General features: G+C 38.5%; 7 protein-coding genes and 1 long non-coding RNA gene across 29 annotated transcripts in view; 4 read left to right on the forward strand and 4 right to left on the reverse strand.

The window, feature by feature from the left end:
- Positions 1–4483: 4483 nt before the first annotated feature.
- Positions 4484–57803, reverse strand: Sima (HIF-1 transcription factor component sima). Of its 2 annotated transcripts, none has more exons than XM_071794186.1 (14): positions 56985–57803; positions 38354–38541; positions 35602–35750; positions 35035–35220; positions 34340–34575; positions 33844–33950; positions 31083–31230; positions 12969–13422; positions 11882–12122; positions 11032–11381; positions 10697–10935; positions 10346–10491; positions 9562–10112; positions 4484–7525 (listed from the first exon to the last, which is right to left on the reverse strand). In XM_071794186.1, exons 1-14 carry the CDS (start codon positions 57026–57028, stop codon positions 7193–7195), a joined length of 3372 nt encoding a protein of 1123 aa, XP_071650287.1. In that variant the 5' UTR covers positions 57029–57803; the 3' UTR covers positions 4484–7192. The 2 variants fall into 2 exon arrangements, with proteins under 2 accessions (XP_071650287.1, XP_071650286.1); XM_071794185.1 differs by lacking the exon at positions 56985–57803 and adding an exon at positions 40520–41745.
- Positions 25211–30305, reverse strand: LOC139822473 (uncharacterized). Its single transcript, XM_071794214.1, has 3 exons — positions 30004–30305; positions 27128–27527; positions 25211–26514 (listed from the first exon to the last, which is right to left on the reverse strand). The coding sequence occupies exons 1-3, from the start codon at positions 30168–30170 to the stop codon at positions 26104–26106; spliced, it is 978 nt and encodes a 325-aa protein (XP_071650315.1). The 5' UTR covers positions 30171–30305; the 3' UTR covers positions 25211–26103.
- A 234-nt stretch (positions 57804–58037) lies between the features above and the next one.
- LOC139822477 (mitochondrial intermembrane space import and assembly protein 40-B) lies at positions 58038–58727 on the reverse strand. Its single transcript, XM_071794221.1, has one exon. It carries the CDS (start codon positions 58580–58582, stop codon positions 58142–58144), a length of 441 nt encoding a protein of 146 aa, XP_071650322.1. The 5' UTR covers positions 58583–58727; the 3' UTR covers positions 58038–58141.
- Positions 58728–61566: 2839 nt separating this feature from the next.
- Positions 61567–87799, forward strand: LOC139822469 (uncharacterized). Its single transcript, XM_071794209.1, has one exon. The coding sequence runs from the start codon at positions 61569–61571 to the stop codon at positions 63327–63329; it is 1761 nt and encodes a 586-aa protein (XP_071650310.1). The 5' UTR covers positions 61567–61568; the 3' UTR covers positions 63330–87799.
- Positions 87800–97705: 9906 nt separating this feature from the next.
- On the forward strand, positions 97706–100026 carry LOC139822159 (uncharacterized). Of its 2 annotated transcripts, none has more exons than XR_011734460.1 (3): positions 97706–98939; positions 99079–99188; positions 99449–100026. It is a non-coding gene; the product is annotated as an uncharacterized lncRNA (long non-coding RNA). The 2 variants fall into 2 exon arrangements; XR_011734459.1 differs by lacking the exon at positions 99449–100026 and adding an exon at positions 99265–99391.
- A 15629-nt stretch (positions 100027–115655) lies between these two features.
- Positions 115656–119914, forward strand: LOC139822058 (uncharacterized). Of its 8 annotated transcripts, XM_071793581.1 has the most exons (6): positions 115656–115970; positions 116084–116178; positions 116983–117054; positions 117152–118090; positions 118170–118421; positions 119060–119912. In XM_071793581.1, the coding sequence occupies exons 4-6, from the start codon at positions 117961–117963 to the stop codon at positions 119146–119148; spliced, it is 471 nt and encodes a 156-aa protein (XP_071649682.1). In that variant the 5' UTR covers positions 115656–115970; positions 116084–116178; positions 116983–117054; positions 117152–117960; the 3' UTR covers positions 119149–119912. The 8 variants fall into 8 exon arrangements, 5 of the variants coding, with proteins under 5 accessions (XP_071649682.1, XP_071649677.1, XP_071649683.1 ...); XR_011734436.1 differs by adding an exon at positions 118506–118712 and having other exon boundaries at positions 115744–115970; positions 116084–118090; positions 119060–119914; XR_011734435.1 differs by lacking the exon at positions 119060–119912 and adding exons at positions 118506–118712; positions 118796–118955 and having other exon boundaries at positions 115744–115970; positions 116084–118090.
- Positions 119915–122650: 2736 nt separating this feature from the next.
- Positions 122651–144179, forward strand: part of LOC139822465 (uncharacterized) — a 62681-nt gene continuing 41152 nt past the window's right edge. For 9 of the 11 annotated variants that reach the window (XM_071794187.1, XM_071794190.1, XM_071794191.1 and 6 more), the window contains exons 1-4: positions 122651–122786; positions 122869–123206; positions 134152–134367; positions 142184–142378. The gene's annotated coding sequence lies outside the window, so the exon portion shown is untranslated. Of the gene's footprint in view, positions 122787–122868; positions 123207–134151; positions 134368–136014; positions 136207–142183; positions 142379–144179 lie in introns of all 11 variants that reach the window. The other 2 variants (XM_071794188.1, XM_071794189.1) reach the window with 2 other exon arrangements.
- LOC139822476 (GTPase-activating protein and VPS9 domain-containing protein 1-like) lies at positions 125043–127674 on the reverse strand. 3 transcript variants are annotated; one of them, XM_071794219.1, is made up of 6 exons: positions 127557–127674; positions 126774–127166; positions 126371–126679; positions 126088–126270; positions 125655–126007; positions 125043–125586 (listed from the first exon to the last, which is right to left on the reverse strand). In XM_071794219.1, exons 4-6 carry the CDS (start codon positions 126110–126112, stop codon positions 125428–125430), a joined length of 537 nt encoding a protein of 178 aa, XP_071650320.1. In that variant the 5' UTR covers positions 126113–126270; positions 126371–126679; positions 126774–127166; positions 127557–127674; the 3' UTR covers positions 125043–125427. The 3 variants fall into 3 exon arrangements, with proteins under 3 accessions (XP_071650320.1, XP_071650321.1, XP_071650319.1); XM_071794220.1 differs by lacking the exon at positions 127557–127674 and adding an exon at positions 127305–127327; XM_071794218.1 differs by lacking the exon at positions 127557–127674 and having other exon boundaries at positions 126371–127447.

The raw sequence follows: 144179 nt of genomic DNA on the forward strand, positions 1-144179 counted from the left end.
GCGACAAAATACGTTTTGATTAAGATACGCGATAGCCACCCCGAGTCGGGTATTTCGATAATTATCTGGCGGATCGAGGATCGTTGGTGGAAGGTGACGGCGAGGAGCCCAGGAGGAGGTGTATCACCGGTGAGGTTGCCCGTAAATCGCGAACGCGACACCGCCCTCCGGTGCACGCTCTCGCTCGGGATAACGCATGTTAAGGGGATGCTAAAGTGATTCAATTACCGACAATTACAGTCAAAGGTCTAATTTTGAAACGGCTTTATAGATCGCAAAATCCTTTTACAGGAGTAAAGTATAGGTACTAATGAAGGGTGGGAATGTAAAATAATTAGTAATAATTGAAAAAAATTAAAAATGTTGTTACCTCATTTTCTAATATAAACAGTTGTATAAGTAATATGTACGAAATGAAATGTTCCCACCCTTCAGAAGACGTGCACAAACAATAACGTACCTTTGAAATTGAGATTGAAAGCCTGGAATAAAAATGAGAGCTTTGAAGAAATTATAACCTATAACCATGTCTATCCTTGTCTATCATCATTGTCTATACAAGGACAGATATAGAATTCGGTCGGTAATACAAACGTCTTTAGGATCCCCTTAAGATCGAGTGTAATTTCGCGATCGATAACGAGAGCGAAGGGCCTCGGGATGGTATCGTGGCCGCGGAACCGTGGTACAAGCGTTATGGCGAATCCCTGGAGATCGAGATAGGCGTTACTGAGTTCGATATCGCGAGTATCTTGCGTGGTCCTCGCGACCTTGGGGTACGGCCGCATACGGGCCGGTAGTTCGTCAATTGCGTTACCGTTTCTTCGCGTCGGGAAATTCTGGTGTTCGAGCGTCGGTGTTAGCGTATCGATTTGTGTTCGGATCTCGTTATTACGGGTTGATAATTGTGCTCTCGCGTTGAGAAACGTTGCGTCCGGTATTACTTGCGTACGCCCTATGGCGTCCCTGCTCGCGACAACTTCGAATTACGTTGGGATATCGATGGCATTGTTAATCACGGTCGAATGTCGTTCCCGCCGATTGATTGATTATGTTAGATTGTACTCCCGTTAAGAAATTACCGGCGTTCACACGTTTCGTGCGTTTAGATGTTACTTGCGTAGTCTTCCTGGCGTTCCGTGGTTATTAGCGATATCGCGACTTGCTTGGTTAAATGACTCGGCGCCTCCCCGTTGCGCCCGAGCAGAATCACTCGCGTTAGGTTAAGATCTTATTGCGACAGAGTTTTTGCGTACGGTTTTCGACTCGAATTATTAATTGTTTGAGAATAGAGCCTTCAGCGTGTTTATTAGAGACTCAATTTCTTGGCTTATTTATTGAATTTATGTTGTGTTTGATCGAAGCCGGATGGATAAAAGTTGTTATTTTCTCGACCACCAGTACTCAATAAATGTTATTTTCTTTGTTATCTGACTGAGTATGAAATTAGTGTCACCCCGCCGAATATCGCGCTGCCCTTCATTAACCCCGCCCGTGATTAGGTCAAGCTAGCCGATTCCACGCACCTCCACACTTCGTTTTGCGTCTCGTTTAGGTTTTCGCGATTTCGTGGACGCGAATGTACGCGTCTGGCGCCCAACATTCGGAACCTTTCGTGGAGTATCGGAGGTGCGAGGAAATCACTGGAGAGGCCAACCATCCCGCTCTCCTAAGTCCTTTTGATCCGGCACACGTCCCGGAGCGGTCCGGGAGTGCAAAAAGTCGTGACAATATATATATATATACACGGTCTATCTCGCTGCGCGTATGCTTGGCGCGAGACACTAACCGTGTCTTTTGATTCTAGCTTCTTCAAGCACAGAAATATATTTTTTTCAAAAGGCCTTGCGTCATCGCTATGTCTCTGCGTAAATCACTTTGTGATGAATTCTTGATTGCCGTTCTTCCAGGTCAAAACTTTTTTTTCGCTACTGCTAGCAATTAGTAGAACTCTGAGAGTGTCGTAGATATATTAATACAGGCGAGATACGGAAAAAAAGAGTCAACCCGGAAAAAATTGCACCACGCACATTTTCAGGCTTTAAAATTTTTCAGAAAAATATCAAGAGACACGGTAGTGTCTCGTGCCAAGTACACGCGAATAAGCGAGACCGTACCGTGACTCTTTACGCGAACGCACGAGTTGCGGATCGAGTACTCGAGATTTTGAGATCTCAATAACGAGTGAACGGATCAAGTTCTAAGTAGGCTTGATCGATAGCTTGGGTTTGAATTATATAATAAGAGTGTTATTTTTATTTTTCCGCTACGTGCCCTACGAGCGGAGATATTACGATGCAAAGTTCAAAATGTTAAATTTTACAATTAAGTCGTCGCCGTACGTACAGTTGCTTTTGCCTCAATGGATGGCGAGAACATCTCGAGTGTCCCCCCGGGTCCCCTCCATATACGAAAAGTAATCGCTTATCAATATGATTCCCCAGTTATTTTGTAGAGTAATTTTTTACTTTATTTTTTATGGACAATGTTTACCTGTTGTCGCTACTATGTTTCAGTACTGCGTTCCTTTTACTGATAGCATTAATCCTCTGCATTTTCGTCCGCGACGAGAGTGAAAAACAAAGGTGCACTTCTGTAACATAACGACTGTTCGAAAGACTCGGGCTCAACTGAGGACGGATCATATAACTGAGATTCCCCGTGATAGATAGTTCTCGACCCCCATTTTTCTCACACAGCCCTCTTAAGGGAGCGTAAAAAAATCATTCTCATTACTTTCCATGTATACTTGGATCTGAGACGTTTGTGCGTGATTTGACTTGTTCGGCATTCAGCGATATGTTTATCTTTCGAAGCGGCTGAGTCCTTGGATTCCTTTCCTCATCTACTTTTTTTAGAGGGAGCCAGACAGAGGCAGGCTTGCCGATTTTTTTTTTTTTTTTTTTTTTTTCAGATAAAGGAAAGACCGTGGGGGTAACCCATGTGGCCATAATAGAGAAACCGAAACTAGTCGTATCACATCCAAAGTAAGACTTAGACTGGATTAACATGAACGTCTCAATAAAAACGTCCCAAACAGAAGTTAAACTGCGCAATATAAACTCGTGAACTCGTAATTCCTCACACTCTAGACTGTGTAAGTGTATGGGTGTATGTATAATTGTTCGTGTATGTCCGCGGTGTCCTGAACTCGGTAATGCCGTGGGTGCGTTAGGCCCAAGGAACTGCGCGGATCACTTCCCCCTGCGGCCGCTTGCCGATTCTCAAGTTACAATAGCCCAGTCAATAGAGCCCGAAAAAACCGCTGAAATGGAATTAATTCCGGGAAGCGATTTTTTTTCTTTGACTGTTTTGGAGGGTCATGGGTAGTCTAAAACCGGATTTTCGGGATTCTAACCCTGGAGCGTTAGCCGCCATTTTGATTAGAAGGGTGATTTTGTAAATATCTCGCTTATTTTCAACTTTAGAGTGAAAGTGGTAATAACCAAACTTGTAGAAAATTTAATACTCTACAATTTTGGTCCTTATCATTTTTTACCTAGGATCGATATTTTGGGTCTTAGACTCGAAAGTGGGGGGTGAAATTTTATTATTTTTTTTTAATTCTTTGAATAAACGCGCCATAAACTCTACCCCCGTGGTGATGTGAAAGAGATGTTTTTCATTATACCAAGTAAATTCAAAAAATAAAAAAAAATAATAAAATTTACCCCCCCACTTTCGAGTCTAAGACCCAAAATATCGATCCTAGGTGAAAAATGATAAGGACCAAAATTCTAGAGTATTAAATTTTCTACAAGTTTGGTTATTACCACTTTCACTTTAAAGTTGAAAATAAGCGAGATATTTATAAAATCACCCTTCTAATCAAAATGACGGCTAACGCTCCAGGGTTAGAATCCCGAAAATCCGGTTTTAAACTACCCATGACCCTCCAAAACAGTAAAAAAAAAAAAAATTGCTTCCCGGAATTAATTCCATTTAAATGTCTCTATTGACTGGGCTACAAGGAGTTACAAGAAGATGTTGTTTTGGGTCGGACGCCATAGATCCACGTATACAGGTAGAGGGTTAATTCAGATTTTTTTTCTTTGACATACTATTGTAGTAGCCGAACTATATTAACTTGCCATGCGAACCGAGGTCCTCCCCATCCCTGCTGCAGGAGGGACGATACACACATATCAGTAAATTACTTTCCTTAGTACTGACATAAACTGTTATATTTCTCAGTTATATATTTGTTAGTCACATTGGAAATATCTCAAGAACTATAAGAAACCGTCGCCTGATTCAAAGCGCATTTTACACAGGGATTAACCCTCTATAAGATATATGTCCAAGTCAAGGATATTCGTGCTGTGTAAGTTTTTCTAAATAATTACCTTTAAGATTTTAGATTTTGATAAAACTTATATTATTCTCAGAATCACAAGAGAGAAAATCTTAATTTAATAATAAATTAATTCAGCGTATAGAAAATAGATGCAAAAGGTATGCTTATTAATTCACAAGACAGGTATTTTGTTGTTGTATCAAAATAGATTTTATTAATTTTTTAAAAATTACAAAATGTTATACATTATTTATTAATCAGCTTTTCTATAATTATTATTACTCTTCATACATATTCATCCATAACACATTCTCGCTTGCTTGCACTCTTGTCTACTTTTGTTGTTCGCATACCATATACATATTATAAATTTTAATCGTCGGTATTTATCGACAAATTTAGAAATTTACAATTTTATAAATTTACAATTCTTATAATTTTAATAAAAATACGCGCTAGCTCTTATATAATTGTATTCTGTTCACACACTTTACAAATTTTTAAGTTTAAATTTTTTATTTAAAGACAACGGTCGATAAATTATCTATTGTCGGTAATTTATCGGCAGAGTTTAACTATCAATGCATGACGATACACGAGTTTTAAAAATTGATAATGTATCAAAAAATATGTTTTATAAAAATGCTATTAAAAGTTCTAAGAGAGTTCCTAGACTTTTAAATTAATTTAACTGCAAACTCGGAACGCATCTTAAAATGTTTGGAGTTATAATTGGTGAAAAGTGAAAAAGTATGTAACTCAATTTTAGAAATATTATTTATTTCTAAATATTGGTTATCTTTTTTTTAACTATATCGTATCCACATCATAGCGTCAACTACCTGTTAATTCAACGTTATTATAGTATCATTAAACCTGTAATATATAATAATGTATTAAAATAATAAAATTATAATAAAAAAATACATGTTTGAATTTATATGACAATAATAACTGCAGTAATAAATTGCAGTCACAAACATAATGCTAAATAGAAGATATTAGTTGTATGCAACGAGTAATCATGGTGCAGTAGCAACAAATGAATCTTGGTTAAAGCTTGGTAGAAATTACCGCAATAACAATCAATAAAGACAATGGTAGTCAGCAACATGCGACAAGAATGTCAGTATTGCGACTTCCTAATTCGAAAGCGATTTGAATGCAACGCTAACCGCGACAACCGCAGCAACGCCGCGACTTGTCATGCTTTATCGATTTTAAAAATAAAAATGATCTGATAACTAATATTGCTCCATTTTTATTTTATTCTGAAAATATGCAAAGCGATGTACAAAAAGATGTCGCAAAAATACTTTTTGTTCACCGCTCTTGACATTGCATTGTTTAAAATGGAACTAATATCGAGAAGTTGTCCACGCTTCTTTTCTTTGTTTTAATTACTTTCTTGAATTTCGAAATGATGGGATAATCACTCGTTACTTTCTGAAACCCAACATATCGCTCTCAACTTATTACTTCTTTCTTCTATTTTATTCGTTAAATTCCCTACTTAATTAGTTAATAATATACGTATACGCAAATTTGCACGCCAATGCGTATAAATGCACTCGTTTATATACAACTTTTAGAAAAGACAGGTCGAACCGCTAAAAGGCTATAACATTTTCCTTTCTGTTAGAAATATTTAAATAATTATTTATTTTATTTTTCTTTCTCAAGTTGAGATTGTTTTTCTATGGATGTTTGTAAATTTTTGAACACGTTAAAGTTCGATGATTATTATTATTATTATTATTATTATTATTATTATTATTAGATAACATCTTATCTACTATCCCACTTTCCTCGATAATTATGCATACTTTATTAACTTTATTATGCCTACATTCTAAATCCTACCGCATCGAACGTTATTTTGTAAAAGCAAATAAAAGTAATCGAATAGAAATTTGCAACAAAAATTAAAAATTAGCAATAGAAAATAATTTTCTAGAACGTTAAATCTTAATTACCAGAATTATTCTTTAAACGTGTTTTTTTTTCGACAATTTTACCAACGTATTTCGATACAATCAAAAGAATTATAATACATGTAATGTTTATAAAACACATGATAGATTATAGAAGAATAACTAAATATCTGCACAAAAATTTTACAAATTTCTTTATCATAAAAACGGTATAACCTTTGATCGACTCGACTGAAAGATATGACTCGCATTTTTACAACAGAGCATCATCTTGCCAAACTTAACTCGCTACGCAGCTCGTCAGAACATACAAATTAATTCCCTCGTCTAAATTTGTAAAAACCCATTGACATACTTGATAAACATTCGCTCGCAAACGGAGAATGTAAAAAAGTATCGATCGTTGAAATGACGCGAATCGATTGCCACTTGAAGAAATTATCGTAAAAAAAAGGTCACTCTAAAAATATTAATTAAATCTGAATCTAAGCTTCTCGAGTTGCGCCACTTTTACATTAATCGAATGTCTTTTTGAACACCTAATATAAACTGCGCTGCGTTTACCACGTTTCTGGGATCTTCAGCTTAGCAAATTATTAAAGAGCACCGGGAATTAAATGATTTTATTTACACGCAGAAATTAGAAGCAGGATTCTCATGAAATCTCGCGTAACGCACTCTAATTTCTTTCTCCGCTCTCTATTTCTGCATTTAGTATATTGCACAGGCTCTGAAATCGAGTGTGACGTCGACAATAGAAAATTAATCAGCAGTTTACTTATAATTTAATTACAATGAAGAAGTAAAGATATATCGCAGCAACACTTAAATCGTGTCACAAAAAAGGAATGAAAGAAGAACTTCTTACGAAAGACATAAATATTGAACGAATCCAGCTTCTAATTTCCCTGATCGATCGATCGATCCTCTGGCGTGCCCATATAAATCACATCGCGATGGATCACACCAGATTTCGATCCCCGAGCAGTAGATTCCCGAGTACATCTGGTCCCACTTCGAGCAAGCCCGCGGATGCGTCGTAGTCGAAGCCATCAAAAGACACCATCGCGGACGTCGTGGGTGAGACTATGGGAGTTGTACTCCCGTCTCCGCCGCCGCCGGTGAAGGGCCCGATCAAGTGTTTCCTGGTGTCCGGACTGAGGTGGTCGGGCAAGGATATGACGTCCGCGTTCCCGCAATGCGGTACCATCTGATTGTCCACGTTGACGGACAACGGGGTCGTCAAGTTCCTTGGTAACAGAGTTGGTACGTTGCGGGAATTGATCAGAGGATCCTAAAAAAACGAAATTACTATTATTCAGATTGTTATTTTATCGTAGGATATATTTGAAAAGATGGAAAAGAGGATGAGTCAACGAATTTAGACAATTAAGTAAGAGCTGAAATTTTATCTAATTTAAGATTTAATAATTATCAAGATTTTTCGTTCTAAATATTTAAGCATTGCGATAATCTCAATTTAAAGGTAAAGAAAAACTCATCAAATTTCTATCTTCGTCTTATCAATACATAAATATCTACAATTTATATTTCCTAATTCTTCATATTAAGAGCTTAACTACTTGACAAATGAATTTTTGTTGTTGTTAACTTGAAAAAAAATAAAAAAACATTGCTGCGTTTCGTGGGAAAAGAAATAGGATAGAGCAGGGAGATCATGCTGATAAGTGACAAGTCAAGCGATAAACCTCTTTTTCAACTCCCTTAGGCGCTCTTTCTTGCTGTTCGCGTGACTCTAGAGGCGTCTAATAAATGTAAATGAACGATTGCTGAGCAAAGTGACTGTGACTATCGCATCGCGTGATCTAGATGAAGGTAAGCCACGAGGCTTACCTTCGTTACAGATCATGAAAGACGATAGCCACCACGTGATCGTAATCTTTATTTTCAGGTGAATAAAGTATTTGATGATCGGTCACGTCCATTAATAACATTGGTACATTTCTTCTAATTATCCGGTAAAAATTATTTTGTGAGTAAGTTTTAAAACTAAGTAATTGATATATGAAAAAGCAGCACAAGTAAAAAAGAATTAATAAAAATCGTTATTCAAAATGATTGAACAGAAGTGAATTTCCAGATGAAGTTGGAAATGTATGAGATAAATATTCTTTTATTCAAAAAGATAAGTTTTTATTCTGAATAATTAAATGTTAATTTATCGTTTTTGTATCTAGCAGCATTTTAATTTTCTTGAAGAGATTTGATTTTTAAACTTTCAGTTGCTAATAATAACTCGATAAAATAAAATCGCGTCTAATTATATTGAACGTTTGTACGGAGATGATGATTCTTGACAATAGATTTGATAGTAAAATTGCGAGTCATAGAACAATGGTGGACGTTGTAGGACGACGGTGAAAGGAAACGAAACGCAGCTGATCAGGTAATTCGATGTTCCATGTATTTCCATAATATTCAATCAACATTTCCATATACTTTGCAAATTGTGTACATAACGTCGCTCTAAAGTACAGCTCGTTTAATCCTAAAATGCGCTCCAAAGCAACGCTGTTTATATAATTATCTAACCACTCATACAACTCTAGAAATTGTTATAGTAAACTTGTTATAGTAAAACTTCTCTCATAAGTTTCTCTTTTTATTTTTTTTCTGATTATATAGTATATTTTCTATTCATTTTCAATATGAATAAAAGCGTTAGTCTCATCTATAAACTATATATGCATATACATACACACATATATACATATATATATATATATATATATATATTATATATAATATATATATATTAATATGTATCCTTTTTATCTAACAATAAGATAAACATTGAACGCAGTGCATTTTAGGATTAAACGACAAAGCGAAACTACCTCGCTTGTCTATGACTCCTTCTCTTCGACTGGCAATTCGCAACAAACTCATTTTGCGTTTCTTTCTTTCAAAGGGCGCAACTTTATACTTTTTCCTTCTTTATTTCGAAACTTCAGACGCGATCTTCGAACTCGCGGACGCAAACTCGAGGAACAAGCGGACGTATAAAAAGTAAGAAGAATTTTTATTGGCTCGAGATCGCGATCGGATACCACAGAAACTAGTATTCGCCGTCTCCTTTGGCCCTTCGTCTCCATCTACAATTTCATTTCTGAAAATCAGCCACGTAGTTGTGCGAATATTTCGAGTCGCATGCAAATTCTCGCTCTGGATGAATCAACAACGACGAGACAGCGGCCAAAAGGAGGCAGCCCTTTAGACGCTCGCTTCCTCCTGAAAACGTTGTCACGCGTTTCCAGTGCCCTTCGCCGTTGGCTTTGGTTTCACCAAGCAAACGTATCCCGCACTCACGTCGCAGCCGGAAACCAGGAGATTCATTAGCACACTGCTGCCACCAGTGCCGCAGGAAGGATTCCTCCTCCGGCTTGTTGTGTCGATCTTGTCTAGGCCATCGCCGATGCTGCTGCGATTTTCGCCTCCGCCTCCTCCTCCGCCGCGATTACCCTCTGTCTCAACGAGGTCGATGAGATCGTCGAGGACGCGAGCGCGCTGCTTCAAAATGTCCCCGCGGCGACGTTCGCCGTCACCGCGAATATCGCCATCAATGTCGGATAAAGTTGTCGCCTGCGATGCGATGCTCGGTATTTGAGACGAGACGAGGCGACGCAAAAGCTGGCTACCACAGGTATTACCGAGACTCGGTAGTGACTTCTTGTGAAGCGTTGTCGATAGCCGCTGTTGCTTCGTTAATAAAGTATCTTCGAGATTTATACGCTCAAAAGACGAGTCGTCGCACTTAAGACGTTTGTACTCGCTTTCGGAGTCCATATTAAATCCGGAGTGAATGCGTTTATTCGGGCGTTCCTGATTAGAGGACCATCGATCGGACTCGAAGATTGTGTCTGCAAGATCAAAACGACACGGGTGTTAATTATGTTCGTTAATATAATAATCTATATAACTGTAATAACGTGTAATATTAAATATAAAATTTATATACTTATATCCAATTGTTGTATAAAGTTAATAATAAACTATCAATATAATTTAATACATCTGCAAATATAAAAAATAAATGTAAAATAGATAAGTACAGTAAACAAAACGACGGACGAGAGAAAAAGTACACGCTTACTTTTTCTGGGTGTTTGCCCCAGTAAGTGCGTCGGATTTAGCAAACCTCCGCCGTGATCGTTGTATCGCCGCGATACCGCTTGGTCGGTTCGTAGCAATTGTGCCAGACTGGATTCAGAATTACGTTGCTCTCGATCGTCGAGTAGCCTGTCGGAAAAGAAACAGCAAAATGAAAACGGAGCACAAAGAAATGAAAATAAATTATCGTATTTTTTATTTTGTTTCTCTTTACGCTTTTATTATATATTAATCTTATATAATAATTTATCTTGTGGTTATTTACATCATGATTTATAATTACTGTTACAGAGCGAATTTTCATAACATTGATTAGAACCAACGTGGCACTCACCATTTCGAAGATCCTTTGTCGGCAGATTGTGACGAGCTCCACATGACCATGTCATCGTTCATGAGCAGCTCTAACGCTTCGTCCTGATCTGACATTGGAATATAGGGGGCTCTGAGTGCCAACTCTTCATCGCCTATGCTGTCGCTGATACCTAACATAAGCATCTCGTCCTCGGAAAGCCCATCGCCGCCACTACCTCCTGTAGGACTACCTAATGAGTCCATGCTGCGCTCAGGACTCTGAAATAATTATTACATGTTAATACGCGCACTAATATTATATCTTGGAGAAGAAATTTCGAATAAATTTTTAGTAAATGATTCTTTGTCACTCACCTGCCGATACTTCGAGAGGGACGGCAACACGGCGCTCGGGTCGATGCCGCAGGGACTTCCGGGCGAGTCGCCGTACATGAAGGGATCGCTATCGGCCAGACGATCAACCGCGTCCTTGGTCCTGCTAGTAGCGTCCACCAGATCTGCGTCCTTAAGGGATCCTGAGAGATCCGCGGAACGCAGCTCCGGTGTCAGAGGGTCGCCCGGACTCAGCAGAGGACAGCTGTAGTGATCGTTACTGAAAATTTCGTCCAGCATGTCTGACAGGAAGGGAGTATCTTCCAAGGGTACGCACACGTCGCCAGCCGTGGGTGCGAGATGTGTCAGGTCATCCGGCTCGTCCTTCAACACTGCGAAATGCGAAAAGCGCGATTTAACACGGCGATCTTTTTCTAAACGATTATTGACTTTGGGTAATTAAACGTCAACCAGAGAGGAGGATGAAAACGATCTCATAAATCACGAGAAAAATTGAAGACCTCGAAAAAAAGCAGTTCAAATCAATAAATTCCATTAACAAAACATTCCATTTGATATCATAACTTTTATTCCGGGAAACTAAATTAAATCTGATATAATTGGATCGAAGGTGAAACGAGGTGAAAAAATAGAGAATTGCATGATAATTAATTATCGCGTTGCGTATTTCTCATAATATATCTCTCTTCAGACAGAATTTCTGCGGGTCAGAACTTGTGCTCTGTTAGAGAACGATAAATAAATCTCGACTCATGCGTCATATCTTTCCTTATCTCTTTTCCCTCGAGCCTCCTTTTTTCTCATGAGAAGTCGACAATACGGATGGAGGGTCTGAGATTCCTTTCTGGCCTTCGCAAAGGGGAATACGCACTGGTGACACCCGGATGATCCTCGCTGAAATACAAGAAGCCCTTGTTCATGTCCTCGGTGCGAGGCGCGAAAATGCTCGCTGTGGCCGTTTGCGGTCGGCAGAATAATTGCGGCTGTTCCTGTTGTTGCTGCTGCTGTTCCTGTTGCTGCACGAGCGGTGCAAACAGATGCCTCGTAACCGACTGCGGACGATCACGGTGTCCAGCACTGTCCGAGGAATCGCGCACCACCGTCGGTTTATCCTGAAACAAAGTATAGATCACACGATCGATTTAGAGGGGAAAAGGTCAAAGATGCGTTATTACGGCTCGAGATAAGAGCGAGTCATCCTAGAGCTTGCCACATCAGCACTTGCTATGGAAACCAAGTAGTACTTTCAACTGAAACTCGGACTAGAATAAGTAATTGACAGAAAAACTTGGAAATTATAATCTAGATTCTTATATTAAAATATTCGCTTTTGAAGAATTTTGATTAAATAATATCTCTCAACAAATGTTTCTTTTAATTATTTTTACGCTATTAAAAACTCTTGTACACTCTTTATATAAAATTTATGAAATATCATTAAAATCGTAAAAGTTTGATTCAAGAAATTTAATTTCGATTGCGTCCTTGGAAACTATTAAATTATCTGGGTTTATTTCTGTGAAGAACCATACAAGTACATTTCCATTCATACTGATTGTCTACCCCAAAATATGAGATATCTCTTTCTCCGAGAAAGAGAGAAATACTTCTTCTTTTATTCGTTTATTTTATCATCCCAAGATGATAACGAGTATGTATAAGCAACGGGATTACGTGCTGATAAATGATACTGACCTGACAAACATTTTCAATAAACAATAATCACAGATGAGAAAGATTTTGAAAGTTTACCGTATATTACTTGACAAAAAAGTTGCGGCTATTATATAATAGAATGATAAGAATTAGCAAGCAAGAAGACTAGCAACCTTAGAAAGAATCAACCGTACTCCTAGCAATTTTTAACTTTTAAGTCCCTTAGGAAAAGTTTTCAAAATTCCATTCCAAGATCAGGAAATAAAACCTACTCGCTCATATGTTGAGAGCATCGACCGTACCTGGAAGATGAAGGACGTCTTCTTAGTGAGGGACTGTCGGCAGTCCGCCGCTGCCGGCTCGTCGTTCTCCTTGAGCGATTCCTTAATCGACTCCTCCAGGGACTCCTTAAGAGCTTGCACGAACGCCTTTTGTTCCTGGACGTGTTTCGGCAAAGCGCCGTCCTTTTGCGAAACGTCTTTGCAGCCGGTTTTTCCGTTGGCCGAGCGAAAGATCGACGCGGTGACGGCGAACGGGCGATCGTCGCTCCTGGATTCGTCGTCGATGGCCGATTCCTCCGCGAGAGTCTCCTCCTCGTCGTTCAGCGATACCTGGCTCGAGTCCGTCGTCGACACGGCACCACCACCGCTCGGCACCAAAACCGGCAATGGTTTCTCTATCTTCACCAAATCGGCACCGCTGTCATGCACGGCCAGTTGGCGCGCGCTGTACACTTCATCCTCGTGCTCGATCCCACTGTAAGCAAAATCACGAGCCGCCGGCGTGGATAATGTGCCCATGTCCTGTTAACCCGAAACTTGACTAGGAAGATCGAAAGGGATCAACGGACATCAAGAAGAGATAATCAGACGTCAGCAATAGCGCGAGGCTTAAATCCAAAGATTCGATTCTGATTTAATTTCAATCCAATTGTTAAATTCCTCGACAATTTACTCATCAACTTTCTTAATAATTATACGATGAATTAGGTATTAAAGCTCTTTTCATCTTTTTCACGGAAGCTAAGATGCCCAACGATCGTATATAGCTAATAAATATTTATCTTATTATTCCCATTGTTACTGTTCGACGTAACTTATTAGAATTCCCGTTAAAATCGTCCGTTGTAGCTCATTAGAATTCCCTTCAACGACCAACGTGGTTGGTGTTCTTATCAAACGACTGACAGTCGTATGATACCGCGTTACGACACACAGCACGCGATACGCCGCGTACTCGGTATTTATCAATCGCGAAATCACGCGTGCACGATTCTGAATCTTGGTGTTATATCGATCACGAAATGTTCCGTACGTAAGCACGTGCACAATGTGCACATTTCACGAAACCATTCGCTGCCATCCGAGACAACATCTGGGATATATAGGCAGCTGTCAATTGGAAAAACACGACTCCGGAAGTTTAAAACGGGCGTAGAGTGAAATGTTTTTAAGCCGTTGAAAAATCTCTCGGAGGCGACGAGCGAAAACACTGATTTTTACAACGTTCAAACATTCATTAATCTAATGCGATTATTACTTCCCTAATGATAATATGTAAACAGATAATATGTAGCAGTGAATGATGTGTATTCAATAAATTTTCAATAAAACTTCATTACTTTCCATTAATTCTGTAATAATAATAAGTATTTATTAAAAATATTTCCTGCCATATTAAATTGTTGTATTAAATATAAAAATGTAATTGTCATTTAATAATAAATATAACAATTAGTGATTTTGACGATATTAATTAATCACAAGAAGCTTGAAAGTCGTGTTGGTTGTAATTTAAGATAATGTATAATTTTGATTTCTTTCTTATTCGTCAAGAATTTGTTCACAAATATCTCTTTTTATCAGTAAAAATATACAGCTATTATTTCGAAAGCTTTGATTGACGTTATCCTAGCTCTTTGTTTCCAAAATTTCTGATTCGCGAAGCACAAATGCATCTACATCCAAGAAAGAAGCAGAAAGACATCATAAATTGAAAAGTAAGAATTTTACTCGCAATGTCTGAAAAAAATCATAAGCTTTTCAAGATAAATTTGAAGTAAGTGCAAATCGCCGTTATGCAAGATTGCAGTAATTGTTTTATCGTAATGTAAACTTACTGCGTTAAATATGGAACTTCGGAGGATACTTGAAGTTTCCTGCTCGATTCATATCACTTTTCTGAGACTCTCTGCCCCGAATCGTAGAAATATATACAATTGTAGTGGAAAGTTGTTTCTATCGTTCCTCGAATGATTTCGTACCCCTTTCTCCTTCCACCTCTCAGTTGCAAATGCACCCGTAAACCGGCCGCGCAACACGCACCATGCGCTGCACGCACATCACTATCTCACTACTCTCGTCGTCTCGGATCATCCAGCATCCATTCGGACTTTCGTGTTCTCTCGACGACGGCACGTCGTTGCCCTCTATCTCTCTGCGCTCTATCTCTCTTTCTCTCTATCTCTTTCTCTCTTTCTATCCATTCCGACTGTCGCGAAGCAATCGCGTCTCTCTTTCTCCTTCGGCTCGAGGCAGAAGGCTCTGTAATCACGAGAACGCGCTTATGTAACCGGCGGCTCGTGACCGCCAATCGACGGTCTTTTTCCGCGCGTCGCGCTTCACCGCGACGATTTTCCAACGCTTTTAAAACGATCACGCGTGTTACTTCGCAGCTGCGACGCGACAGCTCCTCCGTAAACATTTCGAGTGAGAAAAAAAAGCGTTACGATCAGCGTCATCCGGAGCGACAGGCTACTCCGAACTTCCGAAGGGCCTATCGAAATTCTGCTTCGGGATTCTCAAGATTTCGCGAATTTCAAAGGTTTGCCTGTCGACGAGTACTTATATCTCTCTGCTCGATGACTGACAAGACACGTCTCGCGAACTACAGAAACCGCCGCTACTTCTCAGGTCGTAAAGCGATATCGACTACAAGCCACCTCTCTTATGTCACGACAGTGTTACATGCCATTGTGTATATGTGAACATTGTCGTTGCCGACAAACATCGATTCATCAACGTGCACAATCTCTCTATAAAGTGTATCAGTCGCTATTCCTAATCTTTAACGTATTATCTTCGAAACAGGATTAAAGTGGAAGAGACCGTTCAACGTGCAGAAAAACAACGGTAAAAAATCAAATAAAAAAAATCTGACGATTTGACTGACAACAGGAGAGAACTGTCTCATGCGAGAAAACGGCAGCAAAAAGTTAAATAAAAAATAAAATAAAAATCTGTAAAGAATCTAATTGGCAATCTATAAGGCCAACGAAGAGTTATAAAGCCCGCAAATATTAAAATGCAATGACCTTAAATTTTCTTAAAATTTTCGATTCTTTAGATGAAAAAAAAAGAAAAGGACAGTGAAAAGAATCGACAATTAATCGTTCAATGCCGTGTCTTCGGCATGATAGATCTCGCAAGCTCGCTTACGTAGGCACGGTTACGCCTGCATTTTTCTTCGATCATACGAAGCACAGTTAAAGTTAACCCGGCCTTAACCCTGAAGATAACCCGGATGTATATATCGGTCTAAACAACGCGCTATGTGCCTCGCCTGCAGCCGTTCGCGATTTAATCCTTTTGGCCTTCGCAAGTTTCGAATATTTTCAGCTTGAGCAAATGATTTTTCCTGACGGTATGTGCAACAGCTACACTATATATCTCGTACATTATTTTACGTAATCAAACGTAATAACAGAACTACATACTATACATTTTTTATCGGTTAATATTTATATGCAGCTAAGTTGAGCTGAGATTAATAAAATAATAAAGTTAATAGAAAAAATATCTGTCTATCACACCTTCCGATTCAAATTTCTCAGAAGAGTCTCTAAATGTAATGTTACATAATTGCAAAATTAAAAAAGAACTCCGTGTGGCTTTGATCTTAAATGAAATTGTGCTCGCGTTTCCCATATGCTAATTAAATTACTTACATCTCGCTTAGCAATCTTACTAATTAATCTTCAAATTACAAGATAAATTTCTTTGAGGTTGCGTCACGCCGTCAAAAGTAACTTGACTCTCATTCACTTTTATCCGTACGCCCGATTTTTATTCACGAAACGAGGAAATCTCCGATCGAGGCCTTGTCAATCCGCACGTGCGACGCGCGCACGTGTACACAATTTTACCGCGAATTCTCCATATACCTTTCGCGGTTGCCGGATTCGCAGCGTCGCCGTCGTCGCCGGCGAGATTCGTCGCGGATGATTCGTCGTGTGCACGTATCTACGCGGGTACTAAGTGGCTTTAACCGGTCACAACAGCTCGGTAATTGCCGCAAATTGACCAGCGGATCCCAAATGCGTGCACGACGTGTGTGTAATAGAACGCGCGGATACGTGCAAATCACATACGCACACAGTGCGTTAAAGACTACGAGAACCTCATATACGCATACGCGTGCGCGTGTGTCGAAAATCCATTTGAATTAAAGGATAAGTGGGGGAACGAACGAACGTGTTATCTGGTTCGAAAATATCTAAGTACAAACATTAGTCGTAAAATAAGCTTGAAAACTTAAATGTGCGATAAGATACTTGTCAAACGAAGCAAACATGGTTATATCATAAATTAGGCTCGCGAGTAAAGTATTGAACCGTAACGTCTACGGTTTTTACTTGTACTCAATGCCGATTAATTTTATTTTATTTGTATTTTTATATATATGTATATTTAGTTTTTATTTTTATTTTTTTTAAATCTAAATTCCATGTAAAATAAAAGTGAAATTTTAAACGGGTTCTTTGTTGCCGATTTTTTTTTACGTTCACTTGTAACGTTTTTCGCAACTTTATTTCCGCAAAGTCCGGTGCTCCGCTTTTTCTCGCTGGCGATTGACGAGGACTTGCATGCGCATTTATTGAAATAGCTAGCCTACATTTATCCGTTATCGCTCGATTGGACCTAATTCCAAGGGGAGAAACGACATGTACGTTTCTCGCGTGGATAATTGAACTTGATAAAGTTTACTTTTCCGCGAACAAACAGTCACGAGGCTTTTCGAAGTCTAAAATATGTCTTCATAAACTGCATCGAAATGCGAGTCAATGCACTTTGTGATAGCGTTTAACCTTTTAGATTAGAGAATTTAATGAAAGATGATCTAATAGTCCTGTCTGTATTAAAATACAGGATTTAATAGCATTAAAATAATCGACAGATTGTTGGGCTCAATAATTTGATAAATTACATTTGAAAGACATTAATGAACTTCTCTACAATGAGTCTCGTTTCCGTTGCGGATAATTTAATTGCGAAATTGATTGACGAGCCAATTGGTATCTAAAATTAACAATGATGGCGAAATATCTTTTTCCTAACGCGAGCGTGAAATGGGCCGCTTTTCGCACTTGTTTTGAGTGAGCAAAACGATCCATTTCTCCACTAGTTGAAAAATGGAGCCATTTCTCAACTAGTTGAGAAATGAAATTGTAAAACAAGCGCGAAAAGCGGCCTGTTTCACGCTCTTGTTAGGAAAAATAGTATGAACAACTCGTGGGAAGAGTGGTCGAGCCCAAATGAGTATGATGGTCGCACTCGCTTCGCTCGTGCGACCAACTTCACGCTCATTCAGAATCGACCACTTTTCCCACTAGTTGTACAATATACTATTAATAGACTTCGTCGTAAATATCGACATGTCGAAAAATAGATAGGATATTACAAATTTTTCAAGTATCAGATATGTGCACTAAAAACCGTTTTTATGTCACAGAGACTAAAAGGATCCCGTGTTTTGCATTATTTACGAATTCATCTTCTGTTCTGATAAAAGATTTTCCTTGTTATCCTTTTTCCTCACATGCGATAAACAACTTTATCGCAGTCCCAGAGCGAGCCCTCCGAGGTCACAATGTTCACAGTACGTAACACGCCAATAAATGTATAACAGGTTCTAAAATATAAGTAATCGGGTTATAATCGAATTCAACGAGCACACAAATAAAATTAGCAAATTTCTATGAGGACTTTCTTCTAAAGAAGGAGAAAAAGAGAAGACGACAAATTAAAATGGCTTCTGTGCGGCGCGCGTGGAAGATGAAGCTGTTCGCGAAGGATAGTCATTTTCGTTAAGATAATCGATGAGAAATCGAATCGAGAGAGTCAGAGATAAGGGAAGCTGCGCATCAGGATAAAGCGAGAGAGATAACGGAATAGACAGAAGAGGTCCCAACGGTCCCACGTGCTCGCTTGCGCAAACCGGCCTCACTCTATTTTTAATCCTTCCCCGATACCCGACCGCATATTTAACCCGCACCTAACTCAACCCGATCTCCAGCGGTCAGGCGTGCGCGAAACTCGAGCGGTTTGTTGTGAGTTCGTTGAGACAATCACGCGAGTGCAGCGAATATTGGTTGGCCGCAGTTCTCGAGGTCGATGGCGCGTACCGCGATGTCACCCGCGATTGTCTCACCACGGCAAAAATCGATCTAGACTCAAGATCAATCGATCTAGGCTCGACTGAATTGATAATATTTTATTTTAGAATATTACATAATTATTATGTTATAACCGTTATAACTAATTAGTCCCACGACAATCTTGCATCTCGATCATACGTCTGGTTATCGATAAATTCAAGAAAAATGTATGAAACCTTTTTTGCCTTGTTTCTCAAGCTTCCCCCGAGTTTCTCTTATTTCTTCCTCCCTTACTTTCAAATTCACGACGGTTTCATCGATTGAGACAAAAAACTCAGACAGCACGCATGGCATGTTTAAAATCAGGACATAAGACGTCTTAAAGACATCTTTAAGACATCCTTAAGATGTCTCATGATAAGATATCTAAAAGACGTTTTATGTTTCGATTTTGGACGTGAGGCTGCCTGGGTTAGTTTATCATCAAACGTAAATTTTTCTCATATTACGAGGGTGAGTCAATAATTATCCGCACTCTATTTCTATAATTTATTAGATCAACGGTAGAGAACGTACCATTACATCATTTTTCAACACAGTCCCCTTGCTTTTCAATGCACTTATTCCAGCGTTTCATAAACTTGCATATACCCTCGGAAAAAAATGTTTTTGGTTTGTCCCTCAGCCAGCACCGCTTCTTTCTTGCACATGTTGGTCTGTGGCACTGGGTTTCGAGGTATTGGAGCATCCTGCATATAGTCCAGATCTCGCTCCCTCAGATTACCATCTGGTCCACTAAAGATGCCTTAAGAGGTCGTCGGTTTGCTACAGGCCAACATGTGCAAGAAGCGGTGCATGGCTGAGGGACAAACCAAAAACATTTTTTCCAAGGGTATACGTATCAAGCATATACCCTTGGAATGCTGGAACAAGTGCATTGAAAAGCAAGAGAACTATGTTAAAAAATGAAGTAATTGTACGTTCTCTATATACTATTGTTCTAATAAATTATAAAAATAGAGTGATGGGCTTAATTATAAAACTAATTCATAAATATAAAATTAAGATGCAAGTTACCATACCTATATGTTAGAATTAAGTGCACTATGCGGAAATAAATTTTAATTTGCGTCGGTCCTTAATAAGCATTCCAATTTATGCTCGTTGAATAATTTATGCGTGTGAGCATAAAATCAGTAGCAGATATTCGAGCCCTTAGCCACTCACAGAGTTGTAAACTAAGTCGGTCGCGCAACGTAAATAAAGTCCTCATGAAGCTCGAGGCGGGCCACGTTTAGCGCTTATAGACGACAAGGCGAGGCCAGGGTCTCGCCCATCCGCGGCATGTTTACGGCCGTTGTTTACGGTCCAGTTCGCGGTGTGCATAACCCCTGTGCATACAGCCAGATGCACTTTTAATTCTTGGACGCGTACCATTGCCAGCGCGAGAATTAGCACGCGCGTCAAGCCGCGATCGCGCGGTACTCCCAGACACGAACTTATCGCAGACAGCCAAATCGCAGATGAGAGAAAAACATCGTGCCAATAACGCTCAAAAACGAACTGTTCTTCTTAAATAAATACACGCGATCTTATCGCTCAACAAATCGTCCCCACCAACAAGTGCGATTTCCGTCGAGGGAGAGAAGATCCCGTTTATCATTTTCATCAAAATGACACAAAGCGCTAGGGTATACCGCACTCTCCGTACAGGAAGGTCTACATATATTATACGATCGAGAATCACGCGATTTATCTTTAGAGTTATTCCGAAATGTCGCCGTGCATCGGGTGTTCCGAAACGACCGGCCGGCCTCGACGAGTACAACTGCCGATGTTCTTTCCTTCGCGGGTGCCTATCACCGTCGCTGCCAGGCGTTACGTAATGATTGGGCTGCGATAACAGGCGCGCACCTTCGTCGGAGATTGATCGACGGACAGAACACCGTCCGATCTCGCGCACATGAAAGTCATGCGTCACCCGCGAGGAAGGATTTATATATTTATTATCGGCGGTACCTTCTTTTCGTTGACGTCCTATGTTTCTATTACACGCGCGCGTTCACTACGAGCGCTTTCTTTCTTTCTCTTAAAAAGAGACCACTCGACTCTTATCGGCACTCTCTCATTATCAACTTTGAACGTTTATTGCATATAGACAGTTCTCCGCGACACAATTGTACATTATATTTTCGCAGCACACTCGCAATTCTTTCTTCGGACCTCCTAGTAGTAGTCTGCATAAATAAATAAATTTACGGAATAATGCAAATATAACAATAAGATTTATATTCTTCTCATTTCGAAGAAGATTGAAATATTATTTAACGTAAAATTTATTACTGTTACTTTACTGTTTGTTCTAATATCTTCTTTTTTTCTAAGATTGCGAAAGGAAAAACGACTTTGCGCTATGTGAGAAAAAAATCGACCATCGCGCTTTTAAAATTTAGAATTTATTATTATTGACTCGTGCCGTCCAACTTGTCGTAAAATGTCAAACACCACGCAATCTTTATTATACGCGAACAGTTGGGTTATTCTGTCGCGAAATCGCTGCCAATAATTCACTCGTTATTATTAGCCGTTGAATCTAATCCCGGCGGCAGAAAGAGGTAAATAACCGCGAGCGGGTTTGTGAGAGAACGAGCGACGTATCTGTGGACCCAGCGGATGTGAAAGATGAAAGTGGCGAAAGAACTGGAGGAAAGAGATGCATCGAGGTGTATGAGTGTAACCGCGAATTGCGTGATTGTGCAATCGAGTCCCTGTACGCGGAATTCGCAGATGGGCTGCCAGCGGACGCGTGAACGCGCAATGGAATCCGGCCAAAAATCTTCGCGCGCATCTCCGAGGTTCGACTCCGTTATTAAATCGACGACGTAACGCGCGTTATCGGCTCTCTAAGTCAATCGGCCCGAACGATCAGGCCTCGACATGCAAATACTTCGACCTTGGTCCGAATATCTTTCGCGATCGACCGATTCTTAAGTCTTACATAAATTAGGTAGAAATTAAAGATGCCGAATGAATCAAAGTGTCAGAAATGTGTAGATTCAACTTTATACGATCGTCGACTTTCCATCACTCACGTTTGATTTCTTACTAGAGAGATTCCTCGAAGATATTTCGATCTTTGATCTTTAAACATTAAATCACATAGAACTTTGGATCTTTAAATGTAAACAATCTCTCGATTCTTGAATCTTCGAATATTCATACGTTTTTTTCTCTCTTTAGAACTTTAAATACCTAATTTCTAATCAAACATCTTCAGATTTTGGGTAGTTCATTCCACCCGGAAGTTTCATTTCACCTGAATCTTCAAATCATTAGATATTCAATCTTCTGAATCTCGAGACTCGAGATCTTTGGACATTCGATCCTCCGGACCTGTGAATCTTCAAACGTCCGCGACCCACGGAATATATTGTATATATATATTTTTTACGAACTCTTTGGACATTTAATCCTCAGGATTCCTATCAAATTTCAGGACATTTCGAAACCCTCTGAAACTCCAGACTCTCGAATTCGCGCCGCGGATCGTGAACGGAAAGCGAGGCACGCGCCGCTCGGACTCTTGTCGCGGTGGTTACGCAGCGTTTAGGCCGCTGCGGCGGTCTGCAAGGCACTGGCCAAGTTACGTCGTCGCGCGATTGCAGTCGCGCATCGTCGCGCCTCGTTCTCTCTTTCGCTCCCTCTTTCTTTCTCTTTCTCGTCATTCAGGTATTCGATTTGCAAATTGCGACTTCACGCGCCTGGCTCGCGAAGTCACGCCAGGCCGTGCAAATTTCACTTATGCGCCGCGCATTATCTGCCACGGATCTCAATGGTCGCGTTACGCGCGTTACGCTAATCGGTTCGATACATATCGAATAATTCACGAGATATATTCTGCACATATATGTACATTCGATCTAGCAGTAAATGGTACGCGTGAAAATAAGTTATAGCGAGATAATAAAATTTGATTATGGATGATATTACGTCTCAACACATTGAATATGCATTTCAGATTAACCCAAGAGAAATATTTTATTATCCACCTGCATTCTAAAAATTTTACTTTCAACATTTTGCTTTTAGTTCGCTCACATAACTAAAAAAACGGATATACTACTATTTTTGTTGAATACACATACTTGCAAACTGATCGAGGAACGAATCGAAGAATGGCCGATTTCAGAATTCAGCAAGAAAGAGCTCGTTCAAATGGCTTTTATTTGAAAAAACCATTTATTTCATTCTTCTTTCTTACAGAATTCCGCGATATTTCTCGGGGGGTCCGTAAACATTCAGATCGGTTGCGATCGCGACTTTGTGTATGTAAACGATCAGCCGAGTAACAAAATGTTACGAGAAGTACCTACAACTTCCTATTCACCGGTAAATTCGAGATATTAATGTCACGCGGTGTACAAACGAATTGTAAATGTGGTCTCGATAACTAGCAAATATTTGCGCACGTGTATGCTTTATGAAATTGTAAGCGTAAGTATACTGTTTTATCTCTAAACATAGATAAACATAAATTGTGACATTGTTACAATTTTAAGTAGGGCGACCAGGCTGAGATCGTCGTTTTTCTCTTCCATTACATACCGTCTACTTTATTTACACACCTCGACCATATTATTTCGGCAATAACTTCTTCCCGGGAAGCCAATAAAAAAAAACCTTTATGTCAGCGAACAAATTTAAAAATAATACGACACCGCAGGCTTCGACGAAATTAACGAGGACATTGAACTAGCCCAAATCGAACACGCGCTCGCTGCCGATCGCGATGACAATTGCGATTCTCATCTGAGATTTTCTCCTTTAAGTCGGATATTCGAATTGCTCGATTGTCAATACTCGTGGATCTTGCTGAACTTAAATTAAGGAACTACCAGATTGCACTCCTCGCTTTTCTTCTTTTGCTAAACACTCGGATCTCTCATCTCTCGACTATCTTTCAAATCTTGGGATTTATAAATCATTCGATTCTTCTTCGATTCTTTGACTGTTGAACACGGGGAAGTATGACAGCGACGAACATACGCGACAGGTATCGATCGAGGCCGTTCAATTCAAATCGATCTGTGACCGCAGTTTTTCTCTCTCCCCTTTCCCTTCCCACTCCTATCTACTGTTGCTGAAAGCGATCCCTTATGCAATCGATCTGGTTAAGCTCTCAAGGTCCCAAGTCTCTGTACTCGATGTACGCTCGATGCACAATCAATGCAAGATGAAAAAAAAATATCAGATCCCTCATTGGAGCGCTGATAAGTGCGCCGGGTCTAAAATAATCTGGCTTAATAAGCTTGGCAATAAATCACGTAGCTATTATTCCCCAAAAGAACTAATATTCATCATGCTAAATTAATAACATAATTATTAACGATATTCCACATAACGATAGCGCATGTCATTGCATATTTCTCTTGTTAAAAGAATTGGAATTTTTTAAATATTAATCGCAGTTTTACTGCTACAAATTTATATTATGTATAAATAGCTCGAGTGATGAGAAGTGAAGGAGAACTTATGCGTGCCGTACGTTTCAAGCAGTCGCTCTTGTGATCGACCGAGTTGCGTCTCCACCAGGTTAAATAAAAACTGTTTCCAGCTGAGCGGTTCTTGACTCGGGCTGCGAAACGAAACGCGAAACGAGCCGTCAATCAGCTACGCGAGGTCGTTCCGCGTAACCGGGTCGAGATCAAAACCGTTGTTGCGACTACGACGGCGATGGCGGCTGGTTGAGGACGCGAGGTATTATTTTGAGACGCCGTAGCACGTGGTCGACGTCAAACCTCTGCTACGACACGAATGCACTTTTCGCGCGTGGTTTTTAGAACGATTGTCTGCATCCTGTACAGATCTCATCTACGTGTAAGATTTGTATCTCTCTTTCTTCTCTTCTAAATCACTAAATTTTTAATTTATGTGTAATTTGCCAACGCAAACGTTTATTAACAGGCCAGACAGCACGCATGTCCAAAGTTGGAACGTAAGACGGTTTAAAGACATTTTCAAAACATCTTTAAGACACTCTTAAGACGTCTTATGATATGACGTCTAAAAGACGTCTTATATCTCGATTTTGAACAACGTGCTGTCTGGGAGATTACTACTTTCGAACTTTTATCTTCAAATTGACATCAAATCGAGGAAGAATACATCTTTCACACACAAGAGAGTTTAATAAACAGAGGAACAGCTGGATTAAATAACTTAATAGGAAACATACAAAGATTTTTGTCGGAGAAAGTTTTCGCTCAACAGTAAAATCTAAGAAGACTTTAATATTTCTAAGCAGAAACTAGATGAAAGAAAACGAAAAGTTAAAAGATTAAATATCTGGTTTTGTGGAAGCCTGCAGTAAAAGCAATGACAAAACGACAAGACAACAAATTGAAATTTTTTTTAGCGACAACAATCTTTTTGCCTATATCTTATAGGTCGCAAAGTGTTTCTACTGTCAACGAAGTAATGTCCCTTATCTATATGCAGATACTTCTGCGTTTTAATTTTTTACAGTATCGTCAGTATCTATTGTAGAAAAAATGTAAAATTGCTACGAAGCACGTTCGAGCTTAATGCGTTTTTTCAATCCTATTAGCATTAGCAGATAAAAGGTTTTTGTTTAACAACACATGTATTACACACACGCATACAAAAATATGCAGTAATTTGTATTCTTTTTACTTGTTATAACGGATATAATTCTTCCGGTAACGTCAATATTTTGCAACAAGAACACTCAACATCATCTTATAACTCGTAGAATAACAGTTTTCCATCTCCTCTGCTTCCAAATGACAGTATCTCATTGGTTTTTTTTTACTCAGTATCCCCGAGCTATCGGTGTAAGAATAGACATACCGATTGTATAATTGTGTAACGCTCGAACGAGCTATGCAACGCAGTGCAACGCAATGCAACGCGATGCCGTACATCAAGCCAGAGATCGCGGTTTCACGCGTAGCAGCTTTCAAAAGCGAGGATCTTCGCGAGGATCCTTACAGGAAAACCGGTCAGACACGCGCGTGAAGCGGAAGATAATATCACGTTTCTTAGGCGTGCGCACATATTCCTCTTACAATTAGAAAAAAGAATCGCGCGCGATTCCTTCCTGCGCTCGCGTCAGAACACCTGAATCTTAATTCTGTCTTCGCACACAAATGATCTTGAATTTTGTAATTAATTATTTGATCTAAATGTATCTTGTATTTAAATGTATTTATGTAATTACTATTACATATTTTGTCCTTTATCGTCGCTATACCTTCAACGCCGTCTATGTATCGACCTTGTACATATACACTTGTCGCTGAAACACTTCCCATTACATTCTCATTACAAGTACATATGAAAAAGACGTTTATGAAATTTAATACTAGTCTGTGTTTTTCTGCTCCTGATGATGTAGAGAGACTGTTTTCCTTTGCCAGATTAATACATTCGCTTACACAACGGCCTTCCATCTGATAAAATGTTTGAAATATTCTTTTTGAAAGGCAATAAGAATTACCAAAATAATAATAAATAAATACAATATTATGTGTAGACTGTATACTATATCACTAAATCACTTAATCACTATATAATATATACTATTATTTTATAATTATTTTTATTTTATAAAGTTTATGAGTTAAAATAAATAAATTTATCTTTCAAAGTGCTATCTTTCAACTTACTTCTGATTCCATTTTCATACAATTCTACTTTCAGACTATATACTTATTAAAGTAATTACAATAAGATCATCTACCATCTATTATTTAAAAAATAAACGCAAATTTAAAGAATAATTGTATTTAAAAGTATTTATAAATGTATTTAAATACAATTAGTATTTAAATATATGTCAAAAAATATCTTGTATCTTGTATTTAAATACTTTGTTCCGAAGTATCTGCCCAACCCTGTTTAGATTATATTTGATAAGGACCAAAAACAATGGTCAAAACGTCGTGTATGTGCAGAGCATTATTATTTAACAAATCGGCAGTTTGATCAAAATAAATTATTTTCTTATATCTTATTCATCATCATTTCTTCTCCTATAATTTTCAAAATAATGTTTATTCTTACTTGCGACAGCACGCGAATCCTCAGTCTCACCCACCGGGTCACGATCGCGACTGAGCTTGCGCGACACACCACTTTCGCCGACCGCTCTCGCTTTCGTTCGACTGTCGCGGGTCGACGACGTACGCGACAGGCAATCGCGGCTAAACGCGCACGCGGGTATCGACGGGACCCGGACCCTCCTCCGCGAGAGGAGCGGCAACGACGACGTCGTGTATCGCGACGCGCAAGCGTCGCGTCGGCCTTTCTGCCTCGACGAGGTGCGAACTTGAAGGGGAACGTACGTTCAGACAGAGCAAACAAACTCGAGAAGTGCTCGAATGGACGGACGTTAATTATCGATCTGTGCGGCGGATCAATTAGCAGCAATAATAGTAGCATGGGCGAGGCATCGCGAGCTTCCCTAGAATGTACATACACAGACCAGAGACGATTACACGACAAAAAAAACACAGATAAATATGCACGTAGCCACTTAATGTGGTAGAGAACTGAATATTAACCTCCAAATATTGCCCTCGTTCGGCAAATGAACGTTGGTACTCTCGTATGAGCATCGTGCCACATGCCTGTACGTGTATCATTCCTTCCAATGTGGAGTAAAAAAGATAAACTCTGAACTAGTGCAGTCAGTTCAGCAATAGAAAACAGATCCATTGTATTATGTAGTGAGGCGTTTTGTTTTTTCAGATCAACACAGTCTTAAACCCATATTACACTACTGATTGGGATTGAGTTTGGATTGAAATTTAATCAGTCATAATAAAGAAAACTAATCTCAAGTTTAGTGAACTTTGCTCTGATATAAGCGTTTGCCTCATACGAGGGCAATGGACGATTAAATAAGAATTAAGCGAATAATAGAATATATAATAGATAGGACATGTTGTACAGAATATTGTTAGACTAATACTCGGCGATATAAATATAATGTTGCTACATACCGTTAAATTTTTCTTAATGTGGTATTATTAAATAGCATATTAAATAACGTTGTAAATGTTGTTTTGTGTAATGAGAGAGAGATATTGCAAAAAAGTTAAATGGCGCGCTTGTATTGTTCTAGTAAATATAAAAAAACTAATGTTAACCTAAGTCAAGTGTAGCAAATGATGAGTGTAGCACACCCATGATTGTTTTAAAAATGCCCACTGTTTCTACAATATAGTGAAAGTTAGAGAATCGAAGTAATAAAATAAATGTACTTTTGTTCTCTCTCTACGATTCTCCATGCTGCGCAGCTTCATCTACCATTTAGTAGACGAAGGCTACACCCAGTAGGTAGATGTGCTATACACAGTGTAGTGTTCTAGGGTTAAGAATCTGGATGATGCCGGTTTTACATATGTAATATAATTAACCAAAGCAATTGTTTCAACTTCCTTGTAGAGTCGATTTTTAGAAAAACGTTCGCAGGTTAATTGAAAAATAACGTAAATCTGAAATTTCTCGGTATATTAATTAATTGGCACCAAATTAAACGTATATCACTATCTCAAATTTTTACATACAAAAATTATTAAATAATCGTAAAATTTCGAAAAAGATATTAATGATAATTTTTCAGTATTGTTCATACAAAACAGACTTATGTTAATTACGCAGGTTATTCCCAAATTGCGATAAAAATTACAATTATACAATTTCACATAACTCGCTCTGTATATAATAAGGCACACTATATACGTTATGACATACGTACATGACTGACACCTACAAGGTCCGCGAACTTTTCCGCTTCTGGTGACAGAAGCCGACTGGAGATGCGCACACTCTCCGACGAAATTGAGAGTGCGAAAAAGCCGAGAAACAAGAAGAGGGGATAGAAACGGTGACGCAGGGATGGGGTAAAACATTCGAGAAAATAGCAAGAACCTAAGGGGGATGGATCGAGGATAATGTCGGGATCTGCCAGCCACCTTTTAGCCGCCGGAGAAACAGAGGGAAAAGGAAAAGGGGTTGTTTTATTCCACGAGACTCTCCTCTCGTTTTCGTCTCTTCGGGAGGGGTCGGTTATCCCGAGAAATCCTGCGCATGTTACGGGGACCGGAAGGGGAATAACGTTCGCGCCGCGGGGGGTGAGATTCGTTTCATCCGTTCTGCGATAGCGAGAGTTGTGCTTTCGGCGGTTTAACGTTTCTTGTGATTTTCATCACGAAACGTTCGCTGAATAAAATTGTTGCTGTTCACCTTTTTCCTAAATGGAAGTCGCGTTTACTCAGAGTACCTTCGACAGACATGCGAAAAACGCTGAATCGCGAGAAGAGAGCCGGCGATAGAAAGGAGAAAGACACGAAAGCAGAGATCTCCGGCTACCTTCTTGCGCTGTAAGAAGCGAGATTAACCCTTGAATGGTATGACATCCGAAACAATATACATATATACGTAAAAGATAATTAATAGAAAATTGAAACTCCATAAGAATAAAAAAAGATCGGAACTAAGAAGTTTTTGGAGAAACAACTTTTAGAATCGTCTGAAAGGAACTGATTTTCCTAATCAAGAGATATCTTGATGTTTTTTTTTCTATCTACCTTGTAAGATTATTAAGAAGAACTTTTATACACAATCTGAAATCACACAAAGATAAGAATATTCCTTTCGTATCAAAAAGATGTGTTTATAAAAAAATTGATATTTATATAATATTCTTATAAAAAATGATGTTACATCTTTACACATTACATTTTTCCTACATAAAAAATATATATTTGATCAATTAATCGATCATTATTATTAAGACCATAATTGAGCAAATAATATGTCTCTGTATCATTTCAGTAATGAATCGTAACTAAGAACGATTAAGATCGTTTGTGATTTATGCGACCAATCGAGGGTTGAATCTGCGCCGGGAAAGAAATCGAGGAAGCACTTACCTCGCGTGACTACACGATTCTGCGGTGGCCTTTGCCGGAAGTTGCCGGAAGTAGCGTATCCGTAGTTGTAGTAAGAAATAATTTGCGTATCCGACTAATCGAGCAAACGCAAAATCGACGAGTTTCGATATTAACGTGCGGACTGTCTCGCTCACCGTCGTATGCATTAATACAAAAAATATATCAACTTATTAAAATTTTTCATGGAACTACGACAAAAAAGAGACAAATTTTTTACCGTAAAAAAATACATCAAAGGAGAAAGGAAAGTTAATACTTGTTTTCTTTTAAAATATTAAGCTGACATGTAGATAAATCATAATTTTAATCGATACTTTTGCAAATTCTCGCGCAATTGGATAATTACGTAAGGAAATCCAGTGAACAAAGCGGGCAATGAAAGGACACGATAAATATAATTTCTCACGCAATGCAGAATTAATGAATGTGGACGTCTGATCGAAAACTACGAACCTTGCAAAATTGTTATTACATATGGCGCAATCTTGCAGCGTCATGTATCCAGGAAGTCGATGCAAAACGCTAGAAATGCAAAGAAATGATCGGATCTCATTTCCATCGTAATTTCTAAATTATTCCTAGGAAAAGACAGCTGATGATTGAAAAAGACGCAGTCTGACGTAATTAATGATAATTAAAATTTACTTTGAACTACACTGAACTTTGATACTTTGACTAGAATTAAATTCAGATCGCATAAATTACTTAAAGTACATTATAGATTTAACGGCAATTAAAAGTCTAATAAACGAATCTTTGCGAGTCACAAAAGCTGAGACTAAAGATCGAAAAGTTTCAATGTTTCATCGCTAAACTTTTTAGATAGCTTTTAAAAATGAATCGTCAAGTCTGGACCGATCTTAAAGCAATATTTATCAGGAATTAAGTCAGATCGAGATACAACTTAATCAAATTTCTCTAATGTATAATTTTGCCAAGCGATAAAATAAATATGGCCATACTCATGCAAAATACAAGCGAGGTCGAAGGTACTCCAGCTTGATAGTACAAAGAAAAAAGAACCAGCACCGAACAGGAAGAATACTAGCGGATCCTACCTTAGGATGTAATTGACGCAGACGACGGAGATCGGCTTCTGCTGTTTAGAGCAGTGGATCAGAGTGGCCTGGGTAACGACCCAGGCATAGCCGCCTTGCTTGCTGAGAAATCTGTACGCCTCGGTCTCGCACTGGCCCTTGCTGAACACTGAAACAGTACAACGATGTTGATGAGAGAACGCTCATCCTTAGACTCAGGACACGCGAACGCATCCGCGCGGCTTTATAGCGCCACCGCGTCGCGCGCGCGTTTCGGCTGACGAAAGGTACGGCATGGGATTGCAATCTTCATCCTATCGATCGGCATGGGATGCACAAATTAACGAATTGACGATGTATCGAAAGGAATAAGAACACATAGGTACATTCTAAATGTAAATGTTTGCTGCTTCAACAAAACTTAGAACTTTGGTACAAAGAAAAAGTCAGAATTTTCTGACGAAATAATTGTCGCAATATATTTTCATCGATATAATCTAGTTAACAAATACTGACTCGATGAATAAAAGTAAAAATAAAATTGATTAGCAATAAATAAGATTATTAAGAAAAATAAAATTAAAATATACGATTATATAAACAAAATCTAAGAAAATTATCAAAATTTAAGGCTCCTGGTCCCTGAGCCGAGAACTCTGCGTTGACGGTGGCGACGCCACTCTCTCCTCTCACTCTCTCCAATGGAGAATTCTGTCTTGTGACATGTTGACAACTTATTTTGTTGTGCGTGCTATTTCTTTATTATTTGCTCTGTGCTTGTGCTCTAACGTTTAACGTATTCGTGAAAGTCGTAAAATTGGCCGAAAAGTAAGATTTGCATGCGGAAGGAATGTTTTCACCTCCTTTCGATAGTCGTTAAACGGCTGTTTTTCCCGTATGTTTAGACTTCGTTTTATGGCTGTTTGTTTATTGTCGAGGGAAAAGGGTAGTTTTCGGCCAATTTTGGAAGTGTTCTGAAACGATCTATAGTGATGTTTTATTGAAATGTCTTTTTATTTGAAAATGGCATGCACAACAAAATTGGGTGTTTTCCTCGCCTCGATAGTAAGAATCCAATATTGCCGCGGTGACTACCCAGGAGCCTTAATCGAGATAGTTACACTGTATCTCGCAATCTGGCGAAATTGATGAACACGGAAATAGAGGATATCAAATATATTTTATTGCGGTTTCGGGTTCCGTCGTAAGATTACGTCGCAAATTCTGGCGCTCCGGGCTAGCCTCTTCGAGAAGCATATTATCTCGTTCGTAGAAATGTATCTCCCTACGTTCCCATAAAACGCGACTAGGGTGGGATTAGTACAGAGCTGATTCGGCCGGAAAGCTGAGGTTGGTTGGCGTTGAAAAAAGGATCCATGACGTTGCGGATTGCTCGAACACGCGAAGCTCCTAAATCGACTAGCTAGATCGTCCCTTGCAATCGTACATCTACCAGTAACGAGTAACCGACAGATATCTCGCGAGTACTCAATAAGACGAGCGTATAAGCACTTCCGCTGTGTGTATCAAACATTTATACATCAAAAAAACTTTTACATTTCTGCTATATAAATCTTTCGATAATGAATTCGTTAATTTTTAATTTCAATATTTTTATTATTTAACATTAATTTGTCATGTATAATGTGACTTAATATTTGGATATCTTGGCTACCAAGTGTCAGATAAAGTATTACATAAAAGAGATTCCTGTTTCATATATCGGATATATATTTATTACAACGCTGCTATTTTTAGCATGTGTAACCCAATCGAGAACCCAATCGTGACGTGTTCGATACATCCATTGAGGATAACTCTCCCGGCTCATTGTAAAACACTAATCGAACGATAATAAATATCTTTCGACGTTTTTACGGCCTCGCACTTTGTCATCGCGTCTCATTTTTCATTATCTACCTGCGATTTTATGAGTCAATTACCGAAATCGGCACGATAAAGTCTGTCACGTTTGCGCTCGTAAATACCAATGGGAGACGCAGCAATTGCATAACTGGTAACCGATAACGTTACCAGCCGCGCGTTAGTCTGAGGTCCCTGGAAGCTATAAAAAAAGGTCTTCGGCGGGTAGCGCCGCCGATAAGAGACACCATCGTCCTTGAAACCTTTTTCCCTCCCGGCCGTGTCATTCACCCAGATCGACCCACTCTGTAGGCCGCTTCTCGTCCTCTCTCACCCCGCGCTGCCAGTCTCTTTTACCTCTCCGATGCACGCTTTTATACTTCGTTCATTTTGATGGCTATCGCGTTTCGCATCCGTGTTACTCGCGTACAGCGTAATATCTTGAAAACGATCGTCAGACAAAATAGCAATGCGACGATAGCAACCTTTACATGAATTGCCATTTAACAACCATCTAGTTTTATGCTTCGGTATATATGTGTAACTCGCGCATAATAAAATTCTTACGGTACGAAAATAACTCTCTTAAGAATTTTAGGGTCCGCTCCGGCTGGATGTCAAAGTCAGGCGAATAACGGTACTATATGAATATTATGAAGAAATGTACTATGTTGAGAAAATAAAAATTTACACGGAGAATTTAGGATTAATTAATTTTCGCAATCAATATGACAAACGATCCTAACAAATTTCATAGAAATTTCATCGAGTTTCATATAAAAGTAAAGAAACGACGTAATCTTTAGGCATCAAAGATACGCTGGATGTTCATGTGATTTTTAAGAAATTTTATTAAGTATTCAAATTTTTAAGTTTTACTAAATAAATGTGAAACTGATTAGAAAAAAAGAATACTTACGGCATTTGAAGCACTTATTTAGCCGCAGATTGTCGAGTATGTGATAAAAATCGAAGACTGATTGACCCATCAGTTCCTCGCTGTTCCAGCCAAAGTATTCGGCCAATCTAAGACGAGACAAGAAATATTTCCAATAATATAACGCAAAATAATATTCAATAATGCATTTCAGTTATTTTGAAAATACTACGTGTATTAATAAAAACAACGCGTTACAAGGAAATCATATTCAAATCTCGCGTACGATAAAGTATGGCACAACTTATCGAATAATGATAAGAATGATAAGGTATTCAATCATTTCGCTAATTATGCAAGTCAACGACGATTGTGCAAGAAAACAACGACTTAAACTGTATTAATGTAAAATGATGCGCAGTAAATGGAATCTAATTATTTTACGAGTTTGCATATGAAAACAATTCAGCAAGGTTTTCACATCGGAATTTCAAACGTAAAAAGGAGAGAATGATGAAAAAGCGGTTCAATCACTTACTTCTCGTCGGCATAGGTGAACTTCATACTGAGACTGTGCTTCGACAAAAAGGTATAGCGTCCTAAAGGTATCTCGATGTTACTGGGATGGGGTATAGGGCTACCCACGAGCACCAGAGAAACACCCGTGTCTTGTACCGCGTCCTCATCCTCTTTTTGTCGTTCTTCACTATCAACTTCCATGGAATTCGAGTTTGAGTCGCGAATGTTTGTCAGTCTGCCAGTGCAATGAATCACCTGCCGAGCATTTCCAATCACGGGTATATTATTCAAATTGGTTGAGAAAGTTTTATTGGAAGAGATTCTTTGGAAGAGCATATTGTGAAAAGCATATAAGTGAAATATTGTAAAAATTTTATTATTTCGCAAACTCTGCTATTCGATGAGCATTGATTTTATTTTTTTGCGTGCGTATGATATATTTAGATCTCAACTCGTCGGCTTAGGTATATAGATACACGATCTACGCCTTGCTACGCGCACACTTCGCGCGTACACTATCATGTCTCTTGATTTCACATTTATAAAAAATATTAAGAATATAATTATTTAATTTTATTAAATTTGTTATGATTTCTCTCTCTCCATTTCTCTACCCTCCCTTTCTCTCTTTCAGATTTATATTTATTCAACGTTTCGTGCCACGCATACTGCAATTATTAGAATGGATAAAGGGATTTCCACATTTTAATATACCTTGTAAGAAGCACTCTTCAGATTAACCTTCCTGCCTTTGTTGGTGAGGGTGCATTTGAGCCGCAAGAAGAAGTTGCGGCCACGTTTCTCATCGGTATCCGTCGACTTCGAAGACAGGCACTCGCGCAATTCATCATGGTCACAGGGATGACTGTATTCGTATACACTTTGTCCCATCATGTCCATCTATGCAAAGCATAGAGATCTACTGTTTAGTTTTATTCCAACGAGAAACGCAGCGAAATGATCACCGTAATCATAAACTCGTAATTATCTCTTGCATTTATAAAAACGAAACTAACTAAATATTTTATGGCACTTTCTCTAATTAATTATATAAATATATGTTTTACATTTTATTTTTCTATATAAATTTGACTGTGTACCAAAAATCAATTTCGCTACGTGTGTTGAAAAAAATTACTTTACAAAAATTACCAAAAACACATAATAATATTGTTAAAAAAATATAAGAATTATTTAAATCATTATGTATTATTTACATATTATTGCTTAATTTATTTCTCATAATTATAATAATTGTTTATAGAAGTTTGTTTGACGTACTTGTGACACTCCGAGATAATCTCTGACGTTCTCTGACAGGTAGACCATATTGCCGTCACTGGAGAGTACTAACATAAAGCCATTGAGAGCTTTTGGAAATAGTTTATCCGTCTTTGCGGACAACTCGGATTTGGCCAGCGAAACTGGAACTTAATTAAGAGAGTCGAAAATTGAGTGAGACGCTGTCGATTAAATCCCGAAATCATTTAAAGTCGCTAAATACAGTATTAAAATCTGGATTAAAATTTTGAAAATATTCACTCAGAAAAACTCTTGGCTTATCAAATCATAAATTACACAAATAGCTATGTTACTGTTAGAACCCAAATTCCGTCATTATTCGATTTAACTAGTTTAACTAGTAAGCGGGCTACACACACAGAGATATGTGTCAAGAAACAGTATCGCGATACTGTCTCGATAAGACATGTCTCAGATCACGTGTACTATACACACACTGCGATATGTAACAGGTATCACTTATTTCTAGTACTGACTTGTGAGTGCATGATTTTTGTAAGGGATCTGTCGCGAGATTACCCTACACACTCGAAACAGCTGAGACATATTTCAGTATCATTGTTTCGGTCTCCATGTATCCCATCAAGAACAGGAGACAAGAGGCATGTATCGATACTTATTATATCGCCTTATGAAACCTTCGGAGACGTTCCTACACACGATGAGACATGTCTCATGAAACGGTATCACGATACCGTTTCTTGATACATATCTCTGTGTGTGTAGCTCGCTTAAAAGTCAAAACTAGTTTTATCAAAGGCCTTTCATCAATACTGTATTAATTGATCAATTTTAGAAATAACCAAATGTATTTGACAATACCGGTATTCTCTAAAAATTTTCCAGTTAATACCCGTTCTGACGAGTTAAAATCAGTTTTAACGAAGCACACTCACCGTTAAAACACGTTTTTATTTAGGTAAAACTAGTTGTAACTTTAGGTAAAACTAGTTGTAACTAGGGAAAAGTAATAATAAACTCCTGCTTTAACAAAACAGGTGGAAAAGTGGATGCAGTAGGTTTTGCCCTCCTGCGGGGGGGGCTCCACCTAAAAAAACTAACATAACCCAACCCAATTGTTGTGTGGGTGGATCACACGTGTATGATCACACATACACTTTTCCACCTACACAACAATTGGGTGGAGTTAGGTTAGTTTCTTTAGAGGTAGAGCCCCCCGCAGGGGGGCGGAACTCACTGCATCCATGCATACACTTTTCCACCCGCTTTGTTAACCTCTCCGGGACCGGAAGCCTAATATTAGACGCTGGAGTGGCGCCGTCTTTTTCGTAGTTCAATCCACTGACAAGGACAAAAATGTTCTAGCACTAAAACTAAAAAGGTCGTCCAAAAAAGGGGCCAGTCCTGTAGAGGTTAAAGCAGTAATAGTTGGTCCACCCACACAACATTCTTTCGTTTGTCTTGTAAGCAAATTGTTTTGTTAATCACTTTTTAATAAACAACGAGCAACGGGAAAGGTCAATGACCTTGAAGGTCAAGGCCTCTCCTCTTCCTATATGTATACTCTGTACTGTCAATACACACATATCAGCAAATTACTTCCTTTTAATACTGATACAAAAAATATCGAAATTCGGAAAAGACCCTTTTCTGAATAATTACCAACATTTAACTGGCCCAACTCAGTGAGAACTTGTCTTGCCTAGTAAAAACTATTAACATATTTTAACAAATCGATTTTTCAGTCAGATCTAGTTTTCATTGACAGATTGTTATTTCTAGAATTGACCAGTTAATACTAGTATTGACGAAAGGTTTTTGATAAAACTTGAAAAATGTTCCATACAAAAGTTGCAGAGTTTCGAGTGGGACAAATAATGGTAAAATCAATTTTCGAAAAAATTGATTTTTTTAAGGTCACATAAAGGTTATCGCCATTTTTTAAAATATAATTATATGATTTTTTTACATAATACGATTCTTCTAATTATTTTACATATAAAAGTATTAAGGTAAAGTTATCAAAATATGAATAGTTTTTAAAATATTTTATATTTTATACTGGCACATTTTGACACATAAAATATACAATATCTCGTAAACTATTCATTTCTTAGTAACTGTACCTTAACACTTTATGTACAGAATAATAAGATGAATCAGTTAATGTAAAAGAAACACATTGTTGCTTTTCAAAAAAGACATGTAGTTGCATGTTACAAATCAACTATGAGATTTCTTTACATCAATTGATTCACTTTATTATTCTGTACATAAAAGTATTAAGGTACAGTTACCAAAAAATGAATAGTTTACTAGGTATTTTACATTTCATGTCAAAATGTGCCAGGATAAAGTATAAAATATCGTAAAATTATTAATATTTTAATAACTCTACCTTAATACTATTATGTGTAGAACAATTAGAAGAATCACTGTGTAAAAAAAATCATATAATTCTATTTAAAAAAATGGCAATGACCTATATGTGACCTTAAAAAAATCGATTTTTTCGAAAATTAATTTTACCATTATTCGTTTCCCTCGAAATCCTACAACTTTTGTATGGTACAGTTTTCAAGAAAATGCACATTTTTCCAAAAGAAAAAAAAACGCCTAATGTAGGCGTTCTGTTATAAACTTTACATTTGCAACGAGTATATTTCCATATTTCTATTTGAATAGATGATGTCTTGTATCTCCAAAAAAGAAAACATCTTTGCTATATTATGATAAAGCCGGACATTCAGATACTTTCATAAATACTTACTAGAATCCACAATGGCCCGGACTTTGAGGAAAGCAATTGCCAGTCTCATTACGCTGGCCTTATCTAAAAGCGCTGCCTGTTCCGGCGCGACCGGAAGCGCGGCCGCGAGTTCGGTGAAGATATCGGTCTCCCTACTGCGTCTGCAGCGCGCTGCATCGCGGGACCTCTCTTTCCTCTTCTCATTGCTCCTGTAACAACACAAAAAGTTCCTTTCGTCTATCGGCTGCGAAATAAGCTAGTCCATACGATATTACTTCTATTGCGCAATCTGCGATCTTTACAAATGTTTTATAAATTGACATGTATTATAAACTCTGCAGAGAAATATATCAATAAACTGCAAACTATATCGAGAGAATATTTTTAACATTCTTTGCCAAAAGACGAATTTTCACGACAATAATTGACCAAAAAAATTATGGTAGAAAGTGAAAAACACCCAATGCATTTCATGTAGAAAAGTTAATGTGGTTTTGAAATGTTTGCGAGGGAAACAGGTTCTTGTAATAAATTCACCTATTTCTTTGGGCTAACCGCCTAGGCGGGATAACAACCCTCTCAAAAATCTTAACTGACAACAGGGGTGAAAAGTAGCAAATGATTTCAAGATCTTTTAATTCTCTTTACAATGATACCTACTTATAGTTTTTTAAATCTGAGTCAATAGTTTCTGAGAAAATGCGTTTCAAAGTTTCAGGGACAATAAAATACAAGTTCATTTATATGCGTGTGTGTGTGTGTGTGTGTATGTATATATATATATATATATATATATATATACACTCTTCTTTTGCGCGTTTTTCATATAGAATGAATCACGCGTGAACGAGAGCTCTCTTGACTATCTTCTACTAAACTTTTTTCCGCAAACAGACGTCCTGAAGTACCTCGTGAGCGAAGTGTCGCTATCACGTGTCAGGTGCACTATCATACATGATAAACGGTCTCATTGCCCGATTCTAGAAAATCGCTGTCATCAACTTGGCTCACCATTACGCTACATTGGTTACACTAATCGTGCATCATAATGCATGCTGTGCACGCTGCAGGCACCGCTTGATTTCGGAGTAAGTAGGCTACTCGGTTACCAAGCGCGAATATGCACGCGTATCATTTGACAAAGATAACATTTAAATACCAGTTTTTAGTAGAAATTAGACCTGTTTCATTGAATTTAATGCACTACAAATTTTGTAAAATTTTGCCGATACTTTGCTTTCGGCTAAAGAAATAGTTTTACCAACATTATTTTAAAGTATACAACAACCCTCATAAAGAGAGAGAGAGAGGGGGGGGGGAGGGAGAAGGAGAAGGAGAGGGAGAGAGAAAATTTCGTTACAGAGACAAATTCTAAAAAACTCCCTCCCGAAATATCTGAGATGGATAAAGTCTCAGTCTAAGAAGCGAAGAGGCGGAAGAGATTGTCTATCATGAAAACCGCTTGAAGTATCAGCATTAACTCGAGCGCATTCAATTGCTGTCGCTGCAGAATGTAGCTATTGGCAGATCGGAAGGTGCATCTTTTTCGGTCGTCAATCGAGGGAAAACGTCGACGTTATCGCGAGGCGAAGCGTTATCACCGCGGCAGGTCGACCTTCGAACGATACTTCGAAATCGATCCTACGATCTCGTCACGTTTTCTTTCCTTCACCTCCCTCCTACCGCTAGTGGACTCAAACCAGTCAAAGTCAAACTGATCGGCTAATCCGGTCGACGTAATTAAACGTTACGGAAAATTCCCGCGGAAAAACGATACAATCAATTCATTTTTTTTCTTCGGCGCAGATTAATATAGAATGTTCCATGTTGTACAAACTATAAGTGACATGCAAACTTTTTTAATTGAAAGAAAACAGTTTTTTTGGAACGGGCTAACTTGTTTAAATGTTTAAGAAAACTTATCATAAAGCTTAGAAAACCTAATTTTCGTTAAAAGAATTTTAAAAACTACTAAAATTGAGTAGAGTAATTTCAATTGAATTAGGTTACAATTGATGGATAAAATTGAATTAAAATTAAAAAAGATTTAGATTAATTAGAAGAAAATAGATTTATCCTAAAAAAAACTTTTATAGAATTGATTCACCATTTGTAACGTCACGGTGTCAAAAAGCAGCAGGTGAAAACGGGAAAAACAAAAGAACATTACGATAATCGCCAACTTACAAGTAATTCTCGAGGAGCTGTTCGTCCTCCACGTAGCCGTGATGCAAGTTATCATTATCATCGTAACCATTATCGTACATACATGGCGGCAAGACGGGTGTGCCATAAGCGTACGAGGTGTCGTAAAGGGGACAGCGATCGCTCGCCGGGCACTGTAGCCACCGGTCCTCGCTGCAGAAATTGAACAGTTCCGGGCAGTTGTTGCAAAACCAATTGCCTGGTCCTGGACCGCCCTGTCCCAGATCGTATTGGCCCGATTCGCGCGGCTGCTCCTCACACGGGTGTGCGGCATGAGAGTTCACGTCGCAAAATTGCGAGTCGCTAAGTCTCGGATCGCAAAATGGCGAGTCACGTAGTCGTAAATCGCTATACCCTAGATCGCAATATCCCAGAGTGCTGGGACCCATGTCGCAAGTTCGTAAATGGTTAGGCGCTAAATCGCAAGAGGGTAGATCACGGAAATCCAGATCGCGACGATACTCTCGGGGTTGGTCCATCCTTGCGGCCTGCGCGTATCGCGATCTCCTCGAGTAGATCGTGCGATTACCCGCCGAAGGCGGTTTGCAGCCGTCCGTCGGTGGATCAAAGTACATCGCGAGGTCCTCAACGTCAATCGGACCAAGCTGGCAAGTCCTCGAGGCCGCCGTATTCGCCGCGCGAGTCCCCGACTGCGGGTCGGCCAAGTGACCGTCGTTACGGAACCACCTTGTTTCCACCGGATCGTCGCAATCGGCGCCCGCTGAAGCGACATTGCACGTTGCTGACGCGATATTGCACGACGTCGCTGGTGCATTACTACACGCCACGTTGCAACTCAGCCCAGACGCATACGGAAATCTCATCGTGGAGCAAGATGTCGTCCCGATATCGCAAGCTCGTGATCTAGTATTATCGCCAGCGTGTGACGTAAGGCTGGAAGAGGGTGCGGCAATATTGCCGGGTAAGACATTGACGTTGCTAAACGCGATCGCTGGACCATAAGACGACGGCGGTGGTTTCAGCAATTCGCGCGACGGAAAATCGATCCCGTTTCCTCTTGCCATGTGACGCGCATCGACACCGACGTAACCCGACGCCTTGCCGATCCAGTCGCGGAGATCGGAGCAACGACCCCGTTGTTGACGACCATCACCGAGAATGATGTTTCCATCCTCTTCTCTCGCCTTACCTCCTCGTCTTTCTTCTTCCATCTCGTGCAGACGCGCGTTCATTTTTCCTCCTCGATCTTCGATCCACGTCACTACTTCTTAATCTTGCAGTTGTCTCACTCTTAAAAATTTCTACTTTTCTTTACCTTCTTCAGTCTTTTTTACCGTGTCTTTCACTTTTCTTAGAACTAATTATACTTATTTTAATCAACGCGATCAGTAGAATTTCACGTCTTACAATTAATCCTATCAAGAGATTTTTCACCTAAAAAATTTTTTCTCGTTCTTTTCTTTTTCTTTTCCTTTCTTTGTTTACTACCTCCTCTTCTCCGTTGAAAACTGCTTCCATTCGTGATTAGTCTACGTATGGCACAGCCGAAAATTTCATGCTTAAATTATGCTAATTTTGTTATTGTCTTTCATTTATTCACTCCTGCGTTTTTCTTTCTCTATCTTCTTTTTAATTTTCGAGTTTGCTTCTTTAGAACTTACTGTATTTATTCTCTTTCTTCCCAACTTATACAACTTATACTTTCTTTGATAAGAAAACAAAGTGTTATTTTCGCCATTCATTAATTAATCATCGTTAATCTACATAAAAATAAATTTCCAACACGTTAATGCGTTTGATCCTTAGTCGTTTTCCACTTGCTCGACATTTCATCCCTCTTCTTTATCTTTCACATTTGCCATTATTTTTTTGTCACTAAGAGCTTATCTTGGTCATGTCTGATCCACGTGACCGATGTACAATCGGGAATTTCTTAGCACGAGAAGGGGAAAAGGTAGAAATACAAAAAAATAAGATTCAGTTGATTAATATCTTAGCCCCTCTTCATAAGTGGTTCGTCCAACTGCGCCTGTCTGTCTGCGCTAGCTATCCCTCTTTTCCTATTTTTCTTTTCTCAGTTTATTCACTCCACTCTTCTATATTTTCCACAAAAATTCGTTTTTCTTTACGCTCGGTACGTAAGTCGCAAGTTCATCTCTCGACGATTCCAATCATCCTCGTAAAAAAAAAAACGAAACTCACCCCCTCAGCTCTGATTGCTGCTCTCCAATCTCAGTTCTTCGCACTCCTTTACACGCCAATCCAGCTATACTCTTTTCGTGTCTTATCCACAGTTTTGAATGACACTTTCTCATCCTTTTTTCACTTATTCCTCACTCATTCCTTCCCCCCTTCATCTATTTGTGTCTTGCCCTCCAGAACTAATGGTCGTCGTAACGATTTCTTTTATTATCTCTTATCAGCTTATCTTTTTTGTTGTATCTCTCGGTAGACTCTCTCTTGCTCTTTATCTTAACAGAGCAAATTCGAAATTAGATCTAGTTAGCGGAGATGTCAACGATCTACGTTTCCTGATTCATTGAGAGCAACTCTGAACGGGGTCGTCATCCTCGTCTTCTCGCACACTCCCCTCGGCACGACTTTTGATCCACTTTCACGGCTCACGCGATACTAAAGCCCGGTAGCAATGCAATGCTATTCCTGCTGGACGTTCCAAACGATCGTTATCTCGTCGATAACGATACTCTATCATCGACCCGCGCGCGACACAACAAATTCATCGAGCACGTTTTTACTGACTCAAATATTTCTATTTATTTCTATTTATTTGTCACGATTCATCGATGTTTCAAATCTGTCATTCTGCAGATTCTTGCCGTAACTTTGCAGAAACTTGCAGTAACTTTCATCAAATAACGTCAAATAGATTCAATTAGCGTAAAAATATTTTTGCAATTTGCAATATAAAAGAAACGAATAAACAGTCGCTAAATTCGCTAGAAAATAACAACAGATAGAGATACGGGTGGTAAAATTCGCGGAATACGTGATAAGAATCTGTATATCGCGTATGGAGACTCCAATAGAAGGAAACGCGGTGAAAAACAACGCAATTAGCATATTTTTGCATTAAGTAGCACGTACACAGCTTGCGGTTTCTTGCGATCTTAAAATAGAAGGAGTAAATCTAGGAATAAATATTTTAACCGACATTATTTTAATTGCACTATATGTATATTATTTTCGAAAAATTGGCAAATTAAATATCTGAAAAGAGCAGTCTTTTTAGGACACTCCAGTTATAATTTTCTAACACAATATGCCCGAGAGATCTAACAAAATCTCAAATTAATAAATGTTCTCGACCCAAACAATGTTGATGTTGCAAGAGAGTCTTATACTTTACGTTTCTTTCGACACAAAGAGAATTTTTTGTTATATTTTACCCTTAAATTCACTACAAACTTGGGACAACTTGGCAACTAAGGAATTTTTAAAATATACAAAAGACATTTTACAAACAACGTGATAAAAATTACCAAGCAGATTGGTAAATTTTGAAAAATTATTGAAATTTCCTAGATATATTTTAGTTAAATTAATCAAACATATTTTATATTTTAATGTAATAGATATTAATATTTTTTATTAAGGTAGATATTAATCAAATTAGCTCGCATAAAATTCTTGGTGGTGCATGTTGTCCCACAACTACCATGATTTCAGGGTAAATTTTAAGAAAAAATTCTCTCCGTGTATGGTAGCGCAGTAAATAGGCTATTTTTTTCACTCTCTGCAGTCGCATGTCTAATGACTTTCCAGTAATTTGAATGCCCAGTAGTTGGTCATAATCGTGAGCGTTCCTATCGCGCAAGATAACGCAATCCTCGACGAGTGTCGCCCGCTCGAAGAGAACAAGAAGAACCATTGTACGCGCCACAGATCATCCGCAAACGTTTTTATCCAGCGTTTTTTTTTTCGATCGCGCAACCTGATGCAATGCAATCCCAATGACGGATACACTGCAATCCTGACGCAATACTGCGCGACACATCCTCGAGCCGATCGCGTAATCCTCGCAGCGTAATCGTGCAATTGGATGTGCCGTCGATATGAAAACACGGAAATTATTCCGCGATCGTTTCCTGAGTCAATCGGCCCGCTATTTACTTACGACGTTTCGTAGCTTTTTGATAGCTACATCTTCGTGCTTCCATTCCACTTATTGTTAGTCAAATAATAGTAGTAGTAGCAATAATAATAATATTAATAACAATAACAATAACAATAATAATAATAATAATAATAATAATAATAGTAGTATTAGTAGTAGTAGTGATAGTAGTGATAGTAGTAATAGCAGTAATAGTATAGTAATAGTAGTTTAGGGTTCAAGTCGTTGTCGATCGCGGGATGATGATGATAGTGTAGAAGAGTGTATAGTTGGATGAAATGATGTATGTGAAGGATGTGTCCCCAAAAATACCATGCGACTCTCTGCGAGTTGGGATGGTAAGATTCCATAAATATATTCCCGGCTAGCTCTTGTCGTCCGATAAGATCGTCGGTGAGAGCGTTGCGGATATATAGGTAACCTTATCAAATACTTAATTCGCAAATCTACCATAAATTCATTCTAAACATTACATTTACTCAAAACAATATTCTGGTTTTCAAAGACTTGTGTCAAGATATTTGAAAACTATTATAGTCCAGTCAATGTAGGAAAACACTTGGAAATTTCTCCTCGAAGAGTAAACTTTTTTGGAAAGTGTTCTTTTGGGTTTCAGAAAACATGTCCCAAAAGTTTACCAACGTAAACCCTGTGCTAAATGTTTTATTTAACAAAGAAGACCGAAAAAATGGGTTTTTTGAGTATAACTAAAAAAACATTAATTTTATGAAAAAATAAACCATGCCAATCGAAAGAGGAGAAAATTTTACTAAAGAAACATATCTAAAGGTTTCTTAATATTAGTATGTGTAGGAGTAATAATTTTTTAATTAACGCTTCAAAGTGCGTCGATGCCGTCCCGTGTGAAGCCGCCTGCAGAGTACGCGGGCGTGCGCGCACTTTTTAAAAAGAGTTGTAACTTTTGATTGGATCGATAGAATCAAATTTTACAAAAAGCATTCGAAAGTAGACGTAATTTACTAATTTTCGGTTTAGAAAAATTGAGAATGCATTTTGAGTATATTTAAATCGAATTTGAAGAGAGGCGATGTGAAATTTTTGACTTATTTTACTAATATCATTGCCATTTATTTAAATTTGCAGATTTTTACTTCTAAATTAAAGCATTATATTCTTAAAATATGTGCTGATAACATGCAATAAGTGAAAAAAATTGCAAAAATTTATTTTTTAAAAGTTGGGACCTCAAAAAGTTGATAGTTTTCTTGAAATTTCGTTATTTCAAAATTGATCAACAAGTTTGACTGCAGATATTACTGGTATTACTGCTTAGGCAATAGATATTGAAATTTAATAACAGGGTTTTTTAAAGCTGAAAATATGTACTTTAAGATGATACATGTTTTATTTGAAAAACAAAATATTAAGTAGGTGTATTTTTCAAAAAAGTACATAAAAATAAATGTCGAACTAGAAAATATAAAAATTTCTCTATTTTTAAAGTCAAAAAAGTAATAGAAAAAAATTTTTTTTTTGAGAAAATAACTTATGAGATGTTGTAGCTTGGGTCTTAAACTTTAAGACTGTATATCGAAAATATTTTTTTGAACTTTTATTTTAGTGGCTACACGCAGTTTAGTAAGAAAAGTCGTATTTACTGTCATTTGTACTGTTGTTCGGGGTAATCTTAGAAACTATTGGACCGATTTTGAAAGTATTTTATATGAAGTAGGGGTAGAATATTTCCCGAGGAATGCTATAGGGTGTATAGTTTTTCGTTACCGATCTTCTGGAAACCGGTTTTTCTAATTTCTTCAATTTTTTGGGAAATAATTGACGGAATCTCAAAGAATTATATATGAAACAGGGATAGAATTTTCCGGGGAGTAATATGAAGTGTATAATTTTTCATTACCGATCTTTTTTGAAACCGGTATCCGAAATTTTTCTAACTTTTCGGGAAATAATTGACCGAATCTTAAAGAATTGTATATAAGACAGGGGTAGAATTTCCTGGGGAGTACTATAAACTGTATAGGATTTCTCGGCTCGCGCGCGGAGAACCGCAGCGTGCGAGTAAGCGGGTGCTCGCTGCAAACAAATGCTACGCTGTCTCCATCCTTTTTCTAACATTCTTTTGTTTTAAGAATCGTTCACATATATTTTTGAGGTTTAACAAAAGGAAATCAGTTTGCGAAGCGCCTTCGCCACAGAACAGTCTCCGTAATTGTTGGAAGTGCTTTTTACCCGCCCTTTTGAGTCGCTATTTTATAATGTTGAAAATTTTACTTTAGATTCGTATTCAGCAACCTTGAAAACACATTACCTATGAATTTCATGATTATACATTTAACATTTTTTTAATTATAATCACTTTTTCACATTTTCCTTTAAAAAATCGGTTTTTTTCGTTTTTTTTTCAAAAATAGGTAAGAGCACATGAAATAAATAGATAAACTTTTCCATTTAAAGGTAGAAAAACACTTTCCAAAAGGTTTCAAGTGAATTCATTCTTCGAGAACAAATTTTCAAATAACGCATGTTTTTCGCCTACGTTGCCTGGACTATAGTAAGAAAATATTATTTGTTGTAAGAAAACTTACTTAAAAGAAATAAAATAAAGTAAGTAAGTGCTTTCCTTGGCTGTAGAATGATTATTTTTGTGTGCACCACAGTAGTAATACAATTAGTAATAGTAGCAGTAATAGTAATAATATTAGCAGTAGTAGCAGCAGCAGTAACAGCAGTAGTAGCAGTAGTAGTAGTAGTAGTAGTAGCAGTAGCAGTAGTAATACAAACAAAGAAAACAAGAGATTAAACCTCAACAGAATGGACAAAGAAAAGTACACGCAAATGACGCACCAACAATACTGTTAATTAATAAATAAGCGCGTTTTTCATCGCGCCTAAATTTCACGGATAAGCGATGACTAATACTTCCGGATATGATGTATACAATATGCATACAATACTCCGCGCCGATTTCGGCGGGAGGTACCCCAACATTTACGTATACAAAATACGTTTGCACAGGAAACGAATACGGTTTTCTGGGATCTTCCAACAGAGTGACGGGCGAGGTTTTTCCAAACCGCGATTATCTCCTAATCAAATTCAATGACACGGCGTATACTTTCGCCTATATTCAAGAAATCGTATATTCTTAGGTCACTAGAAAGCAATATATTATGGAGTTTTCTTTCTCATGGAAATTTGCAATTCTCTATCTTATCGCTATCCACGATTGACGCGAAAATCGTGAAGAATCATATAATTTCTAATATTAAGCGCTCAAATATAATGAATACTGCTAATCTGTTAGTTCTCTCGAGGATTCACCGAGATACCTAGAGATTAAATCTAGCCTTCGTTTTGTTGTTCAACCGCCCATGCGTTTAAAGCTACCAAGGCAGGATGCGATGTACAACAATTCGGGAAGAAAACTTTCCAGGTCGCTATCCGTTCATGCGTGCACGCCGCGTAATCGTCGCGATGTATACAGAGTGTTCCACTTCTGCCACATCATCTTTTAACAGCCGGAGTCCTTGACTAGCTTGAAGTCGGGTTAGCGCAAATGTCAAGGAAAATCAGCGTCTGCCGCAACTTTCCAAAGAAAAACTTGTCATTATACAAAAATTAACATTTCGAGGAAATAAACATCCCAGTTAGAATTAAGGACGATATAACGTTCAACTGATGACAATATTGTGCGAGAATTCTTTATTTTTCTTCGTTAATTACTCGAACTCGAAAACCTACTTCGACGTTTCCGTGGATAAAAAGTCGACTCTGAGAGCATTTGTTTTTGACAAATAAGGCCGAAGTGAAACACTCTGTAGACCATGCATACATGATTGAAGTGGAGAGAACTCCCCTCACTAGTCGCTTATACAGAGAAATAACTGTCACAGCAGACACTTTAATTGACATATTAATCTCTACTTCCTCTGACTACCCCCTCGCTAACCTCTATCGATCACTTGGCCAGACATACGGTTTTTGCTACGTATAAATACCCTTTGCTTAAATACGTTACATTGTGACTAGATTAATCGAAAATGCGTTACATCGCAAATTACACATCCTTATTTCCAATATTAAACTTTCTGTTAATTCGAGTAACGTCGTTATTTTGCTGTTTTATATAGAATAAATCACTAAAGATGTTACAGGCTAATATTTCTATAACTAAACGGGATATAAAATTCTTATTTTCTCGCGACTGTTTGATATCTAAACGGAAGAAAAAAATTAACTTTATCACACAATGTCCGCTTCGATACCAAACAATCGCTAAAAAATAAGAATTTCATATTTCGTTCAATTTCAGAAATATTATCCTGTAACACCTTTAGTGATTCACCCTATATAAGCTGCAATTAATTTCAATAAAAAATATATTTTATTGTCTAAAAAATAAATCTTTTCTTGGCGAATTGTTTACATTATTTACAATAGTATAATTATATTTCTCTTACAGACTTCAAAGGAAATACCTCTCGATTAATTAATAGATAAATGATATAAAATTTAATAACATTAAAAGATTGGGTTACCCATTATTGCTGGAATTTCAATAATCTTGTTATTTCTTCTCCAATAACTCGTAAATAGATTTTAATGCTCGCAAAAGTTAAATTCAAGTTCTACAAAATAATATTTTTACCCTAATTTACACCCTGTGAAAAATTCTTCAAATTTTTTACTCGATGTAAGTACACAGAGAGAATTTTCTCTTAAAATTTACCCTGAAATCATGGTAGTTGTGGGACAACATGTATCACCAAGAATTTTATGCTGCGAGCTATTCTGATTAATATCCACCATAATAAAAAATATTAATATCTCTTACATTAAAATATAAAATATGTTTGATTAATTTTACTAAAATGTATCTAAGAAATTTCAACAATTTTTCGAAAATTACCAATCTGCTTGGTAATTTTTATCACGTTTGTAAAATGTCTTTTGTATATTTCAAAAATTCCTTGGTTGCCAAGTTGTCCCAAGTTTGTAGTGAACTTAACGGTAAAATATAACAAAAAATTCTCTTCGTGTATCACGAAATATTCGCATATACTTTACGCGCGAGAGCAAGACCAACATGTCGACTGAAGATTTTTTGGACTGTAAACCAAGTATCTAGAATCTAAAAGAGAAAACTTGTTTGTATCAAAAAAGTGTTGCGATAACGAAGAATCAAACTTATTTTTGTCCTATTTACAAGCAAGCTACGTGATGGATAGTCCGTATAAAAGGGATGAATAATAATCGTCGTGTCGCGCTATCGTTCTACTTTTGTATTCAGTATAGTGATAACCCTACATAAGTGAAATATCTTCCACCGCTCGCAAACGCTATCGTGCGTGCGTGATACGTGCCGAACGTTGTTTTCGTCGATCTCGCCTCGTTACGGTCTACCGATGACTATCACATGACCCCACTGACGCTAATGGTTTCCTTGTAGTTTCGCAGTTTCCGAGCAGGTTATTTTAGCGCGTGTCACGCGAGACCCTCCCGGTCTAAAGGAGAAGGGAAATCCTCGCGGCTGAAAAAAGCTCTCCCTATAGATCGCTTCTCTCGAAAAATATCTCCTTAATGTCCATTTCTATATCAATGTATATTTTTCTAGTTGTAAGAATTAGAAAAAGATAAAGAGTAAGTTAAACCGAGATTAAAGTTAATCATAGATAGAAATGGACATAAGTCACACAACGGGAACTCCTTTGTTTATATTCATCGTTTTAAAAGTAAAACCATGATGGAGATGTGGAGATCAATATCACCTGATCTCGTACTCTAGAGGAACGTCGCCAGTTTAAATTAGTCCGAAATCAATGTCTCGAAATATAACGCGAGACGATTGATTCAAATGTCCCGAATTATAATTGACGCACGATAAGACGCGCCAAGCATGAAAAAAATAGACAAAACATCGATTGCGATCAGTGTTAGAGTCTGGACTTTGAACGGCTGATTACCGACAAAATACAATCCTAGAAAATTTTCCGTTCTACACTCTTACGAAATAGATCGGAGTGGACAGAAACATCGCCTAATTCGCCGGAATTACCGTTGTCATGGACGCCGCTATCCGCACGATAAAGAATCGCTTTGTCTCGCGTGAACGAGCAAATATTTAAGAAGGATTTTTTATAGCTATAATATTAATAATAATTAAAAATAATAAGTCAACCGCTCAATCTAAAAAAAACTTAAGAGAAACGGTAAACAACCAATAACGAGCATAAAAAGATGTTAGATAAAGAAAAAAATTTAGATTTATTCTGTTATTCACAACAATATAAAGCGTATTTCGATTTAGACACTAACAAAAAATTAAGATGACTAAGCTTTATGCTAACATCTTTTTATGCTAACGTTCATCACTTTCTTGTTGTTTGTTCTAATTATTAAAATTCAACATATGAGATTTTCATATGCTTTGTGTATGCAATGCATGGAAAAAGTGCATAGAGAAAAACGAGGAGAAAAAGAATATTCTTGATTTAAAAATATCTTTAGTTTCAACGTGGAAATATTGAAATGAGATTATATTGCGTTAAACTTGCTTGAAGAAAACTTGCTTGAATGAAGTAATTATATACATGTACAGTGCAACCAAGAAAAAAATGTTGGAATAAAAAGTTGAAATTCTTGTGTGTGTGTGAAGCTAGCGTCTCATTTTGCGGAAACTCACAAATTATTGAGAGTTCTGACTTCCTTTTCAATAGTTCTAGAGTTCCTGCTAGTTTAAACAAATAGTTCTGGCTTTTAAAGCCAAAAAACGCGTCAGTACAAACTGAGACGCTAGGTTCACGCAGCGTCTCACTTTGTCCTACACAAGTTCCACTACTGTATCTCATCAGATTTTGCGAGATCTAATAGTTCTATAACAGTTCTATAAAGAGTTCTGCCATATAAAAGCAAAAAAATTAATTATAAAGTACTAAAAAAAATTACAATGTAACGAGTATACCGAGTTGAGACGCCAGTTGAAATCTCGGAGTTCCGATTTATGTAAAATATTTTTCGAGTAGTTCTGAGCATATTGAAGCATTTCTTAAAGAGTTCCGAGCGTTAGAATATTTGTGTTATATTTTAAAAAATTAATATTAACCGAAAAGTAATCATGACGGAAAACGATGAAACGCTAAGCGAAATCTCGGAGTTCCGGTTTATATAAAATATTTTTCGAGTAATTCTGAACATATAGAAGCATTTTCCAAAGAGTTCCGGGCATTGGCATTGTTGTATAATTTGTAAATAAATTAATAACACTCGAAAGTCAGGAATTTATCGAAAATAGGTGAGACGCTGGCCGTATTTCGACAGTTCTGCGAGTTTTATTATAATTTTCGTACAGTTCTGAACGTGTTCTAACGTTTTCTAAAGAGTTCTGGCGATAAACATTATTTAATCATTTTTTTAATAATTTTTATCGCCCGAGAAAGACGCATTTACGGGTATATGAGTGAGACGCTGTAGGAAATCTCGGAGTTCTGGCTTATATAAAATATTTTTTGTATAGTTTTGAACATATAAAAGCAATTTCTAAAGAGTTCCGGGCATTGGCATTGTTGTATAATTTGTAAATAAATTAATAACACTCGAAAGTCAGAAATTCATCGAAAATAGGTGAGACGCTGGCCGTATTTCGACAGTTCTGCGAGTTTTATTATAATTTTCGTACAGTTCTGAACGTGTTCTAACGTTTTCTAAAGAGTTCTGGCGATAAACATTATTTAATCATTTTTTAAATAATTTTTATCGCCCGAGAAAGACGCATTTACGGGTATATGAGTGAGACGCTGTAGGAAATCTCGGAGTTCTGGCTTATATAAATATTTTCGTATAGTTCTGAACATATAAAAGCAATTTCTAAAGAGTTCCGGGCGTTGGCAATGTTGTAAAATTTTTAAATAAATTAATAACGCTCGAAAGTCTGGAATTTATCGAAAATAGGTGAGACGCTGGCCGTATTTCGACAGTTCTGCGAGTTTTATTATAATTTTCGTACAGTTCTGAACGTGTTCTAACGTTTTCTAAAGAGTTCTGGCGATAAACATTATTTAATCATTTTTTAAATAATTTTTATCGCCCGAGAAAGACGCATTTACGTGTATATGGGTGAGACGCTGTAGGAAATCTCGGAGTTCTGGCTTATATAAAATATTTTCGTATAGTTCTGAACATATAAAAGCAATTTCTAAAGAGTTCCGGGCGTTGGCAATGTTGTAAAATTTTTAAATAAATTAATAACGCTCGAAAGTCAGGAATTTATCGAAAATAGGTGAGACGCTGGTCGTATTTCGACAGTTCTGCGAGTTTTATTATAATTTTCGTACAGTTCTGAACGTGTTCTAACGTTTTCTAAAGAGTTCTGGCGATAAACATTATTTAATCATTCTATATGTTCAGAACTATACGAAAAATATTTTATATAAGCCAGAACTCCGAGATTTCCTACAGCGTCTCACCCATATACACGTAAATGCGTCTTTCTCGGGCGATAAAAATTATTAAAAAAATGATTAAATAATGTTTATCGCCAGAACTCTTTAGAAAACGTTAGAACACGTTCAGAACTGTACGAAAATTATAATAAAACTCGCAGAACTGTCGAAATACGGCCAGCGTCTCACCTATTTTCGATAAATTCCTGACTTTCGAGCGTTATTAATTTATTTAAAAATTTTACAACATTGCCAACGCCCGGAACTCTTTAGAAATTGCTTTTATATGTTCAGAACTATACGAAAAATATTTTATATAAGCCAGAACTCCGAGATTTCCTACAGCGTCTCACCCATATACCCGTAAATGCATCTTTCTCGAGCGATAAAAATTATTAAAAAAATGATTATCGCCAGAAATAATGTTTATCGCCAGAACTCTTTTGAAAACGTTAGAACACGTTCAGAACTGTACGAAAATTATAATAAAACTCGCAGAACTGTCGAAATACGGCCAGCGTCTCACCTATTTTCGATAAATTCCTGACTTTCGAGTGTTATTAATTTATTTACAAATTATACAACAATGCCAATGCCCGGAACTCTTTGGAAAATGCTTCTATATGTTCAGAATTACTCGAAAAATATTTTATATAAACCGGAACTCCGAGATTTCGCTTAGCGTTTCATCGTTTTCCGTCATGATTACTTTTCGGTTAATATTAATTTTTTAAAATATAACACAAATATTCTAACGCTCGGAACTCTTTAAGAAATGCTTCAATATGCTCAGAACTACTCGAAAAATATTTTACATAAATCGGAACTCCGAGATTTCAACTGGCGTCTCAACTCGGTATACTCGTTACATTGTAATTTTTTTTAGTACTTTATAATTAATTTTTTTGCTTTTATATGGCAGAACTCTTTATAGAACTGTTATAGAACTATAGATCTCGCAAAATCTGATGAGATACAGTAGTGGAACTTGTGTAGGACAAAGTGAGACGCTGCGTGAACCTAGCGTCTCAGTTTGTACTGACGCGTTTTTTGGCTTTAAAAGCCAGAACTATTTGTTTAAACTAGCAGGAACTCTAGAACTATTGAAAAGGAAGTCAGAACTCTCAATAATTTGTGAGTTTCCGCAAAATGAGACGCTAGCTTCACACACACGAAATTCTTATAAGAAGATTATAGTGATCTTGCTTATATATGAAACAATCTATAAGAATTTCAACTTTTTATTTCAACATTTTTTTTCTCGGTTGCACTATATAATGACTCTATTCAAACAAGTTTTCTTCAAGCAAGTTTAACACAATATAATCTTATTTCAAAATTTCCACGTTGAAACTAAAGATATTTTCAAATCAAGAACATTCTTTTTTTCTGTATGTAATTTTTGATAGCGATTATCTCGTGTTCGGGACGGTCAATTAAATACTTTTAAACTGTACAAACGTGTAGATACCACATTTATTAACGTATAGTAAAATTTTCAAATTTTTCTTGTTTATTGCGATTCGCGAAACAACTATTATACCTTAAATTAATAATATTAATAACGCGCGACTGACTTCATTTCGCGGTGTACACCGACCTATGTAGCTATTTTTTCGAAATTCTACAGGCCAAAAGAATATATAAACGTCTTTTATCAATCTGTTGAAAAAACAATTGATTCAAATCCTAGTGCATAGCTGAAAATTTGAAACAATATTTCAGCTGTAGGACTTCGATCCCGAAATACATACTATAGATTCATATACCTTTTTTAAAAAAATAATGATCCTCGCTCGCTACGATTTTACATTACATTAAACTGGTTAACGAACTCGGTAGATTCTGATTAATCGAGGAATATGACTAGAAGTTTTTATCTATCTACTTAAACAATTGATCGGAATCAATTATAATAGCGACATACTGCTCCGCTGTTTGCTCTCTGATAAAGATTGAGTACGTTCGACTGGCTGGTGACGTAAAATGGATAAAATTTTCGCAGTTAGCGTGTGAATGTACAATAGAATAAATTCGGGATATATTCCTGGATAACCGACGCTTCTAACATTTTACGTAATCGCGCGCAGCGAAACATTGGAATATTAACAGTTGAGGTCGCGGACGCGATTGTATAATAAAACGCCTTGCCATCGCGCGCGTGCACGCGAGTCGAGAAAAAGAGAAATCGAACCTCGGGCTATTTCTAAAAAAGATTGTCACTGTTGACGATATTCTTAAATGTTTGAAAAGCGTCGGTCCAAATTGCGTGCATATTTAATGGCTTGTTGCGCCACGAGATAAAAAAATCACTCGTATACCAGCATGCCGCTAGAAAGTCAAGCAAGAGAGAAAGAGAGAAGAAAAGAGAGACAAAAATCCTTTTGAGGACACCAAACAGAGAAATATAGAAATATACAAGGTGTTTTCTAAGTAAGTACATAAAATTGAAGGGATTATTCCTGCCTTATTTTAGGAAGAAAAAGGCACTTCTATTAACATAATGCCCTGCTTTATTTTCGAAATACACGGTGTCAAAGATGCACGCCCCTAGTGGATCTAAAAATGTTTTATTGGTACTGGAAAATGGTTCTTAATAGTTTAATACTACATATATACACATAAATTTGAATAAAATACCTTTAAACGTTTTCCGATAATTTTCGAAAATTTTATTTGTTTTCATAACTTTGACACCCTGTATTTTGAAAACGAAGCAGTTTAGGGCATATGTTTATATATATAGGCCGATATTCATAGTCGGATCTTATTTCAAGACCGTCTTAAGTAATGTCTTAAGATGCTAATACGGCTCTGTGATTGGTTCATAAAATCTTAAGATACTTAAGACGGTCTTAAATATAAGATCTGACTATGAATACCGGCCATAGGACCTTTTCTTCCTAAAATAAGCTACGAAATATCCTTTTCAATTTTTTGTACTTAGGAAACACCCTGTATACACAATCATTTCTCGAATTGGACTCGCAGTCGTACAGAAATAAATCCCAGGCGCCATTTTCGGATGAAAATCTCGAGTTAATGGACAAAGTCATGCGCGGATAAAATATAGCGGAAAGTAAACCAACTGTAATGACATATAAATAAGCCGGGTACAGTGAGTAAAAAAACCACGTCAATTTCAATAAAGTAAGCCGCTCGTCGTAAGTCGTAAATAAGTCATAATGATGCGAAGGGAGAGCGAAACTGGAGCAACTGTGCGGCACGTCGTAAATAACTTAAAGACCGATCAAAAATAAGACAGATCGGACGATAAAAAAAGGAAGGCCAAGCGTCGGGGCATCTCATTGACACTTGTTTAGAATTTCGTTTGATTTAAGAGACTTTAAGAGCAGAAGAAAAAGAGAGAGAGAGAGACAGAGAGAGAGAGAGAGAGAGAGAGAGAGAGAGAGAGAGAGAGAGAGAGAGAGAGAGAGAGAGAGAGAGAGAGAGAGAGAGAGCGAGAAAATGAGAACACGACAGGTCCAATAAAGAATCCGTGAGAGCGACGGAGACGAACGACGGGGATCACGTGGCGTTAGAGAGAGACAGCGATAGGGCGCCGCCGAGAAGTGCGAGCGAGATAAAGCGTTGTAATCGGAGAAAGAGACAGAGCGATGATTCACACATCGAAGAAGCGAGACGATTGCATCAAACACGCATCTCACACACACACACGAACGCTTTCCTCTCACTCTTTCTTTATTCCCTCAAAACCTGTCGAATTCACGAATTACAAGCGGTATTATCGTGTCCGGCGTCCGTCAATGACACGACAGCCGCGAGCGAGAATTCGCGTCACCCTGGATCCATACGGCTGTTCCGAAAATAAAGACGCGCGACTTTCACGCACTCTCTCTCTCTCTCTCTCTCTCTCTCTCTCGCTCTATCTCTACATCTGATTCTTTCGCGCGCGCGCGCGCAAGCGACTCACCTCCTTTTCTCCTTGTGCTTCTTCTCCTTTTTATGGGTGTCCATGATGAGGCCAACGGAAGATAAAGGGACGTAACGACGCGTTTTCTCTCACTAGCACTTAGACGCACGAAAACCGGGATACTCTCGGTCACTGCCAAGGAACGTATCCGGGGTATGCGCGCGCGCGCGCGCTCGTGAACAAGCTCCGCTCTTTTCTAAGTCGACTTGACGGAAACTTCGCTCGGCCGAACTTTGCTCCACCGTCTATCCCGTCTATCTGTCTTTGTCACTCCGTTGTAGTCTGTCTCAGCGTCGGTATTCGTGATCGATGCGCACACGCGACGCGTGTCACTGCTCGACGTCGCGCTGCGCCGAGGCCGAAGGACGATGAGCAGCGTCGTCGCGTTCCGACGGGTACACAGGCTGCGCGCGTAACGACAGACACATGGCGTGCGTCAACGGCGAACGCAACGTTGTTGCTATCGCAGATGGCTGTAAGTACGCGAACGGTGGCACTGTTATTATCGCGTTGTGCCCATGATCCACACAACATTGGTACCACGACCCATACCATACGCGAGCGGAATGACGACTAGAGGGGGGCGGAGGAGCGCGCCAGAGCGCGCCGACGTCACGAAGCCAGGCTCCGCCATCTGGCTGGATCCGGAAGAAGTAGCGAGCGACCTAGAGAGCGCGCGGCACATTTGAACGGAAGGAGTCAAATGGTACAACGATATGACTGTCTATAGTCTATACTTTCTCGCATTTTTCTATATTTGTTAGATTAAACTGGAAATTGTATATGCGTACTCATGTCTTGCAAAGAAGAGAGAAGATGTAACATAAATATGAAGAAATAAAGAATTTTTCTCTTCCCAGACAAAATTGATGATAAACTTCCTCTAACTTATATTAGTTTGCGAATAGAACGTAGAATGTGATAAGAAATTAAATTGTTAATTCCACATAATACTGAAGTTTTCCTTCGCAAGATATCCCTAGATTATTTTCATCCGCAATTCTACCTGCTCCAAGTTGTTCGCAAAGCAATTTGATTAATCTGACTTTATAATTGTGTTTTTTTAAATTTATTTTGAACTATACAGTGCAACAGGTAAAGTTAATTTACTTAAAGTAATTAATTAAGATAGAAAGACAAGAGGAAGACGACTATCGCTAATCTGCTGCACCTTGACTAGCAACCATCGCCTTTCTCTTGTCCTCGCTGCCCGCCGACGGCTGCTTCTTCTCCTCCTCCTCGTCTTCCTCGATTTCCTCTTCGCCTTCCAGATCGTCTGTCGGCATGCCCTTGCTCTCGTATAGTGCCGGATATTGCGACATGCAGCTCTGCATCGTCTCGAATGCTTTGCGACAATCCGAGCCCTTCGGATCTGCGGTCGAGTAGTGAAAGCAGGAGAAAGCCTCGCGAAATTCTAAACCACATGGCCCGGTTGCCATGCCACCCAGACACGGGCAATTCCAATTGATCTCGCCATTAGGCAACAACAGTCCGGGACTAGGCTCTGGTTCAGGAAGACTAATCTTACTGGGCACCGCATGATCCTCCTTAGATGCGAAGATAATGGTGTCTTTGCCCTCTTTACGTATCAATGGCATGGCGAAGATTCGGGAGGGACTTCTCCGTGCTGGTACGTCCTACTATCGGCAGTGAACGATAATAAATTCGACGACGCCCGGTGAACCGTGTACACGCACGTCTTCCCCTCGTATGCCGTACTCAAAGTCAGGCTTGCTCGAAGTCGGACGTAGCTATTGTACGGACAACGAAGGATAAATCTGCGCTTTGCTGGATAGATCTTTAGAACGTCTATGGGACTCTTAGCTCCCTCCTCTCCGAACAGCGACCGAACGGCTTCCAAAACGTTCTTCTTGAGATATACGGGAGATACCGTGAGATCAAGATCGGATGAAATTTCTCTACAAATAGAAATAAACAAAACGTACAGTTATTATGTATACAGTTAGAAGTTTTTTGAATGTGCAAATATCTCGAGTTTTTAAAGTAGAACGATCGTCGTGCTCGCTCGGCAATAGAATTAAAGACCGAGGGAGTCACACATATAGGTTATGTCCCGCGGACTAGCCGTGGTTACGTCTATATTCATGTCGAAATAGTGAATGTACTAACAGAGAAACGTCTAAGTAATACATCTTACGATGAAGCGCCGGCTCGCCGCTCATATCGACCTCGAACACCAAACGGTAGACATCATAGAAGCCTGGACGGTACTTACACGCGATTGCACGTGATGCACTTGCACGGCCATGTACGGCGTCTCATCTATGGCCTCACGTGCCGGACGTGCCCTCGCCCCTCACACTCTCACTTCTCACAGTGCCATAGTGGTAGAGTAGAGAGTAGTGCCGGGCGAACGAAAGTGCAGTACTGCCAAACGTCAGCCAATAACGCATTTCCCCGAGAAAGAAAATCTGTCCTTTTAAATTTTCTTCCGAAACTTCTCACAGATTTTCTCTCTTCTTCTTTCTTCGAATTAGGTACTTACGGAAATTATTTCGTTTCGGGTGCACAAAACGCGAAGCGCGGTGCATTAAACTAAAATTTAAATCTGCTCTTTAATACCGCGTTTGCGGCTCGAATTAGACATTAGACTCTAGACTATTACTTCGACAATTATTCTAAACGCGATGTGTATATATATATATATATATATATATATATATATATATATATATATATATATGTCGCGTTTGGAGTAATCGTATTATATTAGAGTGACAAGTGCCCGCGTTAGAAAAATTTTAAAAACATATTGTAACGTGAGAAAGGATTCAAACATTTTCGATTTCATAATTTAAGTCGCGTGCAAATTTAGATTTTCGGGCATAAATACATTCGAAAAGAATTTATTTCGAGTGTTTTAAAGCATACAAAATGAATAAATGCGGCCACGAGATCCTATAAACCGCAAAAATTGGACGTTTATTCACACCCGTCTCTTTCGGAGTGTGTAAACCCGGCATTAGCCTGCTCCACGATCGACCACGCGTGAGTGCCGGCGGACGCCCGTTGGGAGGGGAGCCCGTCGAGAGTCCCCCAGGAACTCGATTCTCAGTCGCAGCTCGGCTGTCAGTGCGCGACGATCGAGCCGCGTTCACCTGCCTGTGCTGCGCTCCGTGCGCACACACGCACATACACACCCACACACACACACACACACACACATATATATATATATATATATAATAATATATATACATAACACGCACGCACGCACGCAGGCCGCACGCACGCCGCGGTGTGTAGGACGTACCCGTACGTCTATTCGATCGTACACGCAAACGCGGGGGTGGAAAACCGTCACCGTGATTTTTGTATGTACGGTAAGGGTGCACGTGAAGAAGATAGAGAGAGAGGGAGGGAGAGAGACGAGAAAGAGACGATCCGAGGAGGCGGAACGAATCGGGGGACCCATGCGTCGCGCGATATAGACGGCGGTGGCGCACACACGGACGCGACCGAGCGAACCGAACGCGCTACTACGCCCAGTCAGTCAGTCGGACGTCGGCACGGGCCCGACGACACCCCGACGATACTCCAGCGCTGATTACGCGACGGGGTTCCCACGGGTCCCGACGGGTCCGCCTCGCGAGAAGCTGACACGCGGCGGGGTGCTGATCCGCGAGCGGGTCGGCGGGCATCGGCAGCGATCGGGTTGCGCGACCCGGGCCCTCGAGCGACTCGTGACAGTGAAGTGAAGCACGCGTGAGAAGTGGCCGCAGAGGAGGAAGGACGAAGAAGACGCCGGTTAGTTGGGTGGACGAAGAAAGAGAGAACGAGGAAGAGAAAGAGAGAGGGAGTCGGGAAGAAGGAAGAAAAGGGAGAAAGAAAGAGATAAAGAGAAGGTAGGGGAGAAAGGAAGAGGGCTACAGGACGGGTGGTCCTGACAGCGAGCGGTGACGAGAAAAGACCGACCGTTCTGAACGAGCGAGCATTAAACGCCGGAGAGTAATAGAGACCCCATACCCCGTACGTAATTGGCACACTAAAACGAGCTTTTTATCCGAAATAATAGAAAAAGAAACATTCGATAGTATAACACGCTTGCCGCGAGCGCGCTTGGCTTCTCTCGGGAGCTTTCCCTCGGTGTTGGATATATCCTTTTGGTCCAACCCTTGGCTAAGGCTACCGCAGCGATGAGCTATATCCTTCTACTCCGGCTCGCTCGAGAGTACGTGAGTCTAGTCGGGGAGTATCGTCGTGGTCGTAACTGACCACCCTGGCAAATTCGTCCCCGTCATCGTCATCGTCATCGTCGTCGTTCTCAACGGCAAAGAGGAGCACCTCGCGCGTACCTCGAGATAGTCGCGGCTGCCGATCTCAGTCGGCCTCCTCCTCGTGGCGCGCTTCGGCGACGAAGGCGGCATCAAGACGTTGTTCGAGACGACGAACAGCAGCGGATCACCGTTGTCGGCGAAAATCATCGCGAGAGTCCCGCGTCATGAGGGCCTAGCGTTCGACACCGTGGGTCATCGTGGGTCGTCAGCGTCGGGCGTGCGAGAAGGAACGGCGGCGCGCCGGCGGAAGCCCGGATAGTAGGAGGAGGAGGAGGCACCCGACAACATGGCCGCCGCCTGCTACGAGAAGGAAGTGGTGGTAGGTGCCGCCATTCATCACGGACATGGACACCACCATCACCACCATCACCACCACCATCATCATCACCATCATCACGCTAACGGAGTCGTTGCGTCGTCCGTCGGCAGTGTAACCGCCCAGACAGTACTACCGGCGACGTCTACCGGCCTCGACGATGCTGCCGTCGTCGCCGCCGCGGCCGCCGCTGCCGCTGCTGCTTCCGCTTCCAGCAACTCGTCCTCGTCGGTGAATGCTGCCAATGTCAATGCCGTCAACGCCAACTCGGTGACGACGAGCGCTGCGGCTACCGCGGCCGCGGCTGCAGCCGCCGCTGCCGCGGCCACTGCCACAGCCGCAGCTGCCGCCGTGGCAATTAACAGCTACAAGGTGCAAGAATACAAGGACTACTCGCAACCGCTCCACGTGGACTGCAGCGTTGAGTACGAGCTACCAAGCCAGGCGAAGCCGCCGCCCGGTGGCGGCGAGCCCCTCCTAATGATCCATCCGTGCTACTATCGACGCGCCGAGCGCGAGAGGAGGAGCCCTTTCGTCAATAATTTGCCGCCCCCGGCGGCGCCGGCGACGGCGCCTATGTCCGCTTCCCGCAGGAACGGTCGCAGGAGCGCCGTAACGGCATCCGCGTCCGCCGGCGTAGCTGCCGTGACGGTTGCTACGGCAGCCGCAGCGGTCGCGGTCGCGGCGACCTCCTCGACGACAACGACGGTCGTGCCGCCGTCGAGTAACATCGTCGTTTCCTCCAACGTCGTATCTGCCTCCGTCGTATCGCCGGCGACGTCCATTGCAACGTCCTCGGTCGCCGCAGCGGTAGTAGCTGCCGCGGATTCCGGTAGTGGCCTCATATCCACAAACGGCCAGATGTCCGCCGTCACCATGGCTGCCTCGTATCGTGCGGCACTTAATGTTGCGGTCACGTTGTCTCAGCAACAGCAGCAGCAGCCTCAACGGCGGCATCATCCCCAACAGCAACAGCAGCAGCAACAACCACCGACTCATCATCATCATCACCATCATAGAAATCATACTCATGCTCATCATCAGCAACAGCAGCAGCAACAACAACAGCAGCAGCATCATACTCAGCAACAATCTCAACAACAACGACCCATGACACCAACGGCTTCTGGTACCGACGTCATCTCTGCTGACGAGAAGGCAGTCATATCAGGTATTTATCAACATTACTTCCGCGCCATGCGTCACAATCATCAACACCGCCAGCAGCAACAGCCACAGCAGCAGCAGCAGCAGCAACATCGTACCGTTACTACTCATCAGCTCCTTCATCAACCTCACCAAAGCGACCGAAGTTCCTCTTCTTCGTCATCGGTCACGTCTCCGACGTCCGTGTCAATCTCCGGTATTCTACGACAGACTTATCAGCAGGCATACAGCAATATTGCGGCCACGAGTTCGAGCTCGGGCAGCCATCATCGCGCCGGCACATCGGCGGTCTCGGCGGTCACCCATCATCCCTACAGGCGACCGTCGGTGACGTTGCTGTCGCGAACGGCTTCGCATATCGGTCAGCAGGTTTCCTCTTCCTCGTCATCCTCCTCCTCCTCGTCCATCTTCGGTGCTTCCAACGGCGTTTCTGCTGCGGCCGGCGTCTCCAGCGTATACGCGAGCACGATACACAGGCATCACGCGACTTCTCTGCACGCTCTTCAGGCCGCCGCTGGCTTCTATGAGACGCCGAGTTATCACGCTCTCCTGCCTCAAAGTTAGACGACAGCCGGATGTCCGGACGGTTTCGCGGCGTTGGGTATCTACGCGTGAACAACAACGGCAACGGATCGTAATCGAACTATTGCGAATCAAAACGAACGTGTATCGAATCTCGATCATACTGACTCGCGGTAATCTCGGAGTCTGTTCTCGAGTCTTTCTCCATATATTCTTATCAAGCTCTCGATAAAAACTGAGAGAAACTGAGAGAACTTGTTGAGAAAAAAGAAGTTAAGTCGAGACGTGATTTCCGAGGGCTGTTCGTGTCAGCTAAGAATTAAGAAAAAGCGTTATGGAATTTTTTAAAAACTTTTTCTTGATATCTTAATACGCGCGTTTGCTTGTAAAGCGCAATTCATAACAGCATCGTGGACAACTGCAGGAGCTTGTTGTCAGCGATCGTACAATGATGGTCAAATTCGACACGAAATCTTCGTTGTCGATTGTTGTTTGCGGATCGAGTATTCCCGACGTTTCACGTGTAGATTATGTACATACAGACTATCATTTTACGCGTAATTTACGTAGACGATGCATAGTCGATGTAAACAACACTTATTATGGCTGTGCTCTATCCTCCTTCCCTTCTCTTTTTTCCCGATATTATGTTTAAGGGAGAAACCTGTACTTTATAATCGCGCGATAGTCGTCTTGTAGGATCGATCATTTTACAATACTATTTTTTCGTATGCATTGATTTCGATAGATACATCATAATCAACGAACGTTACTGTTTTAACTTTTATTTGCGGATATGTGTAATTTATGAAGTTCGTAGAGATGGATGCGAAAAGAGAGAGATTTACATAAACGTGACACAAAATAGTGACACGGAGAAAGCACGTGATATCTTTGCACGATTGTAAATGCGAATAATTTATATTATAGAAACGAGAGAACATCGAGCCTTTCTAACCGAAAATATCTGCGATGAAATGGCTCCCTCCCCCCCTGGTTAAATTCGAAGAAACGCTAAAGACTTAAGGTGCGATTTCATTGACGCTAGAAACCAGCGGCAGCGTCAAGAAAATGTAGGAGTTCTGTTGAATTTTGCGGTACGCTAAAAAGTTGAGACGGTCTGAACTTCTTCCCCCACTACATTTTCTTGACGCTGCCGCTGGTTTTTAGCGTCAATGAAATCGTACCTTTAGGCATACAAAGAGTCCTTTCGCGTGCGGTTGATAATCTGAAGTAATTTCCCTTGGTCCCCCTTTCTCGACCCGAGCGATTCTAACGCAGCTTTGATGTAGATAAACAGATATCGTCGATATATATACATCGTTTAGCAGTCATTTTTACAAGTGGCTCTTTCTTTTGACATCCGCTTGCTGATGGCGTTACGCATCAGACGACAGTTCAGACATTCTTCATATAGACACGGCGTAGACGCCTCACGCTGGTTTCTAACTGCTCTCCTTCGAACGGATTGACGAAAACGAATAATTCGCAGGCACATTCGCGACAACGACAACGACCTAAATGGCGGACGCCTCCTTCGTCGAGACACGCAGCTATATCGGATTATGATCCGGCGAATGCTGCTCGCCTCGATGTGAAGCTACCTTAATCCAGAGAGAGAAGGATGGGGAGAGGGAGAGAAAGCCCGCATCCTCTCTCACTCTGTTCCGCGCGACTTATCATCTCGATCGTTAAAAGTGCATGCGGGTGGGTCTATAGCGCGCATAGTCGGCATAGGGTACATCTGTCTCCCTGCGCGCACACACGGGGTGTCCCGAAAGCACGGCGAAAAGCTGCCGTATCGCTCCGCTCGACATTGACAATGAGGTTCACATTTCTGCGATATCAGTTAACGTCAAAACTTGAAACACTGATCCATTTTTTTGCGTATTATATTTAATGACTCTTATCTAGAAATAAAATGTTTGTGTGGATTTTTAATGCAAGGAACGGAGAAAAGATTCGTATCATCTCGTTTGCCTGCACAATTTAAACGAGGAAGCGTTTAGTTAACTTAGTTAAGCATTAAATGACATTAAAGGAGTCATTAACTGAAGGAGATCCTAAGCCTGCTTTTCATATCTTTTATCGTTTAAGTACACCTGTATTTTTCTTGAAAAGAATTTTATCGAATGTCATTTTCCTCAGACGATTAATTTCAAGCGTAAATCGATTAAGTTTCGAATTTAACATCCCGTTAAATCGAAATCTTCCAAACTTCTTCCGAACCTCTACTTCAGATAAAATTAAACGGGCTTCGTGATTTGCCAAAGTCCGATTTCACCAAAGTCATAAACTTCAATCGCCCGAAAAGGAGGGAGAAAGAGAGAGAAAGATAGAAAAAAAGAGAGAGCTGACTCGAGGACGAGGGTGAGACTGTTTTTCTTCACCGTGTCGCCACTCTTCTTTTCCACTTTGCTCTTTCAGACACACGTACGCAGCCGCGCGATTCGAGGAAATCGAGTTGTGTGAGACACCCTGTATAAAACCGCCGTCGCCGACACAACGATCGTACGTGCCATGTTCGTTGTTGACGGTGAGCGGGTGGCCGGACGGACGGGCACCGAATAAACACACGTCGTGTGCACACATGCGAGCATGCATGCACGCACATACGCGCGTGCACACACACACGCGCGCGCGCATACATACGTATACCCCCAGTATGCGCAAACCAAGCGTATACATATTATACACACGCGGCAGCCTGACGGATAGGAGGGAAGAGGGACAGATGAAAATGGTCGTCACTCGTACACACGTCAGGCGTGCGTTTCATCCAGGTGGATACCTACAATGAGCGCGACTTCAGGTAGAAAAAAGAAATTCCCGTTTGCTTAGGGCCGCATAGCATCCACTACGTTCTGGCCAGCGTTTTCGGGGCTCTGCCGTCGAACGCCGGCCTCTCTCGAGAACTTGTGAGATGTCGCCCCCCCCCCTCCGCCTTTACGCCCTCCTCGCTCGTTTCTTCATTATTCAGTATTCTTTAGAAGGATAGAGGACGTGGCCGGTATTCTTGAAGGATGGACAGTACGCTCGGTTTTAGGGCTCTCCGGTTTCACGGTTCTCGATGACACCGTGGATTCGCGGTTCTATCGGATTCAAGGAGTCCACGAATTCCTGGTCCTCGGTGCCGCTGGAGAGCCCTTCGCGTATACATTCTACTCTTGAGACAACACGTAGAGGAGAAAAAAAAACTACGAAACTCCTCTTATCTTTAGAAAGAAGCGAGATATGCTCAAGCTTTGATCCCACGGATCCTCAGTTACGCGTATTTCCAAACCCGCAGATTTTTGTGTCCATAATTCCGCGAAGCCACAGATTTTCTTAAGTTCGCGTACGAGGTGTGCGGAAGGAGTGTCGGATGTCGACGTTCGGATCGCAAATACTAGAAGACCAGCTGAAAATGCAAGAGATTGAAGAATGAATTTGCACCTGTCTTTTTTGCGCGTGAGAGAAATATTTTCATAAACGACAATGACTTTCTATTTCAATTTCACCCGAATTCTACAGAAAGAGCATTTAATTGTACATAAACTTATTGCAAATTTATCTTAATGACTAAAACTGCTTAGTAAAGACTTTAATCGACACTATACTGGCTATCATTATAATCGTCATGATAATACGACCATTGATTTTGGTCAAATTAATCGTCAAGATGTTTCGACCGTGGGTTTTGGTTCTTTTAAATTGATGTAATTTTGATGCTTATATATAATGTAAGCATCCTCTTTTTAAATAATTTAATTTATTGCGAAAAATATTATCTCAGCTAAGGTTCGAATCTGAAACCCTCATTCCGTGTAGATGTACAAATTCAACTACTGAGGCATGTGGTAATATTTATCGCAATAACATTAGCTTTTGCAATTCAAAAATTGCTCAACTTAATATATATCGCTTAATATTATTAAACTGCTTAGCTTAATATATATCGCTTAATATTACATTTTAATATTACATAAAAAAATACGAGATTTCTCCGCGGGATTTAGTGTATCAAACTTGAGTGTTTTTCATTTTCAAAGATTTTGGCTATCAAGTAGGGAAATAGTTTGTATAAACAAAAATTCGAGATTCGGAGGAGAATGATAAAGACAATAAAAGTCATGGTGAACACGTTGTAATAGAGTATCCAATTTCGTAACTCAACTTCGGTTCTGATCATTTACTTTTGCCAAATTGACTAGTGTTATGATTTATCGTCGGGATAATAACTTTTCGCAGTTCGGTCATCTGTGATCTCAAATCCAGGTACAATATCAGGTCGTTTATTTAAATCTCACGGCATTTCTCTTGCCGAAATACTCTCTCTCGAAATCTCTTTCGAATTCCTCGCCTCCATTATTCAGCGTTTCCAACCGAACGGCCGCGTTGCGACCAGACGCGACGTCGTGAGAGCGAAAATCGATGCCGCGATGACGCGATCGACGCCGAATGATAATAAGCATCGTTGTATGTTTTGCCAGCGACATTCGCCGCGTGATAGCGACCAGTCGTTTCTGGCCGACTGGAATCTCGCCTCCTTGGAAAACGCCCTTTTCTCGATTTCTCGTCTTCCACGAGACTTTCCGATGGTACGCGATTATTAAAAATATATATTTTCAGTCTGACGCTAAACATAAAATAGATGTTACATATACGCTATAAGTTTATTAGTAGAATATATTTAGAGAATCATAAATTTATATGTAAGTTATAAAGTTATAAAGCAGTTCATCGGAAGAGATACAAATAGGGCATTTCGCAGCCTTGTTGGCGGCACGCTAGGGTTTAATTACCCGAGTTCTGGAATTATTCCTTTTCTCCCGCGGGAAAGATATATTCCGAGGTTTAACCCTCGGCAGGACCGAGTGATGTGTAACACAGCGAGCTGAGGGTGAAAGTCGTTTATTGTAGAAAATTCGGGAATATCGAGAGTTAGTTGCAGAAACGTCAGTTTTACTCTGGATTAGTCAGGCGATCTGCCGTGAAAATTCAAGTCGATGCTTTTGTGATTCTCCATGGAAAACTCGTTGGTCTGTCGATCATTACGTGCAGGATCGATAATTGGCGCTCAATGGTCGTTCAGTTTCGGATCATGTGAGGAGGAGGCAAAAGAAGCTACAGGATTACGATTCCCTTTTCGTAGAAGAGCGTTTGCGAGCGCCTTTACGAGGGAAGACGAAATTGTCGCGGCGCAATTAATGACGAGGAGCAACAGCGACGCAAAAAGCGTTGTTTGTCCGAGATCGAGATACACGTCCCGCGGCGCTTAAAGCAGCAATTAAAAGCTCGTTACTCACGTCCATCTATTAATTATTCGAAAAACCGGCCGGGCGTATCGTGCGGAAGCGGAAGCTCCGGAAGATCTGCATCGAACGTCAAACTCAACGTCGACGAAGTAGTCTCGGTAGAAATGATGAGAAATCGAAATCGTTTAACGTGATCCAAAAAATTATCGGCAAGATTTGATCGCGATATTCTTAAAAGCTCGAGCTTCTCGCCGTAAACTCAGGAGGCATCAAAAGGCAATTAAAGAACCTAAATCAAATTGTAAAGCTCAGCAAGACATTTTCGAATAAATGCCTTTATTTAGGGCGTAGAAGACAATCAATTTTTGGAAACCGCTTAAAAAATGAATTCTTACAAGGCATGCCGCAAGCATGATTTTGTTCTTTAAGAGATTCGTGACTGATGCGCGCGGGGGTCGACAGCGGGCGGCCTGATGACCGCTGTCCTTTCATTACGACCAGATGATTCATCTTTCGGTCTGTGAAGGTAGAACGGAGCATTGAAATTGGTATTTTCAACTTATATAGTGGATGTGAGTTACTATTGTTTGCTTCTCGCTTAACAGGTTTCCAGGATGAAGACTCTCGAATGTTCTAAAATCTACCCGTAGGCGACCGCTCGCTAAAAGACTTAACATGTGACCGACAATTATCTTAACAGAGAACCTCCCGCGCCGCGCTTTTTTCTGTCGTTCGTCGGACAAAGAGACTCACTGATCTACGAGAATAGCCTACGAGAAAGGTCAATAGTAGGGTTCAGCTGGCACGGTCTAGACGTTTAAGTATACAAGAAATTACGCTACTTACTTTTATCTTCATGGCGATAAGGTTTGTGTAAGCGATAAAGCGTGGGATGAGAAGATTTAATTTTTTGTTATACAAAAAATCGATCCCGCTGATTGTTTCATCCAACGCAAAAAATCTAAGACAAACGCTAGTACGAGTCGAATAAGTACGTGTGTTTGGAAGAAAGATATTATAGAAGCACACACGTTTTTATTTCAAAGTAAAAGGACGAAGCAGAGACGTACTTTACGTTTCGTAAAGCTGCATCTCTCATATGTCCCATTTGTTGCTCACATTTCTGAGGCATTCGTCTGTGAACGTTATCGCTATCATGATAAGCATCAATCACCCAGCCACGCAGCGCGCGTGAAATTGTAATACACGATCCGTATCTTTTACGATTCAAATTTTTTCACGGCGCCTTTTTAGAATTTTTCATTTGTGCGGAGCCGAATGCTGCCATTTCACGAGCATAGGTGAATAATTTTTACCCGTATTCTTTGTGGCACGCTTCAATAAGTAAGAGCGGAACGATTTGCTCCGTTTTATTCATACAGACATACCAAAATCGTCAATCGATGATGTCAAGCTTGATAAAAGGTTCTCGCGGTATGTTTTAATTACGAGCTGGGAATTAACTTCGAACCCCCATATCTCGCATCTGTCACTAAACGCATGATATGAATATGGGCCTTTGAATCTGCGGAGGTCAGGTCTTGAGCTCCTGTTTCCTGCAGACCCCGTCCGCCCCCACAGTGACGTAACCACCGACCGTGCATCCTCACGTGCACATACACAGCGTGCATACACGCGCATACATAGGTACACGCACAGGTTCTCTTGAAGCGTGAGCAATGGCAAGCTCGTTATGAGTAAAAGTAAAAACCTACCAGTTGTAGGAAATTAACGAACATAATACGGACCGACGTTGATGAATTTGCTAAATTCTGACACTTCGCTCCCCTCCCACCATAGTTCCGTCTCTTTCCGCAACCCTTCACATCTCGGTCTTTTTTTTTTTTTTGCAACTCACGTCGCGGTCGCGTACAGGAAATGGAAACGGTGACCGCGTCGCGCCGCGCCGCACCGCGTCATAGTCATCGTGGTCATTCTATATATCTCTTTCACTGCCCGCCCCCTTTTTTCCCTCACTGTCCCTCGTATCGCTGTGAGCTCTCTCTGTTTCTCCCCTCCCCTCTCCCCCTCTCTCTCTCTCTCTCTCTCTCTCTCTCTCTCTCTCTCTCCCGCGTTCTCGGTGTGGCGCATCTCTAGAAACCCAAACGACGTCCGAGCCGGCTCGGGTTTCGTCTTTTTTGTCCTGGGTCCGCCCTTTTCAAAGCGCTCGCTCAAGGAGAAACGGACGTAGACGGGGGGGGGGGGCGTATTTCGTTCGTTACACGGTAACGATCGATCAACGTGACCGCACAACCGCACTGAGCCGCACCGAGCGAACCGCGGAGAGAGAGAGCACCGGGACCGACGGGGGACGGCCCATCCTGGGGCAAAGGGACGCGGTCAAAGATCGGTTACCGAGGCCCTTCCTCTGGCACTCTTTGAGAGCGCTTGAATTTTGTAACTATTTTGACGAAATATCTTGTTATCTCATCTTCTCTGAAAATTACGAATACCAATCTCGTGTGTGAATGCGATATTATGCTTTGATAAGATACTGTCGTGTATGAACGAGAAATTCGTATTAAACTCTACTGAACAAATGAAAGATTGTGATTGACGCCTTGCAAAACTGGGAAAATTAATTATATCGGTAATACAACGTGATATTTCATTTAAAGCTCGCATTGGCACCAACAAAATTTTCTCGAGATAGCTAGATGTGGAATTATGGAATATATACGGACATTACGATTTATTCTGCTGCATCTCAAAAGTTGTAAAATACGTCAAGGATTTAAATATATTTAATTTTTTGTAAAGCTATGGTCGTTAAAGTCTAATATGGCAGCACGTTTATTTCGCGAAATAACAATTCATAATAGTTCTCGGAAAAACGTCGTTCGCCGCAACTCCTCGGGCGAAAAGCGCGTTTATTTAATCGCCTTGGGCATATATTTCAAAAAGTCATTAGCACTCGCACGTTTCGCAGAAAGGGCCGTCGGATTTAACCGCGTCCGTAATTTCCCTCGTGCCGGGCCGACCCTTGTCCGTGAAAAATGTGCGCCGCGGCGGATCCTGAAAGAGGATCGACGAGGCATTTTGGCGGGCACAAAGGCGGGGAATTCGCGATCGGCAGTACCATATGGAGGGAAAAACGTGGTGGAGGACCGCGAGAAAGCCTAGGAAAATCGGTTCTCTCCGGTCGCGCCGTGCGATTCTTATTGATCGAACATACAGAACATACAGAACGTTTGTTTCCGATTGTTTTTTCAAATGCCCGGTGCAGGAAAAACGCCCCGAAACACAGCCTGAAAAAAGTTAAAAGAATCGAAAAATATCACACAAAAATTTAAAAGTAAAATAGAAAGTTCTAAAATATACGAAAAATATCTTGGCGACAATAGCTATGATTTACAGCGGATTGGAAGAACGTTTCTTTTTCTACTTGCCTTTTATCATTTATCGCGTTTAACGTTATTTCAAAAGTGTCTTCAGAATGGCACTTTCCTTCCTCTTAATCTTTATCCTTCGATTGTCAGCTGTGTCCTTCTCTAAAGAATTTTCAGGAGAAAAAATTCAGGTTACTAGCACCTGATAAATTTCTACCAATATCGAAAATTTTCCATTTTCCAGCATTCGATGCGTTCATGGCGTTCTGTCCTTGATTATAGGCGACATCGCATTCCGCTGATGTTGGCCAATTTTTGCCAGTCGTCCAGATCGGCGCCTTTACCTTCGCGCGCATCGAAGCTGCACGGAAGAAAAAATTTGCCTCGGCGGCGGCGCGGAATTTCCGGAGGAACGGGCTCGGTTTTATCTATCGCACGAATTATTGACGGGATGTGAGGGAAGCAGACGGCGGGATATATACAGGGTGTCCGGCAAACATATAGCCGCCCGAGCGCTCGCAGATGGAAGGAATTATTTCGTAATTACACGTAATACATGTAATGTAGTGCTTAAAACTAACGAAGCGTGATGTGTTATCGTCGTTAATATTTCCGAAAGGAACGCGGTATTTTAATGATGCAACGTACGTTAATCGACATTTATTAACTGCTTTAGTATCGACTTTAATCAGCATCTTCGTTAAAGTAGTAACATTAATTCTCTCATTAGATGAGGAATCTAATTATTAAAGAATCAAGGTCGGAAAATATAGAGAAGTGACGTATAGTTTCGACGGTCATTGCAATTCCCGGAATTTCCACGTCTCTTTTTAAGTTGTTATAAATTGGTTATAAAGTTCTTCTTTTCTTGGAAGATTCATCCTTCCATGGACAATTCGACCCGCTACTCGGAAAAGTCGATCGTTTTCCTAGAAAATACTCGCAACCGCCGTCTAGATGTTTCACCGAACAATTCCCGAGACCGGTCGTTTCGACCGCACTATATTTCGATATTGCCGATATTTGAGGAAGTTCAGGAACGATTTTTTTACGCGGCCACAACCGGCCAATAGCCGCCGGAGTTATTACGACCCCCTTTTTCGAGACGCAGTCTGGTCACATACAGGGTGTACGAGAGAGTCATCGCCTTTACCGCAAAATATTTTTTATCGTCTATCCGATAATCGCTGAAGATTATATAACGGAAAATATCCAGTTTTTTCCAATTTTATCTCAAACGAGCGAATTTTTTCAATTCAATGTTCCTATTAAAAAGTAACCGTTTTGAGGATATTATCAAGAATTCCATATTCAAAAGATGATTTTCAGTCCATTTTTATTCCGCTAACGGTTTGCATTTTCATATTTTAGATTGAATAATAAATCTGAAAGATTACTTGAACGCGCGCATACATAATTCCTGTGAGTTCGTCTCCCCTCCCCCCCTACCCTTAGAAACCATTATCCGTCACGGCTCGGGGCACGACTGCTGCCGGGGTTAAATTTCAACGCAGGCTGATAGATATATATATATATACCGATGCGGGATATAGCAGATGATAGGGGAATTATCGTGTCTCGTTGAAACCCTCACCAGTCGCACGTCGTTGTTATGTAACGTCGGTCACGACATTAGGTAATTAAGAAGCGTCGCGAGCGAACGAGCGAGCGCGCGGAAACATCGTCGTAGTCATCGTCGTGGTCTCTGGAAAGGCTTCCGAACAACATCGCTGGACTTCGCGGATTGGGGATGAAAAACGGGCACGTTGTTCGTCGCGACACGGCGGCGTCGGGAATACCGGTTTCAAAAGCCTCGATAAGCACTAACCAATCGCCGGAAATTGCAGTTTGATAACAGATGCTTGTTAATGATCTTGGAGCAACCTTGAGGTGTTTAAAAGGTTTTATAAAGTTCGAGATTATGATATCTCGCTGTTTCTCAAGTTTCGAAAGACTTTAGAGCACTAAACGTAATCGTCTAATTCTTAGTCGTGCGAAGGTGACACGGTCTCGCGAGACGGTCGCATTCAGCGATAAATCCACGCCAAAAGGACACGAGTCTTAGTCATTACCTGACACTTCGTTTAAAAAACCAGTGGTAGATGCGGACTGGGAGAGCGAGACTGAGCGGGCTTTAGAGGTCCGAGGGGAAGCGGGTGAAGAGTCAGGGGGAAGAAGAAGAGAAAGAAGATGAATTAGGCACGTTATTAGGTACCGCGGATTGTGCAGTTTCGAAACTCGCTAACGTAAGTCGTGGCTGGCTCCTTCTATTTCGCGATACGCCACCATACTTTACAACACTGAGGTGGCTCTTTCTTTCTTCCGTTTCTCTTCTTTTTTCTTTCTCTTGCGAACAGTAGCGCGATGTTAGATGCGTGCATATAAAATCCGATCGCTCCGCTATAGCCACGAAAGGAAGAAAGAGAAACCTCACGAACGAGGGACGAGCATGCGCCATTGTTGTCGAAAGGGAGGAGGGGCGTCTCGCCGTCAGGATGAATCAGGAACAAGGGTGGCAGGGGGAGAAGCTCATGAGGCCCGAGATATAATCGCTCCGAGTTTTCCGTGCCCCCCACGTGTATGTCGGGGGGCGACTTGTACCGAAATTAACTTTCCACTCAAGTTGCTGTTCTAAGTGAAAGGGCATGAAGAAATAAAGACTAAGTATAGCAAAAGGGCAGATAAGAAAAATGGTTCAGAAATAGCAGTTTTCGAATCTTCGGCATCGAGGACATCGACTAATCGTTCACGGTTCTGTTTAAATCTTTTTGATTGTGAATACAATTAAAAGTGGACGAAAGTGAACAAAGTGAAAATTTCTGTTGTATTTATCCCTGAAATTATTTTTTGTCTGTTTTTTTAGAGAGAATTTATTCTAGAATGTCAACATTCCCTTCTTTTATGCTTTACAACCAAACATATCTGCAAAGTTAAAGTTTAGTTTAAGGTCAGCTTAAAAGTGATTATTGTAAATCTTCATAAAGTAAAAAAAGGGAAAAAGAAGGATTTATTATGTGTTTCCAAATAAATACGACAATTGGGATAAAAATAAAATTAGTGTGGTTAATTGTAACGATATTAAAGCTAATACTGTGCATTAACTACGTCGATATTAAAGCTAATAATAAGTAAAAGAAAGAACGTGAGACAGGAAGAATAACAGATGCCAGTATCGCCAAGAGCGAGAGAGTCTAGGGAGATAGAAAAGCTGGGACGCTGCCGAATTTTATAGTCTCCGGAGCGAAATACCTCTTTTGTGTTCAAAGCGCATACACAGACCAATGTGCCAAAAAAGCTGTGCCGTCTTATTGTCGAACAAGTAACGTTCATTCTCCTTTTCTAGAACGCTGTGAAGCGAGAGAAATGAGCTTCTTACGTATTCGCGAACGTCCGCCCTATGTCTCTCTCTCTCTCTCTCTCTCTCTCTCTCTCTCTCTCTTTCTTTCTTTCTTTCTTTCTTCTCCTCTTCCCATCTAATACACATGCATACATCTACATATGCCGCATTTTGCTCACACATTGTCATTCAAGCGCACGCACATGCACGCACGCACACACGCACGCGCACGCGAGCACATATTTTCGCTTACATAGGTATTAACATATCCAACTTACGCACATATGAGGAAGCATAGAGGGTGTCCTATTTTAAGAATGATTTCGCGAATATCGTTAAAATTACGTTGTTTAAATCGAAAGATATATCAGACGACAGTTGAAGAGTTTCGGAAGGGGGGTATCGCCTATATAATGGCCTCTTTATGGCAGGGAACGTATCTCGAATACTTGAATCGCCATCAAAGGTCATTTTTTCTTTTTTTTCCAAATGCAATGACCTACCATATGTGACAAAATGGGACACCCTGTATGCACGCACACACCTCCACGGCACGGCGGCACGCACGGGCTCTTTGTCCGAACGGCGTCCCGAGATCGTTACACGCCGCGCGCGATACCGCCGTAGTTCTCTTTTATCGCCGGTATTACTTCTCTCTCGCATTTAGATATTGTATACTGGTACAGCCCGTATATCCGTTCGTTCGGTTCCACAGGCTCTGGCCGCGCATTTATTATTATTACCCCGAACGGTCGGTCCGCCGTATAGAAAGCGAGAAGAAAGGGGGGAGGAGAGAGAGAGAGAGAGAGAGAGAGAGAGAGAGAGAGAGAGAGAGAGAGAGAGAGAGAGAGAGAGAGAAAGGAAGAAAGGTACCTTTATATCGCGGGTCCTTAAACGGCCCCCTCGCGCCACTATCCACCATCCGGGAGGAATCCTCGTTCGTGAGAGCTCTATTTCGCATGGAGGGATCGGAAGCCCACTTCCCATCGCTCGCCGTATTGCACAAGGGATGTGCAGAGTGTACGATTTTGCATACAAGCGTGTTCTATGGAATTTCTTTCTGTTCAGATTCCGTTTTAAATCGTACTCTCCTGTCAAAAAATCTCGCTTACCCAGACAACACGCATGTCTCAAATCGGACATATAAAAGACTTCTTAAAGATGCCATTAAGACGTCTTTAAGACGTCTTATGTCCCGATTTGAGAGATTGTGTTCACTAGGTATGCTAGCGATATATTTGCGCAGAAAGTGAATCGTGACCGTGAAATAAAGATATCGAAGGAAAAAGCGCGAAAAGTGATGCCTACATTAAAATGTCACGGAGAAAAGTTATTTGGCGCGATAGGAACTAGAAAATCTACCTAGGGAACAGAATCCGCCTCTCCCTCCGAAGGTTGGAAGGTAATGGCGCCATGTAATCGGGACATCCCGTAGACACGGACTACGCGAAAGACCCAGCGACCGTACTTGGGCGTTAACCGATGTCAGTAAAACCGGCCCGGCCCCAAGTAGCCAACTAGGAAAAACTAACGCGTTTCCCTCCGCCCTGATGCCCCCAGCTTGTGAAAATAATCTACGGTGTTCTGCCCGCTTCGCTACGCGCGCGTCGGATAAAAACCAAGGATTCTCACATGGAGCGGTTGAACTTTACAGCGCTGTTCAGATACTGGAGGATAACGAGCAATTGCAGCGATACCGTATACCTTGAAATTGGAGTCGAACAATTGCAGCTCTAGTAATTCCTAATTAGTCGAATATTTTACAGCGAACAATCAGTTTCTTTGTAGAGGTCTTCCATAGAAAAAACTATCATGATGTATGTACGTTGTAGAATAACCCCAGACAATACGCATGTCCCAAATCGGGACATATATATAACGTCCTAAAGACATTTTAATGATGTCTTTAAGACGTCTTATGATTGACATCTTTAAAACGTCTTAATGACGTCTTTAAGACGTCATATGTCCCGATTTGGGCCATTGTATTCACTGTGGGATGTTAATCCTTCTCTCAGACAGCACGCATGTCCAAAAGCGGGACATAAGGCGTCTAAAAGACATCTTTCAGACATCTTTTAGACGTCTTACGAAAAAAGATGTCTAAAAGACGTCTTAGGTCTCGATTTTGGACATGGTGCTGTTTGGGCTATTTAACAGATGCAAACACTGGCGGTAGGTACATTAAATGTATAAACCGAAAAAAATTTAATTTATCGCAATGCTGACTTCCAATTCTAAATAAGGAATCCAATATTTTTCGTTACTTAAAGCGTTTCCGTCAACATCGCGAAGCGCCTGATCGATCGTCTCGTTTTTCTATCACTATCGCTCGATGCAGTTCTTCAAAAGCCAGGGAAGGATGAAAGACAGGAGAAATAAAAGAGGACGGCTGAATAATCCGGGGTATACTCTCGAATGCGTCTGCTTGTCCCTCGCTGAAAACGTGAATTCTCTCTCGTTTCGTATCAATCGTCAAATTTTTCGAAACCGTCGTGCTTTCCATCGGACAATCATCATTGCCCCTCCCTTTTCACTTCTTCCACTTCACGACTTCATCCTTTCGTTCCCCATACCCGTCATCCGTCAGCAGCCTGCTCGCTGTGAACATGGCCGAGCGATAGTTGCGCGCCGCGCGCACATACAGACTCAAACACACAATACACACACACACACACATTTTATAGTTCACTACTGTTAACTCGGCCTTAAAAAAAGTGACGTAAACTGCCTCAAATTATTAACATATATGTATATGTATAGTGTGTACATACGGAGTAGCCCGGAAAAGGAGGACGGAGTCGGGTCAAAGGGGGATAACGTTTCTCGAGCGCGACTCGCCGGCGAGATGGTCGCGGACTTAACAATTCACCGCGAACGGAATCTCGCGCGAGGAAAATTTGCCAAGCTGTCGGATGTTCGAAGAATCGTGGAGACGTTAACGCAAGACAGCCGATTGCGTTCTTTGAGGGAGAAGGTATCGATCTCCAAACTCGCTCGAGAATCGGTTCCTGCTGTGCCGTCAATCCGTCGTCTGTGGCCGGGCCACCTCGTACATGTATGAGCTAGCGCCCTTACTACTGACTGAGCGAGAAAGCCTATATCGTGTAACGTACGTTAAAATACTTGCAGTATGCTATCGTCTAAGCGAGAATGTGAGAAAGTACGTCTGTATGTCTATGCATTGGTAGAGGCGAGGACACGCTTTTGCGAGAATAGTCGACCGTTCGGCGAGGTTGGGATACCGTAACAACTGCTCACGAATTAACGTCGAGATTCGTTAATGTCGAAAGTAAGATACACTCTTGAAAAGGGTCGCAGAACGGTGCCGAAATACAGATTTTTAGATAAAGCGAAAGATGTAAAATGATGGTGATAATTACACGATGCGATCCAGACCTTATACGCAATCATTTGGAGCGGAAACCGAATACTGCTCCAGCCTTATTTTCATTATTCCAGATGATATAATCCTAATTAATTAATTAATTTAAGTCACAAAGTGATCATGCTGTCATAGACATGTTAAGTTTCACGCGAGGCTGGAAGTATTCGGTTGGTACAATCTTACTTTTTATTAAAAACCGCTATTGGTTATTACTCAGATAACTGAACCCATTAACCATAGATGGATCCAGCCCTTCCGATCTGAAAGGCTTAAACTCGCAACGACTAAAATAGTTACATTACTTCGGCGTAGCCTAGTTTTTATTTAGTAATATTTCCGTGAACTTGAAGCCATTTCTCTCTCCAATACACTGGATCCATCTGTGGCGCGATATATCGATCGCTACCTCGATCGATTCGGTTCCCCGCGCGCTGCCCCATGGCACGTTTCGATTTCGCCGAACAGAAGTGCGTATCTGAAGACGGCGAAATAGCAGCGTATATTTCTAACGAGAGAAGAAATTAGAAATGGGAGAACGGGCGAGGCGAGGGCACGAAGAGAGGAACCGATCGCGCGAATGCGCCCGCGCATAAATCGAACGAGGACAAGAGTATCGATTCAACCGGCTGCCGGTGGACGCGATAACTCCTCGCTTATCGTTCGCCGGAATCCGTAGAAAACCAGAAGACACGCTTGGTCTGTTTGACCAGATAAGCTCGTTCATGGGAGAAAGAGAGAGAGGGAGAGAGAGACATGTGTGTATGAGAGAGACTTTCTCTCTCTCTATCTCTTTCTCTCTCCTTTTCTCTCGCACTGTGTGTGGCTCCCTGTGAAAGTACAGGCAGGGTGGAGAACACAGAGAGCCACTGTGCACTGTTGCGGGTTCCGGGATTCCCGCGCGGCTTTAAAGTCCGGATCGCGCGACGCTTTTTCGGCCTGCCCCGCGGAAAAAGCCGCTCTGCGTTTGTGCACGTGTGTGTGTGTACGTGTGTCACGCGCGATTATGCCGGCAGACGTACGACTTTATATCTTTTTGCAGCGAGGCGGTGCCACGGAGTTTCATCGTTCGCGACGCGCGGAATTTATGCGCGTCCGGATCGCGCTGTAGGACAGTCTTCCATTTCAGGGGCTGAAATGTTGTCTACATATATTTTTTGTTAGCCTTTTGTATATTTTATGGATTTTTATTCTATTGTTTTTGTTTTATTTTTTTGTTACTGTGTATTATATGTATATATATCCAGAAAATCTCGTAAAGATAAACCAAACACGTAAAAAAAATAACAAAACCAATTCTTGTCTTTTATTTAATTTAATTTGACTCTCAAATCTTAAAGAAAATTCGATTTGAGATTTAATTGTTAAGATGCCACAGGTTTCAAATTTGTGATAAGTCTTCTATAAAAAGTGTCGATGAGGACTCTAAACTTTTTATAGGATTAGAAAATCTGTGACAAATCTGTGAAGAGATACCTGATGTAACTTAGATAAACAGACATTTACGTTTGCAATGTTTCATTACTTACAGAAAGAATAGCGTGCCGTTGAGACTACCCTGTGCTGAAAATTTTGTTTAAAAACCGGTCCTGTTTGCACCGTCCTTTTATTAGGACAAATATATATCTGCCAGCCACGTCGTGCGTGACATGGAAAAATTCGATCGAGCATGACGCAGGGTTGAGAGAAAAAAATGCGCCATTTGCCAGTGAAAAAGCGCCGCGTAATCCGAGCTTAAACGAGGAGGAATGCGCAGCGGAAATTGTTGATCTAAGCGCGAGAGCCCGAGAAAAATAAAACCTCACTTCTCTTATAGCCGTCTATTTCTATTGCATAAATATGTATCGATATTTATAAAAATTTCTCCTATTTTACGCGTTGATCATTGTAGGATGAGGAATAGCGCGCGAATGACTCGTTACTCGCAGAGATTTTATTTCTCGGGCTTCACCGTTTAAATCGCACGAGCAGACGATGATTCGACGGCGGCCGCGAGATCCCGACCAGGATCGCACGGGAGGATTCGTCTTGGTTTTCGCACTACCGACAAAAAATGATAGTCAAAGGGTCATACCCCTGGCTCACAATAGCACAAGCCGCTTTTCATTCGTTCATTCATTCGTTCGTTCGCAAAGAAAATTCATGAGTCTGAATTGACGCTATAGGGCGTTATGGAAAGACGTGTGAATATCCGTATAATGCGTTCGTTACCACGACTCGCAACTATGTCACATTTTCGGCGGATAAAATATAATCCCGGGCTCGATTCAGGGCTCCAAGCCGTTATGATTTTAGGAAAGTTTAATTTTTTATGCCTATATTTTCTAACGAAAAAGCACGTCCTAGACACAAGTACGAAGATCGTTTTTCCGATGTCCTACGTGACACATGAAATATTGTACCGATACTGTACCGATTTTAATGGTTCGATAATGTCGGTCCTTGCAGATCAACCGGCAGATGCAGATCAAAATTTGCTTACATACCTCCAAGTGCATTTTCGACTGTTTGTCGATTGTATTCGAACAATAATTTTTACATCCTTCATGATCTTAACGCAACACCGGAAGTCTGTAAACGGATCCTGATAAGCTATATTTCGCAAACGCACGTTGTAAACGAGCATTCGAAAATTGTGAACTAATTCAAAATGTTAAACCTGGAGTGCAACACCCGCTTTTCACCAACAAGGGACTTCCAGGCGAATATCTTACTTGTGATAAAATTTCTTCAATTGCATTTAGTGCGGACTACACGAGAATAGGGAATGTTTGTCACTGAAGTTACGCGGTATTAAAAAATTGTTCGTAAGACCGTGTCAACCCTTTAGGTACGTCAAGGAGTTCGAAAGCACCAATTGATGTATGCGTTATGTGTGTATGTGCATGCGTATGTATGGACGAATTCTGAGGGATCCGGCTGTCGCTGTCGCCATCCTCGAGAGCCGTATTGTGCACTGGGTGTATTGCTCGGCGGAACAAGAGAGAGCGAGCGAGAGAAAGAAAGAGAGAGAAAGAGAGAGAATGAGAACGACCGGTAGTCGTACACGACCAACTATCCGTACTAGCCGTCTGTATTATACGGACTCGAAGAATATACGACAATAAGGATCGTAGCCGCTCGAGCGCGGTCCATTCCGTATCCCATGAGGAAGAGAGTTAATCGACGAACGAGCGAACGAGCGAACGAACGAACGAACGAACGAACGAACGAACGAACGAACGAACGAACGAACGAACGAACGAACGAACGAACGAACGAACGAACAAACGAATGAACGGTCGGACGAGAGGAACTCCCACGGCTTTTATGGCTCCGCTCGTAAAGATATACCTAAGGCTTTTTCCGTGGAACCCGGGCCCCACCAACCCTCCGGCTTGCCTTTCCCTCCCTCTCCGCGGACACGCCCGGTCCAGGAACCTGGGGACAGAGGGCCACGACTTAAGCACTGGGTACGACGGAATCCTGACTATGAGAGGGTTCGCCACTTCACGGAGGGCGAGATAGAAAGAGAGAGAAAGAGAGAGTGATCCGGAGATCCAAGAATGCGATCCGAGGATTGAAAGATAGCAAAGTGACTATACGACTATGCGAGAGGTTGCGAAAGAGAGTTTTGATCAGCGATGTTCCTAAAATATCCCCGAGTAATATCGAAAGATTTCAGAAACCGAGAAAAAAGAATTTATCAAACGTTCTTTGATTTCTTCATTCATAAAGGAGAAAGAAAAAGGAGCTATCCGATTCCGATCCTAGATCCAAGCAAGTGGAAATCCATTGGAGGAGGGTCCATTTCGATCCCGCAATCACGTCCTATCGTGTTCCTTTCTTCGCTCAATCCTCCTCTCTTCTATGTTCATCGCCGACCAGACTTCCTCGACGGATTTTGCTCGCCCGCTCAATAGAAGGATCAATTGCTAGGGTCGGGAAGAATTATTAGGGTCATCCGACTTCCAGACCCATGTGTGTTACACGCGCGCTTTTGAACGTGTGTTTTCGCGATCGCGGTGGGATTTCGTCAGTGCCGCATCATTGCGAAGTCAATATAAACAAGCTTTTCTGATACGCGGCATGTTAAAGTATCGATAACAAACCTGGTTTCGCAATCTCTGTTTGAAGTTTTAATGCGCGTGTTGTTTTGTAAAGGAAGGATTATTCAAGTATAATTTTTAAACGTTTTAATGACGTACACGTACATATCATACACTTTTAACGATAATATCGAAATGTCTTTTTGGCAAAAGATATTTTCCTTAAATATTTCGTTGAATTTCGTGTCCATTTACATTAGAAACATAACTTCACGAAACTGTTGCTACAAGCATTTTCGTCGTGAGAAAAAAAAAGATTGCGCAAGACGGATGTCGCGCGCGGCCGGTGCATACGGTGCACGTTATGCAAGGCGCTCCAAATCACATTAATGTTTATATTAGCCAATTGTTTCGCGTCGAGGCTCGCGACGTGCGTGGTTACGCAAGCGGGAAACGTTCCAAATTGTATTAATTGCTGAATAGAGCCGAGTGCCCTGCGCGTTTTTGCGCGACGTACGCGTTTTCGAAAAGTGGAGTTGTGTCGACAGCATTGATCATGTCGACGTCATGATACGTTGAATCGGTAAGCGAATCCACTCTTTTCCCTTTCGGGTTTCAATTCACAGAAATCGCAGCGGCGCGGTGAAACTTCCTAACGTAATTTCTGCCAATCCCACCTAAAGAAGTGCCGCTAGTACTCCTAGATGCGGATACGATGCAATTCGAGCGAGCGATTCCGTACGATGTACCACGCCCCGCATCTCATATCGACGACGATGTAACAAGGTGACAACGATGACAATGATGATGACGACGCGACGGCTCGACCGCGATCGATCTGACAAAAATCACCATCGCGCGGCAGAGAGAGAGAGAGAGAGAGAGAGAGAGAGAGAGAGAGAGAGAGAGAGAGAGAGAGAGAGAGAGAGAGAGAGAGAGAGAGAGAGAGAGAAGCGTCACCGAGCGCCCACCGAATACGCTTGTGAGCGAATTGAGGCCTGCCTGTGACCAATCGATACCGTCTACCGTTTGACAACCTCGATATTTCTCCGTGCACTCGTTCCTCCTCCTCCTGCCTCTTTCTCTACTTTTCACCTATCTCTCTGCTTCTTTTTCCCCACGATAAAATGCATTTCTCTCTTTCTCTCTCCTTCTCTCTCTCTCTCGGTCTCTCACTCCCTTTTGCGCCCTGTACGCCTCTATTCCAACACACACACACACACACACACACACACACACACACACACACACACACACACACACGTCGAGAGCTCTTTGTTTTCAATGCGGTCCGTCGACGCGATGAAATTCCGCCTTCATTCCGCGTCAGCTTCAGCAGCATCAGCAGCATCGGAGTTCCCAGCGATCGATGCGTTTCTTCGGCGCGAAGGGCGAATGATCGACGCGCGCTCGACCTTTCAATTGCTTTGTCGCGGAAGAGTTAGAAGGAAGAAGAAAAGTTCCGAGCATCGATAGAAAGAAAGACAACAGAGTTTACGGGGAGTAATAAGATATAATTGTTACAAGAAGTCATTGATCTCACGATCTATTTTTATTTCAACAGGAACAAATCGTTTTCTTGATCTTCCGAAAATGGAAACGGAATTTGCTCGTCTCGGAATAAAGAGAAAAGTCCGCGCGCGCGGGCGCGATCGATGGAACGCATTAGGCCCTGGCTACATCTATCGTAACGCTTTGATCGTGGTCGTAAGCAATGAAGTCGTCGTAAACCGTATATCTATGCCAATTTATCTATAAACACATTTTTCTTCGCACGTCGAGAAACCTGACAGGTTAGGTTATGTTGTAACGCCAGACAAGCGTCGTAATTGTAAAGAGTTCAAGCTGAATCAACTCATACGATGAGCTTACGATAGCGATTACGACGAGCGTTACGACCGTTACGACGAGGTTACGGTGAACATTACGATAGATGTAGCCTAGGCTTTAGCTTTTTAACTGAAACGAAGGGCGCGTTCGAAGTGAAAGGAAAAGTTGGCGCGATCGATGGCGTCTGCGGTGTTACTAATTAGCACGAAGGGCGCTCTCTCGGAACGAAAGGAAAAGCCAGCGCGCGATCGATGCGTCCTTGATTTTCTCGACTGAAATAAAGAGCGCTCGCGAGAGTCGCGAGACAAGAATAAGCTCGCGCTCCAATCGCGACTTTACCTCAGTTTTTCAATTTAGATCCGAGAATGAAAGAAAAACGCACAATCGACGGTATCGCGATTAAAAACATAGTTTCAAATAGTAAGAATGTGTTCTCACGCGTTATAAAAGCGTATTTGAATAAAGAACGTTCCGATTCGGAATAACGTTCTGAAAAACAGAAAGAGAGATCGATAGCCTTAATTTCTCAGCTTAGTACGAGAACTGATGCCTTTCGGAAGAAACCCTTGATTTCTCAGATAAAAGCGTCTTCGATTTTCCAATTGGGAAACCCGGTGTGACCCATTTTCGAACTCGTTGTCTCTGAATTGGAGGGAAGGGCGCACTCGCGGGGACAATTTCACGAGTCATGTGTAATTCCTTCGAAGTGAAATGGCGGAAGCAAGCTTCGAGGGGAAAACTTGGTCGCGACCGTCCACCTTTCCGACCTCGTTCCGTGAATGAAGACGGGACCAAGTCCTGCTCTTTCTCTCTCTCTTTCTCTTTTCTTGCCGTCGTGCTTATCGTGGACTTTGTATGCCTGACGTGTGTCTCGTGTCAAAGGTTTCGTCTGCGACACCTCCGTTTCCTTCTCTCCGCGCCCTCCCTTGCTCTTTTCTCCTCCTCCGCGCTCTCTTTTCTGCACGCCCGTTTAACGCGATGTGACATTCTCCTTTTTTCCCCTATCTTCCTTTTTACTCCAATTTTTTCATTCTTCTTTTTTGTATTTCCTTCTCTTTTTCTCGATTCTTCCTTTCTCTTTCTCTCTTTTCAACTCATTCAAGCTTCTTTCTAACATCCCAAGTGCATATCCACATCTTGAAGGCTTTCAGAAAGCGACCGAAATACGTTCCTTAAATTCATCTTCTTTTGAAGTCTCATCTCTCTTTTATTTGTTTATTTCTTCTGCTGTCCTCTCTTTTTGGAATATCTTGTATTTAACATTTCTTTCGGTCACTTGACCTTTCCAGCGGCGTTATTTCGAGTTGAAGTTGAAAATCTGGGAATGCTCATAAAAGATTTAAAGTTTGCTTTCTAAATGCGCATCTATGTTATTCTCTTTTTTTTATTTTCTTCTTTCTTTTTTTTTCTCTTCCTATCGGATTTTCTTGTTATACGTGCTAGTTCCGGCCGCTTTATTTCTCCTTTTACTTCGTGTTAGTTTTGCTTCTACCGCTTTTCCGGTGGTTACGGTAGTATGCACGATTTACCTGTTGAATATCTTGTTTGTCTTGTTCTGACGGGGCTTGTCCCAGATCAATAAATTGATATTTCCCCCTTCTTCCTCTTTTTTTTGTCTACCTCTCTTTGATCTATTCCTCGCTTTTCTCTACCTTTTTCTCTCTTCCTCTCTCTTTTCTCCCTCCCTCTTCCTCGCTCTTTCTTTCTCTCGCTATAGTCGTGCCCTCTTTCTAGGTTTCGGAGGACCGCGGGGGAGTCCGCGGTGGGAAACACGAGGCTATTTAGCCAAAATAACTAACTACCTACGCTAACGTTATTACGAATAGACAGCAGTGAGAAAACATGAGAAAACGTTGTGAACAAAAAAAAAAATATTAAGAAAAAACGCGATAGAAACGAAGTAAACGAGAAGGAATTATACCTACCTATGCATTTAAGGTAATGTACAAGTCTCTAGTGTGATACATTTCTACGCTTATTCTCTAACTTAGTAGTCGAAAAGTCTAAAGTACGGATACCTCGTTGTGCGGTTAGTGGCGAAGAGAACGAAGACGAAAAATAAAACATGGCGCAAAAAGAGGGGGGAAAACGCGAAGAAGGTGAACGCGGAGGTCGGGCGAAAATAAAAGTAAAGAAAGGAAAAAGGAGGAAAAAAGAGACATCCACACAGTGCTGTAACGAAGTAATAGAGTAAACGCGAACGGGACGGAAAAGAGGGGAAAAAAGAGGAGATGCGGAGGATATGAAAAAGGAAACGAAAAAAGAAACGATTAAAACGACCCGCGCGCTATATATATGCCAACTGTACGTATACGTGCGATTATACGATATATTCCGCCGTTGCGACTTTCGTGTAACGCGTGTATACACTTTGGACGAGATCACGCTGCTCCTTCGCTTCTCTCATCTTCGACGCTTATCTTCGGAAAAAACTGACGGAATTTACCTTCGCCGTTGGCGAAACGAGAGTTGACGACGAGATGATTCCCACCGTATTAGAGTTATGATCGATGAGTGGGCGATCACCCGTATCGACGCGCGCGAATATACAGGGTGTCCCAGAGGACCGCATCTTTGATTTCGCGGGATAACCCAGTTAACAAGGTGATGTCAAATGACGTATTAATACCGTTTTAATGACGTCTCTAACGTCAATAATACGTCATTAAAACGTCTTTAGACGTCACTTAATTGGGAATAATAAAACGTCGATCTCTTTGATTGAAAAAAACTTCGCCGAGATGCCACGCCGCTTCTTTAAATGTTAGGATTGATGCGAGATAATTGAAATATTTTTGAAATATCTTGATTGTTTCAGATTTCTATTTAGATTTAATGCAGTTATAATTTCTTGAGCCTCTGTATAGAATCACTTGTATATGCGCGCGCATATATAATAATGAGCGGGTGATCCTTTTTAGAATATCGAGTAACTCGATGGCAATTCCAATCCTATTGGTCCAGCGAGGGAGGAGTGTAAACTCGGAAGTCGGCGAATGTCGCGGATGAGAGTCGGACTGAAAATTTGCGCGACATGCGGTTATACGATCGCAAAAAAAAACTATATTCGAGACTTAGACTATAAAAAGAAAGGGGAGAAAATCACAAATCAAGAATTGACGAGTGCGTGAGCGCCGTATGGATCAACTAGTTCGACGCGACGCGCGTGAGTCGCGTCGCTTGTGTATTTGCATGCGTGTGAGAGGAACGGAGTGCGTACGTGTGTGTAAATTGTGTGCGAATCGCCGGAACGAGAGTGCTCGACATGTAATGTTCGGCATATGATGTACATAATTCTGTATATACGAACGAATCACTGACTGTACAATACCACCCAAATATATTTATATTTCATGTTAAAAATTACTCTGGTAAAGTTCTTCTTTCTGGTAACGCATGTACTTCAACCTATCTGTTTTCAATCCTCCGAGCATCTATCCCAAAGTACATCGCGCTTTAAGAAATAGATACAAAAGTAATAATCACTCAGAAGAAACTTTGTTGGTCATTATAATCGAGACTTATTGTTAGAAAGATTATACCTAATTAGGCTTTATTTTTGCAGGTTTTTTCCTGTTATCGGTAATTTAATATTAAACACCAAGGAAAAATATGAGACCTATCTTAAAAAAGCGACGTAATAAAAAATATCTTAAGATACATCATTCTATATTTGTTTGCATTAATAATACATTTCGTATGGAGATCAAGTAACGCTTTATAGCGCGTTACTGATAAATCACGCTTATAAAGGGATAAAGGGCTATAAACTGGACCGGCGGCATTCTGGGAGTCACAGCTTCGAGACGAACCGAACGCGTTAATTAAAAACTATCGTATCCAATTACCGAAGCCGGAGCCGGAGACCGTGCGGATCAGCTGCGGTCCGCGCGCGCAATCGGCTCTCGCTTTCATTGTCGAGACTGAAAGGGCTGGGTACGAAGGGCCGAAGGAAAGCCCGGGACGTATGGTGCCGGCCAGAACGACGAGGAACGAGAGGAGCACATAGAGGAGGAGAGGAGGAGAGAAGAAAGGAACGTACGAAAGTATATAGCGTACGCGATGGCGACGTGCCAAGGGTTGCAGCAACGGATTTTGTCGGCGACAATAATGCCGACGGAGGAGGAGAGAGAAGAAAAGCGGCAGGGATTAATTTCGAATACGATAACTCAACAATATCGCCGTCTCTATGTTTCTTTTTCCTTTGGCTCCCTTCTTTCCCACCTTCCTTCGCTATGTTTCAGAAACTACGTCGCGAAAGAGGTAAGTTGCAGAACTTTTCAGCACAATTAAAAAGATATATACGCACAAAATAGGATAATAAAATCTCGGGAAGTTTTGTGCTTTAAAATCATTCAATTATTCATATATAGATCGACGCATGATTCGGAGAAGTAATTTAACGTTTTTAATTGTCAAGATACTTTATCTATGAAAATGGAAAGGAGAAGTCAGAGAAAATTCGACGCGAGTTAGAAGAAAACCGTTCCGATGCGATGTACGGATATTCAAGCGTTCCGTTTTTCAACGATCCTCCCGGTATTACCGGATTATCGCGGGGAAAAAAGGAAGTCGGCGAAGGGTTTCCGGGGGAATCGCGTCTCGCTTGCGGTTTGCGCCAAGGCGACGTGACGAAATCGAGCTTGCAAACCTCTAGCGTTCCGGCCTCGACCCAGCGGGATGAAATTGCATATTTAAAGGCCGCAGTTGCGAAACGTCGGCAACTCTTGCACGATTTTCTCGTGCAAATTCGTACCGCCCCTTTTTTACCCCTGCTTACGGACGTCTTTTCTCGGGGAGCTCGAATTATATGACCACGACGTTCTCTGCTCATTCTTTCCGCTAATGATCGCCATTCAGCCGTCCTCGCGGAAACGCAACGTGGCGAATACTGTGCGTAGCTCGTAATTTCGCGAAAATTTATCGTACACATTTTGCGGACGGCGATATATTCCCGCGCGGGAATATTTTAGGGAAACGCTCCGGATACACACACAGCTTTGGACAAAGTATTCCCGTCAACGCGAAATTGACCTGAATATATCAAAAGAAAAGGAACGAAAAGAAGACAGACATTTTTTTAACATGCACGTATACGTATTCTGTACACGTATCAGATACTTTCTCAACTGTTCGATCACGAAACGCTTTCGTGGAGAACCTCGAATTTAATATTTTCCGCAACGATTCGCATAGCGTCATTATACGGTATCTCGCTAATTTGACATTAATGTAATAATACGAATTTACGTGCGCTCATCAAACGTGCGTAAATTTCAGCGAGATTCTCGTCTCTCGATCTCGTTTCGCCCGTACGATCGGGTGGAGCCGCGACCGGGCGATATGATGCAATGCGATGCGATGCGCAGCACGTGCGCGTGCTCTCGAGCTCTCACGACACCATCGATCGTCGTTTATCTCTCTCCTTGAAAGAAGGCATTATTCGGTTGCATCTTCAAGTGCAAGGCGAGGTGGCCGTCGCTTACCAGAACCGTTGCCGGGGCCGCGTGCAACGGCGAGCTATATAAATCAATACGAGAACATAAACAGCCAATGTCACTCCCGTGAGGCTCAAAAGCGGCCGAAAGAGGAGACATTATTATACGGGGTGTCCCGCAGCGACCGCACGTCCCCTCTCTCGATCAGGCACAGGTCCGAGTCTGTATCAGAGTATCGAATTTCGCCGGGATCGAGCGAGCTTCGAAGAAAAAGTCGCCGTGTGACGTACGTTCGATACCGATAAAAAAATTGCGCTCCTGCGAAAGGAGTACTTGCAATGCAATCGAGATCATTTTACTGAAATCCATCAGTTTATCATTGAAGTTAAATATACGTATTCATGTTGCATCTGTATGTAAAGATGCTGCGAGACATCATAAATGTAGGATAATACTGCACGTGAAGAGTACATACAAAACGAGGAAAAACGCGGTCAAGATTTATCCATTTTTTTTTACTATTTGCATCGAGAAAATTTGCATGAATTGCATGGCATTTATTCTAATCGAAATCTACCGTCTCGATAGCGGATTTATGTTTCCGGCGACCTTTCGCGACTTTTCAAGCCCGTCCTTGCCCGATCGCGAACAATACGCTAATAAGAAGCTCCTCGCGTTGTTAGATGATTTATGTTAATATCGTTGACCGAGCGCTGTGAAATACAACCTGTCCTTAAAACTCATGACCTTAATTTCAATGACAAATTTCTCGACTGATTCGCCATCGTTTCTTTGTCGGAAAATTCCAACGAAGACTGTCGCTCGAAGCTTGTTTGTCCGAGAGTATAAAGTTCGTCCGATTATAAATTTTAATAGGTTTATAAAAGATGTTCCTTAATTGCAATCTTGAGGTCTTGATTTCGATACGCCGATAACTTTGGCACTTTCTACGCCCCGACGAGATGAGGAAAAATCGCCTATAAATCATTTGGATCAGATTCAATCATTGAGATAAGCCCAGGGGTTCTCGGCGGCAATCTGCATGTACGTCAGCACGCGCGTCATTGCAATTGATTCGACGTAAGCGCACATAAAAGGTGCGACTAAGATACCCGCTCAAGTTACGAGTTACGACGCGACGGCGCGATGATAAGCCAGCTGCGAGATAATTGTCCAAGCGAGGCTATTCTTTACAGCGATTCGTTAGAAATCCTAGAATAGCCCGTTTAATTGCTTCTCGCGATCCTTACGGCCATACGATTTCGCCGACATCAACAGCCCGAAGCTATTTTGCGCAAATAATTACGTCAATCCGTTTTCGCTTCATCGACGGTTCTCCAATCCATCGAAACGGACGGACGATTTTTTAAATAAAATGCACGAAGATTTGAAAAGCCAGAAGAACGCGATGCGAATTTCTGAGAAATGTGAAATTGTTTGTTGAAGAAGGAAATACGTGTTTTATCGCGATAAGATATTTTTATCATTGTCCTCATATATTAATGATTTCGGATTAGTACGTCATTCATTCTACAAGATGGAACATTGATTTTGCAATCGTATGACTTTCAGAATTTTTCCCAACGTCACATGTTCCCATAAATCATATACGAGAGAGAGAGTAAGAGAGAGAGAGAGGGGGAGAGAGGGGGTGACAGAGGGGAGAGAGAGAGAGAGAAAGATTTATATTAATATACAATTTTACGGCACCGTGAGTAGTAAATTAATATGTAATAACGTACGAAATGCATCAACGAAAATACACACAATATGGATATCAAGCGATGAATAAATTTTAATGATAATTAGCGTGCTCCAGGACTAGTTCCGAGCATAGTAGCGCGTATTCCTATTTTTACGTGCCATCACGTGCCCGTAAGCATGATCGAGCTATATATTATTCCCCATGCTGCGAAATATTTCGTTGATTGTGAGAGCGTAGAACAAGGAAGAAAGTGCTGAGATACGTGTCGAAAATGATTGCATATGATGTTTGGTAATTAATGAAGATGCATTCGAGGCGATCGGCATTTTTCGCCGTCGAACGGCGTTCACCTTTGACATTGACTTTCGCGTTTACCATTGACCTTGCGCGACGCGGAGTTATATAATATATATATAGTCAGTCGGAAAAGCACGCGGTTTTTTCCAGCATATTTTATCGCGAACATTTTCTGCGCGTCGCCGACGTCAATTGAATTTTTCTCGGGCACATCGCTTTGCGACTGTCCGACGGCTTCTTTTTGTCTCGTTTATTTCCGCGAAAATCTCGTCGCGACGCGTTAACGCGCAGGAAAATTCTGACATGCGATAAGCGACAGGAAAACTCGTGGCTGTTGCGTCGCGACGAAGAGTTTTGGTTTAGCTCGTTTCGCGAACGGAATTCTCCGTCGATGACGAAATCGCGACGAGGACCCTCGATAGCAAATCACGGACATGAAAGATGTCACGTGATTTGAGCTTCCCTGTGACTGTGCTCGCCCACAATGGCATCCTCCACGAGGGATTTCACGGTCGGCGAAACACGACTCTATTTCCAGTGTGGCCCACGACCACGGCCAATGGCGGATCTGGAAGTATTTGGATTCGAATGTCCGCCTCCATTGGTTAAAAGCCACGGAGGGCGCTTTGGTGAATCCTCGATGAAAATTCGCCGTGCTCGAAGTCTTCACACTGCGTTTTTTTTTCCAAGAAGACGTTTAACGCCAGTCTTGGAAACGTTTTTACGTAATAGCGTGGGGTTAACAAGGAATAAACAATAACGTGTCGGAATAAACGCAAGCTAATTTTCGGGATAATAAATAATTTTAGCGATCAAATTTGAAAGTCTAGGGTAAAACGCTAATTTCGCGTTGGCAATACACTACATGATGCAATTAGATAAAATCACAAATTTGACGACGATTTTGTTCTTAAGATTATTTTGCAATATCGAGTGTGACCCCAAAGAAAATTATGATGTTTTAAAGACGTCTGAATATTTTTATAGGACGTCTTATAAAACTATCAGAAAGACGTTATTATAACGTTTTTAAGATGTCTTATGTCTCGATTTATGACGTCTTTGAGACGTCTTAATATATAAACGTTTTATTTTGGACTATCTTTAGACATATATTGTAAAATAAAAATTAATAATACGTTAACAAGAAAAAAATACAAAAGAAGAGCTAGCGTCGCTTGTAGTAATTAATAAACTATATATCAATCCAACAGTATGCCACTTTATTTTGTCTAAATTTTAGACAAAATATATGTAGAAAACTATCGCGATTTTAGAAAGTATGTTTTATTTTTAGATAAAAAAACAATTTTAAAAAATGTGAAGTTACGTTTATTGTCTATTAAGGCCCAGTTTCACCAACGTCAATTATTATAAATGTAACCTTTGATTAAACTCACTCTTCGTCTCTTTCTAAGGGGGACAGTTAGAAAAAGACGAAGAGTGAGTTTAATCGAAGGTTACAAGTTAATCCATTGGTGAAACTGGAACTAATACTATGTTTACGTTACTTCTGTAGTAACTTACGATAATTCCTTTGCGTAAACGGGATTTTGTAGTAACTTACGATAATTTACTCCGCGTAAACGAGTGAATTATCGTAAGTTACTACAGAAGTAACGCTCGCGTAAACGTAGTATAAGCCAAATGCGTGACGCGTTGTCGAATTAACAAATCGACCGAGCCCGACGGCGATCGAAGCGAAATCGTAATATTAATCGGCACGTAACGATTACAGCGCAAGATGCACGACAAACGATCTCGACGCTTCGCGAGAGGCACTCGCGGCAATTGTTCATGATACACTTTTAGACCGTAAGTAACAATACGCGAAAAATACTCGACAGTGGCTCGACCGACCACGATCCGATATCATCTGTCGAAGAACAATGCTGCGGTTTTCAAAACGATCGATGCGGCAACCTGATTGGGATATTATTTAAACGTAAATCAAACTCCAGATATCTCAAACAAAAATTAGAAATAATCCAAAGAATAAAATCAATTATATGTATATATTTCCAATATAATTTCCGATATCCAGAATAATATACAATAAAAAAAATTTTTTTAAATAAATGGAACCGACTTATAAGGCTCCTGGGTAGTCACCGCAGCCATATTGAATTTCTTGCTATCGAGGCGAGAAATTACCCTATTTTATGTTGCGGTATTTTCCGAAATAAAAAGACATTTTAATAAAAAATCACTATAGATCGTTTCAGCACACTTCTAAAATTGACCGGATACTATCCTTTTCCCTCGATAATAAACAAACAGCCATAAAACGAAGCCTACACATACGGAAAAACAAGCCGTTTTCGACTATCGAAAGGAGTGGAGAATTTTCCTTCCGCATATGTATTTCTTGCAAATCTTACCATACGGTCAATTTTACGAGTTTTACGAATACGTTAAACGTTATAGCACAAGTACAGAGCGAATAATAAAGAAATTTAACGCAACGCAAAATAGGTTGTCAACATGTCACAAGACAGAATTCTCCATTGGAGAGAGTGAGAGGAGAGAGTTCTTATTTCTGCCGCGACGGTACGGCGCCACTGTCAACGCGGAGTTCTCGGCTTAGGGACCAGGAGCCTTAAATAAAAGTTCTAAAAAGTATGAAATAATACTTTTAAAAATTCCTTTAAATTTTTTTAAGTCGGCGCCAAATTAATAATTACTAAATTAATTTGGCGCCGACTTCAAAAAATTGAAAGGAATTCTCAAAAGTAGATATTATTAATTTGGCGCCGATTTCAAAAAATTAAAAAGAATTTTTAAGTCTTATTTCATACTTTTTAAAGCTTATTTAAATTAAAAAAATTTTTTTTATTTTTTCCATCCTATTTTAGAACTTTTTTAACCCTTACACACATACCCGGTTAGTTTTTTAAGTACGCGCCATTTCGAAATGGGTGATGGTAGTGGTCCGGTATGGGTCTGTAAAAAAACTTTCTAATTTCGAACGTCTAAGTTGAGGCAGCGTCAGTCTCGCCATAGAAGCCGAGCAAAAAAGAAAAAGAAGTTTGTTTGGGGTATGCTATACCCACGTTATGTGTTAGTGAAATTTTTTGAGATATTTTATTTTATTTATTTACCGCAATATATTTTATTTTTATAACAGTTTTACGCTTTGTAGATAATTTGAGATTATAATCAATACGGATTATTTGAGATTGTAATATACGGAATGGAAACGCGTTCGAAGTCACGCAGTACTTCGGGGATAGCGAACATCATTCATTTTTTTTATAACTAGACATCACAGGCGCGCGCTATTAATTTAACTTTAATATTTTACTGTACTATTACACTATTAACCACACAACTGTCAAAATATGCCATGACAGTCGCTCATGAAGTAAGCGCAAAGCGCAAAGAGAGAACCAATCGGCATCGCGGAAAAGAGGCAACAATAACCGCGATATATTCGAGTATCGACTTTGCACGCCTTTTTTAGAGAGGGAAAATAAATTACTTTCAAAGAATTATATTGTAATTTTAAATTATTGCTTCCTCATAGAGAAAGTTTTGTTTTCGTACGTATATGAACCTTTGATTGCGTATAAAGTTGGGTCTAGTCAACCAAATTTAAATGAATTATTTATGAAATAGGGGTAGAAGAAACCAAAGAAAAGATTGTTTTTTGAGTTTTTGATGCTAATATGTTCAGAGTGTTCTAAAACGTCGAAATATTGCATTTAAAAAAATGTCTATATGTGTGTATGTGTGTATGTGCAGATTTGATGTCGGTGGTTGCTCTAACTTCCGCAAAGAGATATCGGGCTGTTTTTTTTTTAATCGATAGAGTATCATTAAAAAAAAGTTGGTATTTTGAATTTGGCGATAATAATCGGTAAAAGGATTCTTTCTTTATAAAATTTTGAATTTTTTGAGGATCGGTGAAGGAGTTACCGATTTTTGCCTAAAAAGTGGACAAGTTATACATGTAATCTCTATATATAGAGTATCATTAAAGGAAGGTTATTCTGAGTTTGGCGAGGATCAGTGAAGGGATTACCGATTTCTGCTTAAAAAGTGTATAAGATGTACATGTAATTTTATATCAGAGTATTATTAACCCGTTGAGGTCACATGGGGTCCAGTGGACCCCAGGTTTTTTTTTCTTAAAAGTATATTATTTTGAGAGTAAAACGCACAAAGTTTTTTTGCTCTATCTCATAAAATTTTGATGAATATTTTTGTGAAAAGAGTTAAATTTCTCGAAAAAAAATTTTTTCCTCACGTTTTTTCAACATAAAAAAATTTAAAGAATTATTGGATTATAAAGAGGAAGTCATAAACTAAATTCCAGTTCAAGGTTTGAGTCGATACATCAAAAAGAACGCCAATGGCAACTGTTGTGGGGTCAATATTCATCAAAATTTTTTGAGATAGAACAAAAAAACTTCCTGCGTTTTACTCTCAAAATAGTATACTTTTAAGAAAAAAAAAGCCTGGGGTTTATTGGACCCCATGTGACCTCTACGTTACTTTTAGGAGGTGTGACCTCAACGGGTTAAGGGTCGACAGGAGTAAGAGTGGAGACCTCTGTCGGGTTGGTTTAGCTGTGCTTAGTTGCGAGTCCGTATTTTATTTATTATAAATTTTTTAAGAGCCAAAATGGAAAATTCGGCTATGTACCGGGTTGCGGCTGATCTTACTGATTAAAACGAGCATAATTTTAATGAAATTCGTTATTCAATTTGGCTAAAATTTGGGAAAAACCGTTTCAAAGCAGCTTTCCTTGCCAAAGCAGCTGCTTTAAAACGGTTTTTCCCAAATTTTAGCCAAATTAATTAACGAATCTCATTAAAATTATGCTCGTTTTAATCAGTAAGATCAGCCGCAACCCAGTACATAGCCAGATTTTCCATTTTGGCTCTTAAAAATTTATAATAAATAAAATACGGACTCGCAGCTAAGCCAACCCGACAAAGGTCTCCACCGTGCCAATTCGGAGTTTGACCAGGACTCCTGTCGACCCTTAAAGAAAGGTTGTTTTGAATTTTGCGAGGATTGGTGAGAAGGTTACCGATTTCTGCTTAAAAAATGTGTAACGATTTTTGCTTAAAAAATGTGCAAGTTATTTGATGGATAAAATATTATTTAAGGAAGGTATTGAATTTGGCGAGGATCGATAAAGGAGTTACCGATTTTTGTTTAAAAAGTTACATGTGAATCGATAATATAAACTGATAATCATGTTACATGTACATCTTATACACTTTTTAAGCAGAAATTGGTAATCATTTCACCGATTCTCGCCAAATTAAATAACAAATCTTCCTTTAATGATACTCTATCCATCAAATAACTTAGGGCAGATTGAGGCGAATCGGATTAATATAAGTTTTAAGATAATTTTCGTTAGTGTTTTATTTTAAACGAACTATTTTATCGTGCTAATTAGTAATCCACTTGCATACTTAAAAACTATGAAGAAGCAATGTACAAGTTTCTACTTGCACATTTAAAAACTATGAGGAAGCAATGTGCAAGTTTCTACTTGCACACTAAAAAACTATGATGAGAAAACAATGTACAAGTTTCTACTTGCACACTTTTTTAAATCTATTTCTGTAAAACAAATATATGTATGTTCTCATTTTCGCCATTTTGTTGACTCGACGCCATGTTTTTTACGCCAAATTTAACTTGTAAATTATGTTTATCAATCGCAAAAACTAGACATAAAGTCTTAAAAATTTTTATAAATTAGTTTCAGAATTACAGAAATTTTTTTTACATGATTGAAATTCTCCAAAAAAGTTAAAAATGTCCAAGTTTTTACCATGTCAAATAATTCAACTTTTTGGAACAAATAATTATAACGTATTTTTTTCATATATTATCATTTCTGTACTTTTAAGATCCGTTAATATAAAATGTCTTTATCGGTTTTTTTAAGTTATGAATTAAAAAAAGTGATTTTTGCAAAATCTTCTTTCGACTTTATTCGACTTATTTGCAAATATCTTTGAAGGTAAACATTAAATCACAATTACCATGTACATGGTCTTGTTCCTTATAGTTTGGTACACAATTAAAAAAAAGTTTAAAATTGATGCACAGGACACGAAGTTATAGTTGAAATACGCGAGTCGGGTATGGCATACCCACATTGTACTAACGTTACAGACTGGACAGTATGTGTTTCAGGGTTAAAAATCGGTTCTGTTTAAAAAAAATTTTTTTTTAGCAAAATGGAGCCAAAATAGCGTCAAAAAGTGCACATTTATTATACTACGTAGTGTAAATAATTTACACTTTAAGTTCAATTTTTTTAACTGATTCTGTATGCGAAACCCGCGAAACTCTTCATATGTATTAGAGTTCTATATTAGTAGAGAAACGCAAACTTTACCTCAACTTTGCCGTCGCCGCCATCTTATGATCGTACGCCCGTTGTCTATTGGTCTATAACCGACCAATCAGAAGGAGAAAGAAGTTTGCGTTTTTCTACTAAATATAGGACTCTAATAACGGTGTCCTAATTAAGGGTTCAGACACAATGACAAAAATAAGGAATAATTATAAGATAAAGGAATAAGGAATAAGGGAATGTCGCATCTCACTTCAGTACACGTACATTAAAGTGAGATGCAACATGCCTTATTCCTTATTCTTTTATTTCATTCCTTATTTTTCTCATTGTGTCTGAGCCCAACTTTATTTTAAAGGAACTTTACCATTTAGGCGACACCAGCGCCACCAACTTTCGCCCAAAAATTAGCCCACTTTCATAGTAAATGGAGATCGGTCTTTTTATCTCTTTCTCCCTGGCGGTATTTTATAAATCTAGTGACTTTAATGGTAGAGTAAGGATCCTTTAATGAGGGATAAGACACCGAGGGTGCAGAATGCGGATTGGTCGTCCGCCATTAATGGGATACTTCCGGTTTGAGTATATTTTAGTAAAGATAGTGTATAGCTAGTGTATAGTATATGTCACTAATGGCCGCAGGGGAAAGTGATCAAAACAGGCCGTATTGTCCTCTAAAAAGAGGCAAGAAGAAATATAAGAAATATTATAACTGATAAAGTGAGAAAAAATAAAAGTGTAAGTATTGTACTTAATAAATCCAATTTTATTACAATTGAATGTGATTTTATATTATCATTTAACACTGAAATGAGAATACATAACCTCAACTATAAATTATCAAATTAACTAATATTGATAAATATAAATTATTTAGAAAATGCGATATTGCGAAGCAGTTAATTGTAGCAATTAAAGCCAACAGCAGTTCCCAATCGTTTTGACCAGCCAACTCTTTCTTTATCTTTACTTACAACTATATTTTAGGTAATTATTTATACTATTCGAATAATAATCATAAAAAAATTGGCAAGTAAATGATATTACTTTGATTTCATTTTAGAAGAGTAATTGAAGAACAAACTTCAAACAATCATTTTGAACACAATTAATTCTTTTCGATATTTTTGTCTGACATTTAATGCAGTTAAGGAAGTATTTTTTATACCTGCATGTTTCATTTGTTATTAATATTATTTATTAATAATATTCAATTTTCATTAATTCATTTTTATTGTTATTTTCAGGCAAAAATATCCCAAGAACGTGTAAATCAAATCATGCAGACCATTATTATTTGTCACACATGAATTTTCAACATTAAAATCAACAAGATTTTTTGTTTTCATAATTTTTTGCGTTTTTTGAACACGAACAAAAATGTCTATAATTTAAATTCCGTTTAATTATAAATAATTTTAAATTGTACATATTATTTCAAATTGTCAGCAAATTGTTCATATCTGTTTTATTTGAGCGAAGCAAAAACTAATACTTCTCTCGAGAAATCACGCTTTTGTCTTATTAAAGAAATAAAAATGTTTTCTTTATTTTATTCTTAAATTATTTAAAAACTACTGAACCCATTGGATTACAAATCTTCTTTCTGAACCCTCAAAACATGGAGATGTATTAAGAATACAATTTTTGTTAATTAAACTACTGATCGTAATATTTTCCTCATTTTCTAAAAAGTTTTAATTTTCAGAGCTGGAAGTTAATAATATACATTTGCTCAGACTATCGCGTCAACACATTTTTAGTATAAAAATGATTTTCAAAATTGTTCTGGTTTTTTTTATTTATTGAATTTACAAAGGGCCTAGCGGAGTAAGCATGTGAAATCGGCCCTTGATCATACAGAGCTGACATTAATGTCACAAGTTAGTACCAATATGATAAAACTTTCCACCAAATATTATTTTAAAAAATTCATTTTTTTAGAAGTTATGCAGAGAGAAAGTAAAATAAAGAAATGTATTTTTCTCGAAAACCACTTGACCGATCTTGATGAAAAAAATATATGTTATGTAGACTAATAAAACTAATTAACAAAAAAAATGTCCAAAATGTTTGCCAAAAAAAAAGACAAAAAAAAATATTTGAATTTTTTAATATTTTTTTTTAGGGTGATATTTTCGAGGTACCCCTTTGAAATTTTTACGAAAATTTCTCTTAAAGTGTCCACTACAACATATATTTTTTTCAATTTTTTTTAAATGGTGGAACATAGTTAAAAATACGAAAATCGTAAGCGTCGCGTCACTCCGGCGCACAGTGCAGTGCCATTCCGCGTTGCGGGTGTTCGATGTAACTTTAATAGCACATATGTACGTCTGCAATTAGCCTATAATATGTATACTTTTTAATTTTTATAGTTTCCAGAGTTTACCACGTGGAGGTTGCAGTACGGTTTTAAACTCCTTATCGGGGTGCTTTTTTAACGTGAGTCCCCTCGCCTCTCACTATATTTCCGTAAAATCGGGGTGCTTTTTTAACGTGAGTCCCCTCGCTTTTCACTAAGTTTTTGTAAAATCAGGGTGCTTTTTTAACGTGAGTCCCTTCGACTCTCACTACGTTTCCGTAAAATCGGGGTGCTCTTTTAACGTGAGTCCCCTCGCCTTTCACTACGTTTCCGTAAAATCAGGGTGCTTTTTTAACGTGAGTCCCTTTGCCTCTCACTACGTTTCCGTAAAATCGGGGTGCTCTTTTAACGTGAGTCCCCTCGCCTTTCACTACGTTTCCGTAAAATCAGGGTGCTTTTTTAACGTGAGTCCCTTTGCCTCTCATTACACCCTATACCTACGATTTATTTAATCTTCTTCACTATCACTGTCTATTACTGGAATGTTATTTGTTTTCTTACCCAAGTAGCACAGCAAGTCACAATAAAGTCAAAATGATGTCAAAATGATTGCAAAATGATGATTTTTGATCAATTTACCATCACTTTACCATCATTTTGACGTCATTTTGATTTTATTGTGACTTGCTGTGCTACTTGGGTAAACAGATCGCTAATGGGCTACGAACAATTGGATGCTGCTGTCATATTGCTGCAATTATATATTATCTATCTCATGCAAGATATTTAGCGAAAATTTTGAAACCAGCAGAAATACTGAGCAATCTGTTTATAAACAAGCACCCTGATTTTACGGAAACGTAGTGAAAGGCGAGGGGACTCACGTTAAAAGAGCACCCCGATTTTACGGAAACGTAGTGAGAGGCGAAGGGACTCACGTTAAAAAAGCACCCTGATTTTACAAAAACGTAGTGAAAAGCGAGGGGACTCACGTTAAAAAAGCACCCCGATTTTACGGAAATATAGTGAGAGGCGAGGGGACTCACGTTAAAAAAGCACCCCGATAAGGAGTTTAAAACCGTACTGCAACCTCCACGTGGTAAACTCTGGAAACTATAAAAATTAAAAAGTATACATATTATAGGCTAATTGCAGACGTACATATGTGCTATTAAAGTTATATCGAACACCCGCAACGCGGAATGGCACTGCACTGTGCGCCGGAGTGACGCGACGCTTACGATTTTCGTATTTTTAACTATGTTCCACCATTTAAAAAAAATTGAAAAAAATATATGTTGTAGTGGACACTTTAAGAGAAATTTTCGTAAAAATTTCAAAGGGGTACCTCGAAAATATCACCCTAAAAAAAAATATTAAAAAATTCAAATATTTTTTTTTTGTCTTTTTTTTGGCAAACATTTTGGACATTTTTTTTGTTAATTAGTTTTATTAGTCTACATAACATATATTTTTTTCATCAAGATCGGTCAAGTGGTTTTCGAGAAAAATACATTTCTTTATTTTACTTTCTCCCTGCATAACTTCTAAAAAAATGAATTTTTTTAAATAATATTTGGTGGAAAGTTTTATCATATTGGTACTAACTTGTGACATTAATGTCAGCTCTGTATGATCAAGGGCCGATTTCACATGCTTACTCCGCTAGGCCCTTTGCTAAATTTATATAAAAACTTTTAAATTTATACAAAAAATTATTTATTGCATTGTTTACTGCATTTATTAACTTTTTGTAATAAATTAAATTTATCAGTATTTATTGTTTGTTACTATTTACTCAATTTCTTAATTTACTAAATTTATTTTATTTAATTAAATTTGTTTTATTGCTTCAATTTAATTGAACTAATTCTTCAATTAGAATTGAATTTATGTAGACATATTTTCGATACAGTTATTTTATTTTATTCAAAAGTGACGCGTAATATGCCTGCCGTCACTTCCGCTCCTATTAATGGCGGCTTTGTCTCATCCCTCATTAAGGCTGCGTTCGGGGAACGCGCTATTAGCGCTATTGCATCTTTATCGCAATAGAACATTTTTATCGCTTATCAGATGTAAAACAAGGATAGAATAAGCAAATAGCGCTAATAGCGCGCTCCCCGAATCCAGCTTAAAGGATCCCTAATAATGGTAGAGGGCATCGGCGAGACCTCTTTCGGAAGAATCGTGCACTTCGGTTTGACATTCTTTCGCATCGTCAAATAGTAGCGACCGTTCAAATCGACGAACAGTATCAAGTAAGTTTTGCGTGCTAAATATATTTGCGGCTCTAATTTGTGCTATCTATGATAATGGATCTATGAAAGAGCATTTATTGTCTATTTATATAATCAATGTAGATTAACTTATTTTTTATCCTTTTCTAGTTCTAACAACTTAGAACAAAAATAAAAAAATAAATTAACTTGAGATTAATCACATTAACGTCTTTTTTATCATAACGTCATTAGTGATATTGTGATCCTTAAGTCCGTATCAGATTTTTGGCGCAAGTTAGAAGTCGATACGTTGACCCATTCAAAAGTTATTTAGGTTCAAAAATTGGCTTTTTCGAACTTTGATCCTAAATAACACTCGAACAGGTTAACGTATCGACATCTGGTTTGCGTCAGGAATTTTCTTCTTTTATGCTCTTTCAAACAATATACTATACAATACAGGGGGTTCCATTTAAAATTTTTGAGTTGGTGCTTCCTGGGGCACTAAAAAATTTTAAGTGAAACCCCCCCATATTGTAGTATATTGTTTGAAAGGGCATAAAAAAAGAAAAATTTTGATCGACCTCTAATTTGCGCCAAAATTTTTCTTATTTTATGCCCTTGCAAACGATATACTACAGTATGGGGGGTTCTATTTAAAAAATTGAAGGTGACCTTCACGTGACCTTCAAGCAACTATTCAAGGTCAAACTAATGACACCATCTTATGTGCTCCTCGAAACCGTACAACTTTTGTCTGAAACGTTTTTGCTGAAAATGCTTCGTTGAAGAATTATCGAAATGCGTTTTTTAAAATGGGTCACCCTGTATAACAATATATGGAGTGTAATCTGATCTTTGATGGTTCAGATCGGACCATATCTGCTCAGATCGAACCATATCTGATGATTGAATTTTATCGAAACAGTCCAGATCTTCGACTGTATCTGTTTAGATATAACCATATTTATTACTCGAATGCGCTCCAAAATACATTACATCTGTCCAGATATAAGTCGAACTGAGGTTGTGTTTGATCGAAAACTGTTTAGGTATGACGATATTTGGCCATGTTTAACTATAATAAATTTAATGTTCGTTGATAAATATTCGTCTCATGATATTTAAATATATAAATATGAATTTATTTATACGTAGCAAATTAAAGATATTCAATTACAATACATATCTTTGATATAATTATGTAAAAATAATTTATGATAAAGATATAATTTACAGAAAACAAGTATTTTTTATAAACAAAAAAATGTTAGTTATTTGTTATAAAAGCATTTTCATCAATTCGCCTTATATCTAAAATACAAAAGACTACATGTTTTACTTTAATTAATAAGAATTATTTACTGGTTATACAGAGTGTAAAAAAAAGGTCGGGAATCTATTGTTGCAAAAAAAAAAACAGAAAAAATTATTTTAAAAAATTTGATTGCATTTTGTAGACGCAAATTCAATTTTGTAAAATTGCAAATGTAAAGATTAATAAAAATTAATATTATTATTCGATTTCTTTCATTATTCTACGTATAGAAGTATGAAGGTAAAGTTATCGAAAAGTGAATACTTTATGAGATATCTCATACTTTATATTAAAAATATCATGACAAAATTTAAAATATTTCAGGAAATTCTTAACGAAAGAGAGCTTTATTTTGGTGATTTGAAAACACTAGACAAGATCTGTTGAGCCAGATCTGGTCATATCTCGACAGATCTAATTCTTTTTTCTCGGGGTTGAATCAACATCCCAAGGAGCGCCAATGCGCGTATAATGCGCTTTGAATGTACATTAAACTTTGCATTAAGAATTAAGGTTGGTTGCGTCCCGCTGCGGGGCAGGCGGCGCGCCAGGAGGAAAGCATACAGGTTAGATTTTCGTCGCGTGAAATAAACGAATTTCAGCAAATAAATATGTAGAATGCATTCAATTGTTGTTTCTTAAGGTTTAAAAAGAGTTATTGTTTGTACAATTAAAACCCAAATACGTTTACTTGCCAAATACTTTTCCTTGCCAAAGCAGCTGCTTTGAAACGGTTTTTCCCAAATTTTAGCCAAATTAATTAACGAATCTCATTAAAATTATGCTTGTTTTAATCAGTAAGATCAGCCGCAACCCGGTACATAGCCGGATTTTCCATTTTGGCTCTTAAAAATTTATAATAAATAAAATACGGACTCGTAGCTAAGCCAACCCGACAGAGGTCTTCACCGTGCCAATTCGAAGTTTGGCCGTGACTCCTGTCGACCCTTAAAAGCACGTTATACGCGCATTAGCGCTCCTTGATCTTAAAAACATTGAATTTTAACATTTACAATATTGTATTAACGTTGCAAACTGTAGATTTAACGTAGATTGAATGTTGAAAAGACATATTGCACAAACGTCTAATGTCCGCTGAATTGCAATGTCTTGTAGACGTCTACGAGACATTGTAATTCATTTAAAAAAATGTTCCCATATAACAGTAAAAGTAATGCTAATACATTAAAAATGAAGATTAATCCGCCAATAATAATTCAAAACAGGAATCTTTATTGAATCGACGCAAATGGCGAGTAACAGTGACGCTTAATCACGACGTTTCGACCCGAACGTTTCGACCTTCTCAAGTGTCTTATAACGGAGTCACACAAATGGGAGATGACGAACGGTCGGGAGCAAGCAAGCGACTGTCGCAATTACAAGATGTTCATTGTTATAAAGTTAAAAGAATAAACATTGCGGAACTATATACAAGAGATGACTTTGTCGTATATTGGATTTAGATTCTCGGTATCCTTTTGCAAGTTGATAGTATTCGCTTGTTTTTTTTATGAAGAACATCTCCGCTATTTCACGCTTCCTAACGTTCTTTTCTTTATGTAGTATGTCTACCTCAGACTATTTAAAATTATGCCGACAAGATACGCGGTGCTCGCTCACCACTGAACGGCATCCATCATCCTTCCTGATGTCGTTCTGGTGCTCCTTAAGGGGATGCTGGAGTGGCAAGAATTACCAACATTTTTTTGAGCAGGCTAAACTTTGAATTGGCTTTACGGAATTGAAAAATTTTTTTACAGAATTAAAGTACGTATAAAAACGGAGAGCGTTAGCGTTGATTTTACATCAAAAACGAAAAAAATTATATGTATGACTACGTGACAACATTTGCTGCACATAAAAATTTAGACTTTGTACGTATAAAATAAGCATACATCGCCCTCGGAAATACAATAAAGAAGAATCCTGTGCTTGCAGAAATGAGCTGCGAGCTTTAGTATAAGAGAAAAGTGTGTTAGAAAATTTCATATGCACATGTTACGCGTCTCCCCGAATTCAGCCAAAAACATATGGATCAGTATAACGGGTAGCCCTAGAGCAGGCGCTCTGTATGTATGTGTAAGAATCGGTGAGCACTTCTTTATCGACGCTGATCGAGTTTGCCTGCGCTCTGTATGTATGTGTAAGAATCGGTGAGCACTTCTTTATCGACGCTGATCGAGTTCATCTGCAACTCCAGCATTCCCTTGATACGCGTTTGCAGATGTCTTTTTGTCTGCCCGATATAAGACGCATCGCAATTACTGCAGTTTATCCTATACGAGCTCGGTTTCATGGTTCTTATCGAGTGTATCCTTTCCTTTTTTTATTAATACATCGAGCTTCTTTGGGATGGTGTATACCGTATCGACACAGATTAATAGACAGATAGCCAATGGCCCCTCAAAAGTCGAGACCAGCATTTCCGTGCTTTGATTACCGATACACTTTGCCCCTTACCGACAGACTTTGCCCCTAGGATTGAGTCCGGACTAAATCACATTACAGACTTTGCCCCTGGTGCGAGTCTGGACTAAATATACCCGATTTTACCTACAGACTTTGCCCCTGGTGCGAATCCGGACTAATTTTGCAGTGATGCCAGATTTCAGCGGTGATGTCAGATGCTCGATGCTCGGTCAGCCGAGCCGGCGAGAATCGTGCTAGGCTTCTTGTTAATATCTCGGCGCTCGCGCGCGCGCGCGCGCGCGCGCGCGCACCTAGGTCTTGTCGCACTTATTAATTACTTATGATATTTATTGATTATTTTTATATATATATATATATATTACATGAAGCCGAGACCGAGGATTAATGAGCAATACTATTGTTATTATATAATAATAAAGAAAACTTATTTTGTAATTTAAAAATAATTTTTTATTTTTTTATGAGCAAATCGTTAACTTTCCTAAAGTTGTTAGAAAATATGCGAATAATTTTAATGATTGTCAAATAATTTTCCTAGTTTATATGTATTACATAAAAACTCATTTGCCTAAAAAAATAAAAATGCAAAAAAGTTAGAAAAAAACCAGGACTCGAACTTGAGAACTTCATCATTCTAGCCGATCGTCTTACTCGCTCGTCCACATTTACTATTAGAAAATTGCTTCTACCGGCTTGATAGATTACGCACATGGAAACTTTAAGCAATTTTATTTCATTAATTATTTGGCATTGGCACAAGTTACTATGTCTTGTAAAATACATATAGTAAAATTAAAGGACAAATTTTTGCAATCACAGCAGTTATGTGTATTTCACTTTTACGAATAGATTACGTATATATTGTTGCTCAACGGAAACCGCGAGAAGGTGATGGTCTCTTTCGTCATGAGATAATGTAAAAAATTTGTTTTTTTTAACATTGCAATAATTTTAATATGTATAAATTAAAAAATATATAAGTAGATAAAGCTCGTATGTCTTAGATAAAACAAGAGCCAATAACCGAACAACATGATTCTAAATAATATAGTTTAATATTCCGTCAAAATAACTGGGACGTTTCGTGCTTTACAGAGACTTTTTCAATCAATAAAATAAATCCCTCTGCGAAAAAACCCTGACTGAGATAATATTTTTTCGCAATAAATTCTTTACAGTAATATTCGAGAAAAGGGGGGGATGTTAGATACGATTTGTATCAGCATTAAAAATTAAATCGATTTGCGATTTATTTAAGTGAATTTACTGTTCTAACGAAGAAGCTGTGTTTCAAGACCGACAATTCGTTGGCGCGCAGTTTAGTTGGAAATAGTATTGGAAATTCACACGGAAATTATTTGCTACTTAGATCCTAGCTCGAATTTGATGGCGTTCTTATATTAAATTGATTTTAAATCGCCGCAGGGACTACTGTCAAAATGCATTCTGCGCTTAGCGCTGTTTATAATGTGCAAATAAAATATACGCTCGCTCATCTATCTGCATTAGTGTCATCTTGTGCACTGTGTTCATACAAGAATTCGTGCAAATGGAGTAAATTGCTACCTATATGTGCACATGGGTGCATTTATATCTTACCGTTTAGAGTACAAAATATTTATTCTCTAATGGGTAGATATGATTGCAACCCGTCTGTAATACAGCAGCGTGTTTATAATCCAGTAAGTAAATTAATAGCAAATTGTTGCCAATTTGGCATTAAACTCACTTACAAAGAACTTTGCCCATTTTTATAAAGGTTTTAGGCCCCTTGCGTCTAGTAACGAAACTTAAAATGAAAGATTATTGTTAGAGGATCGAAATATTTCTGTATAAACATAATCCTTTATTGTAAGTTAATACCGTTCAGAGATACACTCTTTAAAAAATTAGAAAAATGTACAAAATGGCTTTGTTTCATTCGATTTTTCGACGTCCTAGGCATATCCCTGTGATGACGGATAATAAACTATTTTAATATATTAATTGAAGTACTTTTTATACAAATAAATTTGTTACTACTGATCCAGCTAATTGCAAATTTCTGGATGTGAATCAGGGATATTCAAAAGAATGCTATATAGTATATTTTTCTAATGTTTCAGAGAGTGTATCTCTAATCAATGTCGACTTAGAGGATTATGTCTGTAGAATATTCTGATCCTGTAACAATAATTTTTTATTTTAGTAAAGTCTCGTTGTTAGACGCGAGGGTTCTAAAATAGACAGGGTTCTTTGTGGCAAATCCAATTATCAATAAAGTGAAACGTGATATAAAATAATGTAAAATCTCATAAAGTGAGAGAATGTAAATGTAATGTGTTATTATAAAATAACAATAAATATTTTAAAATTAAAAAATCTTCCTATACTTATCTTTCCGATAAATCATGTAATGGTCATCACTTGCGATGATGTTTAAAACTTCCAAAGAACTTTGTTCCCAATTGCAAATAACACTTAATATAATACTAAAAAGCAACGTACATTAAAATATGTTTAACGCATTACATTTGTTTTGCTTTTTCACTTAACTTTTGCATATACTTACAATAGATTAGGCAGCAAAAATAATCAATAACTCAATAACATAAATGTTTTGTCGTTTATAGATTTTCACAAGTTCGAATTCCATTTCAACAATGACAAAATCTTTTCCTGTTCATATTTTTTATTGTTTCTATCGTATATCGACTGATATCTTTCGGGAAATCGTATCTCAAAAACTGTCACTTTATAGGATTCGTAAATTTTTGTTTTGTTGATAAGCATCAAACAAGATAGTTTGCTTTACTGTTCAAAAGTATAGTGATTTGGAATTAAAATACAGCTTTATTGTTTAATTTAATATTATTCGTGGGAAACAAACGCAAAAACGCAATTTTTACAGATACGACGCACTTCAAAATTGTAACCAAATGAACAAGATACGACATATTTATTTTTAAATAACATTTATTATTGTCATTTAAAAATAAATATGTCGTATCTTGTTCATTTGATTATAATTTTGAAGTGCAAATTTGTCGTATCTACAAATATGAGAAAATGCGAGAAAATTTTGACAACTATAATTCATTTTTGGTAATCTATTTCAAGATAGGATGTAGACGTGTGTGTGAAGCTAGCGTCTCATTTTGCGGAAACTCACAAATTATTGAGAGTTCTGACTTCCTTTTCAATAGTTCTATAATAGAGTTCCTGATAGTTTAAACAAATAGTTCTGGCTATTAAAGCCAAAAAACGCGTCAGTACTAAACTGAGACGTTAAGGTTCATGCAGCGTCTCACTTTGTCCTACACAAGTTTCACCATTGTATCTCATCAGATTTTGCGAGATCTCTAGTTCTATAACAGTTTTATAAAGAGTTTTGCCAAATAAAAGCAAAAAAATTAATTATAAGGTACTAAAAAAAAATTACAATGTAACGAGTACACCGAGTTAAGACGCCAGTTGAAATCTCGGAGTTCCGGTTCATATAAAATATTTTTTTAGTAGTTCTGAGCATTTCGAGCGTTAGAAGCATTTTCTAAAGAGTTCCCGGCACTGGCAATGTTGTATAGTTTTAAATAAATTAATAACGCTCGAAAGTCAGGAATTTATCGAAAATAGGTGAGACGCTGGCCGTATTTCGACAGTTCTGCGAGTTCTATTACAATTTTCGTGTAGTTCTGAACGTGTTCTAACGTTTTCTAAAGACTTCTGGCGATAAGCGTTATTTAATCATTTTTTAAATAATTTTTATCGTTTGAGAAAGACGCATTTACAGGTATATGGGTGAGACGCTCGATAAATTCCTGATTTTCGAGCGTTATTAATTTATTTAAAAATTATACAACATTGCCAATGCCCGGAACTCTTTAGAAATTGCTTCAATATACTTAGAACTATACGAAAAATATTTTATATAAGCCAGAACTCCGACATTTCCTACAGCGTCTCACCCATATACCCGTAAATGCGTCTTATACTCGTTACATTATAATTTTTTTTTTAGTACATTATAATTAATTTTTTTGCTTTTATATGGCAGAACTCTTTATAGAACTGTTATAAAACTAGAGATCTCGCAAAATCTGATGAGATACAGTGGTGGAACTTGTGTAGGACAGAGTGAGACGCTGCGTGAACCTAGCGTCTCAGTTTGTACTGACGTGTTTTTTTGTTTTAATGGCCAGAACTATTTGTTTAAACTATCAGGAACTCTAGAACTATTGAAAAGGAAGTCAGAACTCTCAATAATTTGTGAGTTTCCGCAAAATGAGACGATAGCTTCACATACACGATGTAGACACTTAGCTTCGGGGTTGCCTGACTGAGCGTTTAAGCAGAAAAACCGGAAATTGTGTAAAATCGACCTTGAATTGTAAGATACGACCTCCCGAAAGATATCAGTCGATACGTGAAAAATATATTTCTTGATTAAATTAATAAATTAAAATTTAAGAAATTAATAATAAAATAAAAATTAATTTTATAAACTAAAATTAAAAATATTAGATATTAATTAAAATTTAAAGAAAAATAAAAATTATAATCAATAATTTTATAAACTATAAATTAAAAATATTTTTGTAACATTCTTTGCAGTGTGTGTGGAGATGGGTATAGTATCGGTATTGTTAAATTGATTATCAATTTAATTATGTAATTGTACGTTTCAGTTTCAGACTGCGTTTCAAGATTAAAAGTACGGCGCGTGTAGTTGACGAAGCAAAAGAATATAGTTTTAAAATTCACACGAAAAATTGTTACTATATAGGTGAACAAAATTCATCCTGACCGTATTTGGCAGTTTAATTTGATGAAAATATTAATTTTATGAAATTACCAGGGGTATTACATAAAAGTTTATTTGAAATTTTAATTGATATACAAACATGAAACTTTCCTACATAGTATAAATAATAAATATAATTAATAGAATAAGTTTATTAAAGAAGCATCGCGAATTAAAATATTTATTCTTTATTTGTTCTTAAAAGAAATTTCTTATGTTATTTATAATTAAAAATATATAATTGATGCATGATTATTAACATCGAGATTAACACAGAATCTATTGCGTCAAAAAGTTGCAACTATATACATATACCATTCAGAATTTATGAATTATTTTTTAATTATGTATTCAAAGTTAAGGGTTTTTTTTTAAATAACCGCAATATTAATCGGATGGCAAAGTTAATTAAAAATAGCGGATATTAAAAATAAAAATGATAGAATTTTTACTTTTGATATCCGGCCGCCGCTATATGGCACCGACATTTTGAATTTATCAACTGAATTTAACATCAGATTAATATTTAACAACCTGAAAAACTCTTGAGTTTGAGTAACAAAAAAAATTTCATAGTTTCTTAATTATATAATGGTCTATGTAAGTCGCAACTTTGATGCAATAGACTCTATGTTAATCATCAATATCTTTTTAACTACAATTGACATAACAAATTTCTAAGGGCTAAAAGTCCTAACAATTAACATACTTAATTTTGATTGCAATATAACTTCTCTAACACGTCACGCGGAGTTCTCGGCTTAGAGATCAGTGCTCTGATTCTATAACTATTAACAACAATTCGTTATCATTATATTGTCGTTGCGCAGCTTTTTTATCATATATTATATCTGCACAACGATAATATAACAATGATAACGAAACTGTAGTTATAAGAGTTACAGAAAATAGCCTTAACAACGCGACTTTTCGACTGTTAGCGACTTCGTCCGAAAATGACCCGCTTTATCTTAAGAACGTAGTTACTGCATTGGCCGCTACACGGTATGGCGCTGAAACCAGTGAGAAATGCTGGTCTCGTCTCAACCCGGACCTTTGGCTATCTGTCTATTAATCTGTGGTATCGAGGCCCACTCTATTCAACGCGAACCGTATATTCTCGCTGAGACCCTTAACAAGCGGTATGGCTAGGTATCTTCGAGCATCGAAAGTGTCGGTGCATACTTTATCATCATTGTCGCCACGGTGACGGAGTTGTTTAAGTCTGGTGTTGATTTGTCTACTGATTAGGTTGTCAGGGAAGGAATGCTAATACGTTGCCATAGACATGCTACTTATCAGATACATCAGATTTTAACAAATAAATTTTGCGGGTACATATATGCCGTGTGTGTACAGCCGCGAGCCCGAAAAAATCCACTTTCCAGCCGGTCACCCAACCCACCCAGGCAGCATGCTGCTTAAACATTTAGCCCAGTCGATAGAGACATTTAAATGGAATTAATTCCGGTAGAGCTAAAAAAAGAAAAAAATTATATTCGCTCGTTCTCCTCTCGGAAGGCAATGGCAAACCACCGAGAGTATGTCTTGCCAAGAAAAACTTCTCTAAATATAGCCGTTCGGAATTGGCGTTAAATTGTAGGTCCCATATACAATGTGTATAATCCACACGCGCAGCACATATGTATATGAAGAGAAGTCGCCAACGTCCGAAGCGAGCCGGTGCTTAAGAAGAAGAATTCCGGGAAGCGATTTTATTTTTTTGACTGTTTCGGAGGGTCATGGGTAGTCTAAAACCGGATTTTCGGGATTTTAACCCTGGAGCGTTAACCGCCATTTTAATTAGAAGGGTGATTTTGTAAATATCTTGCTTATTTTCAACTTTAGAGTGAAAGTGGTAATAACCAAACTTGTAGAAAATTTAATACTCTACAATTTTGGTCCTTTTCATTTTTCATCTAGGATCGATATTTTGGGTCTTAGACTCGAAAGTGGGGAATGAAATTTTTCATTTTTTTTTATTTTTTGAATTTACTTGGTGTAATGAAAATAGTTATTTGTGTAACAAGTGCGGGAAGTTGAGAATTGAACACGAGTGCGGGTGATCGCACTCGCCTTCGGCTCGTGCGTCCACTCCGCACTCGTGTTCAATTCTCATCCCGCACGTATTACACACCCTATTTTATATTACAAAGTGCGTGGAAAGTGGCCCATTATTGCGCGCGCGTCATCTGTGCGACGGATGGCCGATTCCATACACGAGTCAAAACAGTGCGGTAATGTTTACATTACCGCACTGTTTTGACTCGTGTATGGAATTGGCTATTTGTCGCACAGATGGCGCGCGCGTAATGAGCCACTTTCCACGCACGTGTGATATAAACATCTTTTCCACACCACCACGGGGGTAGAGTTTATGGCGCGTTTATTCAAAAAATAAAAAAAATTCACCCCCCCACTTTCGAGTCTAAGACCCAAAATATCGATCCTAGGTGAAAAATGATAAGCACCAAAATTGTAGAGTATTAAATTTTCTACAAGTTTGGTTATTATCACTTTCACTCTAAAGTTGAAAATAAGCGAGCTATTTACAAAATCACCCTTCTAATCAAAATGGCGGCTAACGCTCCAGGGTTAGAATCCCGAAAATCCGGTTTTAGATTACCCATGACCCTCCGAAACAGTCAAAAAAATAAAATCGCTTCCCGGAATTAATTCCATTTCAGCGGCTTTTTCGGGCTCTATCGACTGGGCTAATTATCGTAATGCATATGTATTCAAATCATGCATTCCATTTTCATTTCAATGCATTAATATACCTAAGACGTTTAATTTATTATAATCAAAGATTTATTTTCTAATAATCTTTAAATATATGACATTGCAATACAACAGTTGCGTAGGATTAAACTTTGTCGTTATTTTGAAAACCACGTTTAACCCAAGTAGTATTTTTTCGTATTAATTTCATATAACTCTTGAACAGAAGCATGGCAATTTTACAGCAATGTAAAAATTATCTTTTCCTAACGCGAGCGTGAAATGGGCCGCTTTTCGCGCTTGTTTTGAGTGAGCAAAACAATCCATTTCGCAATGATGACGTAAGCGTTGAAAAATGGAGCCATTTCTCAATTAGTGGAGAAATGAAATTGTAAAACAAGCGCGAAAAGCGGCCTGTTTCACGCTCTTGTTAGGAAAAATAGTATGAACAGCTCGTGGGAAAAGTGGTGTCAAAAGAATTGTCCTGAACTAATCGAAATCTCGGTACATCTTCTGCCGGGAATATATTTCGGACGCTCGGAAGCAGAACGTTTTCCAAAATATCGATGTATTCCTCACTATTCATATGTGGCGATATTTCAATTAGTTCACCAGGACCATACGCACTCATCCATCCCCACATTGCACAAGTGATGCGCCCACTTCGCTCTTGAGGAATGACATACCTCGGATCAAACCTGCGATTATCGGGTCTCCAAACACGATCACGCCGATCAACTGCAGAACAAAAGACTTTTTCGTCCGTCCAGATAGTGACATCCCATTCTTCCGCAGATGTCATTAGCTCTTGACGCGCAAAAGCAACGCGATTTTCGCGATGTCTTTGCGTAAGCGCGATTTTTCGTGCAGCACGACGACAGTGAACATCGGCTTCATGTAAACGTCGTCGTGCTGTCCATCGAGAAATCGGTAACTCCAAGTCGTTAATGGCATTTGATACCGGAAAAAAAGGCTGTAAATCTACCTGGTTGACTAAAGCATTATTTTCTTCCACAGTTGTTTTCCGTGGTCTGTGATTATGCTTACGATGATCACGCAGAGCTTCTTCACCACCTTCTTGCCACGCATGAATCCATTTTCTTGCCGTCTTATCGGAACATGGAATTCTGATGCAAATCTCTTCGAGATTTACACCTCCTTCCCACAAACCGATTATACGGCCACGCTGGATTTCGCTCAACATTACTGCACCAAGTCGCAAGACAAAATGCTGACTGAGGCAACTATGCGCAGAGCTTTTGTTTAACGTCATTAGACAAAAGACGATCGCCACGTATTAGCGTCTTTTGTTTGTTGATTCGACCGGATTCGGTCAGATCAAAAGTTCGGTTTGAAACTTGATGACTCTAAACTATCATAACAGAAAACGTTCCTTAACATCGATCAAATATTCTTAGCATAGTGGCAGATTTTAATATTTTATTATCATTTTTCCGATCTTTTAATCTGATCCGAGTCGGGTCGAGTCAACAAATCGAAAATCGAAAACGCTATATGTTAGTGCACGATACATCATCCCAGATAGCACAGCTGATCGTTATGAATTCGAAAAAACTTCACCTTTTCAAATTCTTTAAGAATACCCGTAATTTGTCCAAAATGAACTCAAAAAGAATTCCTTCAAAAAGAATTCCATAGAAGTGACTTCTTATGGAATTAATCTAAATGGTCTTAAAAGGAATTCTTTTTCTATTCGTAATAGGTTCGAAGAGAATTCACTTAATACGCATGCGCATTATAATGCTTTCTCGAGCCGTCTCAAGGCAGCATTGCAGCGTTTCTATCAGTTTCTATTTGTCTTCTCTGGTCTTCCTGGCGGCTTTCTCGCTATTTCGCGCTTCTACGTGCTTCTGCGTCGGAGAATATTACGCTTGGACGTAATATATTTACATTAGTTGGCCGTAATTGACAACGTATACGTATTAGCACGACCGTTAATAATTTTTGTCGTCGAGAAGAAAATTTGAAGGTAATTAAAGCATTTTATTAATTTTCTTAAATTAATTTCTTGCAAATACTCAACCTCATCATCACACACGTTGTGATATAATTAAATTTACATCTGATTTCGATTTTTACTAGGTTTTTACTCGAGATCGCACATTTTATAAACGATTCAACTTAACCTAACCTATTGTTCTGATTGTGAGAACTCGAAGGATTCGAGCTGGCTTAAGGTGATTGGGCCATCAGAGCATGTTAAAGAAAAAAATCCGAATTAAATATATGTTATAAAAAAAACCTAAATACGCTTAAATTTGCAATTTTGAGAAGATCTGACGTCTAGTTTTTAAGATATTAAATCTCAAAGTTGGCAATTTTAAATAGGTTTTATGGGAAATTGTACCGAAAACATACATTTTTCGAGAATTTCACTCACTGTCTGTAAAGAAACAAGTTCAAAAAACTGAAAATAACATTATTTGATTCTTCTAGCACTTGTTAAGTATAAGACAAAACGACGTTGACGTGTAATAAGGCCAAAAATTCAATCAAAAGTTGATGAATCGTCGCGTTTCTTGTCGGCCTTTCGATCAGCTGTACGCGACGTGAACATGTGGCAACGCCGCGCCGTGTAGTGTTTTCTTTCCACAGCACTATTCTTTGGCAAGCAAATCTCCCGTTATCGAAATTGTTTGTTACCTTCCATTATTTTTTAACATAAACACAATACATAACCTCACTCAAACACATGGCACTGGCATGATAGCTGCCTACATCGAAGAGATGCAATGTCGCGACATTTCTCTTGTACGAATGTCAACTGAAGTCAAATCTTGAACTGTTTACATTTATCAGTAGATAAATTGATACGTAATCGAATGAAAAGTTACATTATAAAACCAGTAATTATACAAGTGTCTAGAATACATCCATAAAAATGGTTTTTCTTAAAATAAAATTTAGCCCTTATATTGACTCACATGGTACATGGCCCAATCACCTTAAATTGTCACGCCTATATACATTGCCAATTAAAGGTAAACCTATTGTTCTGATTGTGAGAACTCGAAGGATTCGATCTGGCTCGTCACGCCTATACGTTGCCACAGGTAAAACCTTATATTGTTCTGATTGTGAGAACTCGAAGGATTCGAGGATTATTTTGCAACATTTTCTTCCTGAAGAATATTTAATTCACTTTAACAGTCTCAATTGTGCTATACGGATATTGTGCGATCCCCGAAATTGCTACAGAAACAACGCTTATGCTAAAGAATTGCTGATTTATTTTTGTACAGCAATTTAAGACGTTGTATGGGGAGCAATATGTTGTGAGTAACATTCACTCTCTTATTCATTTAAATGAAGATGTAAAGATGTACGGTCCATTAGATTCATACAGTACTTTTGATTTTGAAAATCATATGCAAGTGTTGAAGCGAATGATACGAAAACACGCTAATCTTTTGCAACAAATTCATCGACGACTAATCGAAAAGTACAGTTATTACGATCAACATCCTCAAAATAAGAAGAATCAGAAGATTTTGAAGCATCCTATACTCAAGAAGCCAATTGTGTCAGAACTTCCTTTGGGTTGCCACAGCGAGCACCGAATTCTACAAATCCGCATGTTTGAATTATCAAATAAAAAGCCAGACAACTGTTGCTTCCTGACTGATGCAACTATCGTGATGATTAAGCACATTGGATTAATGGAAAATAAGATTGTTGTTCTTAGTAATAAATTTCTAAACAGATCTGATATTTTACATTATCCGTGTCCCTCAAGTAACATGAATATATACAAAGTTGAAAATCTGTTACCTTTACAAATGTAGCCTGTACAATGCATTGATCGTAAAGGATTTTTAATGACAATCGAGAACATTACTTACGCCATGCCTCTTTTACAAGATTGATATGAGGTGATGTGGAATCATACTTTGCAAATGCAGACTTTGTAGTATTTTTTGACTTTGTAGTATTTTTGTAATCTTGTACCAGAAAATTGGATGGATTTAGAATCAAACAAAGTTTTTTGGCCTCCAAAACAGGTCAAATTTAATAAAAACAAAATGCATTATCTACATCCAAAAGATGACTGGCTTATATACGAATGCCGTAAACGTTTGGGACCTTTTGGTGCGTTTTTCTCAAGAATGTTAAATATTTAGAAAATATTAACTTACTGTACACAAATGAAAACTAACACTTTTTGCAGAGTCTTTTCAATTAGCTAATCAAGTAGAAGAGCACTGCATGAACGTATCTACAAATGAAGATACTGATGACATGTGTGACAAAGCTATTAAGGCATCTGAGGCACAAAAGATACGAAATAGGAGAAAGCCAGCATGGCTTCGGAACGAAACGTTGGCGTCGGAAAAAGAAGGAAAAGAAGAAGAAGTAGAAGAAGAGGAAGAAGAGGAAGAGGAGGAGGAGGAGGAGGAGGAAGAAGAAGAAGAAGAAGAAGGTAATGTAAAGTAAATTTCCGATAAAATTTATTTAAAAAAATAGCAACATAAATATACGTAACTAAATATAATATATTTTGCAGTAACCGAAGAGATATGTAAAAGAGATGGTACTGTAAACTCGTTTGTGTTACCACCATCTAATTTATCAGTCTACAAATTCGGATAAATGTGAACTCTCTTCAGTAAATGCAAAATCGACAACCGTTAACTTTCCTTTACAAACTGTTAAAGAATTCGAAGAATTTGAACGAAATCTTGTCGAGTCCTTGGAAGTACAAAAATTCTACGTAAGAGATTATTTAATTGTCATACTTTTCTTTAAAATACAAATGCTCAAATCGTAATGATATATTTGCCTTTATTTTTGCAGATTAATGAGATAAAGATGATCGGAGGATCTGATGCAGGCAAATTCACCAGAGCCACATTGCGCTTCTTAATGTCGAATCAGCTAGCAATAAAGTATTTTTGGTCCGGTCAAAGAAACACATTAAAATTTCAAACTACTCGAATTTTTTAACTCATTGTCGGTGAGTTAATAAGCAACATTTTCTTCAGTTTTTAGATTACCAAATATTAATGTTTAACTTTTACAATATCTATATACCTATACTTACAAAACATTATGTTGCAGAAACCATCTCGAAAATAAAGAACGTTCCTAAGAACGACATTGGGATATTTGTTAAGAAGTGGCTGCAGCACGCTATAGTGACCGGATAAAAAAAAGGACCTAGATTATATTATAGGTAGATTCAGGAAGCACATTTTTGACGCTATTTTCAACTTTTATCTCGCTCGATTTGTACAAGCGATGATGTACGTATTATTTGTAACGGTATGAAAATGAGTTTAATTTTGATTTAAGATGAAAGAAAACTTAATTTTATTTTGTTTTATTACACATTAATTATTTTGCATCGGCCGCTCGACGGAACTCAATGAGCCCGCTTTCGTGTTATAAACGTTACAATGTAATCGCGTGTAAATGTGCTGGACGCGTATACCGCTCGGGACATAAATTATCTAATTAAACACGATCGATTTTCCAAAACTCGCCTTGTTGCCCCAGCGAAAAAGCTCATGCGTTGCTCACCGCTATTCGTATAATTATATTCTACTTTTATGTTTTCCTTCCAATCGCTAAAGACTCTCATCCGATGAAGCATTAACGGGACGCGCGGAAGTGCGACCGAATTCCGAAATACAACGATCGTCGCTGCTTCTGCGAAGTAACAATATGTTTGTAGAATTTCGAATCGTTACTCGATCACTCTTTCGGGACACTTTTATATTTTCATAATATTATATTATACATTGATTATTTTGCATATAAAATTTTATTTTACGCATGTCTGTATGTACGATAAATATGTCGCTCATATTATACGAATCGTTTGTTATAACAATATGATACTTACAATATTTCAAATCTGTATACCAATTTAGTAATATAATCATTAATCGATATACCTGAATCATGCGGATACTTCTATTTTATATTTCCTATATTTATATTCCTAATTTTAGTGTTTATAATCCTAATATTCTGTCTGTAACATCGGATAAGAAAGAATCCTTCATAATCTATCCGAAAACAGTTTCTGCATCAGAAAGAACATAAAATGGATTAGTACATTTTATGTTCTTTCTAATGTAGAAACTGTTTTTGGATAGATTATGAAGGATTTTTTCTTATCCTTCAAATACAAAGGAATTATTTTTCTATTCTATGAGAAATCGCAATGCATTCGAAATAGTGCTTAAATAGAGCTCTATTAGAATACTGTCTAAACATAATTTCGAATACATTACGAATTCTTATGGAGTAGAAAAGTGATTTTTTTTGTATCTGAAGAAGAACTCAGAACTGGTGACGTAGGAAAGAACTCCTTTTGAACTCTTAAGAATTCTTTTAGAACAGAAATGATATATGGGAAAAGAATACATTTTAAAAATCGGGTTTTTAAAAAGAATTCTTTTTCAATTCTCTGTGCTATCTGGGATATTATCGAAAGAAATGATTACTGGACGAATTATTAAAATTCGCTCCAGGGCCAAGCAAAACAATCGGTTCTTTTCAGAACCACCAAATATTAAGACAAGGAACACCTCAGCAACATCCAATCGGCTCTTTTTAGAAACACCAAATCGGTTCTTTTCAGAACCACCAAACATTAAGACAAGGAACATCTCGAAACTCGAAACATCTCGACAACATATATCAAGTTACGAATATCTTTCTATCCGTTTAATCCTTAATTTTTGTATAAAAAGAAAATAAAAATAATATAATATTTGTGAAAATAATGGTTAACAGCTACGTGATAATATCGCAGACTTTATATATTTCTTCACAATTTATAGCACATAAAAAATGGCTTCTCTTTCGCAGAAAATAAATCCAATTACCATAAACACGAGATACCATCACTTACATATAAAAATATTTTCTTCTTATATAAGAAAATATTTCAATGTTAGGAAAGACATTTTGTAAAAAGCAAAAATGGATAAAAATCGCATTATAAACTTAATGTTCAAATTCGAAGAATCTAGGAATTCAAAAAATATTACAAAATAGATTTCGTATCCGATTAATCCTTAATTTAAATAATTTAATTTTAATATAAAAAAATAAGACGTGTTATCGCTCGTCGAAAGCAAAAGCTAAGTAATGTTACAGCCGATATTCCGAGCAATATTAATTAATTACGGTATTAAAATAAGAAGCTATATATACATTTTGAATTGTAATTATCGAGCCAACGTTTCGACCTACTTGGTCTTCCTCAGGGCATTACATTCAAACTTACAAGTAATATAAATAAAAATAATAATAACTGTTAGAGTTTACTTTATCAACACTGAAAATTATAGTCATCGCCGATGAACGATTATGACACGCAAAATACATAAGGTCAAAGCCAACTTCGAATTAAACGCCGTCACAGGCCACATAATTACAATAATTGTTACCTATTGCAATAAATCCTTATCTGAGTTGCAGTTGACGGAGATGCTAATTTCGTGCATTTTCTGTATATTTTAAAAGGTTCTTGACGCAACACCGATCTCTACTTCCATTTAATATCGGACATGACAATTTCCGACGTTGAGCATGGCTGATACCAGGATCATACAGAGGATTGCCCCTTTTAAAATATACGGAAAATGCACGAAATTAGCATCTCCGTCAGCTGCAACTCAGATCAGGATTTATTGTAATCGGTAACAATTATTGTAATTATGTGGCCTGTGACGGCGTTTAATTCGAAGTTGGCTTTGACCTTATTTCTTTTGCGTGTCGTAATCGTTCCATCGGCGATGACTATAATTTTCAGTGTTGATAATGTGAACTTCAACAGTTATTATTATTTTTATTTATATCACTTGTAAGTTTGAATGTAATGCCCTGAGAAAGACCAAGTAGGTCGAAACGTTGACTCGATAATTATAATTCAAAATGTATTATAGCTTTTTATTAATACCCTAATATTGCTCGGAATATCGGCCGTAACATTACTTAGCTTTTAATTTTAATATTTCATTTACTTATAAATAAGATACGGAAGATAACGCGACATCGTAAAAATTATAAAATATCGCGAAACAATTTTTCATATAATTACATATGCATTACGTATACAATAGAATAATTATAGATAATAATGTTGTAATTATAATTATCGTATTATCTGTAATTATATTATTCCAGTAAACACATACTTAGTCGGTGGAATAATAGTTGCAGATGCATAATAATACAATTATAATTACATATTCACCTATGATTGTTATATTGTATGTAATACGTATTAATTGTGTGCATCAAATTGTATTAAAAATGTTTTTTTAATCAAATGCACGCGCGAGCAATACAGCGTGACTGACCATTTTTACGCGTTCGCGGTTCTGTATTTGAACCTTTTATCGACCGTGACGGTAACGTAGCGCGCTCGCCTGCACCGCTCTGCACCGTAGCTCACCGGGTAACGGAACTCATTAATGCTCCCCACTGCATAGTGCATACATATTTCGTGTCCGTGCTATGGTTCATGTCCGAACTACTCATTGTCAGATGAAAGATAGTCGAGATGATTGTCGGTTTTGATCCTCATCTATTTATCTCATCTCGACTATTTTTTATCTGAGTAGTTTGGACATGAATCATATAGCACAGACACGAAATATGGCTGTTACCGAGCGAAACGGACATAACATAGTTGAGTTGCACTTTCTCAGGAGGCGCATCAGGATATGACTTCCAGTGGCCGCTCTCAGTAGGTTTCTCTCTGATATTGATTAGTAATGTCAGAGAGAAACAGGCTTCTCTCTGGTACTGTAAATCTTTTTAACACGTGGGTAACAGTTTTTCTGCATCGTATCTAAGAATAGTCTTATTTATTATAAAGTCATAACAGTTGTGTATTTCAATATTAGGTTTCTTTTCTATTACTGAACTGGCTGCACTAGTTCAAGAAGTGTACACTAGAGCGTTTTCTATTGCGGAACTAGTGTCAACAGCGCTGTTTATTATTGCAGTGCAGCGAAACTCAGTGCAACAGTTCACTGAATTGACTGCACTAGTATAGTAGAGGCCTCTTCTTTTCAGTTAAACTTCTCTGCACGGTTCATCTTTCTTCTTTTTCTTTTCATGTTGGAAAGAAAAAGAGAAAAGACGAACCGTGCAAGAAGTTCAGCTGAAAAGAACAGGCTTTATTAGGTCTGGAGCCAGTGCAAACAGTGCAAGAACTACGAATGGCCGTCAAAATCGAAAAGTACGTCATACAATAACATCAAGTTAAGCAATAAGTATAGAAATAAAGGATTTCCTAGATTAAACATACTTTATTAATATTATTGTAATACGTAACAAATAATGTATAAATTTTATATATGTATAAACTATACAATCGTCGCTATATTTGTTGTTGGAAGAATAATGTCAAATTTGAAAGGCTATAAAATTTTATGCTGATTTATAACAATATATTACACTTACATATTTTTTCAAGTAATTTAATTCTATTTTTATTTTACAAGTAAATTTTTATTTTTTCCATGAATTGAAAATATAAGCACTGAAATCCGTGTATATATACATTTTTTTTAACTTATTTTCATAACATTTTCATTAAAATGCTGTGTCACTTTCCTTTATTTACTAAAGTTAAAAAATCGAGAAGCAATAAACAATCAAGATATCAATAACGTAAAATGTGATTTATTATCAACTAAATAAATTTGACAGTTCGTTTCGAACTTCACTGACAACTCCTTCTTTACCCGATACAAAATAATATAAAAAGAGTTAGAGGAAGTTTGGGCATTTTAAACCACCCTAAAGGTGAAATTTCATGGGCAGTGAAAAGCAGCAGCAGATCGTACTGATTGGCTGCAAAATAGAGAAGTTCTCGAGTTTTTAGAACTTCTCTGCTATTTTGTAGCCAATCAGTACGATCTGCTATTCGTATGTATTTGACCGGAAATGAATGTCCGCGGGAAAGAATCTACCATATGAAATCGTTTGTATTTTGTATGAAGACTTTTGAAGTGCAATTGAAAAGGTTTGTGAGTCATTCGTTTAATTGTAATTAATTAATTATTTTTACACCATGCATTTAGCCGAAATAGATAAATTAATAAAAGTTTGTATACGGAATCGTTTGTATTTTGTATGAAGAGTTATGAAGTGTGATTAAAAAGGTTTGTGAGTCACCCAGATAATTTTAATTAAATATTTATAAACTCGGTAATTAGCCGAAATATAGATTTTTAGTTATTCATGTTAAAAAAAGAAGGCGCTAGTGTTCCCGAAGGTCCGTCTGCAATCAGAATTAATATGAACGTTTTAAAAATTATTTTATACTGAAATAAATAAATATACAGGCTAATAAGCCTGTAGCTATAAGCGATAGTTGCTAATTAATAAGTTTGTAAAGATGTACCAGCTGTGCAGGGTGAAGAGCAGGTTATCTCAAACGTCCTGCCACAACCCAATTAAAAGAGACTCAAATGTCATTACCGCTGAGAAATATTTTTTACCATTTAAGTTAGCATGTCAGAGCAACCGGATTGTCCATTGCGTTCCACCTTGAATTTTTTTTACAGTCGTTTATTAAGATGAGAAAATCTTGCCCTACTTTCAAATTGAGCGCTTTTAAATGTATTTATTATTAAACTACTGATATCGATATATTATTAGTAATTTAATATTAAAACTTGACAGAGTGACGTAAACTAATTCGCTCATAGTATTATAACAAAGTATTATGCGTTCAAATTCTCGAAAGCTAGCTTCTTTACTATGCTCTCTCTTTATGTCGATCGATTCAGAAAAAAATCTCCGAAGTCTTTCTTTCTCTCGCGATATTCCTAGAGTAAAACTATACAAAAGCTCTACGAAAGTGGCGATATTTTTCACGGATCTGGTTCGAGTCTCGGCTCTTGAGGAAGGTGCGCATGTAGAAAGAGTACGCCAACATAGTTTATCCTTCTAAATGGTTATCAATTCTCTATAAGTTCTGTATTGTTTACACATAAATTATAGAATATCTAAACGTTTCTTTTTTTCGATGTCCTGTGAAATTGTACAATAGAGTTACAAATAAAGATAAAGCCACACTTTACGTATAATCTGATTCAGTCTTTGCTAATGTTACATAATAACGTGCGAAAGAACTAACAGTTAGACTATTTAAGAGGCTATTTAAGAATTTTAATTAATAGCATTTTTGACTAAGCCGGGTTTGCTCGCTCCGAGAGCGATTAATGACGTCACTTCGGTAAATCGACCAATGTTATTGCTCGATTTGCTGAAGTGACGTCGATAATCGCTCTCGGAGCGAGCAAACCCGGCCCAGTCGAAAACGCTATAAGATACTGGAAGCATAAAACTGTTCAGCTAGCTTTACACAAGATATTGGTCTTCTTCTTTATGAAATCGTCAAATTATAATTATGATATATTTCTACATTATCACCAGCATCGAATCTAATCTTATTTATCGTGATACTCTCTTGAGAAACTGTTAATCCATTGTCTTAACTCGATCGCGGCGCAGAACTGCGTCCACCAATATTGTTCCTCTCCCTCCAATCGATTCCCGTAAAAGCTGCCTACATATTGAACAGTCGGATACAACGACGGCGGATTAGTCTGAAATTAAGCACACGTTAACAATCACTCTTCTTGCTAAAATCACAATTCTCTTTTCAATCGCATACCTTGATTATAACATAGACCAGCACGGGAGTCAGGAGAGTCAAGAGATTCATGATAGTAGTCGCGCAACGAAATACACACTGCAACTTATCCCTAGGAGTCTTATACGCCGATATCACAACCAATTCAGCCTGCGCCCATGACCAGGGGCATTCGTAATGATAAACTTTTGAAATGCGTAGGTCCCTGTGATTTGGAGTTACGACCTTTGCCAACTTATTGATGTGACCGTGAAAAAGCTGGTCCCTATATACATCTCCATCTTCATTTAGATAGAGCGCATTGTGGTATACCCGTGCCATGACGGTTCTTTCCACCACGACTCTCGCCAAATCTAACTGGTTGGCGCTTGTTGCTGAAAGTAAGAAGTAAGTTCAAACGTCTCTGAGCACTCCGCTAAGATCAATTGCGAGATAAATAATTATATTCATGTACATTGCCAAATCGGATTGTTGTCCATTTCCACGTGGACCTTTGTGTTTCTCGTCAGTTAGCGTAAGCTTTTTAAACTCTTCGCAGAAGGAAAGCTTACTTTTTTTTCCAAAAATACCCTCACACAAATGGATACAAGATGGATTATTGATAGCATCCCGATCGCACTTAACTCGCACGCATAATCTGAAAAATGTTATTATTAAACGGTTAACATCTTACATTTAAACATCTTACATTTACTTATACATTACATACAAAAATGATATTTATATATAAACAGTACCTATCTAAGTGAGCTAATGTCGACAGCAATCCCTGACGACATCTGATTAAATATGCGATATAAGGAGATCGCTTTTGATAATCCTCTCGAAGTGATTTGAAGAGCTTTCTACATCCATCGTCATTAAATAGACGCACGCAACGTAAAGTTTCATGAAGATGAGCTAGTTAGACTTAGCTAACTAAGACTTAGCTCAGCTTCAGTTTTGCCGTTTGCTATGACAGAATCCTCCTGCTGATGTTCCCCATCAAGCCTCACGTTCTCTTCCTCCGCCTGAGTCTTCATTCGATCGAAGATCACGTTGATCATCTGCGTGAGAGTCGCACAGGCTGTTGTTTGATTCACCAGGTTGCGCGACGACAAGTAAACGTTGTAAACAGTACGAATTGTTAACAGTACGTACCCTCGTATACCTCCACATGCTGGCTTGTCATTACAGTCAGCAGAGCTTTAATAATCTGCAGCTGCACACTCTCATCGGTCTGTGGACCGGTGAAGCAACCGCAAATTGTCTCGACAATGCGCACAATCAGCAGTTTGTTAGGCTCCGTTGAATCAGGCACATTGCCAGTGAGATGGCTATATGCGATTAACTTCTGCAGGCAGTCCAGTGCTGTGTCACCACAATCCGTAGTGACTAGCTCTGACATGCTGATTCAAATGGCAAGAAGTACTTCTCAGCGGTAATGACATTCGAGTCGCTCTTAATTGGACTGTGGCCCAATTAAGGGCGTTTGAGATAACCTCTTCACCTTGCACAGCTGGTGTACATCTTTGATCTCGTTACGGAGGTCCTCTGCAAGATGGAAATATGAGTGACAAACTTAATTAGCAACTATCGCTTATAGCTACAGGCTTATTAGCCTGTATATTTATTTATTTCAGTATAAAATAATTTTTAAAACGTTCATATTAATTCTGATTGCAGACGGACCTTCGGGAACACTAGCGCCTTCTTCTTTTAACATGAATAACTAAAAATCTATATTTCGGCTAATTACCGAGTTTATAAATATTTAATTAAAATTATCTGGGTGACTCACAAACCTTTTTAATCACACTTCATAACTCTTCATACAAAATACAAACGATTCCGTATAAAAACTTTTATTAATTTATCTATTTCGGCTAAATGCATGGTGTAAAAATAATTAATTAATTACAATTAAACGAATGACTCACAAACCTTTTCAATTGCACTTCAAAAGTCTTCATACGAAATACAAACGATTTCATATGGTAGATTCTTTCCCGGACATTCATTTCCGGTCAAATACATACGAATCGATCTGCTGCTGCTTTTCACTGCCCATGAAATTTCACCTTAAGTCTTTTTCAATATAACTTGAAAACTACATGTTAAAGATAGCTGAACTTTGTTTACGCTGAGTTGTAATGCCAAATGTGTAAGCGCAGAGAAAAATTAACGGAGCTACCGGGACTTGAACTCGGGATCCTTCGCTCACAAGCCTAGCACTTAGGCTGCTACCCCACGACTGCTCCACTACTACGCTAATTTCTCCGATCCCTCATCAATACTGGCCCTACGGCCCCAAATCTCCTACAAATGTTTGTTACAACGTGTTCCTAACCTTAAAGTGAGTTTAATGTTGTAACAAAATTTTCGAAAGTAGATTTTTGTCGGGTAATTTGAACCGTGTCGGGCAAGGTAAACCACTTTATTAATCTTGCAAAAAAATAATTTTTGTCGTGTTTTGAGGCATTAATAATAAGTATTTAAAGTGTAATAATAAAATAGTCTATAATAATTATTATATTATATATTTTTTTAAATTTCAATTTATTACAATATTCACCAGCTTTTTTCATAAAATGGATTTTTTAGCTTATTCCGGATATACAACGAGTTGATAAGCCATGGATCAAGTCTCGTCTTGTTAAGCCGTAGAATTTTGCTTCCACCATCTCGACTTGTCCGACACACACATCACTATTTTTACCTTTTCATATAAATAATAGAAATGTACACCATATGACACTTGCTAAGTATGCTTACTAAAGTTCTATCTTACAATTAGTTTTACATGCAACAAAAAGCAATTAAGAATCTGTTAAGTAGATTAACTGCAAAATAATTTATATACTCACCTTACGCTGTATGCGATACACGATTTCAATTTTAATTTGTTATTTAACGACACATTGTACCATGCTACTACTTTGTATGTTATGTTATAGACCCGGCAGCTAGTAATTCCACTGCTGTCCGCTAAATTGTAACACTTAATATTCTAGATATCGCGGTGGTTCTATTTAGAAGAGTATTTCACTTTACCCACCCTTCCTCTAACAATAAGTTATAATTATTAAAATTAAAAATTAAAAATAATTGAACATACAGATAAAAATAAAAAAGGCATATAAAAGACTAGAAATTAAAACTGAGCTACAAATAGTCTATCAAGAGACCACATATAAAAATTGAAAATACAAGTAGAAAAACAAAATATAAAATTGAAAAACAAGTAAATAAATAATAATATGATAGATATTAACAGAAAAACCAGTTATTATCTAGGTAAAGTAAAAAAAATAAAAATTAATAAAACAAGAAACAGAAAAATGTAAATAAAATTAATAAATAAAAAGATTAAAAAAATGTCTATAATAAATACTCTTTGTTCAGAAGCGAGAAAGTACTAAGGCAGTCGTCTTATTAGAGCATGTATTAGATAAAGTGCTAGATTCCGGATATTATATAAAAATATGCGATCAGCTTTACACCAAATTTTTTATACGGCTCTTTATCGACTATAGACTAGAAAGTGAGTAAAATCGCAAAAATCGTAAAATTACTATACTAGTTTATATGGGACCCCAAATAAAAATGCCTCCGTCACGGTTTTAATCACAAAATTTTCAAATTTTTCTATTACACAAAGTGAAAAAAAAACATTTCTTTTTGTAGATTCGATTCCAAGGAATCTAACGCCACCATAAAATATATAGGGAGACCGGGGCTATCTGTCTGCGGGGGCTATGTGTCCACAGTACTGCTATCTCAAGTTTTAAAAGACAGATGTCGCTACCATTGTAACAAGTAGTTGAAAAATCCCCTACGTAAGAGATGTTTGTTTTCTTGCGATGCCTCTCGCAGACGCTTTATACGTTAAAATAAAAGCGAAAACAATTATTCACATTTTTCGACAGTAGTTTAACTCAAATTAAAGTAAGCAATGCATAATATTATCAAGTAATATATAGTTATCAGGTGTGAGAAACGTCAAATCTTAATTCCGCATAATCTAAAATTGGCAACATGGTAAAGTCTGAAAAACGTGGTTGGGGCTATTCTGTCTTATTTTTGATGGGGCAATGTGTCCACACTTCAATGACGGATTGTACTTTTATAAATAGATAATGGTGCGTAACTACAAAAGAAAGACTTTCCTTAAGACGGATAAGGTAGACATATCTAATAAAATTATACTTAGAGCGATTAAAAGAATAAAAATCGAGCGAGAATCTTTTCACAAATACAGCATTAGACTTTGGAATAAGTGTTCAGGCTCTCACTCGCTACTGTAAAAAAGTGACCTACGAGCAGTTACTTGATCCTGCGATTCAAGAATCGTCACCAAATTTTTATTTTAAAAATACACGTTAAGTTAAATATATGAGTTTATCTTAAATTATTGCGTATTTTCTATTTCAAACGCTGCCGAGAATATAGTAAAGACCCTAAATACAAAAGAAAAAGATTAAAGAATTGAGGGGACAAAAGAAACTCATTACATTGATTTTGCAACGGACTCAAAATCAGTTTGATGCCACCGTATATAAACAAAAGTCAACTCTACGCAGAAATCCTGTCAAAAAATCTACACAAAGTGCCTACTATTGCTCTGACTCCAACGACTAGGCAGTTTTTTCAATATTATATATTAATAATAAATAATATTATAAATAATTATAAAAATTAATATAAATAATGTGTTTTTTATTATGTGGACGGATAGCCCCGCATATATGGGGCTATATGTATCTACGTTTGACTTGCCCACTTAAAAAATTCGCCTCTTTAAAATGTTAAAAGATTAACGATTCTAATTGTTTTTTTTTTTTATAGCAAGGTTGAAGGGTTATTGAAAACTTACTTGAAAAGTAACTTGAAAAAAGCGTAAAGTGTGGACACATAGCCCCGGTCTCTTCTAGTTCACCGGAGATTTCATTTAGAATTTGTTAGTTAATATTTGTGAAAATGAGGCAACCGAGCAGACATTTTTTTAGTCGAGGTGAGGTTAGGTAGACTTGGCAACGTCGCTGCCTAATGACTGTACTGATAGTTATGCGATAACTATGCTTTCCTTGGCCGGCTAAAAATAGTGACTGGCATTCTTTTCTTGCATTTCGATACTCTTTTTGGTGTAATTAGCACAAGTATTTTTCCTACCCATACTCCTCTCTGACAGCTCGGATGCACAGCCGATCAAAACCGAGTCAAACGAAAAATATAACAGAATTTATTTCTGCGATATAAAGTAAGATATTTTTTTTTACGTGTAAACTTTTACACCTTAATTCATAAAACTATTTTTCACGTAGGAAAATTATCCCAAGTGTCTTTCTAAACGTGATAATCAACAAGCCAGTCATATGACTAGCACGTAGCAAGTCGCCTACCTTAAATCGAAGTGGTAAAATTAAGTCAAGAAAGATGCTGGAAATGTGTGAATTGTGATCCACTTGATCAAATATGTTAGTCCATGATTTATAAGATAGATAATACTAAAAAATTAACATTTAATGTTTTAATGTAATTCGCGTTAAAGGGTAATATCCTATAAAAGTCAGCTGAAAATTAGATACTTGCAGAAATAGATGAAGAATCAGAAATCAAATTAGTGTGCGCTTTCAGACAAACGATAGAGCCTCTTATTTTTATCAACAGCATGTGAACGACTAAACACTGTTACCTGAGAAATAGGTATAAACATATAAAATCTGGTGGAGTGCCATGTTCTTTGTACATTACAGCGTTTTTTTTATTGCCCGGCTGCACTCTTACACTAGTCAGTTCTCGCTTGCACTAGTTCAGTTCTAGTGCAGCATTAATTCAACAATAGAAAACAAACATATTGCAAGTACTGATTTGTTCACGTTATGTAAAGGATTTTAATAGTGGCAAAATATATATTGAAAATAAGTAACGTAACCTCAATGATAGTATTGATAGTAGTAATAGAGTAATATAGATATAATATATTATATTACTATATTATATATCTATTAGTAGTCATTTTGCAAAAAAATTAATAAAAAATAGTTAAAAATTATTTTTTTTTTAACTCGCGGCAGTTCAACATTGTCGTACCCCCAGATAACAAAGCATACCGTGACAAATATAAATTATATAATTGTAAATAGAGTTACTTTTCGTGTGCTGCGTTTTTGTCAATATTTAATTGTATATAACTTAAAACTGCCAATAAGTGAACAAATATTCCCAAAAAATTGTCATCAAACAAAAGGCAAAGTAATAGCAACATTTTTTTATTTAATACAATAGCAATTTTCGGGAGTAATTATTTCCAATAAGGCCTTTTCCGAATTTTTATATTTTTTTGCGGCTTCTTGGTAAAAATCTTTGTTGTGACTCCGACAGTGATAAATCAATTGGAGGAGCCCAAAAAATATGTAACCTACCTATTTTTTTCTTTTTTTAAGTATAATTTAACTTTCCACGCAAACGTGCAAATTACTTCTCTTAATATTAACACAAACTGAAATGATTGATTATCACTGTCGGAGTCACAAAAATTTTGGTAAAACTTCGGATTAAGGGTGACCTCACCGATTTCAATGACCTTGATATATGTTATCAAGGTCATGACCTCGAGTAACCTTCAGAAGGTTTTAACCGTCACTCGTTATTCGTTAAAAAGTTATTAACAAAAAATAGTTTGAAAAATATAGCAGCTATTTTGAGTGTTGGAAGGCATAAATGACTAATATATATGTTCGAAATAGTTCACGCATACACTTTCCACGCGAAACGAGATGCCACATGGGTTCGTGGCGTGCTTTACAAGCTCGTTTATATATATACATACTAGCTTATTCTGACCTTGATTATTTACATTCTGTAGCATTCGGTCTATTTGGCGTATTTGTGCTCATATTCTATCAGTCATCTTTTGTCAATTGTTGTTGTAAGACTGATACGACTTAAAATGAAACTTTACAAGTTTTTGGGAATATGTGATGATAAAAATAAACTTATTGATTATCTAATAAATCACAAAGTTCTGCCAAGTTCTGCGTGTTGTCCTCAATGTAATAATTTGATGGATTTTGATCGCAACTCTTTATTGTTTCGGTGTTACAATGGTGAAACGGTGGTGAAATATAAGAACGATATATAAATCACGGAACTCTGCACAACTTGTATCAGTTGTATCGTAGAGTCCACTCTTATAATAAAGTGTGGCACATTTTTGGATTGATGTTGTGTGGTAACGTTAATGCTACTTTATTATAGTTAATAGTATATTTATTTTTGAAGATTGATCATAATTAAATAAACACAAAACATAAAATGCATGTATTTTATAAGAAATCTCGTTTCCAGATGCGGTGTCCAACCGTCTCCAATAAAATATGTTTAATAGTTCGTGCCTAATCGAGCGGTGTTCAATCATTACATGTCCAAACGGAGGTCACCCAATTTTCGAGTTCTCTTGTTAGATTATTTCGAAAGGCAATTATCTATATCCAGAATTAGATAAACAAGGAGAGAGATTTTATTTCACCAAGTAGCTAAGCCTGTAGACACACGATATGAAGGAAAAAACTAGATTCTATGCTGGATGACTTGTGTTGGTCCCTGATTGAGACGACGATGTTGAACTGCCGCCAGCTAAGACAAAAATAATTTTCAACTATTTCTTACCAATATTTTTGCCAAATGTAATTGATATTATTTCATTACTTTAAAATAAAAATGTCCAGAAGCGTTGAATTTTTGTTACTTTAAAATAAAGCCGGATTTGGCCCTAAAAATAGCTCAAAGTGGCCAACGTTCAAATTTAAATTAAAAAATTTCGATATAAAGGAAACGAATGGTACTGATGTGTTATGGATACACCCACCTATCAAATCCACTAACGGAACTTAACAATTATAAAAAGGTTTGATTTTGTTGTACTGTGTAATTAATAAATAAAGCAATATGTGTCTGTTTTTTATTGTAAAGTGGTGATAAAATAAAGAATATAAATGAGAAAGCTCTTAATTCTTATTTATTTAACTTAGTCCATATTAATTTATGCAGATTTATTCATATTAATGTATGTACAAATACCTTATATTTGCTGACAAATAACATGAATAATAAAATATTTTCTATCAACAAATATATTAAATTAATCAACAAAAAATAAGAATTATAAGCTTTCCCACTGTATTCAAAATTTATTTGGTTACTTTCTGTCAAACAAAGTTTCCAATTCTTATTTTTCATCAACTTGTTCAAATCAATTTACTCGTATTAACTTATATTTATCATAAATAAAAAATGGAAAATAATAATTATGAACTTCTTTATTATATTTAAGATAATATTTAATGTCTATTCACATCAATCAGTATGCATTAAATGCATACTTTTTATACAGCGAAGTATATAAATATTGATAAAAAAATAAGAATTGAGAACTTTGCTATGTATGCAATGCTGATTTTGATATTTAAATAAGTAAAAAGTTTTTATTTTTAAATAAGATAAAAAGTAAGGATAATGAATTTTTCACTCCTTTTAGAATATAAATTTAATATTTACTGAGGTCATGTCGATACAATAAGGAGAGCGGTGCCGACGGCTAAGGACGTTCAATAGAAGCGGAAGACTCTCCACTCCAGGTCGTGGTGGTGCGGTAGGAAAGCGACGTCGACTGTCGAGAATAGCTTGACGGAAACAGAGTAATCTTTACCTGGAGGTCGATTGTGTATCGTAAACCCTAGTAAAAATGATAAAAGTGAGCATTTTCTTGATTGTGTAAGTTTCAATATAGTGAAAATACGAGATATTTCACGTGAGATTACTCGACAAGAATTTTGTGTCAAATAACACCAAATTGCGTCGAAATGTCTGTTTAAACACAATTAGTGTGTGCAAATGATCGATGATCATCTCGGATCTTTTATATGATCATCAAATATAATCGAGATTTTCTTTTTAGACGGGATCGTCTTGTATGATACTAATAAATTAGTGTTCTATCATTCTTTTGTATTATTATTATTCAATTTTGACATTGACCACATCGAATCCTGTGAGGGATCAGTAGGCCAGTTATATTAGACATCGAACCTTCCAATTAATCTTCCCAGGTTGCAACCACCATGGATCGCTTTGATTTGAGGTGCTGTAAGTGTCTACTGGGTAAGTCGTCCACAACAAGATGCATACGATAAAATTTGTCTCAAATAAATTCTAAGGCCTGAAAACAGCGAAAAACTAAGACTATTCCAAAAAATCAAAATTTTTTGCTTACATAGCTACAAACTAAAGAAAAAGGGTCTAAAAAATCAGTTACACCCTGAAAAGTATTCTTTGTAGTTCTCAGATGATGTGTGATTTTTTTGGAATTTTTACTTCCATTTTAAATGACGGAAAAAAATCACCGACGCAACATCAAAAAAACGATGAAATCGAGGGTTTTCGGGATCCAAGTCTCGGACTTTGACGGCGCGTGCAAGCTAAACGACTGACTTGACGATAAATGTTGTTCAGATCATTATTGTAGATAATTTTACGCTCTAAAAAAAAGATACGTATAGTTAGTTACCCTATCTTGCTTAGTTTTCGAGATATTTGAGAAAAGATAAAAAAAAATCACGTTTTTTGTTGATAATATTGTTAATAACTTTGTAATGCACATGCGCATTGCGAAGCAAATTAAATCCCACTTACAGCACCTCAAATCAAAGCGATTCATGGTGGTTGCAACCTGGAAAGATTTATTGGAAGGTTAACCCCCTAAATTAGTCTAATATGACTGGCCTACAGGTGCCACTTGATTTATTAAAAAGATGAAGAAAGGGACCGTCGGTCGTGTATACATATATCCAAATTTAAGACGACGGCTTTTACGGTATAATACTTAAAATAAACGAAAGTACATTATAAAAATATTTTACAAGTGTTGTGTATTTATTATTTATACATATATAATACAAATGTTAAATTATGTTAATACATAATTTTCTTCTGTTTTTCCGTGATATTCGCATTATTTATGTTAAACTAGTTAAACGTAAATATAGGTACACACAAAGGTCCCTTCTTCTTTTTAATAAATCAAATGGCGCCTGATTCCTCACAGGGTTTGATATAGCCAATGCCAAAATCGAATAATAATAATCCAAAAGAATGATGCAACACTAATTCACTAATGTCATACAAACACTACGGTTCCGTCTGAAAAGAAAATCTTGTTATTAGAAGTGCTAGAAAAGAAACTTATATGCATATAACTGTCTAGAATACTCTAGAATATAATTCATGTCTCACGAGTAATACTCCCGTGAGCATAGGGATGTCAAATTTTCACTTGGATCATAGCCAATCGCGCGTATCCTTCACGTGAGATGAAAGTGCGAAAAGTGACAATGTTCGACAGAGATACACAATTATTCCCTGGTGTTTGACTCGGGTCGGCTAGGATTTCGGAACGTGAGAACGAGTGATCGGACGAATCGGAAGCTGGCTCACGGCGGAATCTGTCTTCCAGGAAAAATTGCGGAGTTTTTATACTCCTAGTCAGCGTGGTGTCGCAACGGGGGTAGCGCTGTCGGCGGATACGAACGCCGGGGTGAGTCAATCGAGACGGTTAGGTATTAGGACTCTAGGTATTATGATGGGCGCCCCAACGCCGCGATCGCGCTCGGCGACGTTCGGTCGTTTTCGGCACCGTGCTTCGAATCTCGCAAGAATAGATGGGCAGATGGGCACGCCGTGCCGTGCTCTTCTCGTTTGGCGGGTGTTCGGCTGGGGATGGTGCGTATTCGGGGGGGGGGGGGCGCATTGTTACATTACCCACTCCCTTTTAGGATGCGCGAATTTGGCGCGAATTGGGCACTATTCTGTCCCCTGGTTATCTTCGCTGTCGGATTCGTTAGTGTCGGTCCCCTCATTGTCGGACGGGTGAGTGTTCGGTGCAGGTTGAGATCCTGGATGTGAATGTGACTAACCCACTTTCCGCTACATTCGCAGAGATCTACGATCACCGATACGATACGGCGCACCTCGAGGGGGGCCTCGAAATTTTGGCGCAAACTTGCATTAAATGCAACTGTTTTATTGGAGAGCGAGTACTCGCGTTTCCATACCCACTTTCCAATTTTCGATTTCCACAGGCGGCATGGCAGATTATATAAATATGTCGCTGGAATTCACACTTCACACGCGAGGTGTACGCGCACGAGTTCGAAGGCTCCTCGAGGTGTCGGCGTGTTTCGTCGGGAGGGGGTGCGACGGTATTCGGAGCAGCGTCTCGGTTGAGCGGGGATGAGCAATCCTGGCTCATCGCGACCGAAGATCAGATATACGGGCCGGGTATACCTCGTGCCGCGCGGAATTATACGCGAATTGCAACTCGGGGATGCGCTCGTCCTAGTTCCGAAGATTTTTGTCCACGTGTTGCGCGATCATCGTCCTCACTGTTCGATTGGTTCGCTCAATCGGGTTACAATGGCGCATGTATCAGAGTGTATGCGTGCCATACGTTATGTGCAGTGAGCATTTGCTCGAGTTTTCCGGAACGGAGCTGCATCCCGTTATCGGACAGAATTACGTCGGGGCGAAATATTATTGTTTCCGCGATGTTTGTAGTGACGGCAGAGGTGGTAGTACGGCGTAAGGGTCGCATTTTGAGCCATTTTGAAATTGCATGATCAAGAACCAGTTATGTCCCTTTTTAAATCGTGGCAAAAGTCCGATTAAGTCGAGCGTAACCTGCTCCACGGGCATATGACGGAGGTGGCGTGTATAACGTGGCCGCCGGTCGAATCTGGGCTACTTATGTGCCTTAAGACACCTCTGGCAGCTACGGATTGCGTAGATTGCGCTACATGCCAGTAATATAACTGAGCAATGCGGGAAATTGTTTTTGCTATTATATAAGATGTCCAGCGGTGGGGACGTCGTAATTTCGATGGAGGATCTCGGGGCGTTAGTCTTTGGCCACGCATTCCTTCCTCTGGTTTTCGACGGGTACTTTAAAATCGTGGTCATGGAGCACATGCCGATATAATTTCCTGTCCTTAACGTCGTAGTTCAGATGATCGCGGGGGACATTCTGCACGGCGTGGAGCATTCGGCGATACGGATGGAGCAGCGGATCGGATGGGTAACGACGGGAAGCGTGGACTGTCGTGATAGAGCGTCCGCGACCCGGTTAAGAGTCCCCTAAGTCCCCTTCCGATATTTGATCTCGAGATCGTACTGTTGGAGCTCGAATGCCCATTTGATCATCCCAGCCTCCCAGTGAATGCATCTAACTTCTGCAGCCACCGGAGAGAGTGGTGGTCGACGGTAAAAAGGTCATTCCCCCATGTAGTCGTGCATACGGCAGATACCTCATATTACGGCTAGGCATTCGAGCTCCATCGCGCTGTAATTCCCATAGACATAGTATATCTAGACCGAGCATTTGCCTTTATTTGAGGAGTGGGGGTAGAGGTGCACATAGAAAAGGAGGCACTCTGTTGTGGTACCGTTCGTTCTCTCTCGCTCGCGTGCATGTTCTCTCTCGTTCGTACGTGAACGAGAGAGAACGAACGGTCCCACAACGATTTCTACGTGCACCTCTACCTCCACTTCTCAACACTCGATCTAGATATATACTATGTCTATGGTAATTCCTTTTGGCCTGGTTGAGGGTACAGCTCGCGTACGCGATGACTCGCTCGCCCATCGGGAAATTCTGTGTTAACATGATCCCCCGAGTTCAGTAGTGCTGGCATCGGTTTACAATACAAAACGGCGAGAGAAGTCTGGGCGAGTACCGATACTTATAGTCAGGGTGGCTTTTAATTTTTCAAACGCGGTGTTTTCTTCCGGCCCCCAGTTCCAGTGGGCTTGCGAGTCAATGCGGTGAGCGGCGCGGCGACGGTCGCGAAGTCTTGTATGAACTGGCGATACTACGAGGCAACCCCCAAAAACTGCTTGATCTATTTCATCGTTTGCGACTACGACCAGTGAGTAATCGCCCGTACTTTTTCTGGGATCCCTTTTAAGATGCGGATCCCTTCACGGTCGACTATGTGCCTAAGATATTGTAGAAGTTCACACAAATCGGCATTTGTCCGAGATGATTGAGATTTGTTTCGCGAAGGCGTCGGAATACCTCGCGCAATAAGTGTTGTTCGCACGTTTCGCTTATGATAATTATGTCGTCGAGGTATACGAAAACATTTGCTCTAATTCGAGCCCGCTAAAACGTGGCGGGGACGGAGTGCAAGTCGAACGGCATTACTTTTAAACTGGAAGACCCTTAGGGTGCGTTCCACTTAACACTCACAACGCTCGCATCATTCGTCTTTGTTTAACATTTGACAGACAATAAGAATGAAATGATTCCACGAGCATTGCGAGTGTTAAGTGGAACGCACCCTTAAAGGCGGAAGACTCTCCACCCCGGATCGTAAAAAAGCGGCGTCGTCTGTCGAGAATCGCTCGACGGAGACAGAAAACTATGGCACACCGTTTTGCTATTTAATACTATCATAAAAATTCTACCAAATTAAATTGATACTCAATGAAAAGAAATTATTTTATGTCTAGACATATTTATAATTCATCGAATTATTATTAAGCTATTACATAATTGAAAATGCAGAATTAAAATTATGTACATAATAAAAATTCAAGAATTAAAATTATGTAGATAATAAAAATTCAGGAATTAAAATTATGTACATAATGGAAATTCAAGAATTAAAATTATGTACATAATAAAAATTTAAGAATTAAAATTATGTACATAATACAAATTCAGGAATTAAAATTATGTACATAATGGAAATTCTCAATAAATATTATGTCTTAACATAATGAAAATTTCTTTCAATTTAAAATTTTATATAAAATTTAGGATTGAAATGATAGTAGCACGTAATTCTAATTTTCATTTTTCATTATGTCATGGCATAATTTTTATTCACTGAAATTCTATTAACCATGACATAATTTTAATTCGTGAATTTTTATTATGTTGTAGCATAATTTTAATTTACTGAATTACTATGATAGTTTACATAATTTATATTTCTGCAATTATTATTATGTTACGACATAATAAAAATACATTAATATTATCTCATGACATAATAAAAATGAATTAAAATTATGTCTTGACATAAAAGTAATTCGACATATAAACTGTACCTTTCTCTATGTATGGCACGCCGTTTTGCTATTTATTCATAAAATTTTTACTTTGAATTAATTTTACGTGAATACATAATTTTAATTCATTTTTATTATGTTATGACATAATAAAAATGGTTCCGAAAAACTATCTACTTCAGTTTAAATCAATTACTGAATTTTTATTTTAGATTAAAAAATCCTATTAATAAATAGCAAAACGGCGTGCCATAGAAAACTCTTTATTCCGTGGTTGCGTTGGCGCGGGATCGAATTGTGGCCGAGAATCACTCGGCGGAGACAGAGTACTCTCTACTGCGGTGTTTGACTCGGTTGTGTCAGCTAGGATTTCGGAACGTGAGAACAGCGGATGATCAGACGGATCAGAGGCTTGCTCACGGCAGAATTTGTCTTTCGCGGAAAATTTCAAGGTTTTATACCCCCTATTAACATGGTGTCGCGTCGGGGGTAGTGGCGTCGGAAGACGCGAGAGCCGGGGCTGCTGGGGTGAGTCGGCCGAGACGATTCGGTATTACGGGCACCCCGCCGCTGCGATCGCGCTCGGTGGAGTTTGATCGTTTCTAACATCGCTCGGCGCTCCGAACCAGTGCCAGTATCTCGCAAGTATAGATAGGCACGGCGCGCCGTGCCCTTCTCGTCTGGCGGGTCTTCGGCCGGAGGTGATACATATTCGGGAAGCGCATTATTACAAGATTTTTTACAAATAAGCTTTTTCGAGATTGTTTTTTTTTTAGTAATACTTGGCAAATTGCATTGATTAATTTCATATCCATTTTAGAACAGTTTATGAATAATTCAATTCTTTTTTAACATTTGTGACATGTACTTTTGTATACTTTTATTGCATATTTTATGTCCTACTTGGCATGTCTTTTATCTTTGTAACGTTCTTTTTTTTACGGAATTATAAGTTGGCGTCTATTTTGATATTAAATCTTTTATACAAATAATTAAATTTATTATAATTGTTTATTCACTGATATGGAGATATGAATAAAATATAAAGTCTCTTTTACCTTTGTAAAGTTCTTTTTTTATAGAATCATAAAATAGATATTTGCACAGAATAATTAAGTGCAAGGAGTGCTTGTACTTGACGCAATACTTTTACCTTCTTTGAAAATGTAACTTTGTACAGATATCACACTTCTTTTTAAATAACATTAACAAGTACGTCGCGCGACAGGATCGCGCCCACTATTTACACAACGATATTTCTTATCAAAATTAAGTCATAAAGTCCTGAGCCATTTTTTTCTATTGTATAATGCTCAGTAAAGCAGTAATTATTGAGTAAACTCAATTTAATTAGCACTGTCTTTTAGTCGGGCCAATGTCAGTGAGCCGCACGCCTGGTAGTGCGCTCATTCATACTACCAGGCGCGCGGCTCACTCACATACGGCCGAACTAAAGGACAACACTACCTACGTCTGCCTAGCTGGCCCTCTCACTTGATTAAAATTTAATGACTAAATTATATGACAATGCGCTATTTATGTGTTCTTCAAATTCATGAGAAAAAAGTTTTGCGCTAATTTTGTTTAGCCAAAAAATTTTTTTAAATGGGAGCTGAGTGGCTGTCAGTGAGCCGCCCCCTCCCACATAAGCAAATCTAAAAACAAATACACAGGATTTATGCGCTAATTACACGCTCTCTCATTAGAGTATAATTTCAATTTTTGCACCGCATTTCTTAAGGGATTTTCCTCTTGATGCAAATAGTAACATTGCCTTATAACTCGTTAAAAATACCAAACTTCGATTACCTAACTATGCACAATACTTACGCGAATTATGTGCTATTATTTTAAGATAGCGATTTTTGCATCGCAACCCTTAGAGGACTTTCCTCTTGATGCAAATGGTAATATTCCCTTATAACTCGTTAAGAAAATACTTAAAACATATTTATTACCTAATTTAACACTAGCTATCGATTGAGACTAATTACGATTTGACCACTTTAATCGCTGAAATATGAAAATATGAATAAAATAAAAATATATAAAAGATCTCTTGAATGACTCAAATAAGAATAATGAAAGAACCAATAAGACGCGGTAATTAATGGGCAATACATTATATTATCAAATAGACAAATTAAATGAAATGGTATTAAATTAACCTTAATCGTATTGTACGTCTCTTTCATTATTCTTATTTAATGAAAATTTGAACTCCGTTTAACTGACAATGAGCGGTTCGCGTAAATAGAAAATATTATATGTATCTCTCTAAACAAACGCTAAAATAAAATGGATAATTCGGCAAAGTCCATATCATGCAACGATTGTTTTTTATCAAACTTTGAACTTTTAAACCTGTATTCAGTTATGTATCTATCACTTTTCTAAGATTAAGAAAATTGTATAATAATGTTAGTTTTTCTTATGTGTAGGGGAGAGCGGAGTTGATTGTGACACGGAGTAGTTGTGACATTTCAATATCTCGAATATCGAGTGGTCCCCCAATTATAAAACTTGAGAAGAAGAGATATGGATGAAAAAAATGTAAGAATCAAGCATAGCAAGTGTGATGTGTTTTATTTGTTCGGCGGCAGAAGGTGTTATATGTGAGATCTCTCCAAAAACAGGTAAGAATCAGATTTTTCTGTTGTAATCTATCCGGGTTATAGTCTAGTAGAGAATTGCGATGTCTCTTAGCTATTGGCGTGTAGTGTCCGTGGTACTGTCGCGCATTTATTTAGCCCAATTTTGGAATTTTATGAGTTTAAGTTAAAGACTTAGGATCGTATTCATATAGTTGTTGATTGATCCGCGATTGATCCTCACAAAGAAAGAAAGATGAAACACATGAAAGATGAAAGATGAAAGATTGATTTAAACTTGGCTTAAAATCTGATTCTCAGGTTGAGTCGCGACTATAAATACGGCCCTTACGGGTTAAATGTGACAACATTTGATGGGGTTGATTGTGACACTTTTAAATCTCGTGAATGAATGAATGAATTTAGTACTACAACCGTTCACTGAGCGGCTAACAATAAGTCACAATAAAATATGAATGGCTCTTATCTTTAAATCCAACAAATTTTATTTAATTGCTATTTAGCTGCTTAGTCAGTGGTTATAGTGCTAAATGCATCCATTGATTTGAATGCGATGCAGACTGAAAATATATAATAATTTTGAAAAAATAATGATTATTCGATAACTTTTCAGTATCGTTAATTATTTATTTATTTGATTTAATTAATTTTGTTAATTAAATCAATTATCAGTTATTAATCGTTATATCAATAATCAATCGTTAATTTGGTAAATTTACACAGATTAAGTAGGTTATAGTCATTAGTTTCCTAAGAATCGTAGACTATAATCAAAGATTTAACATATTGTTGCACTCGCCGCGTCTCTCTTCCGCACTCACACTCGCGCCCTCGCACTCTCGAAGTTCGCGGAAATAAAGGGAACACCGTGAAAAAGGAAAACAGTCTTAAAGTTTATTAAAGTCTCGTTACAAGAAGAGCGTGGACACACGTCTGAACGGTCCAGCCACTTGAGAACAAATCTTACAGTCGTTGTTAGATCAATCCGGCTTGTTGCTAAAAGGCCGGTTCTACAATTAGTTGTATTTCGGAGTCGGATGTCGGAACGCAGCCGATGGTCCAATGAGAGAATTTCTTTTTCAAAAACGAATTTTTCTCATTGAATTATCGGCTGCGTTTCGACATCCGACTCCGATATACGACTGATTGTAGAACCGGCCTAAGGACGCTTCGCGACTCTTGTGTAGGGGGGAATAGGGGACATTGATACGATTTTTTTTCAAGAGTTAAATAAATAACTTTGCAGATAGATTAAGATAAATGTAATAGATTTAAAGGCTTGTCCTTCTACTTACGTGTTTTGATTGCCTTTTTGCTGTAGGTTAATAATAAGAAATGTTATAACATTTTTTGTAAAAAATGAAATTTGTATCAATGTGCCTCATATGCGGGGTATGTACAATGATACGGGCACGGGGCACTTTGATTCTCAGTGATTTATATTAATATTATTCAGAAATAAATTGGATTATTATTAAAACAAACTATGTTTATTGTATATAGAGATTTATTTATACGGAATTAACAATTATTTCGAAAATAAAAATACAAGAATCTGTTTTTTGATCACTCACGTAGTAGTCTAATAATTAGAAATACAAAATAACTCAAATCACATCTTTGAAAAACATTTGAACACAAAAGTAATTTATCTTATCACATAGAATAATTATTGTTAAACTCTTCTAAAGTATTGCAGGTTTAATCAGTCAAATAAACTTTTAAAAACGAAACTAATTAAATATTCTCAAAAATAAAAAATTACCACATTTTGTACTTTATCTTAGAATTAATAATTATCAACATACATATTTTTTAAATATTT

This window comes from Temnothorax longispinosus, chromosome 11 (assembly GCF_030848805.1).
Source record: "Temnothorax longispinosus isolate EJ_2023e chromosome 11, Tlon_JGU_v1, whole genome shotgun sequence".
In the NCBI taxonomy this organism is placed as follows: Eukaryota; Metazoa; Arthropoda; class Insecta; order Hymenoptera; family Formicidae; genus Temnothorax; species Temnothorax longispinosus.

Coding starts and splice junctions, on each gene's coding strand:
- LOC139822473 (XM_071794214.1), bottom strand. CDS start 30,170: ATGCATACGACGGTGAGCGAGACAGTCCGCACGTTAATATCGAAACTC. Junction 27,528..30,003: donor GAATCGTGTAGTCACGCGAG/GTAAGTGCTTCC, acceptor TGTACATTCTAG/GGAAGCTCGCGATGCCTCGC. Junction 26,515..27,127: donor GGATTCGCGTGCTGTCGCAA/GTAAGAATAAAC, acceptor ACATTTTATCAG/ATGGAAGGCCGTTGTGTAAG.
- Sima (XM_071794185.1), bottom strand. CDS start 41,730: ATGAACGCGCGTCTGCACGAGATGGAAGAAGAAAGACGAGGAGGTAAG. Junction 11,382..11,881: donor GGATCATCCGGGTGTCACCA/GTGCGTATTCCC, acceptor CGCATTTCGCAG/TGTTGAAGGACGAGCCGGAT. Junction 10,492..10,696: donor GACAAAGGATCTTCGAAATG/GTGAGTGCCACG, acceptor CTTTTCCGACAG/GCTACTCGACGATCGAGAGC.
- LOC139822477 (XM_071794221.1), bottom strand. CDS start 58,582: ATGCCATTGATACGTAAAGAGGGCAAAGACACCATTATCTTCGCATCT.
- LOC139822469 (XM_071794209.1), top strand. CDS start 61,569: ATGGCCGCCGCCTGCTACGAGAAGGAAGTGGTGGTAGGTGCCGCCATT.
- LOC139822058 (XM_071793581.1), top strand. CDS start 117,961: ATGGATTTAGAATCAAACAAAGTTTTTTGGCCTCCAAAACAGGTCAAA. Junction 118,091..118,169: donor TAAACGTTTGGGACCTTTTG/GTGCGTTTTTCT, acceptor CACTTTTTGCAG/AGTCTTTTCAATTAGCTAAT. Junction 118,422..119,059: donor AGAAGAAGAAGAAGAAGAAG/GTAATGTAAAGT, acceptor ATTATGTTGCAG/AAACCATCTCGAAAATAAAG.
- LOC139822476 (XM_071794219.1), bottom strand. CDS start 126,112: ATGGACAACAATCCGATTTGGCAAT. Junction 126,008..126,087: donor CAACAATCCGATTTGGCAAT/GTACATGAATAT, acceptor TCTTACTTTCAG/CAACAAGCGCCAACCAGTTA. Junction 125,587..125,654: donor TGGTCTATGTTATAATCAAG/GTATGCGATTGA, acceptor GCTTAATTTCAG/ACTAATCCGCCGTCGTTGTA.